The sequence below is a fragment of the Castor canadensis genome, chromosome 3, assembly GCF_047511655.1.
Source record: "Castor canadensis chromosome 3, mCasCan1.hap1v2, whole genome shotgun sequence".
Lineage (NCBI taxonomy): Eukaryota > Metazoa > Chordata > Mammalia > Rodentia > Castoridae > Castor > Castor canadensis.
This window is the reverse complement of record NC_133388.1, coordinates 97,852,142-97,996,320: the sequence shown is the minus strand read 5'-3', so window position 1 is coordinate 97,996,320 and position 144,179 is coordinate 97,852,142. Positions and strand designations below refer to the sequence as shown.

General features: G+C 37.7%; 2 pseudogenes; one reads left to right on the top strand and one right to left on the bottom strand.

The window, feature by feature from the left end:
- Window positions 1-25,964: 25,964 nt before the first annotated feature.
- On the bottom strand, window positions 25,965-26,435 carry LOC109690940 (non-secretory ribonuclease-like; annotated as a pseudogene).
- A 6,736-nt stretch (window positions 26,436-33,171) lies between these two features.
- LOC109676135 (inositol polyphosphate multikinase pseudogene) lies at window positions 33,172-84,937 on the top strand (annotated as a pseudogene).
- Window positions 84,938-144,179: the final 59,242 nt, after the last annotated feature.

Genomic DNA, 144,179 nt, shown 5'->3' with positions numbered 1-144,179 from the left:
GACCACAGAATGGACCTGTATAATTTTGAGAAGCACAAATAAGCCAAGCAGACCTGAAAGTTTCTGAAAAACCTTTGAAACCACAGCCTACCTAAGAAGACCTGGACTTTCAAAGTAAACTTAACAAAGCTGAGTCCCTGCTAAAATAGAAGATGCGGATAGAATCCAGTCATTGAACAAAGTAAATAAAGTCATCACAGAAAAATAAAAGATTACCGGTCACACCATGAACCAAGCAAATCATAAGCTAAATGAAAAGAGTTTCAACTGACACCAGTTTCAAGATGGATCAGATGTTGGAATTATCTGACAAGAGTTTCAAAGCAACAAAAGTAGAAGATTGAATCAAAAATGCAATAGTAATAAAGACAGTCATCATAGAATTGAAAAATACAGTAAGAGAATTAAAGGCTCCTTGATTAGGTGCAATATATATATTTGACAGAAGACAGAATCAGTCAATTTGAGAGGAGAGCAAAAGAATTTAGCCCATCCAGAAAATTATGAGAAGTAGTATGAAAAATAACCTGAACACAGTCTCAGGAACCTGCAGAACTACAATGAAAGGCTCAACTTTCAGCTCATTGTAGTTTCAGAAGGAGAGAGGAACATGGGTCCCAAAACCTATTCAAGAAGTTATGGCTGGAAACTTCTCCAACTGGGTGAAAGACAGAAACCTGCAGATCCAAGAAGCTGTCTGGTGTACACACAGAATATTGCCCATGAAATCCATGCAAATGCAGATCATAACAAACTTATGGAAGGCATAAAAACAAATAATGCACCAAAACCACTGAAGAAACACTAGTTTAAGTGGAAATAGTTCTAATATGACACCATGGAACCAGAGGAAATCACTCACTGCATCCAAAATACCAAAAAACAAAAACAAGAACACCACACCTGCTGAAAATATGCTTCAGGGAAAAAGTGCAGCAAAGAAGAGGGAACTGTAAAGGAATTTGTTGCTAACAGGCTTATTGTTAAAAGATCATCTAAAACAAGAACTTCAAACCTACTGGAAATGATAAAATAAAAAATTGTGAACCGTTAGGAAGAATAGTGGACACAGCAGACACATGAGGATGTATCACTATGGTCCTATCCATTGAAACAGGAACTGCAGCATTATTAGCTCACCCCAGGCATGGTAGACAACTATTGACAGAGTTACTTGATAACTGTTGCCACAGTCTTATTTCCAGCTTAGACTTCCTGTTCATAGACGATGCCTATATTAAGCTGTATTACATGGAAATTCCATTTTCAAGTAAAAATTTGGATGGATATTGACAATTTCATTAGTTTAACTAGTGAAGTTCTGTGTACAAATATTTGGGATTGTTATGTAGTTCTCTTAATCATTCCAGATTTCAAGCCACAGGAAAATCCTTTCTAAAATGAGCAGTATTTCCTTTAATTCAGGCTTTCAAACTAGGGGCCTTTAGTATGAATTCATCTATCCTTGAAGTAGTATTACTGATAGTATAAAATTGGATAACATAAACCAATAATCTTATATCACCTACACTTTCCTACAACTAAAACCTTCAAACCCTGCATGAGGCACAATGGCTAAAATAAGCCAAGTGCAAGAGTGCTCATTGCTCGAGGCTGCATTTGCATTTCTATGTAAATTTTTAATTGCAGCATGATCTGTTTTATTTCTATCAGTAGTCCTACTTGCAATAGCTTCAGTTCTGGCTATTTCACTCAGAAAGAGAATTTACTCAACATCATTTTGTTACTCACAGATATACATGGCAGAAGAAGCATACTCAAGAATAAGTGTGCAGAAATGATTATGCTATGAATGCTGCTTTGTCCAGACATTAAAAAATATCCCATGTTTGTCTCACATCAAATGCCAGCAACTTGTTATAACTGGTGTCTTCGTGGCTTCCAGTACTGGTGTTACTTCCACATAAGATACCTGTGTTTCCAAGCACATGTGGATCCCCATACGAGTTCCATCAGTGAAAGCCAAAAGTCTGACACCTTCATTGGAAATGTTTTAAACTCCACAGGCTGCTTCAGTTTTGTACTTGTGAACATTCACTTGCCTAAGCACATTTGTAGCTGAGTCTAGATTTCATAATTTTGACCTGACAAGGGAAAATGGGAAATTGAGCAGTTAAATTTATATTGTGAGACAAACACTTCATGGGGGCAAATTCCCCAAATTTAGAATTTTTGTTAAAAAAATCAGTCCCACTCTAAGTTCAAATGGTTCGTCCCAGGTAACAAGTGCTGCCTTACTGTCAGTTTTTGAACACATTTTGATGACTACAACATCACCAAATTTCATTCACACATATACAAGTATTACTATTTTTGTATATAAACCTGATTTTTAGGACTCAAAGTCATGTATTCATAAAAGAATTTATACTCTTCATTCCCAATTTACATAACCTGCACTATTCTCAGGGGAAGAAACAGTGGCCAAACTTTTCAAACTTTCTCTCATATGAAGCCCTGTGAATAGTTTTACACTTCAGTTTCTGTACCCAGATGTCTAATTTCCAAGCCAACCAACACCAAAGTTTTCAATCCTGGCCACTTCTTACCACATCTAAGCCCTCACCCTCACCCAGCAGTCTCCTATTTAGTTTCCAACAGCCAGTGATTGATTCCTCCTCCAATGCACTGCCACAGAATCCAGCAGGATCATATAAAATGAATCATGACCTTCTTCTGCTCAGAGTCATGCATGGTCTTCACACTGCTCACTTTGTAAAATGCCCAAATCTTTCAATGTGGCAAAAATGTCTTTTTTTAAAAAAACCTCTGGTTTATCTTGACAAATCTTTCCTTCAACAACTCACACAATTTTTCTTAAAATTGTCTACCTAATATTTCCTTCGATGTTTTAGTTTTGAAACTTTTCCTTCAGTGAATCCTGACCCATTCCACACATTCCCCCTCCATCTCTTTCCTTGTATTGAATCACCCTCATTTTTCTTCTGATTCTCCATTAAAATTGATTCCTCAGACTTCCTCTGTTGCAAATCCAGTTAAGATCACTGTTCTTTATTCAATAAGTGCCTAGTGCTCAGGACAAATGCAGTCACAGGAGTGTGTCTTTAGATACAAATGCACAATGATTTTATGTATCTCATTATCTCTCAACAATTAATCCCAAAGAGAAGGAATAATAAAATTTCCAGACTATCCCATGAAGATTTCTATGAGTGATGTATGTTATTATGGAGATAAACAGGCAAATGGCCCTAACTATTTTTCCTTATTGTAGAGTCTAGGTGTGTGAAGAACAAATGAAACAAGAATAAATTAAATAAATAGAGCTTGCCAATGTGGGTAACAAATGAATCACAATAAATAAAACCAGCACACTTTTGTTTCTAAGTGTGATTGCCTATAGCCATTTTGCATGTTCCTATCTAAAAGCATCTTTAGTAGGTCACTAGATACCACATTTCACTCCCTCAGACACTACATATAAACAATGGCTCTCTGAAAACACAATGCCTAAACCTTATTGTCTCCCCACAGCTTAGATTTCTGTGGTGTTAGTAGTTCTCCACAAGATTCCAATGCCTGTTTACATGTGTGAACTCCCACCTTAGAAGAATCACAGAAAAAAAGTGACAGGTTGAGAGGTACAGTGTTATATACAATTCTCTCTCATTCACATTCTCTAGAAGTCTCTGTAGCTCTTCATGTTTTCTTTTTCATATCTTTCTTTTGTCTTCTGTACATGTAAGACACTTTTACTCCCTGGTATTTCCAAATGTCCAGGTGTTTGGCACCTTGTATTCTAATATAGATTCTTGAATGAAGCAAGGCATTGCACAGGAGTATCCTTCAGGAACATGCATACTCCACCTCTAAGCGTTTTGCAAATTTGTGGTCTCACCAGTTCTTTTTGGCATAGTAACTCTTTGTGGAGGTTCAACTTGCAAGATGTCCTGGTAGGTAAATAAGTAAGTAATTAAAAAAAGATAAATAGGGGCTATTCAAACTAGTGAAAATACTTTTCTGTTTTAGTGGAAAATATTATTCATATTAATTACATGAAAATAATTATACAAAATCAATTGCATGCTAGACATGGTTTCTTGTTACTTTGTAATTTTCTGAACACACAGAGAACATTTAGGGGATTCTGACATTGCCAAGTGTGTGACTTGTTCCTTTCCTAACTGGTATACACAATGGGGAGAAAATGAATACCTGGGCATATCAAAGGAATGTTTTAATTCTTCCTGAATTCCATATACTAAAAAAAATTGGTACTCAAGAGGTAAAGAATGATTGCTTCACAGCACAAAAATCTCTTAAGGAGAACTCAGTAGAAATTTATGAAATAAAAGCACATTTTTACATTTTGGGGACTAAAATATTTTGAGCAATGAGAGATCTAAAGAAGAAACGATCATGACAAGGTAAGTTTTGTATTTGATAGTGACAAATTTTGAAATTTAAAATTAGATATGATATTTTTCAAATCCTGAATGCAGGACTAATATACATATAAGAAAAATCTTTTTAAAATTTTGACATATTTTAAATGTAATTTGATGGGAAAAATATTTTGAATATTAACAATGCTAATTTACTGTTTTGAATATTTTAATCAAAATTATATATATGCATAAATTATAAATAGATGAACACAAGTTTATTCAGTTGGAAGTGGTTTTAAATAAAAACAATTTTAGGTAGATTTTTAATTTTGACCTAATGATAAGAATAAATTTAAGAATTATATTATATATATATATTAAATGAGTATTTCATCAGGGAAAACATGGATCATACAATTGCAGTATATTCTGATGAGGCATTTTAATATAAAATTTCAAGTGAACTGTTTTTGAAAATGTATGTTATGTTAAATTATGAATACAATATTAAAATTAAGATTTACATAAAATGAAGACAAAATAAGGGTTCAAATCCCCTTATTCACTCTGTTTAAGAACAATATTCAGTAAATTGTAGAGTTGCAATTTTAAAATTGGAATTTCACTACTATAAAAAGCTTCATATTGTGGAATTATTTAAATAAACAAGTAAAAGTTTTTCTTACACTTTCCATCTTATATATATATTATGGTATATATATAAATATGATGTACATCTCATATACACCCAAAAATACACATATGTGATTAAAATAGCCTTTCAAATTTTGTCTTGGAGGCCAGGCACCGGTGGCTTACCCACATAATCCTAGATGCTCAGGAAGCAGAGATCAGGAGGATCATGGTTGGAAGCCAGCAAGGGCAAGTAGTTCACAAGGCCCCATTTCAAAATTACCTAACACTAAAAAAGTCTGATGGAGTGACTAAAGTTATAGGCCCTGAGTTAAAAAAAAAGTTGCCTTGTGAGAAAAGTAAGTAATGATAATGAATAAAAGTTCAATCTGAAGAATACATACCCCAGAAAAATCAATAATTAGCTCATTAAAATAGTTTCTTGCTAATTGCATATATCAGGCAAAATGGAAAACTAAGCACAAAGCTTTCTAAATTTATGGCTGCTACAGGGCAAATACTCTCCATATTCTCATTTTTCTTTAGTTTTCTCAGATTGTTTTATATTTACATTAAGACCCTGGGCAAATGAGGTGAACAGAGGGTCCTGTGATGCTTTTGGAATTACATCATTGTGAGTAATAATTCCCCATGCACTGTTTCAGATCAGCAAAGCTAGAACCATGAGTTACAAGAGGATATGTTTGCAGAAGGTAATTTCCTGGCCTTCTGAGTCACTGTTGGAGAAAGGCTGGCCCTCACCCACAACAGATCAGGACCTGATTGAGAACCTCTTTCATTTTCACTAACTGCAATACAGGGTTTTCTCTTGCTGCAGCATAGCCTGGTTTCTGCTGACTAATGCAAACATTCACAGAGGTAAATCTAGGAAAATCTCCTCACCTTGTTTCATGATTGGTCCTTTGAAAGCTAGAGAAAAACATGGCTTTCTTGTAATTAATACATTTGCATAATAAATTGTTATTGAATAAATAGTTTTCTCCTTAAACTTGGGTTAAACAAACCTAATATCTCTAGTTTGGGTATGAGAATCCATTTTGTTTTGTTATTTAATTTAAAGTAATCACTCTGTCATAATAATCTTAAAATATGGAAAGTACAAGTAGGTAATATTTTCAATACCTATAATTGCTAAAATGTACAGAAAAATTAAATTCCTAGTTCTTGTTACATCTGTATGGCACAATGTATTATTGCTGTCTCCTGTATACATTTAGATTTACTGTTTCTATTTTTCTATTCATCAATTTTTGAATTTGGATTTCAGAGATTTTTTTTTCTATTTATTCTTTTGCAGGGAGAAAAAAAATAGAGGCCATTTTCTTCTACATATGGTCTTATATTGTAAGACCATTTGTGTGCGAAGATTAATGGTGTGGCTTGGTTTGCAGAATCAGCTTCTGGCAATTTTTACATTTATTTACTCCATGAAAACCATTAATGAACAAATAGTTACTCACTGTATGGTGGGTACTGGACCCTGTTGTCATCACTGGTCATTCAGGTGTCAGTGTGTTAAAGTCAGAACTTGGTCTCTGTTGTTCATTCTTCTGAAAAGTCTCTAGATTACCCTAATGCTAGATAGATAACTATTTCATCTCACACATGTGTGCACATACACATATACACACACACACTCACTAGAGTTTTGTATGGTGGTTCCTTTCTTATTCTGCCCTCATTGTCTTATATTGCTGTTTATTTTATTTTTTTTGCCATGAAAATTTTTCTTTACAGAATTTACCCTTACTTCATAGTACAGTCATCATTCTCAGTTCTCTAATTTTGTGAGAATTTCGTTTTTCTCCCACTCCTGGAAAGAGACCCATGATTTACAATGGGGTGGTTAGAGCACTGAAAAGCAGTTCTCACAGTACTCTGTGTAGAAACGAGCATGCAACTCATTTGAAGGACAAAGACTTTCCCTAAGTTTTGGAAATCTGGAGAAGAAGAACCAGGGAAGAAACCCTACCTGAAAATGGAGTCAACAGGCTGAAAGTCATCTGTATCTGTGTGTTCACCAATGGTATCCAATCTACACATGAACCAATCTAGTCTCCTTTTTTAATTTAATTTCTGTTCTGTTTTGTTGCCTGTCACAGACCAATACCAATAGATGGTATTTCTAGGTCTCATTTCATAATCAGCTTTCCTGCTCTATACCATTTCTTTCCTGTTTATCTCATCTTCCATATTTTTTTGTGAAAAAGCTCTTAGTACATTCCAAACTGAAAATAAGCATTGAAATGCTTTCCTCTCACACTATCAAGTACATGCACAAGTTCACAGTTAACAGTTTTTTTCTCTCCATATTTTTCCATCCAACCAGGTTGATGTGAAACTTTGAAATATTTACAGTTCACACCATAAGAGATGAATGATTGCAGACACATTTGTGTATGAACTATGGGGAATCTGGTGACCACAGAGTCTCCTTCCTTCGGCAACCAGCTCTGGCAAGTTGTGCATTCCACTAGTGTAGAGTTCCTTTGCTCTATATATGGATGCATATATGGATGCATAGATGGAGGCCACTATATTCTGTTCCCAGACAATGAAGGAGAAGACTTGATGTCAAGCCAGATCCTTCTTCCAAGCACCTAGCTTCACCAACAGGTGGCCTCTGAGCACAACTTCTTGATGGGCTGGAGAGAATTATTGAGACTTACTGAGATCTAACTTTCCTTCCTTCAAGGTCTTTAGATACCTGCATGTGCTTCCTTCTACTCTGTTTATCCATTCCAGAATTCTAAAATAAAACTCATACACAGAGCATCTCTTGCTGTTTTTAAAACACTCAGATGATCCAACTGACACATACAGGTAATTTATTTATTCAAAATATGTCATTTAATGTGAATTCCACATAATGACAGGGATATCAGTTCATTGAAATGGCCCAGGGATGTTCGACTGATAACAATCCAATAGCAGATACCTACCAAAGATGGCTAAAATTCTTCTCAGGTCTGCAATGTACAATCAGCATGTTACTGAGAAAGTTTATCCATGTGTCACTGTGTTTTCCAACAAATATTTGTTTTCATTAGTACTTGACTGACATTATTCAAAGTAGTTCATTATTTTTTTCTTTCTCTTGATTTTGTTAAGTCTCCTCATTATCAATTTTTCCAAATTATGTATCCATTTCTGCCATTCTTCTATCAGAACCCAAAGGCCACATCTGCCTGGAATGTCATAAGCATTCATGCCAAGGCAGTGAGGACTGTATATTAGGCTCAGATCTCAGCTGGATCATCTGTATAGATTTTCATTGCATGCATGTCAAATGCTATAAGCAAAGATCCCCTGAACCCATTCATATTATGTACTTTGTCTCATTGTCACTTTCTAAAATGAAGGACCATTAAAACTGTTAAAAATATAGGACTATCTGAATTTAATTGGTTGTTTGCTATTCTTACTCTTTAGAAATAGTGGAAATAAGCATTTAACTTTTTCTCCATCTATATTCATGATCAGAAACATGACAATTTTGACATCCATGTTTTCCCATTTTATCAGATTGATGTGAAACCATGAAATATATGGAAATATATGCAGCTCACAGCACAGGAGGTGAATGAACTAATCTTTCATTACACAGACATGCTCTTATGCCTTTAAAGCTGCATGTGTATGGTATATTGTCTCATTACCAACAATTTCATAGCATGAAGTCACACAGGAATTGCACGAGCTTTTTGTTTGGTTTTGTGTTCTTAGGACAGAATGTTTCCAGTGTGTATCAACGTACTGGCTCTATGCAAGCATTGAATCCACTCTACTGTCTCCAACTTCAATATTCAAATCTCACTTAATTTAATTTCAGTTTTTTCATTATCTCCACATATTTCTTTTTCAGGGTTAAAAAATGTCACATTTTCTTAAAGTTTCTTCAGACATGCTTCTTCCACAATCTCTTCCCCAGTTACTTAACATCTTAGAAATGAATTCATTATTGTCATGTATCTTTAAGTTAATGCAGTTTTTAAAAGATGATGGCTTTGTCTTTGTCATATTTACACATAGTGGAAAGTGATGTTTAATCACAACCATTTAAAAAACTATAATCAAGAATAAACTGAGTTAGTGTATTTCTGTGGACAAACAGTAAGAATATGAATCTATATGAAGTGATAGTTACACTTACATATGCAGTGTATCACATTTCTCCTTTATCTTTGGTTCCCAACACTTTTCCTAACATATGATCAATATGACCAATGAACAATTCAAATGATTAATTTGTATAAGTAGATGAGGTGTGCATGCCTGAGGAAGTGAATGAATGAAATATTAAATGATGGTGTTATATCATCTGAAGTGTTCAAGCATATCACTCTCCTTGCAAACAAGTGACCTTGACCCTCTGTGGTTAATTTGAAGAGAGAAAAATGTCTATTCAAGTGAGTAGTAAAGGTAAGGATGGAAAGGTTATAGTTACTTTAGGAAGCTAGCCTCACCCCACTCCCACACACTGGGATGTCTCTAAGAACCTGAGGATAGGGATGCAGTTTCTGAATGCTGCAAAAGAATAATTCTTTTTTGTGATTGTACTAATCATTCTAGTAATACTAGTGAAAAATGTAGACATTCAATAGCCATTCACAGACTATAGAGCCAATTTTAAATGAGTGCCTTCCTCTTTCTTTGTAACATTTATATAACTCAATGTTTTTCCATAATTTCACAGGAAATATCCTATTAGGTCAAGGATTCCTACAGTTTAAAAATCTCAAAGGCAAACCAGAAGTGGTGGTGCTTGACTATAATCCCAGCACTCAGCAGATGGAGCCAGGAGAATTAAGGCTTTGAGTCCAGCCTGGGATACATAAGGATCCTGTCAAATGTAACTTTGTACTAATTCTATTTTAAAATGAGACCTGCATTGCCTCCAGTATCTGGCTATGACTTGACCATATGTTTCTACAGAATTACCCTTCAGCCATCATCCTGACATTCCAAATGCCATCTTACCAGCAATGCCTTAGAAAAGAGATGGCATCAAGCTGTCTGGTTTCTAAGAGTCTGAGAGCCATTGCTGTATCTGGACTTGCTTTACCTCTGCAGTAAACTTCCAAAGCACCCCACTCAATTTCCCACGTATTGTTTAACCAACCAGGTATGTTAGTTAACCAACAGCCCTATCTGGGGCTCCCCAGAAAGTTCTTTCAATCCTCAGGCATACTAAGTCCACTGGAAGATATATGTCTACAAGGGTCTCTCTCCCATGATTTTGTCATTCCAGGAAAATAAAACACATGAAGGACATGATTTTTAGCTAAACTTTGTCCATCTGATGATAGGTTTCTTCCTTCCCGTTGGAATGATAGTCTATCTTAAAGCTCTAGTTACCTAGTATTGTCTGTGATTTCGGAATTCTCTCATTTCTTTTGTTAAAAAGGCAATTCAAATTTAAAAAGTTCCTCCCTTATAAAATTGTTTTCCAAAACTGATATAACAAATTTCCCAGGTGGTATTTTTCTTCATAACATAAATCCACACACATATGCACATGTACACATTGACAGCTCTTTCTCTCCAGATAATGAAATGAGCCTGTGTTGACTTACCATCAACTCAAGAGGTGGAAAATTGCTATTCACTTACATCTGCCCTATTTCAGGTATCAGTCTTGTCTTCAAAGATTCTACTCTCTTGATTTTGTGCTACTTATTCCCCTGTCTTTGTTTAAACAATCATATATGTATGTATCCTAAAATATATATTGTTCAATTAACTTGTGAGCAAAAAATTGAACAAAAATTCTTCCAACATTGTATCTAGTTTTGGCCAATTTACTGGTCATAAAATACTGCTCTGTCCATAATCTTACTTCCCTGAATAGAATAAAGGATACTTTCATACATTTATATAACAATGTAGCTTCTTTTGTTGAGAAATGTCAACTCATGCATTTTCTGACTTTAGTCATGGATATAAGTTTCTGGCATATTTTTCTTTCAATATTATTAAGATTTATCTGTTTTTGTACTTCTACACTATTCACTTTCTTCTCTGTAATGGATGCTTCTCCATGCCATTCTAATTTGCAAATATATCACAAATTACATATACAGATATATATGTATATATACACATAAACAGCACTATTAAGAACATTTTGTATATCTTTTAAAGACTAAGCCAAATTGCTTACTAGTTTGATTTTATACCCACACTCCCAGCATTATATATACTAGTCATAAAATACTATTGCTTTGTTCATAATTTTACATCCCTTAGTAGAAATAATTAAAGTTACTTTTGTATTTTTATATGATAATATAATTTCTTTTGTTGAGAAATGTCTATACATGTATTTTGGTGACTTTATAGTGTTTTTTTACTTTTCTTATACTTTTTATGTATTTTCATTTTATTCTGAATTCATTGGTTGCCATATGCATTACAAATACCTTTGCTATTTTGTAGTTAAGATGTAACATTTCTTCCCCTAAGATCATAAATAGATTTCATGTTTTCCTCAAGTATTTAAAGCATTGATTTTCACATTTATGTCTTTGATATTATGAATTCTGTGAGGCAACACATGTCCTTTGTTTTTTCTTATGTAAAATGTGGCATTTATTATTTTCTATGCTTTAAAAGTATTTATACTTTATGTACATTGTGTGTACTCTCAATGAACTCCTCACATATGAATATACCTGTGTAATCATTACTGCCTTACACTTGTGTAATATTCTAAGGTAGAAATATTCCAGCCTCCCAGGAATTTATCTCATGTCCATTCCCTGTAATAAACACCCACTCCATGAACTAATTATTACATACCACAGTCAAGTACATGTAAATATTATTAGGTTTTTATGAGTAGAATCATACAATATGTAATAAATTTGCCTTATTCTCAGATGAGACTTTGAGTTTTTCAAGCTAACTTAACACAAGTTTATTTCCATTCAAAGCACTTAATTCAGAGTATTCTTAAGCCATTCATTTCCTATATTTCAGTGTAAGTGCACATGGAATTCTAATGTGGGATGTTTTAGCAACATATGCCTATCTGATCTATACCACCAGAGAATGTGCTTCATTAAATTTCATATAATATATCTAGTGTTTGGGTAAAATGTGAACTATTATAGTGATAGCAGTGAAAAGAGAAATGTTTATACAATAATGTTTTCACATACTCTCTTCTATAAGTTGCTTCTAACATACTCAAAGTATCAGCAGTTGGAACTCTATGCACAATTATCTTCAATACACATTGTTTTATTACTGGCCCTTTTCTTTAAATTCCATTCTTTCCTGTGGTGATATCTGCTTCACATATATGCTAAGGTTCTTCTCAATCTATTTTTTTCTTTTATTTATATGTGCATACAATGTTTGGATCATTTCTCCCCACTTCCCTCCACACTCTCACTAGCCCCCCTCCCCCTTCCCTTTCCCCCCACCCCCTTACTACCAGGCAGAAACTATTTTGCCCTTATCTGTAATTTTGTGGAAGAGGGAGTATAAACAGTAATAGGAAGGACCAAAGGTTTTCGTTAGTTGAGATAAGGATAGCTATACAGGGAGTTGACTTGCATTGCTTTCCTGTGCATGTGTGTTACCCTCTGAATTAATTCCTCTCAAACTAACCTTTTCTCTAGTTCTCAGTTCCCTTCTCCTGTGGAACTCTCTCACTTTAAAGTATTGGCCTTAGTTTCTCTGCATTGAGGGCAACAAATGCTATCTAGTTTTTTGGGTGTCTTACCTATCCTCATACCTCCCAAGTGTGCTCTTGCTTTATCATGTGATTGAAGTCCAATCTCCTTGCTGTGTTTGAACTTGATCTCATGTCCACATATGAGGGACAACATACAATTTTTTGTGTTTTGGGCCAGGCTAACCTAACTGAGAATAATGTTCTCCAGTTCCATCCATTTATCTAGAAATCTGTCCATTTCTTCAAGATTTTCAAATTTATTTGAATATAGGTTCTCAAAGCAGTCTCTGAAGATTTCTTGGACTTCCATGGTGTTTGTTGTTATCTCGCCTTTTGCATTCCTGATTTTACTAATTTGGGTTTTTTCTCTCCTCATTTTAGTCAGGTTTGCCAGGGGTACAGCAATGTCACTTATTTTTTCAAAGAACCAACTTTTTGTTTCATTAATTCTTCATATGTTTTTTTGGTTTCTATTTCATTGATTTCAGCTCTTATTTTTATTATTTCTCTCCTATTTGTTTTGGATTTGCTTCTTGTTTTTCTAGGAGTTTGAGATGTGTCATTAGGTCATTGATTTGAGATCTTTCATTCTTTTTAATATATGTATTCATGGTTATAAACTTTCCTCTCAGAATTGCTTTTGTTGTGTCCCATACATTCTGGTAGGTTGTGTTTTCATTTTCATTGACTTCCAGGAACCTTTTAATTTCCTCTTTTATTTCATCAATGACCCATTGTTCATTAAGCAATGAGTTACTCACTTTCCAGCTGTTTGCATGTTTTTTGTCTTTATTTTTGTTGTTGAGTTCTAGTTTTATTGCATTGTGATCAGATAGAATGCATGGTATAATTTCTATTTTCTTATATTTGCTGAGGCTTGCTTTGTGCCCTAGGATATGTTCAATTTTGGAGACGGTTCCATGGGCTGCTGAGAAGAATGTATATTGTGTAGAAGTTGGATGAAATGTTCTGTAGACATCAACTAGGTCCATTTGATCTATGGTATGTTTTAGATCTTGAATTTCTTTATTGGTTTTTTGTTTGGATGACCTATCTATTGATGATAGTGGGGTGTTAGAGTCTCCCATGACCACTGTATTAGAGTTAACAAATGCTTTTAAGTCCTTCATGGTATATTTGATGAAATTGAGTATGTTGACATTGGGTGCATATAGGTTGATAATTGTTATTTCCTTTTGGTGTATTTCCCCTTTTATTAGTATGGGACATCCTTCTTTATCTTGTTTGATCAGTGTAGGCTTGAAGTCTACTTTGTCAGAGATAAGTATTGCAACTCCTGCCTGTTATCGGGGGCTATTGGCTTGGTAAATTTTCTTCCAGCCTTTCATCCTAAGACTATGCTTATTTCTATTGATGAAATGGGTTTCCTGTAAGCAACAAATTGTTGGATCTTCCTTCTTAATACAGTTTGTCAAATGGTGCCTTTTGATGGGGGAATTAAGTCCATTTACCTTAAGTGTTAGTATTGACAGGTATATGGTAATTCCTGTCATTTAGTTCTCTTAGTTGTTTGAGAGTTTGATTGTGTGTAGCTAAATCGATATTGCTTTCTACTTTCTTGTTTTTTCTTTTCCTGTAGTTTTGTACTGCCTGCACTTTCATGGTTATGTTGGGTTTCACTTTCTGTGTGCAGAATCCCTTGAAGAATCTTTTGTAGTGATGGCTTTGTGGTCATATATTGTTTTAGTTTCTGCTTATCATGGAAGACTTTTGTTGGTCCATCTATTTTGAATAATAATTTTGCTGGGTAGAGTATTCTAGGGTTGAATTCATTTTCATTCAGTGCCTGGAACACCTAACCACAAGCTTTTCTTGATTTACTGTTTCTGTTGAGAAGTCTGCTGTGATTTTGATGGGTTTACCTTTGTATGTTATTTGTTTTTTCTCTCTTACAGCCTTCACTATTCTTTCTCTAGTCTCTCTCTCTAGTCTAGTTGTTTTAATGATAATATGCCATGGGATATTTCTATTTTGGTCAGGTCTGTTTGGTGTTCTGGAGGCCTCCTGCACTCATATGGGCATAGATTTCTCTAGATTTGGGAAATTTTCTGTTATTTTGTTGAATATGTCATAAAATCCTTTTGCTTGCACCTCTTCTCCTTCAATGCCCATGATTCTCAGGTTTGGTCTTTTCAGGGAGTCAGTAAGTTCTTGCATTTTCTTTTCACAGGCCTTGAGTTGTTTAGCTAATAGTTCTTCAGTTTTTCCATTAACTACCATTTCATCTTTGAGTTTTGAGATTCTATCTTCTGCTATTCTGTTCTGCTTGATTGGTCTTCCATTTTGTGTTGCATTTCTGTTTCATTTTTTTCTGAGGTTTTATATATCCTAGTCCCTTCCTCTTTGATATTGTCTATTTTCATTCTGAGTTCCTTTATCACTTTATTAATCATGTTCTTTGTTTCACTTTGATATTTGTACAGTGTTTCTATAGTTTCTTTTATTTCTTCTTGTGCTTTCTCAAATTCTCTATTTTTGTTGTGTTGGAATTTCTTGAGTGTCTCATGTACATTTTGGTTGACTATATCCAGTATCATCTCTGTAAAATCCTCATTGATTACTTGCAGGATTTCTTCTTTCCGATTGTTCCTATGGGTTTCATTGGGTTTTTTGACATAGTTTATCTTTGTTTTGTTGGAGTCTGGATCTGGGTATCTATTTTCTTCATTTCCCTCTGGTTCCCATACTGATTTGTTATTGGGGGGAAGTGGTTTCCCTCCTGTTCCCCAACATTGCCCTTGCTATTATTACTTTCCCTGTACTGTGTGTAATTCTGTATTGTCTAGCTTGTAATAATAAGAATGGTGATTTCTAGAGTGGAAGGAAGAGGGAAAGCAAAGAAAGTAAAGAAAAAGGGAAAAAAAAACCGAAACCAACCAAACAAACAAACACACATACACACAAAAAAGGAGCCAATGAAATAAACAGGGAGAGGTAGTGCACTAATCAGCAGTGAGCTATACAGGCATTAGAGAGACAGAGAGAGGATAATAGAAAAGGAAAAAAGAAAACAAAAGAAAATCCCCAAGTTCAAATGCAATAAGGTTTCAGTCTTAATAATTTTGGTGTTAGTCCTTCATCCTCTAGTCCTAGTGTTGGTGTCTGGGAAGACGTTCTGCCATTGCCTCATCAAAGAGGAAAACACAAAATGAACAAACAAACAAACAAAAACCTCAAAAAACAAAACACAACAAAACAAATAAATCCCAAATTTAAATACAATACAGTTTTAGTTAGTCCTTCAGCATCCAGTCCTTCTTATGTCATTGTCTCATCAAAGGACAGAAAGAAAACAACAACAAAAAAGAGTCTGGAGACAGCTTTGTGAAAGTGTGTTTGGGGCTGTGGCTCATCAGCCACCTACTGTCAGCCTTCTGCTACTGTAGACTTTACTCATGCAGATCCCAGCAATGAGCTTTACACTCACCTAGCCCTGCAGGCTTTGTTTAGAGTTCTCCTAGCTGCATGCCCCTTTTGTTTTCTCCAGTATGCAGTCCTGCCCGCCTGTTACAATTGCAGTCTTTTTTTATTATTTAGAGTTCACATAGGGAGGTGTACCTCCCCCACTCTCCAGTGGACTGTGCTATGCTTTAGCTGCTTTTACAAGCCTTCCCATCTCCAAGCAAACTGGGAGGGGTGGCGCTGCCACTCCTGCCTTCTCCTGCTGGATTGTTTATTTACAGATCATGTGAAGGTGTGCCACTCCCTCACTCTCCAGAGGAGTGGGCTATGCTTTAGTCACTTTCACAAGCCTTTCTCTCTCTAAGCACACTGGGGGGGAGGGGCTGCCACTCCCACCTTCCCCTGCAGGCTTGTTTATTCATAGTTCACATGGGGATCTTCCCTCCCCTATGATCCGGAGCTCAGGGCACCCCATCCTCTTTCCTAAATGTCTTTTTTTTCCAGCTACTTGTTTATTATTCAGATTGTTTTTTTGCTCTTTTTTCCCTGGGTGGAGGTCATTCTGTCCAGAGCGATATGCTGATTTACCATGTGTTGCTTAGCTCACCTGGTGGTCTATGTCTTCTCAAGCAGTCTGGAAGCTGGCATCTAGCGGTGTGGGAACCCTCTTGGTTTCTCTGTTTAATGTGGAATAGGAATGCTATGCATGGGCTGGGGGTGTGGAAGAATCAAAGTCTTGCTTCTTCTTGGTGGTTTTTCCTGCCAGGCATATCTCCAGCATCTCTCCCAGATTTTACCTTAGGAAACATGCTTTCTGCTTCCTCCCTCTAGTCACCATCTTGAAATCTCTCCCCAATCTATTTTTAGGACTCATTCACCTAGATCTCTACTTCCACCCCAACCTCTGCATTTCTTCCTGAAGGAGAGGCAAGGAAGTTAAATGAAAAAGTCAGTTTCATTAAGTTAAACAATTAAAGTAAGTTTAGCTTTTTCCTTGACTATGTGAAAAAATATTCAATCATGCATAATGACATTTTGGTTAACAACAGATTATGTGTATGATGGTGGTTCCATAAGGTCACATTATCAAGTGACATTGTAGTCATCTCAGCTTGTGTAAGGACAATCTATGTTCACACAAAGATCCATTTCTCAGAATGCAGTCCCCATCATTAACTGGCAGTGAATGTCTATACAATATGCACTTCAGTTTTCTCAAAACATTGCTAGTAGTCTGCCATTTGTTGAAGTTTCATTATTATAGCATGTGAAGTAAAGTTAGACTTGAGTTAAAATACATAAGGCTTATATTTAGTTTCCACACACAGAATTTGTTGTTGCATTGATTTTCTTGTTTAATGGAAGACAATCTTGTACTTTCAGTTTTAATCAGGAAATATTTTCCTGAAGTAAAGGAATTTGATTTTCATATGACATAGATCATGAACATCCTAGACAGAAATACAGAGATAGCAAATGACAGGCTGTCCCTATGCAATACCTACATTCACATGAACAGGTGAATGCAAGGAAATTTGCATTTAACAACAGGACTATACTTAGTGGAATGAGAGTAAGTTGGTGGTTTGAGTAGTTGCAGAGGCAATAGTATGAACTTCCTGGGAGAAACTAATAAGGGATGAGACAAATTAAAAAATGGAACAATGTGGCATAGAAACCATCTGGAGTACACAGAAGAGGTCAGAGTACTTTCTTCCTTTCAACTTGTCAAAAAAGCTAGACCTGAACACCTACAACTTCTGAATTTCTTTGCATGAAAACTATGTCTCAACACAAACTGCTTAAGGAAAAACAGAAGTGATATTCCCCCCTGCCACAATACAAAGAAATCAGAGTCCTAGCTTCCCTTTTCCAGACAGCAATCACAGCAAGACCTGCCACTGTCTCTACCCTCAATCCTGAAGGGCTAGAATTGACAAAGATCAAGTGTGAAATCTATTTACATACTTTTGCTTTTCAAAATGTCCATGTTCATCTGAGTTTTGTCTACACTACACAATTGTACAATCAACTTAATTACAAACTTTAGCAATATAAAACATCTTTATGATGCTATAGAACAGCAGTTAAGCAATCACTGAGTTGGCTCATCTTTAAAGCACATTGTGACTGGTATATCCAATAAAGGCAATTAGGAACTAATTTTATTTGTGTCTCCATTTAACCTGCCTGAGAGGGAGGCATAAGTTATGTTGCTGCTCACTTTCAAGCAATCAGATACTTGTTGTAAGTTTAAGTTTCAAACATCATCTCAATTTGCTCTGCTTCACATGGAACTGGCCATGGGTGGTGACGATGATTCAAAAACAAGAATTATTGCTGATTTTCTTATTCTCATGGAACTCTACTCCAAATGCAGGTCTGACTGCTGACAAAAGGGTCAGAATGTTGTTGTCAATTAGTCTTGTCACAAAATGACTATATACACTCCCAACCTATACAGATTGAAAACTGCCTGTGGTATAAAAATAGTCATCAGGCTCTGCTATGATTTGAGCCTGTCTTCTCAAGGCTTATGTCCTAAGTGACAGGAATCTTGAACCTGCCTGTGACAACATAGAGAGGTAGTGGGAAGTAATTAGGTCATTCAGGGCAACTCTGTTAGCATTCCTCCCTTAACAAGCACTAAATACTTTTAAAAACATCTTCTGGTTCTCCATATAGTGGTGCTATAGTAATAATTTCCCTGGAGAGAGAGAAGAGAGAGAGAGAGAGAGAGAGAGAGAGAGAGAGAGAGAGAGAGAGAGAGAGAGACGAGACAGAGAGAGACAGAGAGGGAAAAATCTTTGCTATAAAATAACATGCTTATATTTTAAGTTGTTAAAATAAAGGGTTGTGAATTAAGACACAATATTTTTGTGTATTAGTGGTCAGATTAAATTTTCAAAGCTGGGAAATTATTGCATTATGAGATTGTATAATTTGATCAAAGGTATGGTTGTTTATTTATTAAAGATAGGAGACTCATTATTGATGGTATGTTTCTAGTAATGATCAAATAACACAATATATTTTCCTGCTTAAGTTGCTAAGTGTTTTTAAGAGGCCAATTGAATTCTGGTTCCATAAGGATACTTATAAAAATATTTAAAGTTGGAAACAATGATCTGTTATGTTACATGAACCTTGAGAACTAAAAATATTTCAGTGTAACTGGTTGTGCTCAAATGAGTTGCAACATAACTGGAAAGAGGCAGAGATATTAGTCATAGAATATAGAAGTTACTTGTCCTAGTATCTAATCGCTATGTATTGGCCTTGTGTTTATTAACATAGGTCATTTTTTAATTGTTTTAGAGTAAAATGTGTAAGTCACATGAGCAGCCATGCATACTTAACAATCATTCAATTATTTAGCAAATATTTATTGAGCAATGTGCCTGGATGATGAGAATAAAATATGAGTTGACAAGACCTATTCTTTAGTAATTTTAGTGGAAAAGTTTTCAAATGCTTATTTTAACAGGCATTGAAAGTGCTTTGACACATTAACTGTAAGGAGTGGGGAGCTCATGGGAGGAACTGGCTCTTGGCTCTAGTGTGAACCAGAGGAAAAGAATTTTAATCACTTTTTCTCTGAAATACATGTAAAAAATGCTCACAAAAAAGTATGAAGTTTACATGACTGATAAGATTAATGGAAACACAGTGACTTGGATACTTCAGATGAAAGCACATATTTTACCTCCTTACTATACACTATTACTCTTTACTGATTAAAAATAAAGAAATTTAAAAAGAAAGTATATAGATATTAATGACAACTTGCATTCCCCAAAAGAAAATGGGAGGAAATTCTGTGTAAACAGAGCATAGAGTAATATGACTGGAACTCAGAGGAAAAACAGAAAAGCTAATTTAGGGCTGTCTTATTAAGGCCTTTACTACAACAATTCGCTCCTTAATCTGTATATTTTAAACAATAGACAACCTCCCATACTTCTGATGGAGGTGTGGACGATGAAGGTGGAAAGGAGCTCAGTGGGGTAGGGAGGAAAAACCAGAGTTAAGGAAATAAATCTAGGGGTTCATTCATGATTTATGCTGATCCATACTGTAAGAAGGTAGATAGGAAGACACAAAAAGGAAGAAACATTTTAATTAAATGAACCCTGAAAAGTACCTATGATTCTCATTTATGAGCTGAAATTTTTATGTTTTATTTACATTTGTATATTTTCTATATATGAAACTTAATTTCAATTTTCTTTATGAATTTATATTACTCAGAACCTCTGACTCACTCATGCTTTCTGCTCTGCCTATTTTGGCAATATTTTGTCCCCTGAGATTTGCAGCACTCCTGCCTGTGGTGACCTGAGCTTCTCTGGCTTTGGAGTTATGTTTATCAAGGTGGAGCACTATGTGTGTAATTACACATTCCATAATGTGCATATTTCACATTTACAGAGGGCTTAACCCATGCCAATGGATCTGCTCAAAGTAACTCACCATTTTTTGGTTTTTGTTTCATACAAAACAGAGATGTGAACTGAAAGCCACTGAGAGTGGGCTTGAAAAATGGAAGAACATGCAATAGGATCAGAAAATTTACCCACCTTAATCATTCAGTTCTTGATAACAAGACAAATTAGCAGTTTAACCCAAGTCTGTTTATTGTGTCTTAATGCAGGTTGTGCTGGGGCCCACAGAGGCTTAGGGAACTGATGTTCAAATGTTCAGGAATTTTATAAACACTGGTTTATAACTGTACTAAATACTAGTAAATTAAAATGGGGTATGGTGGGAACATTTAAAATGGTAATCTGCAAACATTTCACAAAAGTGTTTTTTTCTTGGAAAGCTAGTGTGTCAGCTCAAAACATCTTTATTTACTGCTATAACACAGTTTATACATCATTCAGTTAGATGTTTATAATGCAATCTTTAAGTCATAACATGAAAAGAATGCTTTTACTTTTTTCCTTAATAATTTGGATATCTTTTGCTTGTCATAAACAATATTTTAACAAAGAGAAAAATATGAAAATAAGTATTTTTTGGCAGCACCTTGGTTTGAACTCAGTGCCTCACAATTGCTAGGCAGATGCTTTTACTGCTTAAGCCACTCCAGCATTCCTTTTTGAAGTGGCTTTTTTCAAGATAGGGTCTTGTGAAGTATTTGTCTGGGCTGGCTTCGAATAGCAATCCTCCTGATCTTTGCCTCCTGAGTAGCTAGGATAACAGGCATGAGCCACTGGGGCCAGGTTTCAAGACCTCATTTTTTATTGCTTGTCACAGTAAAGTTTTGGCTAAAGGAATAATTTAAACAGGTTGAGAACTGTGTTTTCTGCACATGTGGGAAAGATCTAGGATTATGAAACCTGGAAAGTGCTGTCCAAGAAAACAAACAAGATTACAAAAGTGAATTCAAGCATGAATATTTACTTAGAATTGATATGAAATCATAACAAACTACAAAATTTAAAACACTAACAAATAACGCATATATCAAAATGCCCAGAGAAATACTATTATTACTCTGCCATTAATTGTCTGACATATTCTCTATACTTCCATAATTTTGGGCAACATACATTTTTGTTTTTATGTACTATGACATGAGTTTGCAATATCATTTTACACAGAGAAGAGAGAAAGATAATTCATTTTTTGTTCCAACAATATTGATTGTGTCTCTTTAAAACAACTGCTCTGTCTGATGCAATGTGGTAGCTACTACCTGTACTGTCACTGAACAATTGAACTATGGCTAAACCACACTGAGATATCCTGTAGGAGTGGGATCCACTTTCACTCAGGAACTGTGTAGTTGTCACTGTGAACCATTGTTTGGCATGGTCCTTTTTAGTCACACATAATATATTGACTGTTTTGATATATCTTTTTCAATAACAAATTTAAATAATAGAAAGATAGAAATTATATATCTAATACTTCAGGAAAGCTCAAATCTGTTTAAAATAACTACCATTTCACAGCCCCACCAGCAGTGTGTGAGAACTCCAGTTTCTTCATGTTCTTGTCAGTTGTAGAGGTCAATCCATTGAATTAACTTTTCTTCTTCTCGCTCCACTTTCCAGGTGTATAATTTAATTGTAATTAAGACACTTTATATCTTCTCTGTTTTTAGATGAAATGTTCTATTTCTTTGCTGAGACTTATTTTTTCATTTATTTCAAGCATGCTTGTAATTGCTCATTGAAACATGTATATTGACTTCTTTAAAATCCTCATCAGATAATTCATGCATTTCTGTCTTCTTGGGGTTGGCATCTGTTCTTCTCAATCTTTTGAGAATTCTCTTATCCTTAGTTTGAAGATACATTAGCAGTTGAAATGGGGATATTTTTGCCATTATTTATGAGACTGGATCTTATTGAAATCTTGTGTGTCAGCAAGTCCTTTTTGACACTGCACTAGAGAATGGGAAGGAGCACAAGCTCATCACTACCAGGTGTGGAAGTTCTGGTCTTTCATTTGGCTTCTGGTGATATCTGGGGTGTTTATGGTGTAGGACACTTCTTCTCAAAGTTGGAGTTTGGTGATACAGGTCTTCCTAAAACAGAGCCCCCCAAGAAAACAGAGGTTTCTCTTCACCACTAAGTGGAATGGAAGACTAAGCTACGCTGTGGTCTCCCCTGACATGGGGAAGGAGGTTTGTGACCTCTAACAGTAATGGGAGTCCTTGCCTCTCACTCAGCCTTCTCTGAAACTTCACTGGTGAAATCTATCTTCCTGTTTGTGGCTGGTGGGATGGGGGTGGACTACAGCTTTTCTGCTTTGCAAGTTGAGTGGTCATTGTTTGAGATGTTTGTATGCCATGGTAGGGTATTTCTTTTCTCCTCCTTTGGCTAGAGAGAACAAGTTTCCATGGACTTTCTTTTCTCGATTCCTCTTGTTTCAACTCTTCTCTCAACTCTTCTCTCTACTCAATTTGCAACAGAAATCTAAAAGAAAAATCCAAGGCACACACTGCCAAGTCAATTTTCACTTCTACTTTGTTCTCAAATTTGAGTCTAGAGATGCTTGTTTCATACAGAGTATACAAGATTTTGAGCAGGAGTTACAGCAGGAGGAAGAGGAAGCATATTTCTACCCTATCTTCCAAAGGGATAATTTATGAAAAGTAATATATTTAATAAGTTTATGTTTTGAATGAGATTGTTAGTAATTTTTCATTCATCTCAGGGTTAATTTATATTTCTAATGTATTATAAGTTTAATTCTTAATAAATATTGATCATGACACTTTCAAAGTTTGTTCATAAAATTTACTTTATAGGCTCCATGATTCTAGGTCACATTCTTTGTTTTTTGAAAAGATTTTCAGGACCTAAGCAATTTATACAGACATGATAATCATTGTCTAACTTTCATAAAAAGATTTATGTGCAGGTTTACATAGTAATATTTTCTTCCACTATTTGGAGGTTTCATAATTATAGGACTTCTGTAAACCTATTTCAGATATCTTGTTTAAAATTCCTCTCTCAGTTTCAATTCTATTACTTATAAATTCCCATCAAATTAATCAGAAAGTACAGAATTGTTCTGTAGTTTAAAGAAAATCAGCAGTTTTTGTTGAAGAGGCTGCTATTTCTCCATCGTATATTTTTAGCTCCTTTGTCAAAGATAAGTTGCTTATAGTTGTGTGGCTTCATATCTGGATCCTCTATTCTGTTCCACTGGTCTTCATGTCTGTTTTTGTGCCAGTACCATGCTGTTTTTATTATTATTGCTTTGTAATATAGTTTGAAGTCAGGTATTGTGATACCTCCTGCATTGTTCTTTTGACTGAGTATTGCCTTGGCTATTCGTGGCCTCTTGTGTTTCCATATAAATTTAACAGTAGATTTTTCAATCTCTTTGATGAATGTCATTGGAATTTTGATGGGAATTGCATTAAACATGTAGATTACTTTTGGGAGTATCGACATTTTTACTATGTTGATTCTACCAATCCATGAGCATGGGAGATCTCTCCACTTTCTATAGTCTTCCTCAATCTCTTTCTTCAGAAGTGTATAGTTTTCCTTGTAGAGGTCTTTCACATCTTTTGTTAGGTTTACACCTAGGTATTTGATTTTTTTTGAGGCTATTGTAAATGGAATTGTTTTCATACATTCTTTTTCCGTTTGCTCATTGTTAGCGTATAGAAATGCTAATGATTTTTCTATGTTGATTTTATATCCTGCTACCTTGCTATAGCTATTGATGATGTCTAGAAGCTTCTGAGTAGAGTTTTTTGGGTCTTTAAGGTATAGGATCATGTCGTCTGCAAATAGGGATATTTTGACAGTTTCTTTACCTATTTGTATTCCTTTTATTCCTTCTTCTTGCCTAATTGCTCTGGCTAGGAATTCCAGTACTATGTTGAATAGGAGTGGAGATAGTGGGCATCCTTGTCTGGTTCCTGATTTTAGAGGGAATGGTTTTAATTTTTCTCCGTTAAGTATAATGTTGGCTGTAGGTTTGTCATATATAGCTTTTATAATGTTGAGGAACTTTCCTTCTATTCCTAGTTTTCTTAGAGCTTTTATCATGAAATGATGTTGGATCTTATCAAAGGCTTTTTCTGCATCTATTGAGATGATCAAGTGGTTTTTGTCTTTGCTTCTGTTAATGTGGTTTATTACGTTTATTGATTTTCGTATGTTGAACCACCCCTGCATCCCTGGGATGAAGCCTACCTGGTCGTGGTGAATAATCTTTTTGATGTGTTGCTGAATTCGATTTGCCATTATTTTGTTGAGGATTTTTGCATCAATGTTCATTAAGGAGATTGGCCTATAGTTCTCCTTTTTGGAGGTGTCTTTGCCTGGTTTTGGGATAAGTGTAATAGTGGCTTCATAAAATGTGTTTGGCAGTTTTCCTTCCCTTTCTATTTCATGGAACAGTTTAAGGAGGGTTGGTATCAGTTCTTCTTTAAAGGTCTGATAGAATTCAGCAGAGAATCCATCAGGTCCTGGACTTTTCTTTTTGGGGAGACTCTTGATTGCTGCTTCAATTTCATTTTGTGTTATAGGTCTATTCAGGTGATTAATTTCCTCTTGGTTCAGTTTTGGATGATCATATGTATCTAGAAATCTGTCCATTTCTTTTAGATTTTCAAATTTATTTGAATATAGGTTCTCAAAGTAGTCTCTAATGATTTCCTGGACTTCCATGGTGTTTGTTGTTATCTCCCCTTTTGCATTCCTGATTCTACTAATTTGGGTTTTTTCTCTCCTCATTTTAGTCAGTTTTGCCAGGGGTCTATCGATCTTGTTTATTTTTTCAAAGAACCAACTTTTTGTTTCATTAATTCTTTGTATGGTTTTTTTGGTTTCTATTTCGTTGATTTCAGCTCTTATTTTTATTATTTCTCTCCTTCTATTTGTTTTGGGATTTGCTTGTTCTTGTTTTTCTAGGAGTTTGAGATGTATCATTAGGTCATTGATTTGGGATCTTTCAATCTTTTTAATATATGCACTCATGGCTATAAACTTTCCTCTGAAGACTGCCTTAGCTGTGTCCCATAGGTTCTGGTAGGTTGTGTTTTCATTTTCATTGACTTCTAGGAACTTTTTAATTTCCTCTTTTATTGCATCGATGATCCATTCTTCATTAAGTAATGAGTTATTTAGTTTCCAGCTGTTTGCATGTTTTTTGTCTTTACTTTTGTTGTTGAGTTCTACTTTTACTGCATTGTGGTCAGATAGTATGCATGGTATTATTTCTATTTTCTTATATTTGCTGAGGCTTGCTTTGTGCCCTAGGATATGATCTATTTTGGAGAAGGAGGAACCGGGTCTTGCTCTGGTTTTGGAGCTGGCCAATGAGCGATGGCACGAGTGCTGCTACAGGAGCTAAAATGTCCCATCCAAGTGAACTGGAACCAAGGTTTGATTCCTTGGTGGAGCTATTGGATCACAAGCAATTCTGTAGAACTTTGTATTCGGTCTTTGAGAATATCCGCAGTTTCTAATAATATGTGGGGGTGTAGTGAGGCTACATTCAGTTATAGGCACCCGAACTCAACTATTATGACAGTTTTGGTATATTCTGTTACTGCAGTTTGTAACTCGGTTGTTACAAACATTAAGAGCATCAGTAAAGGTTGTATTAAGAAAAGTGTTAAAGCGTTTGCAATTTCCTGTATAGTTGTTAACTCTCAGCATTGCAATATTACACTGGATGTTCCCGGTATTGATGTGCTGGATAGCGAACCACTGATACGTAGTTAAGCCAGGTGGCACGGCCTGCAACAAGGGCACTATTCCCAGGAGCCCCAGCAGCAGCAGGAGGCAAAGTCGGGAGTAGAGCAGCTTTGCAACCATGTTTCCTGTGGAAAAGAAGAGAAGTGACTGCCCCCGAGTCCTGACTCAGCTATGACACACACTAGCCCCAGCCTATAGGCTCCCTGCTGTTCTGTGGGTCATATGGCCATTCAGTTCACATTCCAAAATATGACAAGTCTTTGGCCACTAATTTCAGCTCTGTCCTCTCTCCTGTGCTGGCCCACCACTGCCCATCCCGTCCCAGCTCTAGGGCTCCATGCCTTACCCAGTTTTGTGCTGTGTCTCCTGTGAGAACACACCCAGCTGGTTGTCCTGAGGTCAGGGACTTGGGTCCACCCTACTTGGCACAGTAGATATAGAGCAGGCCTCGTGGGTGGAGCTGGCAGAGCCAGGAGCGTTCCGAGTCTTGAACCTGCAAAACCCACAGATTGCTACATGCCCACTTGGGCAACTGCTTTCTTCTTTCTTCACTTGGGAGACCAACCGGTACCCAGAAACACTCCCATTGGTGCTTTAGAAGGACAGGTCACCCTGTCAGGACAGAGTGTGAGGAAGGGATCTGCATTCTGAGGATGATCCTCCCTGTTGCCTGTTGAATGAACACAGGCTTTGTGACTGTGCCTCGGCAGGCACTGAAGTGCCAAGTCCATAAAGTCAGGGCTGGTACTCAGTACAGCAGATCCAGGGACAGCCAGTTTCACAGGGAGTGTTTCCATTCCTGTCTCATCTTGAAGTCCTCTGATGGTGGCTGGGGCACTGAGTAGCTCTTCCTGCCTGTGTCAATGAACAGGGTATTGGATCAGGTGTCTTCACTGACTGCTTCTCCTATCTGCCTGTCAGCCTGTCTGCTCAGTCAGCGTGACACTTGCCTGGCTCCTGGAGACATTTGTTGGTGATCATCAGACTTGTTGCTGTGTCCTGAGAAATGACTAAGACAATACCTGCCCTGTGTGTGTGTTGAGAGCAGGCCCCGTGAGAGTTCTCTGATTGTCCTTGTGTAAGTTTGCTGTGTGCGTTTACAGCTCCCCTCATTTGCTCCATTGGCAGTGCAGGAAGTCTAGCTGTATAATGAGCACCTTCAGGAGAGAACTTTTAATATATTTGAATCCTGAATAAACATAAGCCCATGTTGATCAAAATACACCACGAATTCGATGTGAGTTTTTGTCTGGTCAAGTTGGCTCTTGTCTTTTGGTGTGGTGCTGGGGATCCAACACTGAGCCTTGTGCATGCTTGGCAAGTGCTGTGCCACGGAGCTGCATCTCCAGCCTCACTGATGTCTAATCTTTCAACAGATCTCTAGTATTTTGTAGCATAACCAATCATGCAGCCCAATTAGTGGCACATTTGCATGCTTGATTCATACTTTCATCCTTTGGAATAGCCAGAATTATGCCCCTGTGTTAAGTTTTCTTTTTAATGGATGAACATTGTATTACATTGTGTCAGTAAAAGACATCTGCAGTTTCATAAAAACCACGGTTGAGCACCTTGGTGTTGTGGCTGATCAATGCCTCGCTGTATAGACTTCATGAACAAGAATAGAGTGGTGAATACGTGCAATTAATTCAGCCCCATGATACTCTTGCACTGTCTGCTCTTGACCTGCTGACACAGAATGTCAACCATCAGTATCTCCCAGGCACAGCTTCCCTCATGCAGTGACTGTATGGGAATGTCAGTGCACGCAATTTATGGAATTTTCATTGTAACCTGGTTGTTATGGATTGAGTCTCAAATGTCCCTAATGGCTTATGTAATAACGTCTTGATCACCAGTGACACAGTGACACGTAACACAAAGGAGGGCTCCACATGACACGTTTGACTGAAAGAAGAGTAGCTGCTCACCAAGGCTGTCTTCTGTAGATGGAAATTAAGGCTCATCTCCAAGCATGGTGTTCACACCACCAAGCTTAGGTTTGACTCCAACTCAGCCTGTCTCATAAGCCTGGCGAGAGAAGCCAGGGAGAGGAGCCTGCATGGTAGGGAGACATTTGGACAGTGCTTGTTCTATGTCAGCTCATTCATTTAAGTAATATCAAATAAATGACCACAATGTGTGAGTCACTGGTGCTTGGGTTGTGGTCTGGTTTATAAGCCTGTGGCTTCTAGGAAGAGAATAACAGCATTCCCATCTCAGTTGCAGATGACTTTCCTCTTTTTCAGTCAAAGTGTGAAGAATGCTTTACTCCTTTCTTTCTCTTATAACCCCAGCTAATCTATCATGAAGGATGGCGGTTTTTCCCTTCATGCTAGAAGACATGACCACCGCTCCTGAGACACCACAGCTCCCACTGGCATCACTGCAAAGCCCACCTCTGCTAGAAGCCTTCTGAAATCTCTACCTGACCTGTCCTCCTCCAAGCCTTACCATTCTCCCTCTCACTCACTGCTCTCCCCTCCTCCCTGCTTCCTGTCTCCTCTTCCTCCCCTTCCCCCTCCTCATTCTTCTTGTTCCAATACTGAGATTTGAACTCAGGGATTCTACCACTTGAGACATGCAGCTAGCCCTGTCTTACCTTAGTTATTTCTCAGGTAGGGTGTTGCATTTTTCACCAGTGCTGGCCTCAGATTGTGATCCTCCCACCTCAGGCATCCTATGTCTCTGAGACCTGAAGCACATGTGACCACACCTTGTTTTTGTGTCGAGACAGGGTCTTGCTAACATTTGCCTGGGCTTCCCTCGACCCTTGATCCTCCTAAACTCTGTCTCCCATGTGGCTGTGATTACATGCATGAGACACCTCGCCCAGCCTCTTTTCCAGTTTTCTTACTTCTTTCCTTCCTGGAATGTGCCTGGTAACTTTTTTATGCCATCCACCTGCATGTGTGTGGTAACTTTTTCATGCCCTGTAAGTCTACTCAAAAGTAATTTTCTGAAGGAGACCTACTCATTCCACTCTGTTTAAAAATGCTGCTCATGTGAAGATGAAAAAATTACACAGCATGGATTTTTAATCTTGAATTCATTATAACCATTTCCTCCCTGCTCTTTAGCACCTGAAACCCCTTCTCTCCAAGTACATGGTCTCTGTGATGTCCTAAACCTGAAAGCACAGTTAAACCGTCCTAGGTAACAAGGTACTGTTATGGCTTAATGAGCAGCTTATCAGAACTCAGATGGTGAAAACAGAATTGAGCTTCTCTCTCTTGCGCCATCCCCCTGTCCCCTCTGTGTTGCTTCTCTTTTCAGACAGATGTCCCCACATGTTGATAAGCTGATGGCAGCAACTCCAAACCTTTTATTGTCTCAGTAATTAGCAGAGCAGGAGAAGACTCACACCCTCACCCCCCAACATTCCCTGCCATCTTCTGTGACTGTGTCACGGGTCCCTCTCAGAACCCAGTGCTGGGCCTGAGGGATGAGAGGTGCTCACTGATTAGGTCAAGTGTGGACCTAGAACCCTGGTGATCCCAAACCATTGGAAGCAGCTGTGAAGTGCTTACTTTTTCCATTGTGCATCTATGCTAGGACACAGTCTTTTTCAAAATACAGCTCAGGAAAACAATATGGTGTAACGGATGAATGCAGGGCAGTTATGGGAAGTAAGATGTCTGTAGAGTCAGTCATGAGAGAGAGTTAGAAAATGGAAATCATTGCTATTTTCCTTATTAATCTTTTTATTATAGGAAACAGACTTGCTTTTTCAAAGTGTGTTTATATTAGCATATAATCTGTTCATTATAATTAAATGATTCATGAATGCATGATTATTAAAATAACTTTCTAAGAAGTAAATATGAATGAATATACTGCATGTGAACAAAAGGTTCTTGGGATTTTCAGAGTGTAAAGTGATTCTGAGGTTTCAATATTTGGGTCCTGCTACTGATGAATACTGGGTGCAGGGCTGGGATGATCCATGAGGGGGACTGAGCCCCCGTGACATGGAATTCCTCACACCCTGCAGATGCTGCTCCCCTTTGGTATTTCTGAGGCCAGAAAAACAACATGCTTCCCTGGTGGGAGGAGGTTGACCCAGGAAGGGACCGATGTTTGGAATGATTGTCTGGTCAGAACATCTGCCTTCATCCAGCCATTAATGTCCCCAGAGTCAGGGTAGGGGGTTGTTTATTTAGAAGTCAAATGTGATAGAATTCAGTGCGGATTTTCTGTGGAATCTTCAAGATGCTTCAGGAGAAACTAAACCTCTGTGGTGATCGCTGCTGTCTAATCTTGTGTTCAGTTTAGTTCAACACGAATCTTGTCTATGCTGGAATCTCTTCAGAGAGCTGCAGTACTTGGGGCCTGTGGAAGTGAGTTTTTAAAATATAATTTCATTTTTTTCACATTGTATGAGGCAGAGAAAGGCAGAGCCACAAGATACAGAATTGCATTCTTCTGTTGTCTTTCAACAGTATGGGGATCCAGTTCCTAATGGTCTTTACTGAGGAACTGGACCAGAGTCTCTGGGCTGATATATGAAATGCACTTTTGCTTGGTCACCGGAAAGCACGTGAAAATATACAAACATGTTTTTGCAATATGATAAGGTAAAACAGCTCTGTGAGCGTGGTTCCTGGACCCAGAAGGAGGTTACTTGTCCTGATGGGATGATGATGGGGTCCAAAAGAAAGGGCACCTTTAACTGGCTGTAAAGGATGAGCATGGATTTGCAGGAACTTTAGGCAAGATGTCAGCGTGCCAGGGAAAGAGGTTGTGTGCTAAAATGTACAGAGAGTGGGAAGCAAGCTGCAGGCGTTGGGGGAGCTGCCTTCTAAGAGATGTTAAATAGGGGTACAGCTTGCATGGTAGAAAACTGGACCTAGACCCTTCCATGGTGTCTACCGCATTCAAGGAAAATTAATCCACAAAATGTTTTTCTCTTCCTGTCAACTGGAAACACAATTTTTTTTTATAAATAGGAGGGTTTTTAATTTTTATTTATTTATTTTTTTCTTTTATTATTCATATGTGCATACAAGGCTTGGGTCATTTCTCCCCCCTGCCCCCACCCCCTCCCTTACCACCCACTCCGTCCCCTCCCTCTCCCCCCCACCCCCTCAATACCCAGCAGAAACTATTTTGCCCTTATCTCTAATTTTGTTGAAGAGAGAGTATAAACAATAATAGGAAGGAACAAGGGTTTTTGCTGGTTGAGATAAGGATAGCTATACAGGGCATTGACTCACATTGATTTCCTGTGCATGTGTGTCACCTTCTAGGCTAATTCTTTTTGATCTAACCTTTTCTCTAGTTCCTGGTCCCCTTTTCCTATTGGCCTCAGTTGCTTTTAAGGTATCTGCTTTAGTGGAAACACAATTTTTATTACTAATGTCCTCAGATAAGTAGTGGCACCATGGTTACCTGAGTAGGACAGTTAAATCAAACTTAAAATACATACAGGCCTGAAAAATCACTGTCCAGACCAGAGTTTGAACTCAGGGCCTCACACTTGTTAGGCAGGTGCTCTTACTGCTTAAACCATTCCACCGGTCCTTTTTTGCATGGGTATTTTTGAGATAGTGTCTTGTGAACTATTTGCTGGGTTGTCTTCAAACAGAGACCCTCCTGATCTCTGCCTCCTGAGTAGCAAGGATTGCAGGCATGAGCTGCCAGAGCTTGACCAGACAAAACCTATTTTGAGTCATGAAAATAGCCTTAGCTGTGCTTCCACATGAGCAAATTTAGATTGGGTCAATTCTGATAAGATGGGGATTAGACAGACATGAACTCAACGTTTGTCAAGCCTAAGCAGCCAACACTCATATTCTGTTGTGATCACTACCTTTTTACCAAGGTGAGACACAAAAGACAATTTTGGCACCAAATCAAGTAACTGCTTATTCACTTGCACATTGTCCCAGTAATTATTTGACTCTGCGGCTTGGTTATTATCAGAGCACTAAACGAGTTACTTCTTACTCTAATGAGCTGGTTAGGGAAAGAGGTTAGAGCAGTAGTAGATGCCTTCTTAGTGTGGGTAAATCCTGGGTGTGTGCGCACGCACACACACACACACACACACACACACACACAAAGAGAGCAAATAAGCTGTTTGAAGTTTCATGGTGTCTCAGTTTAGTCTCTAAAAACGTAAAGTTGGAACAGTGGCATCTGAAGGAGATGCCACGTGACCCCACTGAGCCCATGTGCTCACTGCTTTCTTGTTACAGTGGGAGGCATCAGCAAACCCCTCAGCTTGTACCCTGAGCTCTCTGAGGTTCTTTGATTAATTTAGGAGTTTTGACGTCTGTGTTTCTGTCTGTCTTCCTCTGCCAGCTTTGCTCTGCCTCTGGTGTACCTAGAAATGGCTCTTCTTATCTTGTTGACATTTCCTTCTCTGAGTGGGTCCTTCCTATTCAGTCTGCAGTGTGATTTCCATGGCACTTTGAGCTCATGTACCTGTACTGCTCTGTGTATTTTCATTCCTGACAATTAGCAGAATTTTTTGTTTCCTGGGATAAGTCGTAGAATCATGTGATGGCAGGAAAGGAAGGAACTGTCGGTGTTTATTTAGCTGCGTATCCTTTTAGGTCAGTGCTAGGAGCCCAGAGCACAGTCTCTGGTATGTAGATGTCAGGTGGAGAGTGGAATGAATGGATGAATGAGAAGATGGCAGGAGAGGGCATGAGTCCACACTGGAGAAGCCTCGGGGCAGACAGGTGATTGGTCTTAAGTCTAGGTTGCTTTCCTGACTGGGAAGAGATTTTGGATTACGTGGGAGACAGAGGAGGTTCATTCATCTTCTTTCATAGGACATGTGGCTCTAGTTTGTGGCATGCATCATCCTCCATGTATTTCCATGGTACTTGGAAGATGAGGTCACCTCATGGCACAATCCTGTGTTCCCGTTAGTAGATTTGTCAAGCACAACAATTGTCCAAAGCCGTGCTCCTGTGCAACATGCGGCTCCAAGTACCAGCCTGAATTGCTGCTCTTCATGTCACCTCCAGAGGAGAAGATCCAGTGTAGCATCTGTGTGAGGGACAACTAAGAGCAAGAACTCCTGACACTACTCAGTAGTAGGGGAGCAGACATAGTTGTATCTGTGGGCCTGGAAGATAGGGATCCAAATGGAAGTCAGGAATCCAACAGGAACACCGAGTGTAGATGAGATGATATTACTATTCTGTGCCTTTCTGTGTCTGGAACTCTCAAGAGACCCTTATGTCCTCATCACTCAAGGTTGCATATTTCCACAGCTTTCAGTGATTTTCCTTTCCCCTCCCTGTTTCTACTGGACCCTCTGGTGATGACCTGCACCCTGAAATAGGGCAGGAGCTGTGGTTATGCATGTCACATTTATCTCTTCTGTCCCTGGATCTATCGTTCTTCTTCATGGATCCAATGATTTCCTGCTCTGTGTGGAATGAACTGAAAATTCACTTCCTGGGACAGCTGTGGAGGGCAGAGTATGCAAGAGCCCATGCCTGGTTGAGAGATCCCTCTTGCCACAGCCTCCCTCTCCCCTGCTTTTCTAGAAGGAGAGGGTACAGGAAGGTGCCACCTCCCTTCCATGCAGTGCTCAAAATGCCCGTACAGCTTCCTACACACCTTACCTGCCATGTTTGACTCACTCCTGCATCCACCCTCTTATAGCTATAAGAGATTTTATGCACAGATTTTAAAAGCCTCAGGCTAAACTATTCATTTTTCTCTCCACAGTTGTACTGTAAAGATCTCGGTGCTATAAAGTTCATTTGTATCATAAAATCAGACAACTTGGCACTGGTGGCTCATGCCTGTGATCCTAGCTACTCAGGAAGCAAGATCAGGAGAATCATCTTTCAAAATCAGTCTTGCTAAACAGTTTGTGAGACCCTATCTCTAAAATACCACCAAATAGCGTTGATGGTAGGCTTGATTGGTAATCGTCAGCCTAGAAAGCAGGAGGACCTGCATTCATACCCCAGTACCACCAAAGAGAAAACAACCAGACAAAATGAAACACATCCATTTTCTTCTTCCTCATGGGTCCCATACCTCTTGGGAAGGCCTGGAGCCAAGCACTAAAAATGTATTTACTCAGAAAATATTGCAAGCAGGTAAACAACACCTCAGTATAAAACTGAGGTCAATTCCTGAACATATCCTGAATCTGAATGGGAATTTCTACCCAAGATACAGGTTTTTGAATGCATATATGGAAGGTGATGAATAGAAAATTACTTAGAGGAGATATGGAAGCTAGGATTCTTTCTAAATGGCTTCATTGATATTTTTAAAGGCACCCAATGATGATTAGATGTACATGGATGATGGCTGGGGAAGAGGAATTTGACCAGATATTGAGTGAGAAACTTAAAGAGGTTTCTTGTTACACCCAGTCTCTATGGAGCCCAAGACCAAGAAATTAGGCAGGAGAGAGAGGGGGAGAGAGAGAGAGAGAGAGAGAGAGAGAGAGAGAGATGTAAAGGGCATTGGTTTGGAAAGGAGGATGCCAGATTTTCCTATTTATGGGTCTCATATAAGAAATAATCATGTGAATAGGATTCCAAGATGGCGGCTAGACGGAGGAAGCAGAAAGCGAGTCTCCTATAGTGAAATCTTGGAGAGATGCTGGAGACACACTTTGCAGGCATAATCACCGAGAAAAGGCATAACTTTGACCCCTCTACACCTCCAGCCGGTGCAGAGAATCTCCACCTCACGTTAAACAGAGAAACGAGGAGGGCCCCCGGGGCCGCCAGTGGCCGGCGCCCATACGGCTTGGGAAGACGTGGACCAGGTGAGCTTCGCGGTACCACAGTACTCCCACAGACAAGCCTGGGCCAGAGCAGCATAGCCCCCTGGGCAGACTGACCTCCACCCAGGGAAAAAAAGAGAAACTGAGTAATAAGCAATAAGAACAATTAAGACACACTGGAAAGAGGGTGGGGCGCCCTAAGCGCTGAAGATTGGGGGAAGGGAACCCTTCCCAGGACTGTAAATAAAGAAGCCGGGTGGGCCGGAGAGCCTCTGGCGGGAGCGGGGCGTGCGCCCAGCAACCAGGATCGGGGAAGCTTGTGAGCGTGGCGGAGGGAGAAAAACTCCACAGGAGAGGAGGGAAGACCCACTTCCCACGTGAGCTGTAAATAAACATGGCGGCCGGCAGGAGCAGCAGCACCGCCCAGTAAGCAGGAGCAGGAAAGCTTGTGAAAGTGGCAGTGGGAGGAAAACTGCACAGGAGAGGTGGGGGGGGAAGACCCACCTCCCACATGAACTGTAAATAAACACGCAGGCCTGACAATGCGGGGGCAGTGTCACTTTTCCCAGTGCTTGGAAAGGGGAAAGCCTGTAGCAGAGGCTCCGGCACAGGAGAACTCTGAACAAACAAAGCCTGTGGGACCAGGTGAGTGCTAAGCTCACCCCAGAGACCTGCATAAATAACGCCGCCAGCTACAGCAGGCTGAGAGCAGCAGGCAGGCAAGCCACAGTTGCAGATACCACTCTCAGAACTGTCTCCAGATGCTTTTTTTTCTTTTCCTCCCTGCCTTTGATGAGAGAACAACCGATTACACCTGCAAGCCGAAAAACTTACTGAAACTGTATTGCATTTGAACCTGGGACACTTGGTGGGGCTTTTTTTTTTTTTTTTGGTGTGTGTGTGTGTGTGTGTGTGTGTGTGCGTGTGTGTAGTTTTGTTCTACTTTATGCATCCCCTTTGATGAGACAACTACAGAACAACATCTGAGGCATGAACTCCAGGACTGGAGATTGAGATGGACACCCATATTATTAAGACTGAAACTGCATTGCATATAAACTTGGAAGTTTCTTTTGTTTTTTAATTTTCTATTTTCCATTTTATTTTAATTCATTTTTATATATAGATATTTCTTTCATTTACTTAGTTTTTATTTTTTTATCTTTGATTTTCAATCCTCTCTCTGTCTCTCTAATGTCTATTCAGCTTACTGTCAATTAGTACACTAACACTCCCTGTTTATACCTTTGAAATTATCTAGTCTGATACCTTGTTCTGCTTTCTCCCTCTTGTCTGTATATTTGTTTTCCCTTTTTCTTTAACTTCTTGCTTTCCATCTCAGCTCACCCTTCCATTCTAAATATTACCATTGTTATTATTACAAGCTAGAAAATACTTAATTGCACACAGTACAGGGACAGTAACAACACCAAAGACAATGATGGGAAGACAGAAAAAACAGGGAAACCAGTTTCCCCACAGCAAAAAATTAGTACAGGAACCAGAAGGGAATGAAGAGAACAGAAACTCAGATCCAGACTCCAACAAAATGAAGATAAACTATGCCAAAGGACCCAATGAAGCCCACAAGAATTATTTAAAAGAAGACATACTACAGATACTCAATGAGAATTTTATAGAGATGATACTGGATAGGGTCAACCAAAATGTACAGGAGACACTCAAGAAATTCCAAGACAACAAAAATAGAGAATTTGAAAAAGCAAAAGAAGAAATAAAGGAAACCATAGAAGCACTGTATAAACACCAAAGTGAAAGAGAGAACACAATGAATAAACGGATAAATGAACTCAGGACAAAAATAGACAACATTAAAGAGGAAAACTGCCAGGATATGGAAAACCTCAGAAAAAAGAAAGAAACAGAACTGCAAAACAAAACGGAAGGCCAATCCAGCAGAATAGAACAAACAGAAGACAGAATCTCAGAACTTGAAGATGAAATGGTAATTAAAGGAAAAACCAAAAAACTATTAATTAAACAACTCAAGACCTGTGAAAAGAAAATGCAAGAACTCACTGACTCCATCAAAAGACCAAACTTGAGAATCATGGGCATCGAAGAAGGAGAAGAGGTGCAAGTGAAGGGAATGCGTAATATATTCAACAAAATAATAACTGAAAATTTCCCAAATCTAGAGAAAGATATTCCCATATACAGATGCAAGAGGCCTCCAGGACACCAAACAGACCAGATCAAAATAGAACTACTCCACGACATATCATCATTAAAACAACAAGATCAGAAACTAAGGAAAGAATATTGAAGGCTGTAAGAGAGAAACAACAAGTAACATACAAAGGTAAACTCATCAAAATCACAGCAGACTTCTCAACAGAAACATTAAAAGCAAGAAGAGCGTGGGGTGAGATCTTCCGGGCACTGAATGAAAATAACTTCAACCCCAGGATACTCTACCCAGCAAAGCTATCATTCAAAATAGATGGAGCAATAAAAGTCTTCCATGATAAGCAGTAACTAAAACAATATGTGACCACAAAGCAACCATTACAAAAGATTCTGCAAGGGATTCTGCACACAGAAAGTGACACCCAACTTAACCATGAAAAGGCAGGCAGCACCAAACCACAGGATAAGAAAAAGCAAGACAGTAGAGAGTAACATCAAGTTAGGTACACACAATCAAACCTTCAAACAACTAAGACAACTAAATGGCAGGAATCACCACATACCTATCAGTACTAACGCTTAATGTTAATGGACTTAATTCACCCATCAAAAGACACCCTTTGACAAAATGGATTAAAAAAGAAGATCCAACAATTTGTTGCTTACAGGAGACTCATCTCACCGACAGAAATAAGCATATGCTTAGGATGAAAGGCTGGAAGAAGATTTACCAAGCCAATGGCCCCCGAAAACAGGCAGGAATAGCAATACTTATCTCTGACAAAGTAGACTTCAAACCTACATTGATTAAACAAGATAAAGAAGGACATTCCATACTCATAAAATGGGAAATAGACCAAAAGGAAATAATAATCATCAATCTGTATGCACCCAATGTCAACGCACCCAATTTCATCAAACATACCCTGAAAGACCTAAAAGCATATATAAACGCCAACACAGTGGTTGTGGGAGACTTCAACACCCCATTATCATCAATAGATAGGTCATCCAAACAAAAAATCAATAAAGAAATCCAAGATCTAAAATATGCAATAGATCAAATGGACCTAGTAGATGTCTACAGAACATTTCATCCAACCTCTACACAATATACATTCTTCTCAGCAGCCCATGGAACCTTCTCCAAAATAGATCATATCCTAGGGCACAAAGCAAGCCTCAGCAAATATAAGAAAATAGAAATAATACCGTGCATACTATCTGATCACAATGCAGTAAAAGCAGAACTCAACAACAAAAGTAAAGACAAAAAACACGCAAACAGCTGGAAACTAAATAACTCATTACTTAATGAAGAATGGATCATCGATGAAATAAAAGAGGAAATTAAAAAGTTCCTGGAAGTCAATGAAAATGAAAACACAACCTACCGGAACCTATGGGACACAGCTAAGGCAGTCCTGAGAGGAAAGTTTATAGCCATGAGTGCATATATTAAAAAGATTGAAAGATCCCAAATCAATGACCTAATGATACATCTCAAACTCCTAGAAAAACAAGAACAAGCAAATCCCAAAACAAATAGAAGGAGAGAAATAATAAAAATAAGAGCTGAAATCAATGAAATAGAAACCAAAAAAACCATACAAAGAATTAATGAAACAAAAAGTTGGTTCTTTGAAAAAATAAACAAGATCGATAGACCCCTGGCAAACCTGACTAAAATGAGGAGAGAAAAAACCCAAATTAGTAGAATTAGGAATGCAAAAGGGGAGATAACAACAAACACCATGGAAGTCCAGGAAATCATCAGAGACCACTTTGAGAACTTATATTCAAATAAATTTGAAAATCTAAAAGAAATGGACAGATTTCTAGATACATATGATCATCCAAAACTGAACCAAGAGGAAATTAATCACCTGAATAAACCTATAACACAAAATGAAATTGAAGCAGCAATCAAGAATCTCCCCAAAAAGAAAAGTCCAGGACCTGATGGATTCCCTGCTGAATTCTATCAGACCTTTAAAGAAGAACTGATACCAACCCTCCTTAAACTGTTCCATGAAATAGAAAGGGAAGGAAAACTGCCAAACACATTTTATGAAGCCACTATTACACTTATCCCAAAACCAGGCAAAGACACCTCCAAAAAGGAGAACTATAGGCCAATCTCCTTAATGAACATTGATGCAAAAATCCTCAACAAAATAATGGCAAACCGAATTCAGCAACACATCAAAAAGATTATTCACCACAACCAAGTAGGCTTCATCCAAGCGATGCAGGGGTGGTTCAACATATGAAAATCAATAGATGTAATAAACCACATTAACAGAAGCAAAGACAAAAACCACTTGATCATCTCAATAGATGCAGAAAAAGCCTTTGATAAGATCCAACATCATTTCATGATAAAAGCTCTAAGAAAACTAGGAATAGAAGGAAAGTACCTCAACATTATAAAAGCTATATATGACAAACCTACAGCCAGCATTATACTTAATGGAGAAAAACTGAAACCATTCCCTCTAAAATCAGGAACCAGACAAGGATGCCCACTATCTCCACTCCTATTCAACATAGTACTGGAATTCCTAGCCAGAGCAATTAGGCAAGAAGAAGGAATAAAAGGAATACAAATAGGTAAAGAAACTGTCAAAATATCCCTATTTGCAGACGACATGATCCTATACCTAAAAGACCCAAAAAACTATACTCAAAAGCTCCTAGACACCATCAATAGCTATAGCAAGGTAGCAGGATATAAAACCAACATAGAAAAATCATTAGCATTTCTATACGCTAACAATGAGCAAACGGAAAAAGAATGTATGAAAACAATTCCATTTACAATAGCCTCAAACAAAATTAAATACCTAGGTGTAAACTTAACAAAAGATGTGAAAGACCTCTACAAGGAAAACTCTACACTTCTGAAGAAAGAGATTGAGGAATACTATTGAAAGTGGAGAGATCTCCCATGATCGTGGATTGGTAGAATCAAAATAGTAAAAATGTCGATACTCCCAAAAGTAATCTACATGTTTAATGCAATTCCCATCAAAATTCCAATGACATTCATTAAAGAGATTGAAAAATCTGTTAAATTTATGTGGAAACTCAAGAGGCCATGAATAGCCAAGGCAATACTCAGTCAAAAGAACAATGCAGGAGGTATCACAATACCTGACTTCAAACTATATTACAAAGCAATAACAATAAAAACAGCATGGTACTGGCACAAAAACAGACATGAAGACCAGTGGAACAGAATAGAGGATCCAGATATGAAGCCACACAACTATAACCAACTTATCTTTGACAAAGGAGCTAAAAATATACGATGGAGAAATAGCAGCCTCTTCAACAAAAACTGCTGGGAAAACTGGTTAGCAGTCTGCAAAAAACTGAAACTAGATCCATGTATATCACCCTATACCAAGATTAACTCAAAATGGATCAAGGATCTTAATATCAGACCACAAACTCTAAAGTTAATACAGGAAAGAGTAGGAAATACTCTGGAGTTAGTAGGTATAGGTAAAAACTTTCTCAATGAAACCCCAGCAGCACAGCAACTAAGAGATAGCATAGATAAATGGGACCTCATAAAACTAAAAAGCTTCTGTTCATCAAAAGAAATGGTCTCTAAACTGAAGAGAACACCCACAGAGTGGGAGAAAATATTTGCCAACTATACATCAGACAAAGGACTGATAACCAGAATATACAGGGAACTTAAAAAACTAAATTCTCCCAAAACTAATGAACCAATAAAGAAATGGGCAGGTGAACTAAACAGAACTTTCTCAAAAGAAGAAATTCAAATGGCCAGAAAACACATGAAAAAATGCTCACCATCTCTAGCAATAAAGGAAATGCAAATTAAAACCACGCTAAGATTCCACCTCACCCCTGTTAGAATAGCCATCATCAGCAACACCACCAACAACAGGTGTTGGCGAGGATGCGGGGAAAAAGGAACCCTCTTACACTGTTGGTGGGAATGTAGACTAGTACAACCACTCTGGAAAAAAATTTGGAGGCTACTTAAAAAGCTGGACATCGATCTATCATTTGATCCAGCAATACCACTCTTGGGGATATACCCAAAAGACTGTTACTCCAGAGGCACCTGCACATCCATGTTTATTGCGGCACTATTCACAATAGCCAAGTTATGGAAACAGCCAAGATGCCCCAGCACTGACGAATGGATTAAGAAAATGTGGTATCTATACACAATGGAATTTTATGCAGCCATGAAGAAGAATGAAATGTTATCATTCGCTGGTAAATGGATGGAATTGGAGAACATCATTCTGAGTGAGGTTAGCCTGGCTCAAAAGACCAAAAATCGTATGTTCTCCCTCATATGTGGACATTAGATCAAGGGCAAACACAACAAGGGGATTGGACTATGAGCACATGATAAAAGCGAGAGCACACAAGGGAGGGGTGAGGATAGGTAAGACACCTAAAAAACTAGCTAGCATTTGTTGCCCTTAATGCAGAGAAACTAAAGCAGATACCTTAAAGCAACTGAGGCCAATAGGAAAAGGAGACCAGGAACTAGAGAAAAGGTTAGATCAAAAAGAATTAACCTAGAAGGTAACACCCATGCACAGGAAATCAATGTGAGTCAATGCCCTGTATAGCTATCCTTATCTCAACCAGCAAAACCCCTTGTTCCTTCCTATTATTGCTTATACTCTCTCTACAACAAAATTAGAAATAAGGGCAAAATAGTTTCTGCTGGGTATTGAGGGGGGGAGCGGGAGGGGGTGGAGTGGGTGGTAAGGGAGGGGGTGGGGGCAGGGGGGAGAAATAAACCAAGCCTTGTATGCACATATGAATAATAAAAGAAAAATGAAAAAAAAAATTAAAAAAAAAATAAAGAAAGAAAATCAATGCTAAGCTATATCAAAATCTATATAAATACAAATTGAATACATTGGTGCAGAATGACAAACTTAGCCAAGTTATTTGATTTTCAATTACTAGAAAAGTAATCACTATAAAGGAAAATGATTCTCCCACCACTCTTACTTTCAAATGAACACACACACACACACACACAGACACTCACACACTGAGCAACTAGGAATTCATATTGTGCTGTTGTCTTTATGAGTGCTGTGCAGCCTCCATTTTTCATCTCAAGACAGTAGAGTAGTAGAAGTTGTTATCAGAACTTGCTGCCAACAACCAGTATCTAATGATATTTTAGTGGCCTCAGCAAAGCACCTTCCACCACTAACATACTGAACACTTTACTTATCATAACCATGGTTTATTGTCTTTATCCCCCCACTTGAATATAAGCTCCCCAATAGCAAGGGTTGTTCATACACTTCCCTAAAGTCTGCTAAGCAATTGGCACTGTATGTCACCCACAGTAGATGCACAGTGCACATTTGCAAAACAGATTGAGAAGTCACACAAGTAAATGGGACAAGCAATGTGCCCTCTGTGCTGCAGTATACTCTTTCCATAATTTCTTTTAGCTTTTCATGAAGATACTTTGAAAAATGTTGGTAAAATAATTTGAAGAGAATCCTGCAATTTGAATTTATGTGATGTTTTCACATGATTAGCCAGGAGTTATCAAATTTGGAAGCATGCACAAAGGTTTGAAGCATCCTTCTCATTGTGACCTTTTGGGGGACATGGTACCAACACACATCATTATTGGTGATGAATGCACTTTGTCACTTGTTTGCAGGGGCCTCATCCAGGTTTTTAACTGTAAAATTACTGTTTTTCCTCAGAAGCGAACCCTTTTCTCCAGGTACATGCAAGGCAGGTGAATTCAGGCCTACATCCTGAAAAAAGGAACATTAAAGAATCTGTGGAACTATGCAAAACCCACCACACCATGTGATGCATATTTATGGGAGACACTTTGCAACTCAACAATTAGCCTCTTTATTTTAAAGATTTGCCCAGCAATGTTAACATTTGTATTTGGATCTTGACCAGAGCTAATATAATGGTGTTCCAACCATGCTCAAAATGGAGTTTGCTACTTCTATTATTCCTTCTACCATTCTAAGAGCTCTCTGTCATGAAGAATTTTCCTCATGTATTTTGAATCATTCATTTATATCAGTATGAACTAAGGGATATTTTTATTTTACTCTTTGAGCTATAATCCAATTATATTGCTATATATTTTATTCATCAAGTTCTTATAGTTTTAGCTACTGGGACATTTTCAGTTGATTCCTACTTCCTTTTGACATGACCCTATCTCCTGATATTTTGTTTTGTTTTATTTTGGTGTACTGGGGTTTTGAACTCATGGCATTGTGCTTATAAGCAAGCACTCTAACACTTGAACCATATCCCCAGGCCTTTCTCTTTTAATTTTTTTTAGAATAGGATCTCAATTTTTTCTTGGCTTACCTGGACTGTGATCTTCTTATTAAAGCCCACAGTGTAGCTCAGACAACAAGCACTTATCACCAAAACCAGCTTTATTGGTTTATTTGCCTAAGCTGGCCTTGAACCAAGATCCTCTGGATAGTTGCCTCCAAAGTAGTTAGGATTACAGGTGTGAGCATGGCCCTACCTTGTACTTGGGCCTCCTTATTTTCTTGCCCTGTAATGTGTTTCAAGCACATTTTGTATTTTCCTTGCTCGAGGCTTAGAATCAGCTATTTCCTCAAATATTTCTCTGATGAAACTAGAGATTAGTATTATAAACCAGTACCTGGCTGGTGGAGTTCTTCCTGTCACTAGAGTGACACTTCTTCTAGGACAATTCAGTTGCAAAGTTAAAAAATAGTAATATACTTAACCACATATTTTTGTGCTTGCTATTTTACATATTAAGTAAACATGCATGCATACTGATTTTTTTTACTACAATCTAGGTCCGTAAGGTCCCTTCTGGCTTTTCCTTGGCTGTTACTATTTGTAATTTCTTAAGTTTCAAAAGCTTCCTTATGCAAGTTTTGGTTCAATATGTTTGAAAGTATTCAATATAATTAACTTGATGTTTAGAATATTTGTTAAAATAATATAATATTCTCAGAATATATAAACAAATATCATTCAAGAAAATGAAGTAAAAGTCTTGCATAATAGAATGGAAAAACTATTTATTAATAAGAAATATGAGCATAGGAGGAGGTCCTAAGAAATCTTTAGAAAAGAAAAACAGACTGAAAATTGAATTTAGAAAGGTCACAGGAAGTAAAGTTAATTTACAAAATAAATTGACTTTTTTGGGCAGTATTTGCATTTGAACTCAGGGCCTTGCACTTGCTAAGCAAGCAATCTATCACTCGAGCCATGGTCCCAGTCCAAAACAGAATCTTTATACTAGCAACACACAGTTGGGAAATAAAATCTACCCAAAATATCATTTACAATGATGAGAAATATTTAGAATTTTGGCGTACCTGTAAGAAAATGCCTACTAGAACAGTGCACCAAAAATTATAAACCATTGCTGATTTAGAAAATGTATGAATAAATGGGGAGGCATGCTTTCTCTTTGACTAGAAAAATGAATGTTAAGATACAGATTGTCCCCATATTGATGTAAAAAACAAAGAAATTTCAATGCAACTGTTGACATATTTTATAGGAATAAATAATGTCTTTGAAGATTTACATGGAAAGATAATGAACCTAAAATAGCCAAAATGATATTGCAAAGGGCAAAATCACAGGATACTAACTAATCTCAAAACTTACCAGAAACCAACAGGCATCAAGACCCAGTGTTATTGATATGTTTGTCACAAATATGCCAAGGAATTCCAAACAGATAGTATCTTTAAAAGTTTGGTTACAGTAACTGGATGTCCATACAGAAAAACAAAATATAAATCTTCAAACTTATGTTACTATCCACATAAATAACATTTAATTCAAATTGTATCATGTGCCTATATATAAATACTAAAGTTGTACACTTCAGGTAGATGATAGGGAGCTTGTCAGTTCCTTCCCTGTATGCTTGAGTGTTTGCAGATTTAGCATAGGTGATGTTTGTTAGACAGACATAAGTTGGTGAATGAGTAAAGAAAATGAATTGATAAATTTGAGTTAACTTAAATTGAAAACTTGTCTTATGCAAAATATGTCAGTAAAAAAATGAAAAGCAAAGCAATCAAAAGGAGAAACTATTTATAAAACATGGATCAGATAATGGATTTTATCAGAATTTATAAAGCCACCTACAATTCAATAACAGGAATTGAGACAATCAAAATTTAATGGTAGGAAAACAGTTCAGAAAGCATGATATGTGGATGCTACTTGGAAGATTAAAAAATGTTGTGCAACTGATGATTAATATCATCAGATAAATGCCCATCTTGTAGAATGACCCAAAAGAAAATGACTGAACCCCAAGTACAAGGATAAATGTGAAGTTGTTGGGGGCTTCATATATCACTAGTTGAAAAATGATACTCATAATGAGCCTGGCAAAATCTTTTAACAGTTTCATATAAAATTAATTTTATATCTTATAAGAATCCACCAGTTCTTGCAATTGTTTACATACAAGAAATTAAAATGTTTCTCTGCACAAATACATCTTAAATATGTTCATATTTCCACTCATGCTGGGTACTAGTAGCTCATGACTGTAATCCTAGCTACTCAGGAGCCAGAGATCAGAAGGTTGGTGTTTCAAAGACAGCCCAGGAAAATAGTTCATGAGCCTCCATCTCAAAAATACCCAACACAAGAAGGGCTGGTGGAAATAGATCAAGTGGTAGAGGGCCTGTCTAGCAAGCACGAGACCTGGAATTCAAACACCAGGACCACACACACACACACACACACACACAAGAATTCCACTCATAAAAGCCAAAACCTGGAAAATAAAACCCAAGTGTTCACCAAAAGGTAAAGGGACAAGTGAACTGTAGTATGCCCATGGAGTGAAAACCTCTCATTTGTAGAACAGAAGTAATTACATAATTACAAAAAAATCATGACCCTCAAATTTGTTGCTGGACAAAAGACACACTACATACATACTTGCAGTTTTATTAAATAAATTCTGGAAAAGAAAAATTTAATCCATACTGGAGAGGGAAAAAGTCTTTGGGTGTACAAATATTGTAATCTTTGTTGTAAAAAGCTCATCAAAATCTACATTTTTAAAAAGTTAAAATTGGAGGATTGGCTCCTCCAATTTTCGACAGGAGTACAAGACCAGCCTGGGTAATATAGCAAGGCAAGATCCTGTCTCAATAAAAGATCAGGCATACCATATGTAAATGTAAATTATACAAACCTAAATAAAATAGATTTAAGACTCTAGGATTCTCCAAGTACAGAAAGGTACTTGCTCACACTATTTTTGTACATGGACAAAAAGACATATGTAGCTATAAATAAATGTGTGTACATGTTCACACTGTACACACCCCTCAATGCACACCTATGCACACAAATTCATGCATATTTTATGTAAAAATGGACTTAGAGTATTCTTGGGTTTATTTTCATTAGTAAATCTCTCCATTCTCCAGGTATGGAAGCTAAATATGAGATAAAAGTTACATTCAGGTAGAATGAAACATTTACATTCCTGTTTCAAAGGCAGTATTTTCATCTTCTCTAAATGAACAGCTTCATGATAGATGTCACCTTTCTTACACCTGTTTTCTTTTTAATTTTTAATGTGATTATTTTGGCATTTGTTTTTCTATGTTTACTTCTAGGAAACTCTCCAGGGATATTAATTAGACCACTTCATTTTAAAATCATTGCCATTATTCTAACAATGTTACAGTGATTTTAATGAATTAAATGGATGAGAATATGAGATCTTCAGGTGCTGAGTTAATACATGCACATGCAAACACCCACACACACATACAAAAGTTTTCAAAAGGCACAAAGAACAAGGTAGTCACTTACATATGTTGACTGGAAACAATTTTGTAACACAGCACACCATCTATATTGGTACCAAATGAATATGTGTGTCACCTCAAGGTTCACATTTTAACCTAATCTTCAATGTGATGTTTATAGAAGTGGAGGCTTTGGAGGTGATTAAGTCATGGAATTGGAGTGCATACACACTGGTGTACTCATGCACCCCTCTTGAAAAGCAAAAGTATAGATTGACAGAAAATCAGTATATGGGAAATTTCACTAATTTTGGTGCCTAACAGACACAGGTTAAAGGAAGACCTGCTGGAATCAAGTGAGATAATCACCCTCAGAAGAAGAACAAGGAAAAGGCAAAGCTCAACTGCACTAGTGACACATTAATAACTGGAAACCTTGAACAACCAAACTATGGGCAGAGAGCCCCTCTTGCCAACTGCTCTTTCTAACTCCATGTGAGAACCACAGTTTACAGTGTCCAGTATAGATGAATATTGTCAGTGGCTGAAGAACACAGAAGGAATCCTGAGTACAGTCCTAGAGATGAGTGAATTCATGTTCTATTGTTCCAAAACATATCACCACACCATGTCTTAAAGCAACAGAGACAAAGCACCTCATGGTTTTCATGGCTAGGAATCTGGCACAGGCTCAGCTGGGGTCAGCTTGGTCCTTCTTAAGGGTCATAAAAAATTGAGTGGTTGGCAGGAGCACCCATCTCTGTCTTTGAGACTTAGATCTTCTTCAAAACACAGCAGCTGGTAACAGACTTCATTGCTACTGGGATTCTTGGGTGGTGAGGATCCTTCTGCACTTAGATAGAAATCAAAGCTAGAAACTTGAGCAGCAAAAATAAGAGAAATTTTATTTGCAGAGATGCTAAAGAAGAGGCCATGTGGGAACTTGCAGTGGGACCCAGAAACCAGTAGTCCCCCTAGTCTAATTGGATGTCAGGTTTTATAGTTTTTTTATTGTTAGTGGGAGGAGTGTGTTTATGCATGAAGATTTTGGCACAAATGGGTGTTTCTTTGGAAGGAGAGGAGGCATTTCTCCCTGGCTAATTGCCATCTTTGGGGAAAATATGGACATCTTGCAATCTTCCCTTCATCATTTCCTTGTAGCTGTCAGAATGACATTTCATTTTTATTCTATGGGCAACCAGGACTGTCCACTGCCTGGAGACTGCCTTTGGATCCTTACCACATGGTCTCCTCCTAAATCAGCAGGAGAAACTGTCTTCCTTCAGATCTCTCCAGCTCTTTTTAAGGATCCTCTTGATTAGGTCAGACCAACAGCTTAAAGTCCACTAATTAAGCACACAAGTCACAGCTGCAAAATCCCTTCTGTCAAGGTGTAAACATGGTGGTGTCCTGTGTTCTTCACAAGACTGACTTACACCTGAGGAGAAAACTAACAGGGCTTGTGTACTGATGGACAGTTGCTTTGGAGAATATTTCAGAATTCTTCCTGCCTCAAATCATGGAAGGGAAGGGGAAAGGAGGAGGTCTGGGCTCTGGGACAGAAAGAGTCCTCAGTACAAAGCTGGAGACAAAGGGAATTCATGTACTATTGTTTTGGGAGGGGCGTGGCAATGACAAACTGCCTGTTTTCCAGGTTAGATATCATCTTCCTTGTGTCAAAGAACCTGGCAAAGGGGACAGAAAATCTCTTTTAAATTCATTAATGTGCTGCACATGAATGCCTGCTGTGCAACCTGAGGACAGCTGATATCCTCCTGAGAATCAATCTGAGAACCCATAGCCTGCAAAATCAATCACAAACTCATTAGTGAATTATTCAGGTTTGCATTTGCTCTGTGTTTGGAATGTGTTTATTTTCTTTGATTATTGGATGTTTCTTTTGTGGTACTGGGGGGTTGAACTTAGGGCCTTATAATGTGCTCAGCATGTGCTCTACCACTTGAGCCATGACCACAGCTCTTTCTGCATTGACTACTTTTGAGTTAGGGTCTCAATTTTTATCCTGACGAGCCTGGACTACAAGTCTCATGTGTGCTTCTCCACAGAGATGACAGGTGGGCACTACCAAGTCCAGCTTTTTTCCATTCAGATGGGGTCTTGCCAACCAATGTGCCCAGCTATTGGTTGAGGCTGAGTCTTGCTTCTGTTTTGCTGGGCTGGCCTTGAACCATTATTCACTAGGTCTCTGCCTACTAAGTAGCTGTGATTACAGTCTGGACCCACACCACCCAGCAGATTATTGATTCTTTGATAGCGTATAACTAATTAGAGAAAAAGAACTAAAAAAAGAATCAAAATAAAACTTATGATGAAAAATGTAGGAAAAATCCAGCCACTGATGGATTGATTACACCTATAGTCCTAGCTACTCAAGAGACTGAGGCAGGAGGACTGTGGTTTTAAGCCAGCCTGTTCAGAAAAGTTGGCTGGCAATCTCTGTCTCAATGGAAAAAAAATGGGCGTGGTAATACACACCTGTCAACCCAGCTACAGCAGGAACACTAAAATAGGGGGACCATGGGTCAGGCCTGCCTGGGCATAAGCAAGACCCTTCCTCCAAAATAACTGGAACAGAAAACACTGGAGGCATGGGTTAAGTGGTACAGTGCCTACCTAGCAAGTGTGCGGCCCTGAGTTCAAACCCCAGAACCAAGAAAAAAAAATGAGAGAGAGAAGAAAACAAATTATTAAGGAAAAGTGTATTAACCACAAATTTAGTTCCAGGAAGTTTGTAACAATCAGGTAGTGATATAACAATGCATTCTCAAAGATACAGTCTTGCTGAAGATAATTCGAATATGTAACTTTCTGGAAATAAAAATAATGTTTTAAAACTACCAAAATATAATTGAAGGTATATGAAACTTAGATATTTAATAATGGGAACTCAGTTAAAAATAAATGGAAAGTCATTAAAAGTCAATAACAAAATAGCTAAACATACCTCAAGTGTTTTAGGTGTTGTTAATTTTCTTTTTTTTTTTTTTTTCATTTTTCTTTTATTATTCACATGTGCATACAAGGCTTGGTTCATTTCTCCCCCCTGCCCCCACCCTCTCCCTTACCACCCACTCCGCCCCCTCCCTCTCCCCCCCTCAATACCCAGCAGAAACTATTTTGCCTTTATTTCTAATTTTGTTGTAGAGAGAGTATAAGCAATAATAGGAAGGAACAAGGGTTTTTGCTATTTTCAAAGTGGATTATATTGATCAGTGTTTCAAAGTGGTATTCTTGAGGATGGTGTGAAAAAAGACATACTTAAAAAGATTTTGGAAACAAGACTGCTATGGTGTGGTTCTTGGATGCCCCTATATGCCATGTGTGGAAGGCTTGGTCCTTAGCCTGTGGTGTTGTGGGGAGGTGGTAGAACTTTTAGGAAATGGAGCCTCTGGAAGGAAATTAGGTCATTGGGGACCCTGGCCCCGCTTGTCTCTCTTTTTCCTCACCTGCCATGTGGTGAACATCTTAGCTTTTGCCATGTACTCTGAAACTTTTGAAACTATGAACTAAAATAAATCTTTCTTCTTTGTAAGTTAATGATCTCAGGTATTTTGTAACAGTGATAGAAAACTGACTAACAGGACTACTAATCTCTTTTTCCCCTTAGAGGTCATCTTGGTTTACAAGAGTTTAAGAAATTCTGGGATAAAAAATTCTGTTTGATTTTGCTCCATCGAGCATTTCCTAGACCACCTGACTGTTTGGTTTGGTTTTTACACATATCTCCTCCCTGATTAATAATGTAAATTTCATTTTATTCCAATTATGGGATAATGCTGCCCCCTTGTGGTGCAACATGCTTTATGGGATAATGCTGCCCCCTTGTGGTGCAACATGCAGCACAAAGATCTTACGAAGACGGAGTGAGTTTATACAGTAGTTTTGCAAATTAAGGACAGGAGACTTTTACCTTGGACCATCTTAAATCCAGGCTGCAGTGATATACTGAGAAAAACTGCTACTGTGATGACATTGTGAAGACACCGAATATATAATTCCAAATATGAAGGAAAACTGAATGTAAAAGTCTAAATAAACCTGTCCAGTGAGTGTGTCTTTAAAATGAGAAAGGAGATGAACACACAGAGAGATATAAAGACATATTTTGGTAATTGAGGCATTGAAAAGAACCCTGAATTATTTCCCAAATTACAAAGAAGGTATGTTTAACTCTTACTTGAATAAATCCTATAAATTTAAGTAGGTGTGTGCATGTGTGTGTGTGCACTGTATAAAGGATCAAGCAATGTTGGAAATTAGAATTATGAAATATATGTAACACTTAAAGCCATCAGAAATGAGGGTTAAGAAAATATACCAACTTCAAAGTCAATTCCCATAACAAGGGCTGAGAAACAATCAAAATGATATAGAATAAGTGTCATGAATAGAATGTCAGATCAAAATGACTCATGTTTGCACTCTCTTAATTTAAAAAGGATAATTATTTAGACTTCCACTAACAAATTAAAGTTTTAAAATAATATAAAACAATAACATATACAAAGAGAAACTGTTCTCAATTTGAAAATTTAAAATGAAGGATATGTGACATTACATCAACAAATAAGAGGATAAAAACCAGTGGCTATCTCAATATCTCCTGAAAGAATCTAATAAAGATTTAAACAATGATTTTTAAAAGAATAATATAACATGTTTACCTAAACTGAATCTTAAAAATTAATTGAGCTAATGAAGTCATACTAGAAATTGTCAGGCCTAAACATAATATATGCTACTGAAATTATTATTAGCATAGAATTTGGTGTAATGGAACAGAATATGAATAAATAATAAGTATTTGTGTCAGAAAAGAGGTGCCATTACAATATAGATGATCACTAATACCCAGAGAGTTTAAAAGAACTTTGTTTTAAAATACTGAAATGAATCAGTCATATTTGACCTGATTTACACTTATTAAATCAATAGTTTTCTCATATTCCAAAATTTCCAGGAAGAAAAATGTAATGATCAAACAATGTAATTGACAAAAATATATATATATGTAACTCTGATGTTTGCTTTTAGCCCTGAAAATGAACAAATGTATAAATGCACACACACACACACGCACACACACACACACACACACATACACTCACACACTGGGTATTGAACCAGGGTGCACATGCTAGATGACTGCTTTGCCACTGGGAAATACTCCAGCCCAACATATATAATTTTTTCCACCCCAATTTTCTTGTTCTTCTAGAAAATTCTATTCCCCTTGGTTATGTAGTTATATTCCTGTTCTCAACAAGATCCAAAAATTTTTGATTTGATAAATTAAAGTTCAATAAATAAGTTGTCTCAGCATTTATGCTGCATGTGTATGTATGTGGCCTCGTCATGTGTCATATGGACAGGTATACTACCTATGAAGTATTACATAATTAAATTGGTATAGCGATTTTTCTTTTCTATTTCTGTGTCTTAACATAATTTGGAAGAGTAGGATTTCATTATGCATAATTTGTAGAGATAAAATTACTTGAGAATTAAGAAATAAAAGGTTTATTTCCTTGAGGAAAAACAGGGCTTTCTGGAAAGGAAGTATTCTTGGAGGTAGCAGTTGTAGTCTTACTACCTCCTTCCCTTCTCTGATGTTGGTGGGACCAGTCTGTGATTAGAAATATTTGGAGCAGAATTGGAGTCCCCAGTACCTTAATATGGTAAAGCAACCAACTCAGAGCAGTTACGTTCCCTTTGAAAGAGAGCATGAATTGAAGCCAAAGCTTTCAGAGACAAAGTGAAAACATTGTTTGGCTAGCTAATCCAAAAGCAAGAGCAAGACTAAAAAGAAGGGATAAACCCCAAATGCAGAATAACTAAGAAGCAGGCTGATGGGGGTGACAATTGGTGTGGATTGAGACTGTCCATCATGTGAACTAATGGGGAACTTTATTTTCTGAATCAGCCTGGGAAATTCCTCTAGTTAACTCAGGATTGTAACATTGATTCTAAGGCTTTTTAGTTATCTGAGATACCTCATTTTGAGAACTCCCTTCTGGTATTTCCAGTAATACTGCTGAACTTACTGATGCATATAAGTTTCCAACAGGTCACTGGAAAACCCAGTGAGCAAAAGTAATTCTGCAGCAATTATCATATAACATCTGTGCTTATGTTAACAGTAAAACTAGAAAAAATGATAGTAGTAATATTTATGGAATGTGTGCTAGGAATGCCTTACATTATTTTGGTTTTCCTAACACTCTTAATAGATGGTTATTACTGCTATTGCTATAAAATACAGAAGATGTTATTGAAGTTTATGAAATTTTTATAACTGACTCAAGGTCACACAATTTATAAGAAGCATCTAACTATTAACTTAATCCTGTGACTCCAACACTATAATTATTATATTAGTTTCCTTATAAATGTTGAGAATGTCATAGTTAGAGTTCTTCACATGCTGACTCAAGAAACCACTCAATCAGTGAATGAACAAATCAAGGAAGAACCATTAAACTATTTTCCTTGTTCTAGACAAGTAACTTCTACTCATCCCTCCTTCCACACCAATACTGGAATAAAAATGTTAAAATAGTTATCTTTTCTCAAATGCACATTACTTATCAAATGAAAGCTCTGTCTAGGCATTTGGGAACTAAGGACCACATCTCATCAAGGTGGACAGTTAATACAGGGAGAAGGAGCTGTCTACAGGGAACCACGGCTCCAGAGTACTATCTGGAGCTGGCAGGCTCTGGTTGTGACTCAGGGGCATCCTCCTCCTTGGCTTGTGCTCTAGGAAAATTCAGAATCCTTCTAGAAGAATCTGCATTCAAAATCTTGCTGGTGACCATGGGTATAGAAATCAAGTCATGGCATTGATAGTACAGGTGTAATCATTGCCAATGATGGAGAGATGTGGAGACATTTGTGTCACAAAAATCTTTACACTTTATCAGATTAGTGCCTTGAAAATATAGAGTCAACAACTTCCAAAACTGAAACAAAGTAATCAACTACCTGTGTATAGTTTAAGAAATAATTTTATTATGTGTACACATATTAAATATTGAAGAATTACCTCAATGACATAATGCTTGAATATTTATTATTTCAACCTGATGACTTAATTAAGCTTTGATAAGTTTTAATTAATTGTTGAACCATAAGGAAAACTCTAAAGACAATTTGGAATGCTTATTTCTGAGTTACAAGCAAATCATAATGTAAATTTTCATACATTCATATAGCTTATTAATATTAAAGAATACTCTTTTTGCCAACTGTATTTTAATCAAATGAAACATTTCAGATATATCAAATGAAGTTAGAACTTTATTAAACATTAATTTATTTAATAAATTTACTAAACACTGATATTTGAGTGAACAATACAACTCTCACATTGAAATATAGCTAGTTTATTTTCAGACTCTTGAGATTGAGGAAATAATATTTCATTTCTTCTTTGACTTTCTCAATAAATACACTTGACCAACTTGCTCCCATTACAATCTTTCCATTTAGTGGCATTTAATTAATATCCCTATCATCCTCCCAGGAATGCTTTGTGTCAGTAGGTGGTTGGTAAATCCCAGAATCAGTACTTCAACAGTTATATAAAATGTTAAAAAATTACATAGTTCAATGAACCATACAATATGTGAAGCACAATTAAATGAATTTGATTGAGTTGAACACTGAACAAGTGCCTCTTCCCTATGAAGAAACATGCCCACCAATCTATCTAATACACCAAGTTTACTAAATACATTAAAGTGACCAAGCTAACTTGATCACCCTCTTTCCTACTGCACAAGTATAAAAGCAACCCAATTTTGGTCTATGAGACAATTCACAGTTTGAGTTTACATTTATTTAGAATCTACAAAATTCAAAGCAATCACACACATTCCGAAAGAGAGAGTATTATGGACTGAATGTTGTGACCTCAAAAATTCATATGTTGAAAGTCAAACCATCTATATGCTAGTATTTGGAAGTGGGAACTTTAGGTAAAATCATGAGAGTGAGGCTCCTGTAATGAGATCAGTGTCTACAAGGGGAAAAGACCAAAACTCTTTCTTTCTGCATGGGTACAAAGAAGAGCACATGACAGCACACATGGTGAAGGTGCCTTCTATAGGCCAAGAGAAAAGGCCTCAGAAAAAAAGCTAGAACCTCCCTAGAACCTTGATCTTGGATTCCAGCATCCAGAACATGAGATGCATTTCTGTTGTTTCAGCTGCCAAGTTCAGGGTATTCTGCCATTGCCACTGAGATGACTAAGGGTGATAATGAAAACTTAGAGAACAGGATTTGATTAAAGAACAGATGACTACAACCTGAGTTGTGAGTTGAGTAGAAGCTAAAATAGATGTTTTTTCTCCAAAGAGAACAAGGAGGATTCTGGGAAACAAATGAAGCAACTAGTTCAAATAGACCTAGAGTGGTTAAGCAGACTGAATTGAGATACAGGCAAATGACTGGACTGAGAAAATCAAACATATTGCAAGAAAAAGGTACATTGAATCATTAAAACTAGTAAGAAATATCACTTGAGCCTGAAAATTTTGCCTATTTCATTTTGAAATGTGACCAAACCTTAAGTCAGTTGTTTTAGGCAGTAAGTCAAGATATGATTTTGCATGTGTATACATACATAAATACTATCAACATTTCCAAGCCTCATCTTCCCTCATGATTACAAGCAGTAGCTGGTCATCAGTCAACTTTTTGTCTCCTGTTCTTCTATGTCTCACATCTGCCAAACTTCACCCTGAATAGTCTTTTTATGCATCTTGTTCTTTCTCTGCTGACTTTCTGAGAGCAACACACACACACACACACACACACACACACACACACACACACACATTGGTATTTTTGCATCATGCAGAGTTTTGTCTGTAATTACAACTGCATACTCAGCACTGCTCAGGAAAACATTCCATATCATTTAGAAAAGTTTTTGTTTTCCTTTGAAAAAATAGCCTTTTAAAACGTGTTTTTCTTATGAGAGTATACAGGATTCTGAAGCAAAGATGGAAGAGAATCAATTGCATAGTAAGTACATGGTCTCCACAGTCACCACTGGACTGTGATGGTCCCAAGCCTGCAACAACTGCAACAAACCTCTTGAAAACATCCAGAAGGAAAGCATGAAGGCAGCAGCACAGGGCACTTGTCTTGCTCTTGTTTCTGATGATCACACCCTGACACACGCAGTGAGGACAACAACAAACTTCTCTTTTCCTAAAGAGGCTGGTTGTCTTGCTAGTGTCAGTGTTCATTGCACACACAGCTGATGGTTTCCTCCTAGGTGCAGACAATCATACTGAGCACACTTTGAAGGAGACATCAAAGTCAAAGGACAGTGCAGAAGTGAATCTCCTTTAGAAGAGAGTGAATGGAGAATTGCATTGCCATGTGTCACATGCATGCACAAGCTTTAGTGGCCCCTGGTGGATCTGGGGAACAAAGGAAAGGTGAAGGATTTTTGGAGCAAAGTTCATGAGCACTTATGGAGCATTCAGGAGCTGGAAAGCTCTGGTTACCAAGCACAGAAGTTACTATGTACCTGATGAACACAGTATCAAGGTTATAGTTGGCAACTCAGGTACAACAGAATTAAAGATCAAATCACATAGGCTGTTCTTATCATTGGTTCAGTGAGGCCACCTCTAGAGCAGACCCAGGACCTGAGGTTTGCCCTTCTAGGAACCTCTGGCTTCCATTTCATGGGGATGGAACAGCAATGACTTCATCTTGTGCAATGAATTCTCACAGGGGAAAATGCACCATTGGGTAGGCTAGTGAGGCACATCCTTGAGTGTTTTTGAGGAGTGAAACCCTGTTCTTAGGAAGAAGCATGTGATGGAATCAGAACCTCCTTAGGTGTGCTAGGCAAACAGTGTATAATGAGATTCAGAATTGGAGGACATCTGTGGAAACCTCAGTGGTTCTGTCATTAATTTAGCTGAGACATTTACCTGGACACTGCACTGTTTTATCGATACTCTTGGGCTTACAGGAAAGCCTGAACAAATGCCAAGTGAACAACTATAACACCCATCAAAAGGTCAGGGGACATTAGTGTGACACTGTGCAGCATGAAACCTGGGGATCCTTAGCATCCATGAGTGGGGCCCTGATGCAGACACACAAATCTCCCTTTCACATTCAAACAAGTCTTTCCTGAGAAATGTGCTCTAACTGAAGGCTCCGGTTCAGCCTGGATGGCTTCACTTGCTCAACTCTCCCCTTGGAGGTTTTGAGCCTCAGCTGAGACCCCAAAGCTCTGATATACCTCTCAGCAGGACCTGCTTACCTTGTGTGCTCCCTCCTGTGCCAATGAGGAATTTGCCACTGTGCTGGAGCAACAGTCTGAAGCCTTCATATTTCCTTCTCCAGCCTTGGGAGACAGCCAAAAACTTCTTTGGCTTCTTGTTTGCAGCATTGATTATCTTGGGGTACAAATTCCCTGCTCATTTTTGAGGGAGACTCATCAGGGAAGTAAAGGGATGGAGACTGACCTCACCTTGGCCCTTTTGCACTTTTTGATTCGGCAAATCCTGGACTTAGACAAAAATGAAGTTTTTTTCCACTTTTTCAGCTGCTCTGGGCAAGAGTGTCACAAGTGTCACCTTCTTACACTAAAAAGTCTTCTGTATACACACATGTGAGGTAGAGTACATCATGAGTTCATAATATGCTTGTAGCTAAAAATCATGATGAGAATGTCTTGTATAACCCTATTCACCTAAATTAATCCTTGTAGAAAATTATAGTTCCCAAAGATTCCAATATAAATTTTTTCTTTATAAATTAACTTCATAAATAAAATGCTGAGAGGAAAATTGTCCATGCCACCATTAGCAATATGATACTGTAAAGAATTATTATTACTATTATTATTGTAGTTTGCTATTCTGTATATTTATAGCATTCATCTGACTCAAAGCACAAAAACAACGTGAAATGATCTGGGCACCTGTGGCTCACACCTGTTATCCTAGCTATTCAGGAGACAGAGACCAGGAGGATCATGGTTTAAAGCCAGCTCAGACAAATAGTTCTACAAGATTCTATCTTGAAAAACCCTTCACAGAAACAGAAGTATAATTTTAATACATTTTAGCATAAAACACACCACTGTTATTGGCAAATGCTGAAAGAAAAATAAGTGACTTACATCTTGAATTGTGTCTTATAGCCTTTTAAGTTAATTAGAAGTGATCACAAAAAATGAATTGAATAGTAGGCAAAAGTTATGAGTAGAAAATTCTCAAAGAATGGCTGGTTTCTCAATTTCATTAGACAAAACAACATTGGACACTAAAATTGTAGTGAGATAATATTTTCTCCTATTTTTGACATAAATGAGCTCTTTAACAGAAGTAGTACGGGTGATGGAGCAGATGTAAACTGATCTGTCACTTTGAAGGGTAATTCAAAATAATGCACTAAAACTGATATACCCTCTGATCCTATAATTATAATTGTAGTACCCACTGTTAGGAAGCATCCAGTAGCACTTGAACATGAGGAGAATGTATACACTATTTTTTGAGTAATGAAGAAAATAATACAAATGTAAACAACCAACTAGTAAATAATCACAGTAGACAAATGGACAGAAAATATGGTACATTCCTATGATATAGCATCCAATGTATAGCGAGTATGTACAAACCAAACCACACACATATAAATATTAAGCATATGTGTGTTTGCCTGTATATGCATGTAAGTGTGTGTGTGTGTGTGTGCGTGTGTGTGTGTGTGTGTGCTAAAACAGATGAAAGAGTTTGCTGTTTAAGTTTCATTTGTTTGACTTGTTGAACTGTAATTTTTTACACCTGGCAGTTGAACAAAAATGTATTTTACTGTATATATGTAAAAATATGAGAGCATTTAATTAGATTATATATTTAAAATACAAATAAATATATTGCATGTATACTGAGTTCATTACCTATGCTGCAAATGAAAGAGCATTTATTTAAGAAAATTATAATTTCCTAACGACTAAAAATGCCTTCAGTATGTTTGCTACTCAACAAAATAAAGATTAGATTTCACATTACACTTTAGGGATGTATTTATTGAAATTAAAAATTAAATATTTAATTAATATTAAATATTATTGTATTTAATATTCATATTTTTCCCAATAATTAATGATGTGATAGTATATGTGTAACATGAATATTGTAGTTTTTACTGATGAGAATGGTTCATTTGCTCTTTTATATGCTAGTAGTTGCCAAGATCACAATAGAGTATCTCCCTAATCTGGGTTGATTAAAATTCCCCAAATTAAAGTCGTCAATGTATGACAATCAACACATTATCAACATTGTTTACCCATCTTCCCTTTTAAACTCATATGTAACCTTTGTTTCTGCTTTTTGAAGATTATGCTATCACTTTTGACTACCAGCATTCCTCTCTTTTGATTGCATTTTTTGGCAAAAAATTCTGCATCTTTTCAGATACATCTATGCATTGTAATATCTGTCTACAGTCTGTCTATCTATCTATCTGTATGTGTATATGTGTATAATCTAAGTATGTAATCTCTAAATAACATGAGTTCCTTCCCTCCCCCATTCAGCAAGGTCTCACTACATATTGTAGGCTAGCCTTAACTCATGTCCTCCTACCTCAGTTTCTCTGGTGTTGAAATTGCAGGCATGTACCACTATAACAGGTTGACCCAAATGACTTTTGATAGCAAGTAAAATGATAGAAGAGATGTCCCTTACACTATTTCAGAGTTGGTAAAACTGTTCTTTATTGACAAGAAGGTCAATCATTCACACTTGTCTAATAACTCAGTTGATGTTTGGAATATGGTCTCTTGGTACATCATGGTAAACAATCATTCCCCTTCACTCAATGTTGTATGCCTCCAGTAAATTTTATTTATCACACTGTATTTTGCCCTGTTAAATCATACCACTAAACTGCAATGCTGCCTGTAAAAGTCTCCAATTTTTCTTTCTTTTATATAAACTTGGACCCAAGTATCTTGGACATAGCTTTGAAATACACAGATCCTTTGTAGTATCTCTATAACCAAGCACTGATAGGAAAAATCTTCTATGAATTATTAAGTATAGCATATGTGATATTACAAATACACTCTTCTTGATGAAGGTAACAATGAAAAAAAGGGATCTAGACATTTATTCTTACTGTGTTCCAAATCCTTTCCATACTTGACCTTTACTATTTTTATTTTTTCATCTACCAACCACTATTTACTTAAAGAAAAAAAAAATATTGTTTGTCATTCTTCCTCCTGCTCAAGATTGTTCGGTATTTTTACACTAAATTTATTTCAATTCTCTGTTCTACACTGCATGTTTCAAATTATAACTGCAGCAAAGAAAACCTTATAAATTTTTCAGGCATCAACCTTATCATTCTGAGATAATTTCTTCTAATTAATGAAGAAAATTTGTCCTGTTTTTTTTTAGACAGTTTAAATATAGCAAAGGTATATTTTACAATATTGATGTAGTTTCTCAAAAAAATAACATTGTTGGTCAACTTCAATTTTAGAGAAGCCCTAAGGATACATAAAAATAAGTGTGATGTCTGAAGTTCTCCAAACCAAACAATCAAAAAATCAACTGAAATTCATGTTAAACATAATCAAGACAAAAGTATAAATATCAAATGTCCAAAAGCACCAAATTCACAAAATTTACATTTTGAAGTCTTTGCTGCTTCTTCAGTCAAAGTTGCATTAAAGTGCCAGTTCCCCCAAAAGTATGAGCACAGCTCCAATCACAATCCCACTGTCACAAAGCACCACAGTAAAAAATTGCATGGTATGACTAGTTCATGCCAAGAGCCTTAGAGGATGGCTGAGACCACAGACAGTGAAAGGAAGACAATAAACAAGAACAATTCCAAGTGCTTGGTCAGAAAATACCTCAAGCACTGCATAGATCAAAATACACTAAGGCAGTCCTTCATAATTGAAGTCCCGTGTAAGATAAGAGCACCAGAGCACTAGAGTATAACATTTAAGAAATAAATCCATAAAATAATAAGTTCATAGTGCAGTTTTTTTCTATAAGGAAGAAATTAGGTGACGGCAATGCAGCTTTTCTTTCTCTTGATGGTGGGATGGACTGAGAAGCTGTATTTCCTACCAAGTCTCTCTACCTGGCCTCTGGCTGTCAATATGAGGGCTACCCAATATGCTGCTGAAGAACCCAGGTACATGGCATGAGTCTGGGCATCACTCCAATCCATCAGACTAAATCCGTACTGCACTATTTTGTGAGCAAGAAGTTAACACTTGATCCTTTAGATATCTGAAATTCTGATGTATAATATAACAGATGGTCACCCTTAGCTAATTCAGGAATATATTTCACAAAGGCATGTGGCTATACCATCTCAGTTAAATAAAATGACATTCTCACTGGAAAATGCAAAATTGAACGAGATAAATTTGCTTCTATAAACATGGCACCCATATTCTCACGGGGAAGAGTTGAACAAAAGACAAAGTACTTAGTAGTAAGAATCAAAGGGAAGTTTTGAGTGGGGAACACAATGATCATCTTTGCATACTTCATCTAGATAAGAGTGATATCTAGGAAAGAAATATTTCCCAGAAAGAAAGAAAATTAGGGGTAAAGGTAGAAACTTGTTTAGACTTTTCAAGGAAAAAGCATCCATTGTGGCCTGAGGGAAGAATGCCCAGGACAGAGTTATATGGGATGAGATCCTTAGAGTCACCAATGGCATTGTGGTTCTCACTGCCCCATGGTTTCTTTGCCAGACATGAATGCAACATGTCACATCAGTGTTCTAGATGTAGATATCCCTGCTATCTATCACACAAAATGTACCAAGACATTCTCAGTGACTGGATAGATTATGAATTTGCCTTTTTCAAATTTATTTTTAAAATATCACATAATTACAACTTTGTTAATAAATATTTTCAGGAACTCCCAGAAGACTAGGCCACTTTAATGTATTTCCTGTGGTAGATGGTTGGATATCAGATTTTATTCTATCACATTTGGGTGACCTGATTAACAACCACAGTATGTCTAGATCTCATACGGAGTTACCAATGAACTAAAGGTATAAAGTTGGTTAAGGGAGTCAATAAGATATTTATCTCTGCAAGTAAAAGGTAATGTTGTTAGAGTGAAAAATTAGGACTTGAGGCAATAAACTTGATTCCAAGCTCCTTTGATTCCTTTCCTTTGGTGATCAAGTCACAGACTTGAAATCCAAGGGGCAGAAGCTTGTAGAAGGACATTAGTTCAATCAGTCTGTGGGTCAGTTGGGGGCAGGAGAAAGAACACTGCCTTACTTCATGGAACGCTGACCTGACTTGTGCTGTCCCTCTGGCCTCCACATGATTTCAAGTAGGGCAGACCAGCACCAAGAACAGTGAGATTACACTGGTGTGAGCTAAAAACTGTTTTCACGGCTTTTTCATTTTTGAACCACACACTTTGTTCAAACATTAAAGCCACAACAGGTTCATTCCTGTCATGGCTTCTTTTCCTGCACATGAAGCTGAGTCTCAGTATTGAGAGTCTGTGCACATGGAGATCAGCACCAGACAAGGCTGTTCCCAAACCTGCCCTTCAGGGAACTCCAGGGTGATACCTGTGGTCTGCCTTTGAAACACTCCTACCTAGCAACATAAATGCCACTGCTAAATTTTAGCATTGCCAGTGGGTTCCCTTCCCCACAATAATACACACTTGTGACTGTTTAATGCTGCATTTACAACTTGGGCAACTTAATTTCTACAGACATATAATTCTGCATCTAGAGTCTTTTCTGTTTGCATCTAGCATAACATCACAACGAGTAGAGTGGTGTGCTTGTAACTTATGAATAATAAGTGCACAGTTGGATAAATGGCACTGCTTCTAAATGGTAAGTCACAAGGCATACATTTATTTTCATAGTAGCTTTTTAGAGAGATGCTATGAATACATGAAAAGAGAGTATCAAGAATTTATCATGTAATTTCTGTCACTGTTTTTCATGTACCCAGCACATTCTAGGCAGAAGACTAGTCTGATTTTGTTAGCACATCAAGTGAGCTATTGTTCAGAACAAAGAAACAGCAATTAAAGTAGGTACTAAAATATATGAGGCCACCATGAACAATAGTAAAATAAAAAGTATCACATCTTTTATTCAGGCTTTGTAGTGGATTATAGAGTTTAATCAGCTTATTCATTAAAATTTTCCCAAATTGAGTACATTTACTCAAAATTGTAGATTTCTGATGAAGCCATTAATCTAACAATGGTTAGATTAGAAATTATACATGGTCACTTGAATATTTCTGGAGAAATCAAGAATAAAGTTAAAAAGGAAATCCGCAGCTTTTCTAAATTACATCTGAACTTAGGATAACCTGTAATCTTCAAAGTAGCCATGGTTCTCATTTTTATTTTTTGCCTATGAAGGAAAATTCTCAAAATTTAGAAAGTAGCTTTCTAATAAGAGCATACACAACCAACTTTATTAAGTATTTTTTAAGCAGTTTGATATTCAGCCCTAGCCCTGAGACATTTTTTGTTGGAATTTGGGGAGATTACCTACTTTTGCAGATGCTCCAGCATTTTCTACATAGAGCCATGCTCTACAAAGGGTCCTCACACCCACTTGTCCTTCTCCATGGGCTCCCAGGAGAATGAATGAGGCAATCTGTATCAAACACGTAGAAACTCTGAGCACTTTTAAAAGTTAAATATATTCTTGCAGAGAATGAGGATTATTTTTCTTGTGTTACTTTTTAAAAATAAATGTTTAAATAAATTTTGGAACAAGTAATGGTTTTTAACAATCCCAACCACATGTTTTAGGATTACTGTTAAGTAGAAAGTATGAATTCTAAGACTGAATAAGTAAACAATCAAATGTGTACCTGTTACTTATTGATGAAATCATATAAATAGGTGAAAACTTGAAAAAATTATGAAGCTGAATATTTAATTTCAATAAAACTCTAAACACAAACAGCAAAGCATGTCCTGGATTTGGTTGATAATGTCTTTCTTGAATCAGTCTGACTATTGTGCAATGTATGAAACAAGCCTCAGGATCCAGAAATTTGGGGAAAATTACAATAGTTATAATGGATTTTATATGACTATAGTGTACACAGATAACAGTGCAAAGAGAACAGGGAGGGTGTTGGTGGATGAAGCAGCAGAGACCAAGAGAGAAATCTGAGAAATGACTGAGAAATTAAATAAATACAAGAAATTAACTGAGGGAGGGAAAAGAACTTTTATCTGAGGACTTGGCACATATACTAGAAGTTAGCAGAATATGTCACCTGATCTGGAACACATCCAGAACAACAATATGCACATGAGGAGATCACTGTCAATGTTATGTCATCATACCAAGGCCATGTGTCTTGGCCTTGGGTTGGCACTAACAACTTGGTCTGTAGAAATGACTAGATTTGTAGGCCTAAGTTGAAAATGAGAACTGCAACTGAGTGAATCAACATCTTCTGTAAGAGAGGAGCCCAGTTTAAGGAGAGTGGATTCTATATACTCTAAAATTCACTGAAAATAAGTTGGCACAAGAAATTTATACAAAGCAAAAATAGGGAATAAATTTTAGAAACAAAATTATTTAGAAACAAAAATAGAAACAAAACAATCTATTCCTACACTGAGTGTAGGAATACATCACACTGTGTACATGAGCATGACTTTGTTATTAGAGTGTCTTCAATAGCACTACTTTTCAGAGATTGTCTAGCTCTAGTATTTGTCTGATTGTTCATTACAGGAACATCAGGAAAGACGTATCAACTTTTCAACAGGAAACATCAATAGACAGTTTATGTTATGAGACTTTTGGTATCCTTTTCCTCAAGATTTTTATCTTGAAATTTCCACCCATCCTGGACTGTTGTATCAAGTCCCTATTTTGAAAGTCTTACTTTACCAATTCTCAATAAATAACAATGCTTCTTGTCCTCTCTGAAGCACTGGTAAAGTCCTCTGTGATGGTTTTTTCTCATAATTTGGTAAGAAATTAACTTGACTTTGTCTTATCAGCATATAATGTTGGTAATACTTGGGGGGCTAGGTTTACCAATGGTCATAACTTACAGAACCCAGCAAGAACTCCCAATAATAATGATTCATTGTTGACAAAACTTATGGAATGAACTTTCACCACCATATTTCATTTCTTCAACTTGAAAAACAGATAGTTATGAAAGTATTAGTTTTATTAATTTATCTATATTGGTTTAAAAATTTTTGTAACTATTTTATGAAGTAAGAAGTATATTGCAACAAAACATCAGCCATCTTGCATCTTTAAGCATCCAAAAGCAACCATTTTAACAATTAAGAACTACAGACAGTGTGAACCCCTCTTTATGGCTAGATTTGTATGATGGAACCTCATTTTTAAATATTAGCTCTTAAGAAAGACTTAGTTACTCAGCATGACATATGCATGGTGCCACTTTCTTCCCAATTCCCTATATTTTTTGAATAATAAAACTTTTTTTATAACAATATTTTTATTTTTTGAAACAAGGTAGGGTAAGCCTGTGTGTGATGTGCATGCATGAATGTTAATCTTAGGTGGTCTTTCTTAAATATATATCCACTTAAAAATACAAACTTAAGCTGGATCATCAGATAAATAAACATAGATAAATAAAAAATAGTTAATAATATTAACATACTACTTTAAGAAGCTAATTAATGAGATAAGCAACTTTCAGAGCAACTGAAACATTATGTTCAAGCTCTTAGATTTTTTGTTTTTGAGCAGAAATGGAACTTACAAAAATATCTCTAGGCCTCTAGAAAGGTTTCCAACAATTGAACACAGTTGTGATTCTCAGGGTCAAACAGTAAAGTTCTCTAAACACACAGCAATAGAATTAAAAATTAACAGCAAAGTGTAGCTGCACCAGTACAAGACATTGTCACCTAAATAGATGGCATTGTATTAAAGAACCTTTGAGTCAAAAGGAGCAGAGAGATGATTAAGAAATATGCATGCAGAATAGTGCTTAAAATAGTACAAGTTAAAACTTTGCTTTGAAGAAAAAGTAGTGCTGAATACCATTATTAAGAAATTTGAAAATGAATTCACTAAACCTCAAAATACAGTTTGGGTAAAAGAAAACTAGAAAATAATTATAACATAACAGGAAGCCTGAGCCCTTTTATCTCAAGTTGCAGAAACCTGGCCAAGGTTTCTGTCTCATCCCTGTTCTTCAAGCAGTAGTGACCCCAGCAGAGATGCCATGTTGCTCAAACTCCATCTTCCTATTTTCTCAACCTTTATGCATTCGCATTTATTCCTGCTTGGCTCTCACTTTCCCCAGTCTATGCATCTCCTGTTTTCTTCTGTAACATAGTCTATGAGTTTCTGTGCATTCATCAAAGACACCTTTGATTGTTCTCCCCACATTTAAATCTTTTCCATCAACTCCTTTTCCAGTTTAGACCAGAAACAAGGGCATGTTAATTTCTTCAAATCTTTGATGTGAAGCTCAAACAAAATAGTTATTCTATAGAATGACTCTTTCCTTCCCAGAGTATCATCAGTTTAACTTTTTTTCTTTTCTTTCTTATTCATTTATTCACATGTATATACATTGTTTGGGTCGTTTCTCCCCCCTCCCCCCTCTCCAATCTTCTCCCCCTTCACCCCTCAGTTCCAGGCAGGTACTGTTCTGCCTTTATCACTAGTTTTGTTGAAGAAAAGAGACAACCCTAATAAGGAAGACAAAGTGTTTTTGCTAGTTGTGATAGCTGGACCTACCTGGATAGAGGTCTGAGTGACCTTGAATCAAAGCTACTCATGATACCTTCACAACACACAGAAAAGTGGACAAAAACAAGAACACAGAGTCAGAATATGCAGGGTTTTCTTTTGTTTCATTTTTTAAAATTGAGACAGCATTTTTTTATTTAGCCCAGGCTAGCCTGAAAATATCAGTTCTCTTGCATCATGCATCAGAGTGCTGGGATTATAGATATGTGCCACCACACCGGGCTCAGTTACTGAGGATTGATGCCTAAAGTTGAGGCAACACTGGGCAAATCAATAGCATTAACTAGGTGGGGTACATTATGAACAAGACTTTAGCATATGACTGTCTGAGTCTTGATGTGGAATCTGTCACCTACTGGCTGTGAAAGAGTGGACAAGTTACTTCTTGGAAGCTGAGTGTCCTTATCTGTAAAACAGACACAATATCAAAGGTAGGGAAATATGACAATTAAATGAATAAATGAAAACACTGTGAAATAGTATCTGGCACAAGTCAACAAATGTTAACTTATTACTAAAATAGAAAATCATCACAAAAGCCACAGTACTTTCTCAAAAGCTTGCTTTATGTGATGGGCTGAATTGTTGTCCATAACTCAGGCTGACATTCTCATCCCTAGTATCTCAGAATGTGACTCTTTATAGATGGAGTCTTTATGAAGATAATTAATTTTAAATGATGTCATTAGGTAGGCATGAATCCAATGTGACTGATGGTGACAGAGACATAGAGTAAAGACAGAGAACAGAAGATGGCCATCTACAAGCCAAAGCAGAAGGAACTCAGAAGAAACCCAATCCTGTCAATGACACCCACATCTCAGACTTACAGCTTCCAGAGTTGAGAGAAAGTAAATTTCTGTTCTTTAAGCCACTGCATCTGTGGTACTTTATTGTGGCAGTCCTAGTAAAGTAATACCTCGTGATTGTGAGTTGCTTACCCTGAAAACCCAATATATAGTTATCATCCCCACCTAAGCAGAGAAGGCAGTTGTGGAAAAAAATAACACAAAGCTAAGGACACATAGAAGTGAGATATCTTGCAGTCAAAGCCTGTTGGCAACAACATCACCTCAGGGAGTGTGTCTGGAGTTTCACTTGTTTTTCTTCCTTGAGGAGGTACACTCCTCCATTTTTAATGTGTGAAAAATATATTTTATATAATTAGTTTAAAACCAAAGATAGTCTTCCAAATTACTTCTACTAAGATTCTTTGCTCTTGTAAGATGACATATACTACTAAAATGACTTTATGATTTCTGCAGTCCTGTCCTCTCTCAGCCATGAGAAATGGTGTCTTTTTAGGCCATGGGCACTCCCAGTCATGTGCAAGGTCATCCATTGGGATACAGGAAAACTAACTCCCATTTAACATACAAATTGGTCAACAGTATCAGTGTCACTTGCTCTTTCCTCAGCTTAATGTCAGAAGATGACATATCATGGGAAATGAGGTATGTGGAGAGAGTGGAAGAATTTTACACAGAGGGCTTAGTGTGGCACCTCTTGCCCACTTACTTCTGGCATGCTGACACAGAATGCAACTTAAATGGTCAGGAGAGTTATGGCTAATCTGGTTTCACTAAACCCTCATAAAATAAGCAAGAGAAACTGAGAAATGAAGTCTAGAGATGTTGGTCAGTGATAGAGCTCTTGCCAAGCATGTGCGAGGCACTGAGTTGAATCCCCACTACTAAAATGAAATAAAACAAAATATAAAGTGCAATAAATATAATATAAAGAAATGAAATGTTAAAGCTTTTCATTGTTTTTCACTTTTCTGTTTGTTATTTCATAATGTATACATAGTAGAATGAATGTGAAACTTGTCATAAATCAGTGTATTACACAAAACAGGGGAGGAAGTACAAAGCATCCTTGACAGTTGTCAGCCACACTTGTGAAGAAGCTGTTTCCCTTCCAGATTGATTAATTTGTGCAGCCTGTCAACCATAGCTAAAGGACCAAGTGATTCACTATGTATTTTCTTCAATGCAGGAGTGGCAACCAGGGTCATTGCTTCTGCTCTTTGTTCACATTTTCTCTTTGCCTCCACCCAGAATTAAGGACACCTGAGGGCTGACTGATCAGAACAGCTGTGAGGTCTTGTCTGCTTCTCTGTACCTCAGAGTCTCAGTTTCCTGATTGTAAACTTGACAGACTTGAACTCAGGTTTCTCCAAAAACACCTCAGAGCATCATGAACAAGAGGACAATATCTCCTCCAGTTCTTTGCCTCCCTTTTTCACATTTACCTCAGCCCAGAGCTCTAAAATGCTGTCTATGAGAAAAGTAATCCAAAGGTTATAAATGCATCCAAATATGAAGGCCATTTCCTGGGCAAATGGCAAAATTTAGGTGGTAGAGAATGTTATTTGCCTGCCCAACATCCATCCATCTCTCCTTTCTTAGGAACAGAAACAGAATTGTCTGAGGTTGCAATTCTCCCAGTCTCATGGCAGCTGGTGTCACAGGTAAACAGAATGCTGTGAAGGGAGGTGGGGAAGAGGGTGATGCCTTCTTCATTTTTCTTCTACCACAGTACTTGGAATGAGCTTGTTTAGGTGGGAGCTCTAGCAGATGCCTGGCCCTGAGTTAGAGAAACCTGTGCCCATGTTCAGTGCAGAAATGCAGTGCCTGCCTGGCACTATTGACCTCTGGACTTCATTTATTCAAGAAGTTTCTACCAGTTTAGAGAGATGATGAAGGGCTCTCATCCCATCATTCATGAGTCAAAGGCAAAAAGATTGGTTGATCAAAGCCAGCCTGGGTTACACAGCAAAGCCCTGTCATGAGAAAACAAGGGGTGGAGATTTGGCTTGGTGGTAGAGAACTCATGTAGTATGTGTGAAACCCTGCGTTCAATTCCCAGTATTGCAAAAAACAAACAAACAAAAAAAAACCTCTATTCTTTTTTTTGATATGGGCAGAACTTGAACTCAGAGTTTTGCACATCCAAGGCAGATGCTCTTCTGCTTGAGTCATGCCTCCAGTCCATTTTTCTCTTGTTCTTTTGACTATGTGGTCTTGCAAATTATTTGTTCAGCCTCAAACTGCAATCATCCTGGACTCAACTTTGCAAGTATCTGGGATTACAGGCTAGAGTCACCAGTGCCCAGCTACTTCTCCCTTCTTAAAGCTCCTAATTTATGCTTTTCCTCTTACATTCCCCTGCAGTTGAGCTTAACTAGTACAGAGGGTTAGTAGTAATTCAGATAGAGTCAATGATACAGATAAAATATCAGAAGCCTGGTAAAGAATGAAGGAAATTATGCTCTGATTCTACTGTTTATCTTTTTTTAACTTTATTTTTTTTGGTGATAGTGGAGCTTCACACCATTTCTCAGGGCATAAAGACCTCTCTCACTTCAGCCAGTTCTTTTTCTTTACCCCCAGTTCTTTTGCTTTTAGTTCAATTTTTCAGGATGAAGTAGCACTAACTTTGCCTAGTTTGACCTAGGACTTCAATCATCCTACCTCTAGCTCCCAAGTTTTATGCACCACCATGCTAGGCTTGTCTTTTCTTTTAAGACAGGGTCTCAACATATGGCCTAGTGTGGCCTTAAACTCATGATCCTCCTGCCTTGCCTCCCAAGTGCTGGGGCTCAGGACATGCTTTCTTAATTCTTCATTTCACTCTAGAGAAAACAGAAAAACATTGGTGCAATTCTTCAAACTCTTAAGAACAGCCTGCAGCTATCATTCCACTTACACCTTTAAAGTGGTCTCAGAGAATTTTGTACTAGTTTTTAACTTTATAATCTTGTCATTGTGGAAGTGGAGCAGGGTTGCTGTGTAATCTTTTCCAACAGATGGATCTGATAATTTAAATGCCAGAACTGGGATGTGACTCAATAGTAGAAGTCTTGCCTAGCACATGTGAGGTCCTATAATCCAAATACATTAAACAAACAAATAAAATCTAGGCTTGTCATAATCAGCCTGGGGCTAGAGAGAGATCCATTAAGATATAGACTAAAAGGATCATTATTCTCCAAAATCTGTGTCATCTCCTGACTCGTATTTATTTCCTTTCATATTCTTCCTTTGTGCCTTGCCTAGCCAATAGAGGGTTGAGTTTATGGAAAATAGCTAAAAATGTTTGGTGACTTGTTAGGCCATCTTCAACTGTATGTTTGTTTTAGGGCTGTCTAGAACTCCAATGGGTTCTAAGAGTTGGATGTCTTTGGGCTAAAACATTATCTCAGGCATTTACCTGCTGAATGTGCCTTACTATCCTCTTGACATGAAAACTAATTGAGATAATATATTTTATTCTCCTTTACCCCACCATCCTCCCATTTCAGAGATAGTATCAATGGGTATATTTTTTCCCTTTACATTCATGTGTGCACAGTATTTGCACCATATTCACCCTCCATGCCCTTTTCCTACATCCTCCCTCCTCTTACTGGTATCAATCCCCACAACAGGCAAGACCAGCTCCTCCTTTTTGTTTGCTTTGCTCTGTCCCATAGGTTCTGGTAGGTTGTGTTTTCATTCTTATTAAGTTCCAGGAATGTTTTGATTTCTTCCCTTATTTTTTCAGTGACTCACTTCATCACAGAGCAATTTGTTCTTCAGCATTGAGTCGTTTGAGTATTTTCTGCTGGTGTTTTTTTGTCAAATTCTACTTTTATTGCATTGTGATCAGACAATGTGCAGGTTATTTCAATTTTCTTATGTTTATTAAGACTTGCTTTGTAACCTAAAATGTGGTCTATTTTGGAGAAGGTTTTATGGGCTGCTGAGAAGAATGTATATTGTGCTGTTGCAGGATGGAATACTCTGTCAGGTCCATAAGATCTATGGTATCATTCAATTCTAGAGTTTCTTTGTTAATTTTTTTTGTCTCAATGTTATTTCTATTGGTGATAGAGGAGTATTGAAGTCTCTCACCACCACTGTGTTGGGTGTATTTGTGTTTTTAAGTCCAGTAGTGTATGCTTAATGAAGTCAGGTACACCAACAGTGGGCACATATTAGTTGATAACTGTTATTTCCTCCTGAAAGAAGTGACGTTCTTTGTCTCTTCTGATGAATTTAGGTTTGAAGTGCACTTTATCTGATACAACTATTGTTTCTCCTGCCTGTTTTCAGGGGTCATTAGCTTGGTGAATCTTCTTCCACCCTTTCACTCAAGGAAATGTTTGTTTGTGTCTGCAAGGTAGGCTTCTTGTAAACAACAGATTGTTAAGTCTTCCTTTTTAATCCAGTTTGACAATTGGTGTCTTTTGATGGGGGAATTGGGTCCATTAACATTTAGTATTGATATTGTGAAATATGTTGCACTTCCTGCCATTTAGTTGTTTTTCTTGTATAGGAGTTTGTGTGTGTGTAACTAATTCTATGCTACTTTTTGCTTACTTATCTGTTGTTTTCTTGAGGTTTACCATTTCCCAACATTTTGTGGCTTTGTTTGTTTTCATCTTCTGTGTGTAGGATTCCTGTCAGGATCTTCTGCAGTGGTGTTTTAGTGGCTATATATTGTTTTATTTTCTATTTGTTATGGAAGGTTTTATTTGTCCTTCAATTTTCAGTGATAGCTTTCCTGGGTAATGTATCCTAGAGCTAAAGTTGACTTCAGTCAACATCATCTATTGGCATGTATTGAAGAAGTAGCCTGTCACACACTGCCTCACTTGCAATTTTTAAATTTCTACCTTTAACAAGAAGAAGCAGTGCTTACACAAAGAACAGCACAGAAGAGGTTAGCCCTATGTTCTCCCAGAGAGAAATGTCTGCAACCACATAGTGAGGTAGTGCCTTTTTGTCTTCTTTTTTGTTAATTGAGACAGAGTCACTTGCTATGAGTTCAAGTCCTCATAGTTCTCTTGCCTCAGCATCCCAAGTGCTAAGATTATAGACATGTGTCAACACTTATGTGAGCTCTAAGAAACATGTTTTTGTGCTTTTTTGGACACAAGCCATAAGGCTGTTATTATGGTACAATCTCAGACATCATTTGGATACAAATTTTGAATTAAGAAACACATTTCTAATTAAACACTAGGATAATTCAAATGGCTAGTGCTATTTCATCTCAATTACCTATTATTCTAATAATATTAAATTATGTATTTCTCATTTACATATATGTGAAATTTTTATTTAACAAAAGTCAGAGGTGGGGATGCAGTTCACTGGTAGAAAATCTGCCTAGAATATGTGAGACTCTATGTTTGAGATCATGATTTCAATCCCTATTACCAAATTAAAAATATTAAAATTGTATAACTCCTTCATTATCTTAAACTTACATTGGCTGATTACTTAAGAATAGGTAGAAAGTTGTCAGGTGGTTTTTCAGACAGAAGCATACTACTTAGATCCCAGGCCATAATTTCTTAAAATATTACCTGGCACATCAAGTTTAGTGGCATTGCAATATTCTTGAGTGGTAGGCAGTAGTCACCTTCATCTCTACATACCACATTTTTTTCAAATCTTATGTCTGAAATGTGTTCTCATTGTTCAGAACACAGTATGATCTGTCTCCTTATGTTGACAAACTGATAATGTTTAGATTATTGTAAAACAAAAGTATTACAAGATACCTAGAGGAATGCCAAATGGACTTTCACAATGAAGTCAATAGATAAATTCACATATATGTTAACTCATGATCAATAGAACATGTTATGTCTATGAGTTTGACCATTCTACATACCAGAGCACTTTTGAAAGAGGTGAAAATTGGTTGGAAAGCTTGCTTTGGCTTTATCTAGAGGGTGGTATATCTAGCTTATATCATAATTCTCATCCTATTAATCCTATGATATTGCCTTACCAATGAAAATCAACTCAGTATTCCATTATCTATTGCTAGAGAACAGAAGAAGGGAGAATTGGTTATATGTTCTACTAATTTACACACTTTTATCTATCACCATCAAAATAAGGACTGTCATATGGATTAAGGAAAGTGTACTATTGTATATTTAACTTCTCACCTAACTTCACAATGAAAGTTTAAAACACAAAAGACTAAAGAAAGACAATTATTTTTTCATCTTTTATGTTGATTCCAGCAAATTACACAGATGTCAGGATCTTCCAGATTCTCCTTCACTGCAAGTTATGAATTTTCTAAACCTTTAAAGGTGTCCGCTTTCCTAGGCTGCTCTGTCTAGAGACACAGTAGTTCATTATTCTTGTCCCAATGGAAGCAACTGAGAGCTTTATAAGTACATCTTTATGTTTCCAAACTCCACACCTTTCCTAACATTTATGGTCCTCAACTATTGTCACTGAGAAATGTTTCAAGGCCCCAACCAATTCCTATTGTCCTCACTCAAGTCCCTTATTTGTGCTGGAGCACAGTACAACAATCCCTCAGTTATCTACACATATAATCATGACCTGTTTTGACCTGAACTATGAGTTTCTGAACTCAGCTTTTGAGGTATTTATGCTGCAGCTGCTACTTAGTTCAGTAGTATGCACTTTCTGTGTATGAAAAGAGCCACACTGGATGGGTTTTGGGGATAACTATTCCTCATGTCATTATTCACTTTTGCTTCCTTCAGTAACTCTTTTATTGCTATTCACATAAAGAACAGCAAAGCACTGTGTGTGCCAACCCTTTCCTCAGAGTAGATTAAAAATGTTAATGTGCACTATAAGTCAAAACCACAGCAATGAGATTTTTTGATCACTTATTAATTGCTTTGCCTCCCAACAGAGACACTCTCTACATATATGAAAATACTTTGCTGAAACCAACTACCTTGGCAGCATGTCCTCCCCATTCCCTTTGTCCAGCACCTCTACAAGAAGACCTTGCATTTGACATTCCAAGTAACACCTCTTGCCTCTTTATAAGTCTCAGAACCAAGCTCAATCTCCTGAGACCTCTGAGTTGCCATTAGCTCTTCTTGGTGGACATATATCCTTTTTGTAATCTTCTCACCTGGCTATCATCTCCATCAATTATCTTTAGGGGCTTTAATAAGAGAAAAAACAGTTTTAAAAGTGTGGAACACAAGGGACAAAGTCCTTAGCATCAACACAAAACCCTTGTAGCTTTAAAATTAAATAGGAAGAGCCTTTGATATCTTTGTGAGGATAAACAGATGATGCTTGTGTCTGATAATTCAGGTGAGACACCAATATCCCTACTCTTCTCCCACTGCAAAGAGACCAGTACTGCTCAATGTGCCTTCATATTCTTCATTACCTTAGATTTTGCTAATATTTGGTCATCTGGACAACCCATGAATTCCCAACTACCCTAAAGACAATTTGTGGATTTCTGAAGGTAGTCTACAGACTCCTCCACTACCACCATTGAAAAGGAAAAGGAAACAAATAAACAACAAAAAAACTTTTTTCCTATTAAGTAAATCACTGCCTCAAGATTGAAAGCAGTAGTTTTAGAAAGTAAATAGATTAATTTCTCAATGCCTTAAGGCTAAAACAATGTGAAAACAAGCATCTCAACTTGGCATGATACTCATGCTTATAATCTCAGCATTTAGGAACCTGACACAAGAAGATCATGAGCTCAAGTCCAGAGTGAGCCACACAGAGAAAACTTTTCTCAAAAACCCAAAAAACACTTGGAAGTATGGAAGTGTGTCTACAGTAGAGGAGTTAATATAGTAACCTTAAAAGGGCAGATGTCAATATGGGTAGGTGACTGGGACATAGTGAAGAGATCTGGTAGAGATGAATCAATTCAGGTTGTAATACATATGTGCATAGAAACAATGCTAGCTGTATAGCTATCCTTATCTCAAACTAGCAAAACCTGTATGTCTTTTTATTATTGCTTATGTCTTCTCTTCAACAAAATTGGATAAAAGGGCAGAACAAGTTTTGCCTGGAAGCAAGGGAGGTCGTGGGAAGGGGGGGATGGTCAGGGTGGAGAAATGGCCCAAACAATGTATTCACAAATAGATTAAAAAAAAAGTAAACAAGGATCCAACTTATTTAACCTTTATTTCCCTTCTGTTCTTCCCTCAATTGCCACACTAGCGAAACTCCATTATCATATTTATATTATGGAAATTCAACATTCTGAATATACTCAAACTCTAGACTTTCATCACTGATTCCATGTATGGCAGTATAATACAGAGTTACAAATGATTTTACTTAAAAAAATCCAGATGAAGTATCAATAAGATAAACTCCTAACAAGAAGCTCCTGCTGGCAATGTATTACTATTTTTTGTCCTTATTCTTAAATTATAGCCAGTCACCCAAAGACTGGCAAAAATTAAAATGGCAACATCAAGTGCTGGTGAGGATGAAGGAAAGCCTGGACTTTCACACAGTTCTGGCATAGTATGTAAATTGGTACACTCATTTTAATACTTGTTGGCAGCCAGGTGTTATGATGCAGACCTATAATCTCAGCTATTCTGAAGGTGGAAGGAGGAGGATTTAATGTTCCATGCCAGCCAGGGCAAAGTAAATGAGATCTTATCCAAAAACAAAATAAACACTTGAAGCCAGTGGTTCATACCTATGGTTCTAGGTACTCAGGAGACAGAAATTGGAAGAATTGTGGCTAGATGCCATCCCAGGCAAATAAGTTAGCAAGACCCCATCTCAATCAATACTTGGGTATGGTGTATATTTCCATCATTCCAGGTATGCAGGAAGCTGAGTTAAGAAGGATCAAGATTCCAGGCCAGCCTGGGCAAAAAGTCTGTGAGACACACTCTCAACAGAAAAAACCTAGTGTGGTGACTCATGCCTGTCATCTAAGCTGCTGTGGAAGTCATAAATAAGAGGAAGAGGATCATGGTCCGGGTCAGCCGGGGCAAAAAGCCAGACTCTACTTAAAAAAAAAAAAAAAAAAAAACTAAAAGAGTTATAGGTGTGACTACACAGAAGGTAGCATGCCTGCCTAGCAAGTGCAAACCTGAGTTCAAACACCAATACCACAAAAGAAGTACTGGGAGCATAGCACACACACAATAACAACAACAAAATCCTGAAGGCAGCATCTTCAATGACCGCACTCAACAGTTCCACTTCTCTGTATGTAACTGAAAGAAATGCACACATATATTCACCAAGGACACATAAGAGTGGTGAGGAGATCACAGCTCACACGGCATGGAAGTTCAGACAGCCTAGATTTCCATCAACAGAATGGGTCAGGACTATATTCCTACAAAAGATAACACAGCAATGAAAATGAACAAATCACACATGGTATGGCCCAAGTTCAAGACATTACATTGCAGTACATCAATTGAATGAATAAAACACATAATATGATTCACGTGGTGAAATTTTAGAAAAGGCAAATCTGTAAGAGAAACTAATTCTCAAAAAACTAATTCCGGAATTGGAAAAGGAATCAACTGTAAAAGGATACAGGAAACTTCTAGGTGATGGAAAGGTCTTAGAACTTGATGACAAATATACAACAGCATGTAATGGAAACTCACCTTGCAAAATGAATCAGTTTTATTGTGTGTACTCTATACCTCAAATCTGAATTTTTTAAAAAATTGGTAAATGAAACAAATTTTAAAAATTACAGATGAATAGGGTGAAAAAACACAGTGGGATGAGCAAAAGAAGCCAGAAAAGCAGGTATGTATCATTGTGATTCCTTTGATATAAAGTTCAAAACCAGGCAAAATTAAACTGTGGTTTTAGAAGTCAGGCTACAGTTCTCCTTTGCCCCAGGGAGTAATGACTAGGAGATTTCACAGGAAGGCTTTTGGGGTGTTAACACAGGCATACTGACTGTGCACACTTCTACATATATGTAATTTTTCAACTGTAAGACATTTACTTTAACAAAAAAAAAATTATTGTTTATCCTAAATACACTTTTGACTTGTATTTTGTCTTAAATTTTTTTAGTTGGAAAATTGTAACTATTAATCTACTTATATAACATTTTAAAAACAGACACTTTTCTCCTTTTTCTTAGGTACAGTATGATAATGAAGACAGCTTCTACACCAGAGAAACTGGAGACTGGATGTGCTCTGTCATCCTCCATCTAAGAGGCCTGGATCAAGTGTCTTTTTCCACAAATGATGGGTGAGAGACTCTCACTGGCCCTTTCTGTCTCAGAGCATTCAGAAAATCTGTCAGTCACCAGTCTGGATCTCCTTACTTTCTCCAAACACCTTGAAACATTCTCAAAAAACTTAATATATTTATGTTCAAACATTTATCTAGCCATGAAATCCCAGGTTAAATGTTGCCTCTCCTAGAAGAAAAGAATTTGCACAAATACTAGTTACTTTCACTAGATGGCCAGTATCAATACTCAGATAATCTAGTGTTTAAAAGAGACAGTAGCCAGGCATGGTTGTGCACATCTGTAATCCCAGCATTCTGGAGGCAGGAGGATTGAAAGTTGTAGGATACCTGGGCTGCATAGTGAGACGCTGTCTCAAGAAATCAAAACCAAACATCTTTCACTGTACTTGATTTTAGAAATTTTAACAAGTATTTCAGGCATTTAATACAGTTGAAGTACTTTCCTATGCAAGCATTCCTTTTGTACTTCACTATGATAATGAAAAGATGCACAAGTCAAAATATTGGTATTAACATTTCATTAAAAATTGTGTTTTCCTCACAGTCTGACTGGCCCATTCCTCCAAGCCAATTTCTCCATGACAGCCAAGTTCCCATGAAAAGAAAATCCATCAGGCCAATGATAACTCCTCCCAATCAAAGTGTTTCCACCCCTCTCAGGAAATAGTGGAGCAACCTTCAAGGGAAAGACCATCTAAAACCTCTCCTGGTTTGTCTCTTCATCCTCTACCTATCACTCATCAAAGCTACAGCCAAGTGAACTTCTGAGCATTTTCCTGCCTAACTAGTGTGGCTCCTGTGTCCTGATCCCTCCTGCTATCACACTCTCCACTCCTTCCATTTGCCACAACCTCCCCTGGAGAGCTGTGAGCATGTCTTTCACTATCACCACATCTTTACCTTCTTCATTTTGCCAGACTTTAGTTGTTCAATAAATGTAAAAGGAATGGCTTTGAATTCCTGACAAAGACTCCCTATGCTATTAATTTCCAGATGCTACCAGGATTTCTGAGCTCTGAGAACAGGGCCACCTAACTCAATAACAAACCCACAAGGTAAAGTGATCACTACCTGTATATATCCATGCAATGGCACATTATTTGACAACATTCCCCTCCTACCACTTAACTTCTACACAAACAGAGAATTGTGTGTGCTTTCTTGTCAAACCCCTAAAACAGGAAGTGTTATAATAATAGAGTAAGCATTGATATTTACTTTAATTATTATTTCAATGAGGAGCAAATTCTAGCCAAAGAATTTTTAAAATACTCAATTTTCTAAAAACAATTAAATCTTAGTAAACTAGAAATCTCTGATTTTTCTATATAAGATTAAAAATTAGCTCACAATACTAGCATAGTACTTAGAATACTTGACCCTTTTTCAATTAAGAAACTCATTTCAGTGAAGAAGCTATTGATGATGCACATAGTTACAGGATATGGAAGAAGGCTAAAACCACCGGCACAAGATCCATATCAGCAGGGGGGTGAGAGGGGCTGTGGAACTGAGGCATGCCTTATGCGGAGACTTAAAACTCATCATGCCTACCATCCAGGGTCAGAGAGTGGCAGGTTTTGTGTGTCTACTGCTATTCTAAGCAGGGCTCTCTGCAGATCTTCCATCACTCTGTCAGTGTCAGCTCCTACCAGGGGAGTCCTGTCACCTGCATGGCCTGAGGATCCAGAAGAGGTCAAAGTCAACACTTTCAGGTCCCAATTTTGAGGATGTCAGGTTTCTAAACCAGGCCATGACCAATTCCTTACACATCTGCCTTGGCTGAGCATTGAGATGCCTCTAGATCCCTGAGAGTCCAACAGAGAGGCTCACAGCACGCTGCTCAGACATCTCCCTCCATCTTCTGCAGGAGGCAGGGGCCCTTTGTGCATTGCTACATGATCCACCATGGCTTTCTAAACTTGGCCTCTATTGAATTTATCAGCCTTCTCTCTCCTTGCTTTTCTTCAGGGTACAAGTACTACTTAGCAATATCCACCCCAGTATGTTCTTTATGAGCATATTCCTCCCATAATTCTTCAAGTAAAAAGTGTTACAACAAACCCCTCCACTAGGATATTTTCCCAATTCACCCCGGTGAAATCATTCATGTTATACCACCAAATTGTCCAAGGATTGACTACTTATGCCATGTACTACACAAGGCAACACATCCTCCCGTCTGCCAGTCATGTCCACATAGATCACCTGCCTCCTCTGCTAGTGCCACCCACTGTATTCCACTGATTTAGTCTCTTTGAAGTAATAAATAGAACAGATTAAACACATAAGCAGTTCATTAGCAAAAGTGTCTCTGGAAAAACGTTGAAGGAGCTGGGGAGAATAGGGGAGTGATTGGGTCCAATTCAGGTCTGACGTGAAGTGAAGGAGAGAGGAGGAAAGGATGGCTGAGGGGAAGCTTCTTGGATTGCAGGAAGTCCTAAAGAAAGTGTAAAAAGGCCACTGGGGAGTCCCTCAGCCAGGTACCCATGAGAAAATTCCAGAGTCTCTAAGCAAGTAATCCCTAAGAAACCCTGTCACACTCAGCCAGAGTTTGAAGGAGCTCATGGGAAACAGCTTGTCAGAAACACAGCAATAGATTTCACAGTGCAGTTCCTGTTCTCATCACTTATATTGTATTCAGAGATGTGAAAGCTACAATCTCAGAAACTGATCCTTTCTCTAGTAGATATTCATACAATTGTTACCATTTTTTAGTGCTTGTTGGCACTTAGAGTGTAAGTGTCAACATAGACTTCTTAGTGGAAAGGTTTTGGGGTTGGGGATTTAGCTCAATGGAAGAGCACTTGCCTGGCAAGTGTAAGGCCCTGAGTTCAGTCCCCAGCACTGAAAAAAAAAAAAAAAAAACGGAAAAATAGAAAAGAAAAGCAAAAAAAAGATAAAAGACAAAAACAAAAAAGCAAGGCAACTTACTGGAAGGGTTTTAAATTGTGTGTTCACATTCTTTATTGTACAAGGAGTTATTCAGATTTCCTATTTAAAAGCAGTTTGTAAATTTTATTTAGATTATTATATGTTTTAATAGATAAATATTCTAACATTCCCTTATTATTATACATGTAGGACATTTGTGCTATACCTCACATCATTCTTGATTTTGGATACTTTTGTTTTCATTATTCTTGGTAGGTATATATTGACTTAATGAATAATATCAAGTAGCCAACTTTTTGCTTTTTAAATTTTCTCAATTATCTTCCTGAATTTCATTTTACTAATTTCTATTATACTTTTATTATTTTACTGTGACATTCATATATTGATTCTTATAAACATATATTTATATAGTACATACAATAGAGAATATAAAAAAACTTACAAATATATATGATTAACTAATTTTCTGCTGAGTCTATAGGTAGCTTTGGCCTTTATATAACATTTTGTGCAAAATTATATCATTCTTGCTTAAATATCCAAAGAAATATGAAATATTCCAACTGACAAGTCACAGCCATTGCCTTTCACTCAATATTTAAAGCAAAACCAATTCAACTCCTATTCTGAAAATCCAGTTACTCCTGAATATCAGATCCTCACCCCTAGGTTTTAGCAATGGTGCATCAGAAATAGAATATATGTAACTCTTACACCTGAACTTTTATCCTAGCAATTCCCTGGGCAGTCATTGAGTTGAATATAAAACAAACTAACACACACACACACACACACTCATATTTCTCTCCCCTCAGCTTTCAAAGACAATACACATCCCATCAATCTGTGGCATCTGAAAGTATAATCAATGCCTTGCAGTTGCAAAGGTGGTGTAAAGATGTAATACGTAACAGAAGCAGAGTGAGTGGATCCATAGGCATGCCTTCCTAATAGGTTTAAGCCATGGCAATTTTCTTAGTGTATATTCTGATATCCATGGAAATTTTCATGCATCTTTATGACTGTGGAGTGGTCTAGAGGAATCAATTTTATTAACATCAGCATTAGTTGTTCTGTAGCCACTATGTAGCATAGAAAGGCATAATCAGTCCTGGGGCTGTTCATTCTTCGAAAAAACAGCAGCTTCAAACTTGTCAATGATATTAGCCACAATAATACCAAAATAGCACAGTCACCTTGAGATGTGTTTATAATCGAATTCTGATAATGCCTCCGTGTACTGGGGCTTCAGTGATAATTATGAAGTAATTTTTCATCTAAAATTTTCATCAGAAGACAGCAGTGGTGACAATAAGACTATGCTCAGCACTGTTTACACAAGACCTAAGCATACTTGAAGGAGTCCTTACACATCCCCTCATTATCGGCATTTTGCCAATTACAACATAATTGTAAATGAGGTGGCAAGCAAAGGTTGCCCTAGATGTTGACCGAGTGTGAAGAATGTGGGCTCTACCCTCACTTCAGTCTACCTATGTCACCACTTCATACCTCAAATTTCTTTTCTCATACTCTCAGTTTTCCATGTTACAATTTCCCAGCCTTGTAACTGGGAATGCTATTGATTTTTGCTTTAAGTAACCAGGCATCTTTTAAGGAAATCTAAAAAACAGAAACCCACCTAAATAAAAATTTTATTATTTCCAACAATCTTTTGTCTTCCTGTAATTTTTTTTCCTTCAATCCTAAGAATAGCTTTTAGTATTCTTGTGATGTAAGTCCATTGAAAAGATGGCTCCAATTTTGCTTACCAGAAAATATATTTAACATTCACATTTGAAGCCATTTTAATTGGATATAGAACTTAAAATTGGTGGGGCCGCCGTCGCCATCAGGGCTCCGGGGAGCGTGGGGCCAGGCTGCCGCCGCTGCTCCCCTTGGCTCAGTCTCCTGGGCAGCGCCAGGGCGAGCGGCCGCGGCGGCCGGGGAGCGGGAGCTGACAGTTGTGCAGGGGCGCGCCCGCGCCTCCGCAGCGGCATGGGCTCCTCTCCCGGCCCTCAGCCGGCACCAGCCGCGGGAACCCCCAGGCCTCCTCGCGGCCAAGCCTGAGGGACCCCCGGGTTCTCCGGCGCCCCCTCCGTCCGCCCTATTTTTTTTTTCCTTGCTTTCGCCGGTGGCCGCCACCCCTGGTGCTCTCCGTTATGGCAACGGAGCCCCCATCCCCCTCCGGGTGGAGGCGCCCGGTCCGCAAGAAACGCGGATCCCGCCGGCGAGCGATGCTGCCCCCGAGGGCGCCCCGCAGCCGGCGGGTGGCAGGCTGCGTTTGCTCAATGGCTGCGTGCCCCTGTCGCATCAGGTGGCCGGGCACAGGTAAGGGAAGGACAAAGTGGGTATACTGCAACATCCAGATGGCACAGTTTTGAAACAGCTACAGCCACCTCCAAAGGGCCCAAGAGAGCTGGAATTTTATAATATGGTTTATGCTGCTGATTGTAGCGATGGTGTTTTTCTAGAGCTACGAAAATATTTGCCAAAATATCATGGCGTCTGGTCACCTCCTATTGCACCAAATGACTTATACTTAAAAGTGGAAGATGTGACTCATAAATTTAATAAGCCCTGTATAATGGATGTAAAGATAGGGCGAAAAAGCTATGATCCTTTTGCCTCATCTGAGAAAATTCAGCAGCAGGTCAGGAAGTACCCATTGATGGAAGAGATTGGGTTCTTGGTGCTTGGCATGAGGGTTTATCATGCTCATTCTGATAGCTATGAGACACAAAACCAGCACTATGGAAGAAGCTTAACAAAAGAAACTATCAAGGATGGAGTCTACAGGTTTTGTCACAATGGGTTCTGCCTAAGAAAAGATGCTGTTGCTGCCAGCCTTCAGAAGATTGAGAAAATTCTGCAGTGGTTTGAAAACCAGAAGCAGGTTAACTTTTAAGCAAGTTCGTTACTGTTTGTTTATGAAAGTTCATCTCAGCCAGCTACTACAAAATCAAATGACAGAACTTTGACAGAAAAGCTTTTGTCCAAAGGACAACTGTCAGACACAAACGTCCTGGAGTACAATAACAGCTTTCATTTGTTAAGTGCCCCAGCAAATGGAAAAATAGAGTCTTCAGTAGGCAAAAGTTTGACCAAGATGTGTGCTTGGCACAGAAAAATGTATTCAAAAAAGCATCACAGTCAGACTTTATTGAAAGTTGAAAATATGGAGCAAGACAATAGGTGGAAAAGTATGTCACAGGAGCACTTAAACAAAAATGTACTTTCCCGACTGGAAAAAGTCTTTTACCATCTTCCCAGAAGCTGCCAAGAGATTACAGAAGTAGAAATAGGAATGATAGATTTTGCTCATGTATTCCTTAGCGACACAATAGATGAGGGATATGTTTATGGTCAAAAGCATTTAATTACTGTACTTCGAAGTATTTTAGACAACTGAATCTTTTGCTGCAATCTTCTGAGGATGGACCAATTAGAGTGAAGAACAATCATTAACTCTGCACCTGTAGTGCTATGTAAAAAATTTGTATTGTGAGTTGACATCTTATTTGTCTTTATACTTTTGGTAGAAAGGTTAACTTTTTTATAATCTTACTCAGGAATACTAATTTGTTCATTAGAAACAGAAATGTTAAGTAGGAAATGTGGTGGTAAGGTACATGGCTCAAGAAAATGCAAAATATGAATCATTCAGTCATTAAGAGTTCATTTAGTTCTCAGTAGCCAATTTATCAAGAAATCTGTCAACCCAACCTTGACAGTGAGCCATATCTAAATTATTACGTTATCAGAACACCTTCAAATGTCTAGAAAGCACAGGTTGACATCCTTAGTGCTATGTGTGAACTTACTAAAACTGGAGAAAATTCTACTTCAGAAGTGAGTACTGTTTAGGCTTTGTATTAAAAGTTCAGGCCAGCATATCAAAAGGTGCTTCTTAGTGAAATGATTTAGAATTGTTGCATTCCAAAAGCAGGTTTCCCCTTTAATTTCCATTTATCTATACATTTCAAAATCTTATACTTCCTGAAAAACATAATTAAAATGGACAAGAACAATAACAACAAAAATCTTGAAGTTAAGGGCACTAATTCTTATCAGTGTCAGGAGAAGAAATTATTTGCAAGGATCAAAGTATTTTTCTTTTAAAATCTTTCATTTATGGTAAAATTGGAATCTATACTTATCATATTGGGAAAAGTGTCATAAATTGTGTAATAACTTTTTTCTCCAACAGACTTCAAAATGGCAAATGGCTAAAGCTTTGTTTCATTTCTCTTTTAAATAATGTTTGAGGTTTTCCTTTTAAAATTTGCTTCTGTCTTCAGTTAAGCAGAAGTATAAATGTATGTTGCTAAAAATAGCATTTCTCAGAATTTACTTAAGCTGTGAAAGATGACATATAGCCATGTGTTACCAGAAGCACTACGCATAAATTAGTGCATAATATAGGGTTTGGTGCAGACCTAAATCCATGCTACTGTTTCGCCCTTATTCAAAATAGTTTTATATTCAACACAGAAAGCATAATTTAGTTTTTATGCAGGGCAGAGGTAATGCTATTTTTCCTGGAAAAATTAGGTTTATAATTATTATCTTTGTTTCATACCTGCCATTTGACAATTATTTTCAAAACAACTAGTTGTCAATGATCATATTTAAAAATTTGAAATTAAATTTGCAGATGCATTTGATGCTATTACTGTCATTACTCTCACTTTCGCTAATAATACATCTTAGTAGTTATTCCATATTTCTGGAAAATATTTTAAGACTTTTTTCTCCTCTTTTTCTCTTAAATTGCAAATTAAACTTTTGATTCCAAGTGCCATTTTTTTGTGATGTGGAGAAAATTTTAAGTTTATCTTACTTTCCAGCCCTTCTCTGAAGGTACTTTGCAAATATGAGTCCAAACAAAAGCACCAAATAAATGCTCTGTGAAAGCTGTGCTTAATAAAGCTATTAAACTGGAATAACTCTAAAAAAAGTTCATGTATACTTTAGAAATTTTTTTTATTTGGAAGCAGTGTAACATATTTTCTATAGAGACTTCAGGTTTATCTCTACTGCCCAAGAGGGTTTTGACTGTAGGGTTTTTGTTCTTTGCTTTGTGGGAATAAATTTCAAGTAATAATTAATATAAAGTTTAAATTTTACTTTTTTTCTTATAATATGGGCTTTTGTTGTTGTTGGTACTTGAATAGTGGTCCAATAAATCTGAAGCTTCTATAATAAACACCATGTTGAATCTTAAGATGATATACATATGGGATGGTATTAGCCTATGTACAGTGAATTTAATAAACTTAAAAGTATTATCAGATTCTTTGCACATTTTATCTAAATGAAGTCTGAATCAGCTATACCAGATTTTTTTGATCTTTATCTATTTGGAAATACAGTTGTGTAAAATCAGTGTCTTAGCTTTTTGAAAGATCATGTTTTGTTTTAAAAAAACGAGAAGTGCTCTTATCTTTTGTTTTTCAGGGAAGAGATTAACATTTAATTCTTTTTGTTTACATTTTTTATCACTGTTATCTGATATCCATTTTATGTTACTTTATAAGTAAGCTGATATGTAACAGTAATTATCTGTTTATATAGTCTACTTATGACTATTTTATTATTTAGTCCTGTCTTTTAAGATTATGCTGAAATCTGCCACTGAAGGGATGAATGATCAGTATTTACAAGGATATTTGAATGTGTAAATGTTGAAGAAATAAGAAAATAAGGATATAATTTAGAATAATAGGCTTATTAGTTTTTCAGCCCTAGGAAACATGATTTTAGTGTATTTCTTATGGAATATACTCATAAAAAGGACTTCTAAGATATTGTGGATGTGAATACATTTCTAAAATAAAATTTAAATTGTAAAATAGTTTTATAATAAAGTATTTACAATAATTTAAAAAAAAGAACGTAAAATTTTTATTTTTTGGTATTCTAAGGAATTTATTCCATTGCTTGACCTCTCTATAGCCTCTGTTAAGAAATCAGTTGAAGCTACTCAGCTACTCAAAGGAGGATGCAGGGAAATTCTTCTTTGCTTCTTTCATTCTTACATCCTAGCTTTATTTCCTTCTTCTGTCTCCTCTCTCTTTCTTCCTCCCTCTTTCTTTTTTTTATTTTGTTTTTGATTTTATATTTTTGCTTAGGTTTATTGAGACTTCTGAACCTCTAAGTCAATTTGTTTTGTTTTTTGAAAAAAATTTAAGAAATTTCCCTCCTTTATTTTTCCTGTACTTATTTTTCCCTCTTTCTTTCAGGACCTTTACACTATACAACAGTGTTCCACATGTTCCTTAAACTCTGCTCAGTTCCTTAAAACTTTGCTTCTGCTCTGCAGATTGTGAAGTTTCTAATATTGTCTTTAGATACTTTCTTCTCTGGGTGAAATTCTTCTGTTAACTCTGCTGTGAGAAACTTTTTAAGACAGCTCTCTTTTAAATTCTCATGTAGTTTCTTCTTACATTTTCTGTTCAGACATTTTCCATCTGTTCATTTATAATGATTATGTGTAGTCCAACATAGTTAAAATCACTGCTTTTAATCTTTTGGTACTTAAATTTTTGACTGTTTCATTTTTTTTTTTTTTTACTTCATGACTATCAATGCTTTTTCCTTGTTGTGTTGAACATATAGTAAGTTTATAGCATTAGAGACACTTTGGAGAAGATGTATTCTTGTACTGAAGACACTTGATATTTTACTTTAGTAAGCCAGTTGCTGGCTAATTATCCTCAACTCATGCAGGCTTGTTTTATATATACACATATTTTCTCTTCTGTGGAAAGGGTGATTTTCATATCACAATGAATATTTGTTGTGATGCAAACTCAAACTTTGCAGAAATTTTCTTTATGTGGTAAATTTCTCCTTTGCACATTGAAAGTGTGAATTCATTTGATCAGAGTGAATCTATGTCAATTAGATTACTTATTTCTTATAATACCAAAACTCCTGCGTCCTTATTCACACAGTGTCAGTGATATAAACTCTCACTGTCATTGTGGATTTACTCTTCCCAGTTTGCAAATTTTTAAACATGATTTTATAGTTAACTTGTTGAGTGAATATTGTTTAAAGTTGAAATTTTGGGAGTTCTTTCTCTTTGTTATCACCAAATGCCAGTCTGCTTAATTTAGTGATATTATTTGCTTCATATTCAACAAATCTGTTTGATTTTCCACTTTGCTCCATTCTTGATTCTGTTATATGGATGAAATGATAGTTTCAGTATTCCATTCTTATTCTCTATTAACTTTTGAATATAATATTTTTTACTCTTCTTTCAGTGGGCAACTTGACTTTCATTCTGAGCTTATTGCAATTTATTGATTTTTAACATATTTCCTACAACCTTTTCTCATTTAAGTCTTTTCCTTCTCTTTAATTATTAGCTTTTAACCTTTTTTTCTATTTTGTCAAACTTATTTATATTCCCCTTTTGATCTCTTTTCCCCTACTTTACATAAATACATTAGTTTTTGTGTTTCCTTCTATTATTTTGTTAGTTTGTACTTTTTTTGTTTTATTGGTTCATTTAGAAATTACAATGTTCATTTTTATTCTTAAATCAAATTTAAGAAATTGTCTTAAAATGTTTAAATTTAAGCAATAAATTATTTAAATAAGTTACTGAATACTTATTGATACTTTGCTTTGCACATTTTGTTTGGAAAACAACAAAACCCACAAAGCAGTCATTAGGTAAAGAAAGTGGTGTTGCAATGCAGTTTGCCTCCCTATGCAAGCCTTTTGGCTAGATTTAGGAACCCAACTAATACAAGTTCAGATTAAGAAAAGGAAAAGAATAACACTTATATTAATTCACATGTACAACCAGATCTTCACTAGACCACAAAGTCTGAGAAAACGCCAAAGCATTTTGCTTTAATATTTTTTGAATAAAGACCATACATTTGTAAAGAAGTGCAAGGACAGATGGATCTCTGGGCTAAGGTGGAAGACAGTGGAGATGTTAGGAAGATATATGTGGGAGATGGTAGCTAATGGAAAATAAGGGTTAATTCAGAGCTTGTTTATTCAAGTTCAATGCAGCCCGATGCAGTTCCTTTGTGATTAAGGACATAGTCTAGCCTCTGGTTTAGAAAAGACAGTCCACCTCAGAGAGTCTGCGTGACTTGCTGTGTGTTGAGGAAAACAGGCCATATGTTGCTTTTGGAAGCTATAGTTCCTCATGTACTTTCACCTTGAAATATTCAATGTCCCAGTCCAACACACATTGCCTTAACTCCTTTCCCCTGTTTCTCAGGGTCAGGATCCTGGAGTCACTTCTGCTATACCATTCTTCCACTGGAGAAGCTCTGAGAGGAGACTATCACTGGCAAAGCATTTCATGAGATGTTTTTTTTCTGAATCATCAAGTGTTTATTTTCTGGTAAATCAAAAATAGACAACATCCTTTGGGGGGGATACTGAAAGTATACACAAAATATTTTCACTCACTTTTCCTGTTTCTTTAGAAATCCTTTGCATAAGCAAAAGCAAGAAGTATAAGTCATTTTAATAAAAATCTTTTTTTTTTTCAGAGCAACTGAGATATCTCAAGGGACACTCCTTGAGTGTCAGGACAGCAAGCTCTCCACTTCATATCAGTATCAGAGAAGCATTCAGGAAGGAGGAACCCAAATATGCAATGAATAAACAACCTCTGGAGGTCAATGCTGATGGGAAGACTGAGATAGAATTGGGAGGAAAGGAGAGAGAGGACAAATACTGATGAACTAAGAATGTAGAACCTGTGAGGTTGCAGGAGCAGATATGTGATCTTTCAGAAATATCAGGCCATATATAGTGTGGACAAATAATCCCTAAATCCTCAACCTCAGGGCAAGTTTAGAAGTTTGCAATTCTAAAATTCATCTGACGGATTTCACCTCCAATCCCTTCTTGTACAAACTAGAAGAGGTTAACACCAATGGTGGTTGGATTGGGGAATCATGTAGTGCATCCCTAGCCACTATGTGGAGTGGATTCTTAATCCTCTATGCTTTGTCACTGCTGCTATCTGAGAATGATGCTGTCAGTGGAACCCAGAGCCCTGCTAGTGGTCCTGTAGCCCAGCCTGGATAAAATGTGCCTGCCACTGTTATGACACCAAATTCCCCATGCCTGAGCTAATTGGTGTGAAGAGTAAAAAGCTTACTTTTCAAATGTTTAAATGAAGTAAGTCTTCATTTTTATATGAATAAAATAAGTGTTTTATATGAATAAAATAATAATATGAATAGTTTTGGCCTCCAAATATGGAAACTATTTCAGGTTACTAAAACACAAAGAACTGTATATTAGCTCACTGTCTATAAGATCCACCTAGTTTTCTTCCTTCTTATCATTCTGCCTTTTTGTGTATATTAATTGCACAAAATAATGTATTTCACTGTGCCATTTTCATAGTTGCATGCAATGTACTTTGATCATGTTCACTGCATTTACTTTTTATTAGTCCCCTTCTCTCATTCTTTGTCATTAATAGTTGTCACATCTACTTTGATGCTATCTTTTTTTCCTACTAAGATTCCATATGAGAAAAAACATGAACTACTTAGAGTCTGACTTACTTCACTTAGCATGATACTCTCTAGTTCCATCCATTTTCCTGAAAACTAAATATATTATTCTTTTTATGACTGAATAATATTGTATATACCACATTCTCTTTGTCCATTCATCTCTTGGTGGGCAACTCAGCTGATTCCATTACTTGACTATTGTGAATAGTGGCTCCATAAACATGGCTATGCAACTATTTCTACTTTATTTAAAAATCTAATGTGAAATAGACCACTTTGTTTCTCAACCCCATTCTCCAAATACCTGGCTTCCTAATGGAAGTAAAAGGAAATAAATCCTGAAACTTTTATCAATTCCCTACCACATGCACAAATATAGTAGTCATATGGAGACTATAAATCCAAGACCAACTTAAATGCAAATTATATTTAATTATTATCTGAAGGGTCACATGCCCTATTTAATTCATTCATTATATCTTCCAAAACATACAGATAAGTCATGCTAGCATTGTATTTCCATTCTGCACATTATATCTAATGTATGCTTTATCACTTATCTAAAGAAAGATTATGATATGTTTAACCACAATGCTTCCTACAAAGCAGTTGGGCTTATATTTATTTTGTACTTGATATTACAATCTAATACTTCCATATTTATTTGTTGCTAAAAATGTTCCAGTCTTAGCCTTTTGTAGTTTTTCCACTAGGCTTTGTGCTGCTTTGACATATTTTTATTTTTGTTGTTAATTTCAGAACTTCCCCAATTTGTGGTACTATGAAATGCCTCCAGCTTGTCTTCTATACTCCTGTCCCAACTCCAGAATCAGACATTTCTCCAAGAGCTCCTAGTTTATTTTAGTGATGAATGGTGATTGAAGCCACAATCTGTGTAGTATGTGTGTTTATTCACAATGGTGTTGTTGCTTCTGTGTCCTCCTAGGTAACAGAACAAGATATTAGTTTTATTTCTCATTTGTGCATATCTGCAGCTTTGAACAAACCAAAAAACTTATAGCTCCTGTTTGTGTATATATATATATATATATACACAAACTATATATGCAAACTATATATATATATATATATATATATATATATACTGTTTCCACTTGTGAATTTCTGACCTTGTTCATGCAGAAATAGAGAATGAATTTCCACAATTCAAATGTCTTGACTCTTTAGTGCTCACCTCAGCAATGGAAGTGCATTTCTAGATCTCATGATCTAAAAAGTCACTGATTTTATCAATAAAAGTCCATCTGTGATTCTGTTTCTGGTATTGCCTAGCATCAAGTGCTGATTGAAGCATGTACAAGAGAAGATTTTGTACTAATATCATACACACAATCACCTTTGTGTTGTGAATTTTGTAATAAAAGATAGAATTACCCTGTAAGCAAGCTAATTCATTTTCAGGCTCATAATATTATACATAAGTTTCTTAAGTGTTAATTATGAATGTGTAGCATATACTTACCATTTATAAATGTTTTCTTCTAAACTAGACATTTTCATGAGGTTTGCAAAGGTTAACTGTCTGACAAAAGTAAGCAGCATACACTATAGTACATAAAATATTTTTGCTTTAAAAATTTCTTATTAGGATATATGCATTGTACAGGGGGGATTCATACTGACAATTCTGATTAGGCTTATATTGTACATTAGTTACATCATTCTCATCTCTTCCCCTCAAACACCCCTCCCCTCTTAAAGCAATTGCAAGAGTTTTCTTTGTTCTATTTCATATAGTTATATGAAGCCCATAAACCATACACCTTATTTTAATATCTTCGATTCCTCTTCTCCCCTCACTGGAACTCCCTGACACATACTGTACCTATTTTATAGTCCTGGCTTTTGTTTTTAGTATGTAAGTTGATGGGCAAAGGGGTTTCTCAATGTATTCCTTATGTGGGTATAATTTACTTTGGTTCATTCAACCTCTTCCATTGCTCTCCCTTACCCATTTACTCCCAACCCCCCATTATTCAACAGCTTTCAATGCACATCCTTATATCCTCTATCTTCACAGACATAATGTTTTACAATATTACTGATGCTCTATCCTTCACTTTTCCTTTCCTTTTTCCACCGAGTTCAATAGAGTCATTCCACTATTACAAACATGTTCTACATATACATTTGCATATAATCATGCTTGTTTTTGTGCATACATTTACCTTTTGTATCTGTCTTTAATGTATGAGAGGAAACATGCGGCCTTTGTCTTTCTGAGTCTGGTTTACTTTACTTAACATGATGTCCTCAATTGCATCCAATTACCTTCAAACCACATGTCATTATTTCTTATGGCTGAGTCGTTTCATTATTTGTTTATACCACATTGTCTTTCTGTTTTGTTTTTTCTTTTTTATTTTGATACAGTTTTGTTCTGTGACTCAGTCTGATTCTTTTTTTAATTTAATTTATTTTTTTTTTTATTCACATGTGTATACATTGTCTGGGTCTTCTCCTCCCTCCCTCTTCCTCTACCCTTCCTCCCCCTCCCCGGCTTCCAGGAAGAACCTGTTCTGCCCTTATCTCTAATTTTTTTTTTTTTGTCTTTTCTTTTTTGGTGCTCAGATTGAATTCAGGGCCTCACGCATGCTAGGCAAGCGCTGTACCACCGAGCTACATCCCATCCCCCTTATCTATACTTTTGTTTAACAGAAGACATAAGCATAATAAGGAATGCAAAGCGTTTTTGCTACTTGAATTAGGGACAGTTATACAGAGTGATTTCTAGCATTGCTTTCATGTACAAATGTGTTACAACTCAAGTTGATTCATCTCTAACTGATCTTAACACTGGTTCCTGATCCCCTTCTCATGTTGACCTCTGATGCTCAAAGGTTTCTGTACTGGTTCCTCTGGAGTGGGGACATCATACGCTTTCATGTTTTGGGTTTTCTACCTATCCCCATACGTCCCATATGTGCTCTCCCCTTGTCATGTGAACCAAGTCCAAGCACTTTGTATATTTGCCCTAGCTCTAAAGTCCACATATGAGGGAGAACATACAATTTTTGGTTTTCTGAGCCTGGCTAACTTTGCTTCAGATGATCTTCTCCAGTTCCATCCATTTACTTGCAAATGATAAGATTTCATTCTTCTTCATGGCTGAGTAAAATTCCATTGGTTATAAATAGCACATTTTCTTGATCCATTCATCAGTAGTGGGGCATCTTAGATGTTTCCATAACTTGGTATTATGAATAATTCTGAAATAAACATGAGTGTGCAGGTACCTCTGGAGTGAAATATGCTACCCATGTACTTATTTGTACATCCCAGTATGTACAGTGGATTGAGGTTGCCTAACACATACCCTCCCAGAATAACCTGTACTAACTACAATACAGAGCATATTGACAGCTTTTGCACCTGTATTTTTGTAGGATCCCCTCATTTTTAAGATTTCTTATGTTACTTTTTCCTTTGTGTCCTTCAGTGAGGTTGTGTTGTAGATTTTCAATACAGATAGTATTTTTAAATCCATGCATGGTTAATAAATTTTGTATATTTAGTTTTATTTTAAGAATTTTATTAGGATTCACTGTTTTGCTGTACATTTATGTGGATTTTTATAAATGCATAGGATTATGTACCCATTGTGACAATATTTATAAAGAATAGTCTGCAACATAAAATATAAAACATGTGCGACCTATTCAACTCTGTCCCCTCCTCAAGTCCCTGAAAGTCACTGATCTAATTTTTTTTTCTATCTCAGTAGATTTTCTTTTTTCTTGAATGTCATACAAATAGTATAGTACAGTGCCTTGTGTTTGCAAACTGCCTTTGTAGTTGGTAATGGGCTTTGAAGATTTATCAAGTTCACTTCTTGGATTGATGATTAATTTCTTGATATGACTAGACAGAATTCCTGCATACATATGAAGCATCATTTATCCATTCACTTTTGAAGGGTATGTGTTTTCTTATACTTTGGGAAAATTTATGAATAAATCAAATACATAAAATTGTCACTTAATCTATTATAGATATTTGTGTACAGGAGTTTGTATTGGCATAACATTTTAAAATCAGCTGAGTAAATATGAATTCAAATAGTGAATCACATTCTGAGACAATTCTTAGCTTTATAAAAAGCTGTTGAAATGTTTTACAAAGTGTTCAGAACAATTTGCATTCTCACCAGCAATAAATGAGAGTATGTAACCTTCTGGAGAGTTGCCAGCAATTCCATTATCAGTCTTCTGCATTTGAACTGTTCTACTGGGTGTAAAATGATATCTCATTGTTGACTTAACTAGAATTTTCCTCCTGATAATGACATTGGGAATCTTTCTATAGGTTTTCTTGCCATTTACATGTTTTTGATGAGGTATCTGCTGAAATCTTCTGACCCTTAAATAACAGGTGTGTTTTCCTAATGTTGAGCTTTAAGAAATCTTTGCATAGTTTGATGATAAATTCTTTATCAAATGTGTGATTTGCAAAGACTTTCCTCCAGCCTATGGCATATCTTTTCGTTATTTTTAGCAGAAGCAAATACAGAGATTACTTAAATTTTCTCCAATCAGAGATATAGCTATGTTAGCTTTGAAGATAATCCCATAGCTTCAAAATATCCTAATTGATGATAGTCTTGTACTTTGATCCTGGTAATAACCCTGGCTTTGGTTTCAATGTCAGGCTTTAAATTATTTAAAACTACTATCCATTTCCTCTCTTTGTTTGAAGATAAATTTTTTAGTCTTAATTTTTACATGATCTAGCTCAATCATTTTTAAGAGAAACATGGAAAGAAATTTTCTTTTAGTCATTCTTCCAAACACTCTTAACATTTTCTATTGAGACAAACTGTACATGTGTCTTTTTAAAAAAGTCACAGCCACAAATAAGAAGTTAATGGAATAAAGTTACATTATTATGTATTTGCTATCACTACAAAGAATTACAAATATATTTATCAAAACTTTTAGAGGAATTGTTTCCAGAAGATACTCTAAAATACTTATTTAGAAGAACACCTATGTTCTTCTGTGGACTTTTTTGCCTGGCTCTAGGAACCCAATTAAAATAAGAGCTGACACAATGGAAATTTTCTTTAAATTTACATGTACATCAGGACCTTCATAAGAGTGAAATCTGAAGAAATGACCTGAGCATGACTCTTTTATACTTTTTAGACAAAAAGAAACAGACCTATGAAGTAATGACAGGATAAGTGGATATCTGGACTAGATTCATAAATTCTAGGGATGCTACTGAGAAATTTGGCAGAGGGGGTAGGTTATGCAGAAAGTTAGTAGAAGGCCAGACAGAGTATGTCAGAGTTCATTTACTCAGGTTCACTGTAGTCTCAATGGCCAGTCTCCAGTGATTAAGGATATTTTCTGACCTTTGTATGTAAAGGATGTCCCATTCCAAAGAGTGTTCATGACTTTGTGTAGCAAAATACAGGTCAAATGTTTCTTTCTGAAGTTTTCTGAAGTGACTTTACCTTGAAATAATCAATGCAGCAATTCAGTATATTTCAAGATGGCACATACTTAACACCTTCTATTCCTTGATTGATAAGCTGGATGCCATTGCAAAGTCTTAATTACTCTTTTGATGTTCTTGTTACAAATTTAGAAATGGTAATAAAAGGGCAGAAGGATTATGTGAAAATAAATGACATGGAGAATGTGTACCCCTGAAATGGCATTACAGAAATAAACGTTCAGGTTGCCTGGGGAATAAAAATCAGTTCATGTTTCTATTATTGTTTCACCTATGTCTTATTAAGTGATATAAAACTTCAAAATGAAGATCTATAAAATATTATAGATATTACATTATATTATAGAATATTTTCATATTCTCATGAATTGAAAACCATGTGCATTTTAGAGGAACAATAAATATTGTTAAACTGGATTTCAATATGGCTATATTCATTTAATATCCCACTAACAATGTACTAGATTATAGTTACTCTGTAACTTTGCCATTAATACATGTTCTCAGTTTGCTGAGTGTTTTCTTTGCTTTAGCTATGGTAATGTATGCAGGTGGTGTCTCTTTAAGGTTTTAATTTGCTTTTTCCTGACTAGCAATGAAGCTGAATGTCATTCACTTACGTGTTGACAATTTTTACTTTTTCTTTTGTGCTTCTTCAGATGCTTTACCCTGAAATGGTTACATCAGTCAGAGAGTTTTAATATACAAGATCTTCCAGAGAATGGAAAGCTTTTAAGTAAAAGCAAAAGATACAGAACATCAGTTAAAACAAGAAAAATAAACACCTGTCATACTAAGGGCTTAGTATGTTTCCAGATTGAGTCACCAGAGTTCTCTCAAGTTTCTCAGTGTTCACTTCATTGCTGCCTTGTGAACCAATAAAGGGAGAACAAGGGATCTTATTTTTAGGAAAGTCCCCAGCAAGGTTCCCGTTGGAGTCTTCTATTCTTCTGTGGTGAAGTTAGGTGAACTGACTGGTTCCACCAGGTGTCAGCCACTTAGAGAAAAGCTTGTCCTTTGTCAACCAGGGGAATTCACAGTCTTTTTTTTTAATTTTTATTTTTTTATTATTCATATGTGCATACAATGCTTGGGTCATTCTCCCCCCTGACCCACTCCCTCCCTTACTGCCCACTCTACCCACTCCCTCTCCTCCCCACCTCCTCGATACCCGGCAGAAACTATTTTGCCCTTATCTCAATTTTATTGAAGAGAGAGTATAAGCAACAATAATAATAGTAAAAATAATAATAATAGGAAGGAACAAGGGTTTTTGCTAGTTGAGATAAGGATAGCTATACAGGGAGTTGACTCACATTAATTTCCTGTGCATGTGTGTTACCTTCTAGGTTATTTATTTTTGATCTAACCTTTTCTGTAGTTCCTGGTCCCCTTCTCCTATTGGCCTCAGTTGTTTTTAATGTATCTGCTTTAGTTTCTCTACGTTTGAGGGCAACAAATGCTAGCTAATTTTTTAGGTGTCTTACTTATCCTCATATCTCCCTTTCTCCCTTGTGTGCACTCGCTTTTACCTTGTGATCAAAGTTCAATCCCCTTGTTGTGTATGAAGCCACACAACTATAACCAACTTGTCTTTGACAAAGGTGCTAAAAATATACAATGGAGAAAAAGTAGCCTCTTCAACAAAAACTGCTGGGAAAACTGCTTAGCACTCTGCAAAAAACTGAAACTAGATCCATGTATATCACCCTATACCAATATTAACTCAAAATGGATCAACAATCTTAATATCAGACTATAAACTTTAAAGTTGATACAGGAAAGAGTAGGAAATACTCTGGAGTTAGTAGGTATAGGTAAGAACTTTCTCAATGGAACCCCAGCAGTACAGCAACTAAGAGATAGCATAGATAAATGGGACTTCATAAACTAAAAAGCTTCTGCTCATCAAAAGAAATGGTCTCTTCCCAGTCTTGAATTGCATACAATACATGATCAACTGGCCCATTCATCTTTGGAGATGAGCATAGAGCCCAACTGTAAAGTTACTTGTACACATACATATTTTTAGGATTTCACTTGTTTTTCTTCATTTGTAATTCATTATTTACAGATTTTTATGAGTTTTTCATATAGACAAGGTAGTATTTCCTTATTGGAAATATATATTGTGCATATTGTCTTCCATTGTGTATCATTCTTTTCATTCCATTATTGATGACATGTCACAAACTTAATTTATTTTATAAAAACTTTATAAGCAAAATTAATTCAAAGAATTAATCTATAAATTTAATTTTGATGTCTTTCAGTATATCGTTTTTTAATGGTTCGTGACAGGTAAAAAATTTGTGACTATCTTACATTCAAGAAGATACACTTTTATGGTGTTTATCACTAGAAGTTTGGCTGTATTGTTTTGCACACTTAGGTCTCTAATTCACCTTAACTCTAAATTGTGAATTTCTTTATCTTTTCTATTTTGTATCCAATGGCTCCCACACAAGTGATGAAAATATACAAATGCAGGTATAATATGCCCATGGAAATTTCTGCATATGGGAGATTTCTTCTGGACCCTTTTTTGTTCTAATAATCTATTCATCTAGGTTTGTGCTATTAACACCTGTCTTATTCATATTATATTTTATTTTGTAGTAGCATTGATGTGTACTGTAGGTCTTTCAAGTTTATTATTATTTATAATTTTCAATACTTTCTAAGATATTCTAGATCATTTGAATTTCTAATCAAATATTAGAAACAGCTCTAAATTTCTAAATACATAATACATGATAAATATATTAATATAGTAAATAGTATATAATACATTTAAAATATAATATATGATGGAATGCCTCTTTCCATTTCTACATCCTTAAGAGGATTCATCAAAATGCTTTGTGTTAAATTTATCAAAAGTGTTTCTGCATTTATTGAGTTAATCATGTTTTTCTTTTTATTCAGTTAATGTGAATTGCATTGATTGATCTTTCAATGATAAGCTGACTAGCACTACCAGGAAGAGCATCATTGGTATATTACCATTCTGACACATCTTGTGGATTCAAACTGCCAATATTTTGCTGTGCTTTTGAGTCAGTGTTTATGACATTGGTCAGTACTTTTTCATCTTTCCTTCTTCCTTCCCTTCCTTCCTTCCAACTGCTTTTCAGGTAACAGCATCTGGATTATGTTGACATTACCAAACATGTAGGGAACTTTTCCCTCTGGCTTGTTTTTCCTAACAATTTGTGAGAGACTTTTGTTCCTTAAAAGTTTGACAGAAAACAGTTTTTTAAGACATCATAGTTTGGAGTTTTCATTGTTGGAAGAGTTTCAATTTCTTCAATAGACATTGGGTTTATCAGAGCATTCATTTTACCCTTATCTTCTTTGTAAGTTGTTTCTCACTAACAACATCATGATAGTCCCAAAATATGCATATCATATAAATATGTATATATAAAGATACCCAATTTCTGTTTTGATATGAGTAGTGTGTGTTTATTATTGTTTATTCCTTATAATATTGCTAAGAATTTATCTTATTAACTACTGGTTTATCTGATTATGTAGGTTTTGCTTTTGCTTTAAATTAGAAGAAAACATTTCTTAATTTGCCTTTTCTTTTTCCACTGGTTAGTTGAAAGTGCTGAGTTTTTCTAATATAGAATATTTTTAAGATTTCATTTTTATGCTTTGTTTTGAATATATATGTTCCTTGTAACCACAGATTATTCTGCATGTGGTTCATTTTTTTAAATGTGCTGATACTTGTTTTGTGGCCAGCACAGTCTCTGTAAGAAATGTCCCATTTGCAATTGCAAGTACTAGGTCTTGGGGATTTGGAGTATGATGTTCTTTGAGTGTCATGCAGGCTAACTTGATAAATCATTGTTAAATTTTCCATCCGTGTGCTACTGTTTTTTGCTTTGTGTATCAATTGAGATTTAGAATAATGTCTGTGTAGAATTGTACATTTCATGTTAGTTCAGCTCTTTTTAGCTTTATGGATTTGAAGATATAATTGTATCTTACAATTGTTAAGTCCTTAAAACTTTAAGATTATAATATTATGTTGAATTATTGCATTCCATATTATTATGTCTTAATCTTTGATAATGATGTTTGTTTCACATTCTGCCATACCCATTTTTTTTTCCCTCTGGGGATTGAACCAAGGGTCTCATTTATACTATGTGTGTGCTCTACCATTGATCTATATCCTAGCCCTCCAATTCTTTTCTTTTTTTTCAGGTGCTATTGGAGTTGAACTCAGGCCTTCCACTTCTGAGGTAGGCACTCTGCCACCTGACCTACACCTCCAGCCCATTCTGCTCTAGTTATTTTGGAAAAACAATATTGCTTTTTGCCTAGGCTGTACTGGGATCCTCCTATCTTCTACTTCCTGCTGTAGCTGGGATGACAGGCTGGTGCCACCATATCCAACATTTTTCTGTTGAGACAGAGCATGATCTTTTTAGTGCTAGGCTGATGATCTTCTGGATCTCAGCCTCCTAAGTAGCTTGGATTACAGGTATAAACTGCCACCATCTGGCTGCCTCCAATTCTTGTTAAAGATCCAAACATCTTTTTAACAGTATTTTCATGCTGCACCTTTTCCATACTTCAGTCATCTCTGTCCTCTACATTGTGTTGCTTATAAACAATCTAAAATTGTGCCTTTTCTTCAGTATTGAGCACAATAGCCTTTCTATTTTAATTTGTGTATATTTAATATAATTATTGATTAGTTAGGTTTTAACTCTGACAGCTTTTCTCTCTTTTTTCTCTCTAATTTTAAAAATAATCTGGGGCTAATGGAAGTCTTTATTACATTATTATATCTTTTCTTTAAAGTTAATATTCCTACTTCAGATTCCCAAGAAATTAATATACAAGCTTGATTAATTAGAATTTTCATTAAATTGATTATTTAACCATTTCACAAATAAGTCAAGAGACCTGCAAATTTCACCTACATTTATCAATCTACCAGATTTTCATTACTATTATCATATTTTATTACTTTTATGTAATAAATCCTATAATATGAAATTGTTATTACAGCTTTACTTGGGCAAAATTATTTGATCCTTACCTATACATTTTTTGTTATATATAATACTCTTAAATGCAAATGTTATTATTCAGAATACAGAGTCTCATCTAGAAATTAGTCTCGGCTGAAATTATTGGAAAAAATGCTGAAGAGGAATTCTGAAAACAATCTTTTTTGAAATCCAAAAGGAGTAACCATGAGTAAGACAATCTGAGAATCCAACTGCTGACATGGGACCTCCAAGTGGTTACTGGTGGAGGGATCATTTAGAAGCTGCTGCCTGTATAATTTTAGATACAGATCTCTGGCTATCAGCCTGGACCTGAATTGATCATTGAGACCACTACAGAGAAGGGACCATAAGTTGATAATTACCCAGAACATCAACATGAGTCAGATTTCACATGGAGTCATCACAATCTTGAAAGAGTAATTTCTTTCATTTGACTTCAGCCCCCAAATGATGTATAGCTTCCACTTTTCCAACCCTGACTTATAATCGTGCACTAAGAGATTCTAGGAAATGCAATTTCCACCTCAAGTTAAAAATAGAATAATGCAGCAAAGCTCAACCTTTGTTTACATGGCATTTATGTACTTATTTCAGAAATTATTAATTTACAAATAATAAATATAGCAAATTTATGCTCATAGACAGTGTGATAAAGCTGTTATGCATACAATCAAAAACATGGTTGTCTTTTCCCTTGAAGAGGCTGGATAAACTACTGTAATTTTTTCCTTTGCTCATTTCTTCAGCTAATTCATATTCTATAACAAATATACTGAAGCCTAAAATTAAACATTTTAACAAATCTTTTGTCAAAACAGATCAATTATAGAGGGAAAAGATAAAAAGAGTATTGTATATGCATAAATATATTATTACCAAATAATGACAAGCATTCATATGTACTATAGTTCTCATTTCTATAACTACTCAAGTGTTTATAGCTAGCATTTGTAACCAATCTTCATCCCTTTGTGCTCAAGAATCCCATCAGCTTGTCCTCATTCCTTGCCTGAGGGTGACCAAAGTCTTCATCAGTGACGGGTGTATGGATTAGAAGCTCTGACTGTGTTGATTATTATAATTTAGCTTCACATGTGTCAAAGAACGTGAAAGTCAAAAAGGATTTCCTAATTGTCAGATAAGCTCCTCCCTAATCCCATTTTGTAATAAGGATGTAATTTCACCCTGATATTGAGTAATAGTCAAGTCTTTCTACCCAATATACCAATCATCTTAGTCCATAATTCCATGGCCTAAGAAGCCCAATGTAACTAGAATTCATTGTGAGATTTTAATTTACTGGGACTGTTCTGTGCTTTCTGGTTGAAACATTTCATCATGAGGAACAAAGACTTCTAAATCTTCATGGCCCAAAGTTGTACAGATGAGATGTGATATTTTACTAGGAAATCATTAGGGTAATAACAAAAGCAACCACTTTGAATTCCACTCCTTTAACCTAGACCCATAAATCTTGGTTAGAAAAGAGTGAAGACTGGATCCATGATGATGACTCATTCTCATGAAGTGTTGGCTTTCAATTAGCATTGTTAATAAATAGAGAAATTTGAATTAAGTGTGAATTTCATTAATAATTTATAAATAATGAATCACTATTTTATGAAATACACCATATATATATATATATATATAATGTTGATAACAAGAGAAGTTAGTTATATTTGTACTTTTCTGTAATATAAAGCTCATCTATAAACTAATAAATTATATTTTAAAGCTCATTATTAAAGGAAAACAACAAGGAAACAAAAGCCAACTGGCCATTCTCTTGGGCTTGCTGTGTTAAAGTGACAAAGAGCTTAAGAAGCCCATGAATCACTAGTACTCACGCTGCACTTCATTTGCTGTAAATTCAATCCCATGTTCAGAATCAATGTGGTACAGTTGAGGATGCATAGGGTAAGTTCACATATGGGGATTTTGGCAGAAGCGCTTTTTTTTCTCAGGGAAGGATGCATAGGCATATCTAGGGTGAGTCCCGATTCCTGTGTAATGATCACTGCAGACCGTGCTCCAGTGCTGTCAACCTGCCACAGAGTGGCATTACCTTCTCAAAGAACTCTGCAGTTGTAAGACTGTGGTCTTGCTCTCCATAGGATGTGCATTTCCCAGTGGTGATCAGGTCATTTTGTGTGAACTTCCATGTCGTTGAACCCATCTATATGCATCTCTGTGGCAAGACACACTTTGCTTATGACACCCTTGGTAAAATTTAAGGACATTAGAAGAAGTTTCCTGGCATGGACTTAACTACTTATCTTGTCCACCAGACAATAGAGATATCCCCTAGGGAAGAGTGCACTTTCATGAGTGTTTAGACAACAACCTTTTTCACTCTGTGCCCCTTTGGAAATGTCATTCCACACCTTTTACCAATCTCTATTCGTTTTAACCAATTTCTAATTTTGTCCACTCAATATTCCTGATCCTTGAGCTAGACGATTATGCTTTCTTCATGAATCATTGACTATCCCTATGTCTATGTCTCTTTTCAGGCAAAAAGAAAAATTAATTGTCCTGTTCAAAGTTCTAGTCAGTGAATGTGGAGTGGTGAATGTGGAGTGGTGAATGTGGAGTGGTGAATGTGGTCTTTCATCTCGACCCTGCAGAATGACTTCTGACTGGGAGTGCAGTCTCCCAGGTGTCTGTTGTAGGATGGCACTGGCAGATTTTGGAGAACATTCTGGAAATTAACAATAATCTTTATTCCTCACTCCATGGAGAAAATTTCATGCGGGCTGTAAGAAAGATAACAATGCACCAGGGGTAGATGCCATGGGAATCTGAGTCACTGAGTCATGAAATTCCATTGTGCCCTACCTCAGTCATACTGCAAATCCACTTGAAGCTGCAATGCCTTTTTTTCTTATTTTTAAAATTATTATTATCATACATATTATTGTTGTACTGGGGGTATATTTTGACATTTATAAAAGTGTTTACAATATATCTTAATTAAATTCAGCCCCTCCATCAGTATTCTGCTACTTTTCACCTCCACTTTTAGAATAATTCCAGCAGGAATTATTTTTTTCCATTTTCACACATGAGTACATAATATTTCCACCATATTCACCCCTATGCACCCTTCCATTGCATTCTCTCCATTCCCACTGGTATCAATCCCTAGAAAGGAACTGTTTAACGTTCTTGTCTTCTGTTTGTGAAAAAGGACATTTTATTTTATCATTTTTGCATTTACTTACATGTGTACATTATTTGGGCCACCTACCCCCTCACCTCACCCCCACTGCCTCCAACAGAACCTGTTCCATGCTTTTTCTCCCATTTTTGAAGAAAAAACATAAAAGATAATATGAAAAACAAGACAATTTTGTTAGTTTGAGATAAAGATAGCTATATAGGGAGATTCCTTGTGTTATTTCCATGCACATTTATATTACAACTTAAATTGGTTCATCTCTACCAGACCTTTTCCCTACTTCTTAATCTCATTTCCATAGTGACCTCTGCCAGTTTACTATATTCATTCCTATACAGTGAACACATCAACCATATTTAAGTTTTTGGTTTTTTTCCCTTTCCCTATCCTTCCTGTGAGTAGTCTCTGGTTAGTGTGTGACCTGTGACCCACAATATTATTGAATTTGTTTTAGGTATATAATTCACATATGAGGGAGAACAAGTGATTTTTACCCTTCTGAGACTGAGTAACTTCACTTAAAATGATGTTCTCCAGTTCCATCCATTTACCTGTGAATGACAAAATTTCATTCTTTTTTGTGGCTGAATAAAATTCCACTGTGTATAAAAGTGTCACATTTTCTTAATCCATTCATAAGTAGTGGGGCATCTTGGCTGTTTCCATAGCTTGGCTATTTTGAATAGTGTTGCAATAAACATGAGCATGCAGGTGCTTTGCAGTAACCTTAGTTGCTTTTCTTCAGGTATATCCCCATGAGTGGTACCACTGGATCATATGGCAAATCTATGTTTAATTTTTAAAGAAGCCTCCATATTGCTTTTCATAGTGGTTGTACTAGCTTGCATTCCCACCAGCATTGTATATAAGTGTTCCTTTTTCCCTACATCCTTGCCAACATTTGTTGGTGTTGGTGTTCTTGATGATAGCTATTCTAACAGGAGTGAAGTGGAATCTTAGTGGTTTTGATTTGCATTTTCTTTATGGCCAGAGATAGTGAGCATTTTTTCATGTTTTTTGGCCATTTGGATTTCTTCTATTGAACAAGTACAGTTTAGTTCAGTTGCCCATTTCATTGTTGAGTCATTGATTTTTGGGGAGCTTAGATTTTGAGCTCCCTATATATATACACCTAGACTGGTGTATAGCTAGCATAGATTTTCTCCCATTCTGTGGGAGGCCTCTTATATTTAAGACCACTTCTTTTGTTGTGCAGAAGCTTTTTAATTTTACATAGTCCCATTTGTCAATCCTTTCTCATAGTTGCTGAGCTGCTTGAGTACTACTGAGAAAAACTACATTTTTGTTTGTTCTAGTTAACTACACAGGGAGTACCATTATGACATTTCCATGTATATAAGTATTATATACAAAATTGGTTCATCCCTTTCATTTTTCTCCTTTCTACCTTACTCCCCTCCTTATGGAGATTTCAACAGGTTTGTTGCCCTTAACACAGAGAAACTAAAGCAGATACCTTAAAAGCAACTGAGGCCAATAGGAGAAGGGGACCAGGAACTACAGAAAAGGTTAGATCAAAAAGAATTAACCTTGAAGGTAACACCCATGCACAGGAAATCAATGTGAGTCAACTCCCTGTATAGCTATCCTTATCTCAACCAGCAAAAACCCTTATTCCTTCCTATTATTGCTTATACTCTCTCTACAACAAAATTAGAAATAAGGGCAAAATAGTTTCTGCTGGGTATTGAGGGGGGAGAGAGGGAGGGGGCAGAGTGGGTGGTAAGGGGGGAGCAGGGGGGAGAAATGAACCAAGACTTGTATGCACATATGAATAATAAAAGAAAAAGGAAAAATAAATAAATAAAATTCATTGCAAATCAAAAAAAGTAAATAAATAAATAAAATAAAAACTCTACAGTCATTATTGTATAGAAAGTACACCAATCATATTCACCTTCTTTACTTTCTTCTTTTACCCTCCCTCTCTCTTTAGTGACCTTCCCTTAGCTTGACCTGCTTTTCATTGTTGTCCTTCCTTATTTAGGTGTCTTTACATTGTGAACTGGGATTTTTGCCTTGGTATCATACCTGTGCATACATTGTACTAAAATCAATGTAACCCTCCCTCTATTGAACTTTCTGAAGCTTTTCCCCCATCCTGTGATGTCTAATAGTTATCAGCATGTTTGCTTGTGTCTTGTTCCTACACAGACATGATGTTGTTTATTATTACTTGCTATCTTTCTTTCTTTTTTTTCCTTCTACCTTTGTTCTACTCTAACAGACCCAGTTTTGTATATATGTTATACATGTATTTCTATGTATATGTAATATTGCTTTTATTTATATTGGTCCTATGTTCCACAAATGAAAGAAAATATAACCTTTGGATATATGAACCTGCCTAACTTAATATAAGGTGATGTTCTCTAGTTCCACCATTTACATGGGTGACAAAATTTCATTCTTCTTTAGGACTGAATATAATTCATTTATATATATAAATACCACATTTTCTTCATCCACTCCATTATTTACATAGCTTTTGTGAATAACGCTGCAATCAACAGAGGTGTGCAGATAACTTTATTGCAACCTAACTGATATTTCTTTGGGTATATCTCTAGAAGTTTTAGTGCAGGATCATATGGTAGTTCTATCTATGGAAGCTGAGGAGCTCCCATGCTGTTTTCCATAGCAGTTGTAACAACTTATGCTCCCACCAACAGTGTATGAGGGTTCCTTTATCCTGAATCCTTACCAACATTTATTGTGTTTGTGTTTATGATGATAGGCATTCTAATAGGAAGGAGGTGGAGTCTTCTTGTGTGTGTGTGTGTGTGTGTGTACAGTACTGGAGTTTGAAATCAGGGCCTACACTTTGAGACACTCCACCAGCCCTTTTTTGTGATTTTATTTTTCAAAATAGGGCCTCCCAAACTGTTTGCCAAGTCTTTGAACAATGATCCTCCTGAACACTGCCTCCTGAGTAGCTGGGATTACAGGTATGAACCACCAATGCCCAGCTGGGAGGTAGAATCTTAAGGTAGTTTTGATTTGCAATTCCTTTATGGCCATTTCTTGGGGGGGGGGTGTATGTGTTATTCCTTTTTTTCTATTTAGACTTCTTCCTTTGAAAAAGCTGTGTTCAGTTCATTTAGCCATTTCTTCATTGGGTCATTGTTTTGAGGGGAGTTTAGTTTTTGAACTCCCTGTATATTATGGTTACTAATCCTTTGACAGATGTATAGCTACCAAAAATTTTCTCACAGTCTTGGAGCTGCCTTTTCAATCTTTTGTCCATTTCTTTTGTCATGCAGAAGCATTTTAGTTTCATGTAGTCCCATTTGTCAATCATTTCTCTTAGATGCTGAGTCATTTGAGTTCTATTTAGGAAGCTATTGCTGATGTCAATAAATCCAAATATATACCGTACTCTTTCCTGCAGTAGGTTCAAAGTTTAAGGTTTTAAATTAAGGTCCCTAATGCACTTTGAGGTAATGTTTGTACAGGGTGAAAGACACGGATTAGTTTCAGTTTTCTACACTTGGATATCCAGTTTTCCCAGCAACATTTGTGTAAGAGGCTGTCTTTTCTCAATCATATGTTTTGGATGCCTTTGTCAAAAATCAACTGCACATAACTGTGTGGATTCATAACTAGGTCTTCTATTCTTTTCCATTGGTCTTTGTGATTGTTTTTGTGACAGTACCATGCTGTTTTTATTACTATGGCTCTGTGGTGTAATTTGAAGTTGGGTATTATGATACCTCTAATGTTGCTCATTTTGCTCAATATTGTCTTTTTTCAGTATGTTTCCATATGAACTTTAGGGTTAATTTTTCAATCTCTGTGATGACTATCATTAGAACTTTGATGGAGATTTCATTAAATATATAAACTGCCTTGGTAACATAGTCATTTTCACAATATTTACTCTGCTAATCCATGAGCATGGGCAATCTTTCCTTCTTGTGAAGTTTTGTTTGATTTCTTTCCTAAGTGGTTTATAGTATTCATTGTAGATGTCTTTTACTTCCCTTGTTATGGCTACAATTTGGATTTTTTTTTTGAGGCTATTGTAAATGGAATTGTTTTCTAGGAGTTTGAAATATAACACTAGACCATTCATTTAAGGTATTTCTGCTTTTTTTTTTTTAATATATTGTTGATGGCTATAAACTTTCCCCTTAGCCCTGCCTTTGCTGTGTCTAATAGGTTCTGGTGGGCTGTGCTTTGATTTTCATTAAATTTCAGAAACTTTTTGATTCCTCCTCATTTCTGTCTGTGAGGTCCATTCAATCTATGGTGTAATTCAATTCTAAAGTTTCTTTGTTGATATTTTTGTCTGAGTGACCCATCTGTTCATGAAGATCATTACTGTGTTGGGATCTGTCTGTGTTTTCAAGCTCAGTATTATATGTTAAATGAAGTTGGGTTCACACACGTTGGTCACATATGAGTTAATAAGTTTTATTTCCTCTTGAATTATTGCTCCATTTATTACTATGAAATGACCTTCTTTGTCCCTTCTAATTTACATTTGATGTCTACTTTATTTGATATAAGTATAGCCACTCTTGCCTGTCTTGAGGGGGTCATTAGTTTGATAAACATTTTTCCACATTTTCCCCCTAATTCAATGTTTCTTTCTATCTATGAGGTGGGTTTCTTGTAAAGAACAGATCATTGGGTCTTCATTTTTAATCCATTTTGACATTCTGTGTCTTTCAATTGGGGACTTGAGTCCATTTACATTCAATGTTAATCTTAAGAGGTATGTAGTGATTCCTGCCATTTAGTTCTTATGTTGTTCACCAATTTGTGTGTGTGTGTGTGCAATTGATTATATGCTACTCTCTAATTACTTGTCTGGTCTTCTCTTGAGAGTCAATCATTGTATCCTTTCATGGCTAAGTTTATTTTCTTTGGAGCTGCAATGCTTGCTGGTCACACAACATGCAAGTCCTGATGGGCTGCTCAGGTTTATAACAACATAATAAACATGGTACTCTCATGTTCGGGAGTAAATCAGAAGTGGAAATGGAAGAGGATAGCATTTGGTTTCTTCATTCTTTAATCTAATAATTGATCCTAAAAGAAAATATAGAACATATTGGAAAAAATTTATTAAATTTCTTAGGAAGAGTAAAATTCACAACTGATATGAGATGTAGAATGATGGAATGAAAAATTCATTGAGAAATAATTATCCAAAATTTAACTTTACAACATTAGGTGGAAAAGGCTAACTGAAAGACATATGGAAATAATGAAAACATATTTTATTCCATTTGATATCTACTGAATGTATGCTATATTTCAGGCACTATGAAAATACAGAGGTGCTCAAAATAATGAATAATACTTCCACTCTAGGAAAACTTATATTCTCATAGAGATGAGAATGATCAAATCATCCACTCAGAAACATCTGGATGAAACATTTGAGCAGATAAAATGCTGAAACTTGTCAACGCTAGTGGTTTATGCCTGTATTCCTAGCTACCTAAGAGGCAGAGATCTGGAGGATCATGGTTTGAGGCCAGCCTGGGCAATTACTTCAAGAGGCCCTTTCTCAAAAGTACCCAACACACAAAAGGGTTGTTAGAGTTACTGGAGTGGTAGAGCATTTGCCTAGAAAATGTGAGTCCCTGAGTTCAAACACTAGTAACACAAAAAATAAATACTGAAGCTTAAGAAATGATGTTGCAGCAACAAACAACAAAAATTTCATAAACACTTGCATCAAAATATTTATAATAGCACTATGAATATTGATATAGTTATTCATGACAAAAATAATTGAGGCTTATGAATTGTCTAGTGTTTATTTCTGAATCTAGTAAATTACATTAATTATTATTGTAGTTACTATGGCAACATAACTAATTAATCCAATCACTTTAGAGGAATAATGCAACCACTCATTCTGACAGATTCTGTGAGTCTGGAAAGAGCACAATGTATATGTTTTTCTCTTCAACATATCTGAATCTTCTTCTAGAAGAGCTGAAGCTTAGGTAGTGAAATTAGTTGAGTTTATTTGCTCACATGGGTGGTAGTGATAGTAGGCAGATGAGATGTTTGGTGGAGCTGTTCTCAAATCACATATGTTCATCCTTCCTATAGTCCAAGCTTCCATACAGCATATTGGCGAGGTTCCAAAAGTAAGTGTCCAAGAGGGCAAAGTGGAAGCTCTGGTCTTGTCGTGATCCTATCTTGATTATCTCATAGCTTCTCTTTCACCAAAATCGACACCTCAGAGGTGTCATAAATCTTCCCAAGCTGAAAAAGAGAGGAAATAGACACATTTCTTTTCTTTCTTTCTGACTTTATTTATTTTTTGGCAGTTCTGGGGCTTGAACTCAGGGCCTACACCTTGAGTCACTCCACCAACCTATTTTTGTGATTTTTTTTTGTTAAATAGGGTTTGTGGACTGTTTGTGTGGGCTGGCTTCTAACCATGATCCTCCTAATCTCTGCCAATTGAGCAGCTCTGATTATAGGTGTGATGCCCAGCAGGACCTCATTCTTGCTAGACAGGTACTCTGCCACTTGGGTGACACTCCTAGCTCTTTTTTTCCTCTTACTTATTTTTTGGATAGGGTATCATTTTTTTGCCCAAGGCTGACCTCCAACCACAATTCTATCTACACCTCCCATGTAGCTAGTATTGCAGTTGTATCCCACCACTCCTGACTTAATGATTGAGATGGGGGTCTCATTAACTTTTCCTTAGACTGATCTCAACCTGGGATCCTCCCCATTTTCTGAGTAGCTCTCCCTTCTCCTCTCTTGTCTCCAGAATAGCTGTAATTATAGGCATGTACCACCATAATCAGCCCTTAGACTCCAGTTCTTGATGTTTGGGGAAGACAGATAATTCTAGAAATACTGCCTTGTGCAGTTTTGAAAAATATAGTGCAGCTGGGAGGAGGATCAGAAGAAAACAAAGGATACCTGAGTTCTGATAAGTTAGCAGGGAGTAAGGGATGGCATAGCAGAGAGATAAAACCTAAAGAATTCAAAGATGAAGAAGGTCACATAGCACGAGGGCTAGCAGGACACTTAGTACTAGGGTGAAGTAGCATTTAAAATGGCATATAACCATATATGTGTCAAACTTTTTTTTTTTTAATTGCCTCTGTAACCTGCTTGCAAGGGTGTATAAGGTGAGACTCCTTTGTTCTCAGGGCTCAGCCTTTGGACACAAGTATGCTGGTTCTGTGCTGGCACAATAAAACATTGCTTCCTGTTAATTGCCTCAGAGTCTCCTATCTCATCTAGCAAACTCCCGCAACAATACTCTTTCACAATCATAAAGATAAATTATTTCATATAGTTGTTTTCAGAAGAAAATCCAGTTTGTCAACCAGCAAAATACTTAGACTGTTCTGTGTCCGACATTTCCCTAATTTCTGAGTATCTTCAGTAATAAGGTAAACATTCTCAGTTGCATTTTGTAATATCTGTTGAAATAGTATTAGTCATCTACTTAATAATGCTCCTCTTTCCCTTTGCAGAAAGCTTTAATCCAATACTAATGGTCATGACTAGGCTTACTGAAGAACAAATAACACAATCAAAACTACAATGCCATGTGACATAACATGATTCAGGAAAGGCCTTATGTGGTCATACTTACACTTTTTAATGGCTACTATGGTGTTTCTCCCATTATGGTGACTTAAGACTATCTCCTCAAAAACACCCATTATCTTCTGACCTATTGTATAGCAGTATATATCGGCCATGGAATTTGGAAGTGTTTATGTGAAAAATATGGAGGACATCAGGGAATCTAGCCACATGCCCATCTAATCCATATTGCATACCTTTTGCAAGGGTTTTTCAGAGGACCAATTACACACTGAGGAGAAAAAAAACCTGGAGTCTGTACCTATTCAGCTCCTTACCAGAGGTCAGAAATGCAGAGCCAGGTGCTAGGGTGTAGCTGACCAGCTCCAGCTGACTCTCCTCTAGGACTTGTGCTTGGGGTTCATTCCACAAAACTCTATTCCCTTGATATATGACCATGATTTTTATAGTTTCCAATGTGCCCAGTTATTATTTCAACAACTGTGACTTCAGTGACTTGAGCATTTTATCCAAAACTGTGAATCTTAGTTCACTTTAATTCCTAAAATATTGCATCTCATAAAGCATGTCTGGGAAAACAGTTTGGTAAATCTGATGTCTTGTCACTTCCAAGTACTTCTGAAATCTGTTCATTTTCAAGGTCATGTAATTCTAATTTTGACCAAGTAAAAAATTTTTGGAAAGGCAAAAAGATGCACTATTAACTTTACTTTCCCATTTAAAAAACATCATTTCTTCCCAGAGTAAATGAAAGCAATTTTTTTTCTTTATCAATGATGCATAAAACTAACATCTCTGGATGTTTAGGAACTCCCAGGATCTCTCTGACCTCAGGACATGAAGCCAGTAGATGAATACACTCCTGGGCAGCACTGACATCAGGATCTAGGCTCTTTAAGCAATAAAATTGGTTCCCACTCTGTTTATTTTAATGTCCTCATGGCCTGTGTTTTTTGTGTGTAGAGGATTTTGACAAGAAATCAAGTGGTAAGGACAGGCTTAGGTAGACACAAGTGTGGGTTTATGAACATGATTTTCTTTGGTAGGCTTCTTTCAGCTCTGATATGTGGCAAGAAACAAACCAAAGCACATTTAAATGTGGCTCACATTTCTCATCTGGGTGCCTTTTGAATAAGAGATGGAGGCCTGATGCTTAAAAAAATAACTCATGTGGTGCTACTGTGTACTTTACTCAGGAAAATGTGAACTTCTTCAAAACAATAAAAATAATAATAATGATAATAACAATGAACCCATGTTTTCATGATTCATAAATTCTCCTTTGTATTCCATTAGCAATTTTCTGGTTGTTGTCCCAAGTCATCCTGAAGCCTAAGCCAAGAAGTGTGGTCAGGAGTATTGGGCATTTTTATAAGCTGGTGAGACCCTCCTGGGGGTCCTACACCAGCACTGGGACCTCAGGCACTTGTCCTATCACCAGCATTGACTGAAATCTTCCTGGCTCCCACAATGATAAGATTTAAAAATTGATTTCCCTTGTGGTCTTTCTAATCTGTGTAACAAGTACATCCTGGGCCTGGGTTTACTTCTACAAACACAGAATTGCCATACCTTCAGAACAGAAGATATGTGAAGTAGGGATCGCAGTACTTGTTTTCATTTAAAACATTCTGATTTGTTATTGTTAGGACCCGGAATCCTATTCCCCCGAGAGACAGAGAGCCAGGCGCGAATGCAATCAACAAAGCAGAGTTTATTGGACTGGCTAGCCAGGGTCGAGCTCCCACACGGACACGCAGGACCGGTTAGGAAAGCAAGACCCTGAGCCTCTTAGGGGGAAATCTTATATAGACTGCAGTGGCGTGCATATTTTTGTTATCAACATTAGACAAGCAGGCAGAGCACATCCTGCACGTACTTCACATCTTGCTCGTACCTCACATCTTGCTCGTATCTCACATCTTGCTCGTATCTCACATCTTGCATTCCTCACATTCTATATGCCCTAACTGAGCCCTGCCTCATTGCTTATCTTATCTACATGGGATGTTTGGTACTGGTTTCTCCAACAAGGGGGTTGGGGCCCGCTGAGACCTCATATTCCTTTCATTCCCCCCTTTCTTATGGCCTAAATTGAGGAATCATCCTCGAGAGGATGAAGAGCCTGATATTGTTGGCGGAGGACCAGAAGTTGGATAGTATTAATACGACTTTTGACAAAAGTCATAAGTCGGTTTAGAATCCAGGGTCCTATGGTAACAAGCAGTAGGATGATTATTATTGGCCCTGCCAGTGCAGATAAAAGGGTAGCCAACCATGGGGACTGGTTAAACCAAGACTCGAACCAGCTTTCCCCTGCCTCTTTTTCTCGTTTTCTTTGTTCCAGGCTCTTTCGGAGTTTAGACATGGAGTCACGAACAACTCCGGTATGGTCAGCGTAAAAACAACATTCTTCCCCTAGAGCAACACATAGTCCCCCTTTTTGGAGGAACAACAAGTCCAGACCTCGTCGGTTTTGAAGTACTACCTCAGACAGAGAAGTGAGGGATTTTTCTAGGTGGCTAATGGAGGTTTCTATTCTCTCTATATCTTCGTCTATGGCTGCGCGCAGCGAAGACATCCCTTTATGTTGAGTAGCCAGGGAGGCTATGCCGGTCCCTGCCCCAGCCACCCCTAGGCTAAGTAGGGTAGCAATGGTTAGTGTAGAAATAGGCTCTCTCTTCTTTCTCTCACCTGTTCCTATATTCCAGTATGAATATAGACTTTCCTCCGAATGATAGAGGATGCGGGGCAGCACAGTCACTATAACACAGAATTCTTTAGAGCTGTTAAACACCTTAGTTGATAGGCATGGGGTGAGTCCGGACCGCGAGCATAGCCACCACCCATTGTCCTTTGGAATTACCCATTTAATAGCATTTCCCCAGGTAGAACTGGCGTTAATAACAGTACATAAGTCCCGTCTGTTCTTTGGCACTTTTCCTAAGCAGGTTCCTTGGCCGTTTACCTGCTGTATGGTCAGACCTCTCTTACGGTCTCCCCAGGAACATTGACTAGGGTTTTCCTCAGATGAGGTATCGTGAGTGGTGTTTAGCCCTATTGCCTCATAGAATGGGGGCCTCACATCATAACATAACCAACAGGAGTTAGTCATGTTAGGGTTGGTGTGGTTTAACGTCAGGAAGGCAGCACCCACTAGCTCCCAGAGGGGGTCTTTAGATGCGGTCATGAGACTGGGCCTCACCAGGGGAGGGCTGGTTTCTGATGGTCTTGGAGTTGTAACATTAGCCCGAGCTATGGTTGAGGGAAGGTGGTGAGTTGTGGAAGGTTGGGGAGATGGCTTTACATTGGGCGGCCTAAGTACCTTATTGGGGCCTACTGCTGTGGACGGTGGCCCTATGGGCTCAATTTTTAATCTGACCACTATGGTCGAGCCAGCATGTCCACCATATTTATAAAATACAAGTCCCCATACCTTACCTTGTATCCACCCAGGGGTGTCCTTCTTGCCAGTTTCAGTGAAAGTGACCTTGATTCTATCTAGATCCGTGGGCTGGCATTTATGGGTGGGTATTGGAATTCTGTGCCCCCTTAATATCCCATTTACAAAGGCAAATTTGACTAGGTCTGATTTTGATATCCCCCATTTCCATTCACTATCATTGGATGTGACACATGCCCATGACCTACAGAAGGAGTATTGTATCCCCCCACATTCCTGGTTCTTTTTGTGGCCGGGGCAGGCATAAAACCCATAACGTCGGGCTGACTCCGGGGCAGTAGACTTGTAGGCAGGATTGATGTCTCTGAAGCAGAACTGAAGCTCCGGCCACCAAGTTCCTATGGGGGCAGTGCGAGTAGTCTCGTTGAGGGTGGTATGAGTCTCCCCATCGGTGAGTATCCAGGTTTGCTTATAGGGCTGGTGAGGGTTGGTTTCTGCGAGGCTCCCGCTCTGGGCATTGAGCAAGATCAGAGCGATCAGCCACCCCATCCGTGGCTGCTCCTGAAGGCTCTGCATGTTCCCGGGGCCACAAAAGCTTTAGCTTTAATGGGTTGTCTGGGTGCCGCCGTACAGTCCACTCCTTGACCCCTTCTTGTTTTTGATGATTGGCTCGACGCACGTGGGAGTGGTGGATCCAAGGTCCGATGCCATCAACCTTGAGGGCGGTAGGGGTAGTAAACAGTACAACATAAGGTCCTTTCCATCTAGGCTCTAGGGTTTTGGACTGATGCCTTTTAACCCATACCATGTCACCCGGGACTATGCCATGTTCCGGAGCCGGGTCCCTCTTAACAGCGTGGTATGCTTGAATTAAGGGCCAAATCCGTTGTTGCACTTTAGCTAAAGCCTGCAACATGGTCAGGTAATTTGGGGCCAGATCACCTAGTTCTGGGCTTAAGGTCCTCTGAATGATGGGGGGTGGAGCCCCATACAGGATCTCAAAGGGAGTTAGCCCATGGACATAGGGGGAGTTCCGGACTCGGAAGATGGCCAAGGGAAGGAGCGTCACCCAATCACCGCCAGTCTCCAGGGCCAATTTGGCTAAAGTCTCCTTTAGTGTCCTATTCATCCTTTCTACTTGCCCTGAGCTCTGGGGGTTATATTCACAATGTAGCTTCCAATTGGCCGCCATAGTCTGGGCTAGTCCCTGCAGGACCTTACTAACAAAAGCCGGACCGTTATCTGACCCAATTGCCTCGGGCACCCCATATCTGGGTATGATTTCCTCTAGCAAAGCCTTTGCCACTACCTGACTCGTCTCCTTCTTTGTAGGAAAAGCCTCCACCCAGCCCGAAAAGGTATCTATGAATACCAGCAAATATTTGTACCCAAACTTTCCCGGTTTTACCTCAGTAAAATCCACTTCCCAACTTCTTCCCGGAGCCCTCCCCCGTTCCCGAGTACCTGTATGGTGCCCCTCCCTTCGTCCTGGTTTCATGATTGTGCAGCTGGCACAATCTTCCACAATTTGGCGGACTGCTATGTTCTGGTTCGGAAATCGGAGCTGCGCAGATGTCAACAAGTCTAGTAATTTTCTCCGCCCCAAATGGGTGGACTTATGTAAGTTAGCCAACAGGAATCGTCCGAGTTTTTCAGGCAGAATTAACTTGCCTTCCAAGTCGCTTTTCCATCCGTCTTCCCCTTCTCTAAAGGGGGAGTGGGCTCTCATCCAAGTGAAATCCTCTGTGGAGTATTCTGGTCGGGGGGGTAGCGGAGGGAGCTCTGGGACCGGCACGTCTATCGCCGCAACCGTGGAAGGTTGCCCTGTCTCCATGGGAGGACTCACCATTGCTACTCTCTTTGCTTCTTGATCTGCTCTGTTGTTACCGACAGCTTCCGGCGTCTTGGCAGACTGGTGGCCTGGGACATACATCACTGCCACTGCCTTCGGTTTTTCCACTGCCATTAATAGACGCTGGACTTCGGCTAGGTTCTTTAGATGTTTTCCTTCTGCTGTGCGGAATCCTCTTTCGCGATAGATGGCCCCGTGGACATGGATGGTACCGAAAGCATAGCGGCTATCGGTGTAGATATTGACTCGCTTTCCTTTTGCCCTCTCCAGGGCCTCTGCCAAGGCAATTAATTCCGCTTTTTGGGCTGATGTTCCGGGTGGGAGGGCGCTGCTCCATACCGTATTTCCTTCTTGGTCGACTACAGCTGCCCCTGCCCTTCGGGCTCCATCTTGGAAAAAACTGCTTCCATCCGTGTACCAGTTTAATTTGCAGCCGGACAGGGGGGTATCCTTTAGGTCAGCCCGTACCTGTGTAACTTCGGAGAGGAATTCTTTGCAGTTATGGACAGGTGTCTGCAGTTCCGGGTTAGGCAACAAGGTGGCAGGGTTCAGGATTACGGGATCTGTGAATGTGATCCGAGGGGAATCCAACAAGAGCCCCTGGTAGTGGGTGAGCCTGGCATTCGTCATCCATTTCCCAGGGGGTTGTTTAAGGATTCCCTCCACCGGGTGAGGGGCCGTTACCCAGAGGGCCTGTCCAAAGGTTAGTTTATCGGCTTCTCTCACCAGCACGGCAATGGCCGCTATGATGCGGAGGCAGGGGGGCCATCCTGCCGCTACTGCGTCTAATTTCTTGGAAAAGTATGCCACTGGTCTCTTCCAGGGACCTAGCTGTTGGGTCAAGACTCCTTTGGCTACCCCCTTTTTCTCATCTATAAACAGAGTGAATGGTCTTGTAGGATCTGGCAAGGCTAAGGCAGGGGCCTGCAAAAGAGCGTTTTTTAGCTGATCAAAGGCCTGTTGTTCTCTCTCTCCCCAACTCCAATCTGGAGCTTCTTTGGTGGCCTCATATAGGGGTCTGGCTATTTCCGCAAATCCTGGAATCCAGAGTCTACAGAACCCCGCGGAGCCCAGGAATTCTCTCACCCCCCCTAGTGGATGTCGGGGATGGGATAGCCAGAATAGTCTGTTTCATGGCATCAGTCAGCCACCTTGCCCCATCTGCAATCCGATAACCCAAATACGTCACTGACCTTTTACAGATGTGAGTTTTCTTGGCACTTGCCCGATACCCCAGCTCACCTAATTCCGTTAGCAGGTGTTCAGTAGCCTTGATGCACTCCTCTCGGGTTTCTGCCGCTAACAGTAAGTCATCAACATACTGTAATAGAGTGACTCGTGGGTGGCTCCGACGAAAAGGTTCCAGGTCCTGGCTCAGGGCCTCATTAAACAGGGTGGGAGAGTTTTTAAATCCTTGCGGCAGTCTGGTCCAAGTGAGCTGTCCGGATTGGCCCCCATCTTCTTGCCATTCGAAAGCAAATAGCGGCTGACTAATTTCTGACAATGGAATGCTGAAGAAAGCATCTTTCAAATCAAGGGTTGTATACCATACTTGCGAGGGGGGTAGGTGGCTGAGCAAGGTATAGGGATTTGGAACGGTGGGATGAATGTCCTCCGTCCGCTCGTTTACCTTTCGTAGGTCTTGCACAGGCCTATAGTCCCCGCTTCCCGGCTTTCGGACGGGGAGCAGAGGAGTATTCCAGGCAGACTGACAAGGTCGCAGTACTCCTTCCTTTATTAGCCTGTGGATATGAGGGGCTATGCCTCTTCGGGCCTCCTCAGGCATAGGATACTGTTTCACCCGAATGGGGAGAGCAGAAGCCTTCAATTGTATAACTACGGGCGGGAGGTGTTTGGCGAGGCCAGTTCCCGCAGTCTCCGCCCAGGCCGTGGGAAATCTTTTTACCCAATGAGTCATGTCCCCTCCTGGTTCCTGTTGACTCTCAAACAGACGATGCTCGTCAGCCAATGATAGGGACAAGACATGAATCGGGCTCCCTTCTCGATCAGTCACAATTATTCCATCTGGTTCAAAATGGATATGGGCCCCTATTTTGGTGAGTAGGTCCCGTCCGAGCAGGGGAGCGGGGCTCTCAGGGACGACCAAGAAGGAGTGTGTGACCTGGTGTTTTCCTAAGTTCACCTTTCTTTTGGTAGTCCATGTACATAACTGCGTACCGGTGGCCCCCTGAACAACACTTGTTCGTGCCTTGTTCAAAGGTCCATGTGCCTTGTTTAAAACCGAATATTGGGCGCCGGTATCCACCATGAACCCCATCGGCTTCCCCTCCACATGCATTGTTACCCAGGACTCGGGGAGGGGGTCTGAGCCCCGTCTCCTTCAGTCCTCTTCTCCGGCTAGTAGGACTCTGGCCTGCTCTACTGCTCGTTCCCTTTCCCTGTTTTCCCCCGGTCTCCTTCCAAACCCTCTTCTTCCCTTTAACTTAGGACATTCTCTCTTCCAATGCCCCGTTTCCTTACAGTAAAAACAGTGTTCCTTATCCGGGGTCCTGGCGTGGCCCCCTCCTCTGGGTTGGTCCCGGACACCCGCTAGGAAAATACGAGCCATTTCTCTCTGTTGCTTTCGGTTTTCCTTAGCCTGGAACTCCCGGTCCTCCTTTCTCAATTTCTCCTGGGCTTCCCTGTCTTCCTTTCTCTGTCTTTCCTCCCTTTCTTCTGGAGTTTCCCTAGCGGTAAAGACCTTTTCTGCTACCTGTAGCATTTCCCTTATAGTCATCTCCCCTAAGTTTTCCTGTTTATTGAGTTTTCTCCTAATGTCTGGGGCTGCCTGATTAATGAATGAGAGTACCACAGCAGACCGGTGGAGGTCCGCCTCAGGGTCAATCGGGGTGTACTGACGGTATGCCTCATAGAGGCGCTCTAAGAAACCGGCTGGGCTTTCGTTTTCCCCTTGAATGACTGCTTTTACTTTTGCAAAATTGGTGGGCCTTCTAGCGGCCGCTCGGAGACCGGCCATCAGAGTCTGGCGGTAGATCCGAAGACGCTCCCTACCTTCTGCGGTCCCGAAATCCCAATCAGGCCGGCGTAGGGGAAAAGCCTCGTCTATGGCCGGTTGGAGAGTTGTGGGTCTCCCATTATCCCCCAAGACATTCTTCCTCGCTTCGTTGAGGATGCGCTCTCGTTCCTCCGTCGTAAAAAGAGTATTGAGCAGCTGATGACAGTCATCCCAAGTGGGGCGGTGTGTATGCATGATGGACTCCAGGAGATCTATGAGACACTTGGGGTCTTCAGAAAAGGGCGGGTTCTGCGTCCTCCAGTTATATAGATCACTGGAGGAGAAGGGCCAGTACTGAAACTGTTGCCCTCCTCCCGGTCCCCCTTGGCCCACCATCCGGACTGGAAGTGTAGGGACAGTTTCCTCCCCCTGTGTTGATGAGGGGGGCCCGTCTTCCCCCTCCCTTTCCCGGATCCCTCGGGGGCGAAGTCTTCGACCCATTCCTCCTCCTGCTGCCAGTCCTGTTGAGGAGGATGAGGAAATTTCCTCCTCCGGGGCACTGGCTTGGCCAGGGGGAGTCACGTATGGAGGCGGCCGATCTTCCTCTGCCCCTGTGAGGGATGGGTAAAGGGGGGAACTCTCTGGTAAGACCGGAGATGGTGAAGGAGATGCCCTAATTTGAGGACCGGTCAAGGTGGGAAGAGGAAGTTTTTCCTCCTCCTTTATGACCAAGGCGGGCGTGACTGGGGTTTTAGCCCCGGGGGCCGAACTGGAGGGGTGGGTCAGAAAAACTGTTAACCAAGGGGGAGGGTTCCTCACCAGATCCTCCCAAACCAAAATGTAAGAAACTTGGTCTGGATGGCCTCGATTGTCTGGCTGAAAAATGACTGCTTTAACCTTAGTGATCAGGTCTAGGGAGAGGGAACCTTGAATGGGCCACCCGACTCCAAAGGTGGGCCACTCTGCGGAACAAAAGGTGTCGAACTTACCTTTCTTGATGACCAGACCCGCATTTAAGGCCCTTTCTTTAACTTCTGGAAAGTGAGAAAGGATCAGAGACTTTGGGGTTGTTTGTCCCTGTCCCATTGTGGAAGGAGACTCAAACACCAAGAGAGATAGAACAAAAAGGGTAAAGGCAACAATAATTCCACACACACACAACACTCTCCAGCACTCGCTCGGACCGGTCCTTCTCTCACACTGGTGCGCACCCCATTCAACCTCCTCACCGTCCAACTGGGATATCAGGCCGAAAGGCGTCCACTTGACGGGTGGTCGGTCAACTAGCTCAATTAGTTCTTCACCTGGCGCCAGGGTTCCTAAAATGCTCGAGCCCAAATGAGAGGAAAGCCTCTCCCAATAGGACCCTGTGGTCCTCCTTGCGAGATTCCCAGAATGAATCTCCCTGGGGATTGGCCGAATCCCCGCCGCGGCCCAAATGGAACACTCAAGTTCCTCCAAATGAGGGTCTGGGATCCCCTCCCAACGCCTAGGACTTGGGATCGCCCCTGCTTTCTCGCAGGCAGGTTCTGTCTCTCGAGAAAATGAAATCTCGGTGGGACCTCCAAATGTTAGGACCCGGAATCCTATTCCCCCGAGAGACAGAGAGCCAGGCGCGAATGCAATCAACAAAGCAGAGTTTATTGGACTGGCTAGCCAGGGTCGAGCTCCCACACGGACACGCAGGACCGGTTAGGAAAGCAAGACCCTGAGCCTCTTAGGGGGAAATCTTATATAGACTGCAGTGGCGTGCATATTTTTGTTATCAACATTAGACAAGCAGGCAGAGCACATCCTGCACGTACTTCACATCTTGCTCGTACCTCACATCTTGCTCGTATCTCACATCTTGCTCGTATCTCACATCTTGCATTCCTCACATTCTATATGCCCTAACTGAGCCCTGCCTCATTGCTTATCTTATCTACATGGGATGTTTGGTACTGGTTTCTCCAACAAGGGGGTTGGGGCCCGCTGAGACCTCATATTCCTTTCAGTTATCAACTTTGTTTTCCAAGTAGTTGAATTTGAGACTCAAGCTGTCTGGAGTTATGAAAGACAAAGACCTCTTCTCTGACACTTCCTACTTCTCTTACATAAAGTAACAGTCACAAGTGCCCTCATGGAAGTAAAGATACATCATTTTGTGGTGAAAAGAAAAGAGAATCCATAAAAAAGTGACTCAGACCTGACCCTATCCATTTACTTTGCTGAAAAGGTTAATTATTTACAAAAGCTGATTGTGCTTAGAGAATTTCTCATACTTTAAGTTATTGAAGAAGATAAAAAAAAAAAAGCACCATCTCTAATTACTGTGCATACATTACATTTATTTAGATTCTTACCTAAAGGTAACTGTAAGATATTAGTGGATGATGTAAAGTTTCTGTGTTTTATTTGCTTTTTTAGATTGTCTTATGCAATTCAAATTCCTACTTCTGCTATTAAAATTTTAATATATTTTAAATGATAAACACATAAAACAAAATCCACAGAAAAGTGCTTTATTTTCTGCAATCCAACCTACAAATACCATTTTTCTGGCTAATATCTATTGAAATGAATGACTCATTGTCAAAAACAAAAGTCATCAAGCACACGCTATAATGAGAGTTGCTCTGAGGTTAGAAATTATTTCCCTGATAAAATAAATCTCACTGATTTTCTAAGTCATCATACTTTTGTAGGCTTATTTAGCATCTGATCAGAAGATTCCCAGAGTCTTTGTGTCCAGCATGAAAGAATTCAGGCAGAATAGGTAGATGGATTAAGGGAGGGAAATTATGAACTCTATTGTAAATAAGGAAGAGAAAAACAAGGAATGATCTCTGCCTAGCACTGTAGAGAAGCAGTGGACCTGGAAGGAAAAAAAAGAACAGGCCCTCTGAAGGAATTTTAAAACTCAGATTACCTGTGGGAGGAGAACGATTTGGGCAGTTCCTGATCACCAATAACCTGGGAGTCTAGAGGCATTTTGTCAGTCCCTGTTTTAGGGTGATGGGACTCCTCACATATTCTTATGCTAATTATCAAGTACCCTAACTTCATGTGAATGTAAGTTTCCATACTTTTTTCTTTTAGTCTAGCTCTTGGCTAACAGAGGATTTGCAATCGAAAAGGAACCCTGGTGGCTGCTAACACTTTTGCAACTGAATGAGAGGTTCAGAGGGCATGAGAGAGGGTGTGGAATCTAAGATGCTGTCAATTAAGTTATTTAGAATTAAAAGTCCGAGTCTTTCCCTATTTTCTATGCTGCCTCAATACCTTTGAGTTGTTTCCTTGAGCTTCTACATTAATTAACTCAGAAGGCTCCTCAAGTCTACTTTGGAAAAATAAAATTTAATATATTAATAACTAAGTAGACTTTATCAGGTATATAAAGATTTCGAACTGAATATTCATGATACACCTATGAGACAAGTGCTATTACTATACTATATACAGATTAAGGAAGTGAATATAGGGCTAGGAGTACAGCTCAGTGGCAGAGCACTTGCCCAGGATGTGCGAGGTCTTGGGTTCCATTCCCAGCACTGTCAAAAACCAAAAAGGTAAATATAAGCAGCATCAAACACTAGCCCTAAACATTATGTGTTCCATTTGATGTCTGAGTTTGGCATGTAGGTTTTTACATACTATGCATGTTTCTTAGAGCAAGAAAACGTCAAGGTGTGAGGGGTTAAATACAGTGCATCAGGTTATACTTGGCAGCCATTGGCCAGCCAGGGGGTGACATTCTTATCAGTGGTTGATCTCTTCCCTCAAAAAAAGTGGTGATTGCAGAAACTGAGAACCACTTTTTCTTGCAACAATTCTAGGAAACAACATTATTTCCTATGGTCTCATTCACAGATGTTGAAATGAACAATAAGCTGAATAATTAGGCATAATTTTCAGGAACAGACAAAAATAAAATAGATCAGATTTCAAGTCCTACTTTGATTACTTATCACCTGTTTCAGATAACTTCAGACCCTCCTACCCATATATAAAATTGGAATAAAAATAGCCTTTTTTAATTTAGTGACTACTAAAGGAAATGACAAAGGCAAAGCAAGCATTCAACCCAGAGCTGAGAGCAGAGCAACCACAAAATGAATGTTCATCATTATTGTTATTATTGTTATCTAGGACAGAGTTGCCAAATTGTTTGATAGATTTTCTTTATTTTGAGGCCCTGTTGAAAGTGGGTCAGAAAATATGGCATGGCCAGAACAATCTCTGTGTTAATTAATTTTGTTTGTTGGTCTGAAAAGAGATAAGCCTAATTTTTATTCTCTGTTTCTTGAGGAGGGCTTGATTTTAGTTCCTGCTGTTTGAAGAGAAGTAAATTGAGTTCTGATAATTAATGCATAATAACTTTTCCTAAACCCTGAACCAAATGTTTTCAATTCAGTTTAAACTGATTTAAAGTATTACAAAGGAAAAGAATGTGTCCTTATTTGAAAAATATCAGTAAATTCACAGAAATAACTCCAGTGGGAGCCCGATGACATAATGATAGTCATTTTCTTTGTGCTTTTAGAATTTGTTCCAAGACATTACTATCCTACCTATACTATTGGCTGTAATTATTCTCTGTGTGGAGGACTTACTGAACAAATCCCCATGTGATGATAATTTTGCTTCACACTGTACATGTGAAAAGAGATTTGTGATTTTCAAATATAACCATTTGTTGCTGTATTAGTTTTTTATTCCTTCACCTTAAACTCAAAATCAGACTGAATTGTTAGGGCAAAGGAACTTATGTTCAACCATTCCTGCTTGCAGAATCTGAGTTCCAGGGCTCTGCTATGTGCAGAGTTCATAGGATGCCACAATTTGCTGCTCTACAATGGATCTGGTAGACATTCATCCTCTTATATTCTCTATCCACAGGCTGTCCAAAACAATTCTGGTGGGTATGGATACAACATTGCCAGATTATAGCTGTGCCACTAGCAATTACATCATTTCATGTTTCAAAAGAAGGTACCAAGGAACATCAGCAGAAATAACAAAGTAGATCCTCCAATATTCTTCCATAAAAAGCAAAGACAGTGCCACTATCAAATGGAAATGTCACAGGTAACCAATATATAGCTACCCTAAAAAACAACAATGTCATTTTTTCTTTTTTGTTTTTCCAAAAAACAGCAAAAGAGAGTGGAACAGATCCTTCCTGGGAGTTGGTACCACTCAGAGGTGGAAGATTTGGGAGCGGGTATAGGAGAATGAATATGATGCAAATAATGTACACACATGAATGCAAATGGAAAAGTGAGACTTGTTTAAACCATCCCAGGAATGAGGGGGAGGGGGATAAAAGAGAATTATGGAGGGGGTGAATCCAACTATGAAATATTGTAAGAACTTCTGTAAATGTCACAATGTACCCCCAGCATAACAATATTAATAATAAAAAATTTGTCAAATCAATATTTTAGCAGTCTAGAAATTATCTAAAACTTGAAACAATGTTAGGACTTTATTTAAGAAAACTAGCTAGAGTTGAGTAAGAACAGTGATTTTGTGGTATTTTAACTTGCCTTACTGTTATCAACTTTTCTCCGACTCCATGGTAGCCTGGAAACCCCACAGGTCTGCAATCATGGAGGAAATCCTCAGGCAGTTCTGCAAAAACATGATCTTCGGAGACTTTTCATTAGAATTTTCTGACAGTTTCCTAGAAGTCACCACTTGCAGGGTTTGTGTTTTCTAATCTGCCAGTGTTCACTAATTGTAGATAGTCTTTTTCCTGAGGATGGTTGTTAAAATAAAAACAGTTATGGAAAACTGCAGGTCCCCGAAGCAGAAACCCCACTGCAGCCAAGCAGGATGGTGAGCAAAGTTCTTAACTGGAGAGGATGGGAAAGAATATATGCAGATAGAGATTTAAAGATTTAAAGATATCAGAGATACTACTAAGTATCAGGAATCCTGATTCCTACCAAGAACCCTTGTGTCTTTGTGTGTCACTGTGATAATTCTCAACATGGTAAAGAGTCCTGAACTCTCACACCTGACTGATCCTTTAACTACAGAGACCAGTTAAAGAAAAATAATATAGATTTGATCTGAAATAAGTAATACAAAATAGAAAAGGAAAAAAGAAAATCAACAAAAGGAAGTAAGTTCTTTAAGACCAACAAACTTGGAAAACCTTCATTGGACTTAGCAAGAAGGAGAAGACACAAGTCACTAGCACCAGGAAAGAATGAGGTTATATTTACACAAGTTGTATCTTTTTTTATTTTTTCTTTAATGAATGCTTTGAAAAAAATTCACACAAAGTCTCACAAGTTTTCCAAAAAGTGGAAGATAATGGTACTTTCTATTTTTTTCAGGTGAGTATTCTAAGAAACTGCTGAATAAAGACCATGACACGTGTGGAAAAGAAAGATTTATTGAAATACAGACTGCTGGGCTTTCTCCCTCAGGATCAGGGAGCAGCAGCTTGGATGAAATGGGTAGTGGGACTTATAAGAAGGGTCACACCATGGGGAGGGAGAGTGTTCCTGATCCCTGATTATCTGTGATCACCAGATGAAACAGGTTGACATGCCTATCTAGTTGAGAAACTGGAAGTTCCTGAGGTTTTGCAAGCAGGGAAACAAACAGGGGAGTTTTACAAGCAGTCATAAATCAGGGAGTCTGGTTTAAATGTTAGTCTTGGAACTCTCCGCTTACCCAAAGAATGCCAGGGACTTAACATTCCAGACTTTTGTTGGTATTATGGGTGCTGATCAATCTAGCTGCTTCGTGGTGAGTGTGGGTTTGGCTGGAATGTGGAAATTCGTGAGGTTCCCAGGAGCTGAGGCAGACGGTTATTCCCAGGCTGCAATTGTAGACAAGGCCAGTTATTGGTAGGCTGGAGAAAGTTGTAGTAGCATCTGGTGGGAAGTCTGTCTGCTGAGCTCCTTGAATGATCCTGGAGGAAACTAGGGTTAAAGAGCATTTTCCTGGTTTAATGGTTTGTATTTCCATAGCATCATTATATGTGCAGCCATTTTTCTTTCTATAGTAGCCTCTATAATGGACCTAATAGATCATATAACCAAGGGAAGGAAGCAGGGAAGTATGCATGCTCCCAGAATTAGGCCCACTGCCCCACCAGTATTTTAAATACACCTATGGCAGAAAACTGTCCTCCAAACAAGTCATTAGGATCCCATCATTTCCATATCTAAACAGGGACATGGGCAAGCTTTGCCATTCTATCTGTGATCTCCTCTATAGCTTTTCTTTCATCATCAATCTGCAAGCAGCAGTTGGTCAGATTAAATTTTCCACAAACTCCACCCTCAGAAGCTAGCAAAAAGTCTAAAGCCAAGCAGTTTTGATAGATAGCATTGTGCATCTTAGTGCTTTTATTTGCCAGCAAATTAAAGGCACTTGCAGTCTCTTTAGTTATAATTTCAACAACAGCCTCCAGCCTGATGATGCAGTTCAGCATATATATATATATATATATATATATATATATATATATATATATAGGGGTATGGTAGCCCCAAGACCTGTCCTTTGCCCAGGTGGCAGGACCATAGTACTGGATGATTCATTCAGGGGAGCCATTCATTATCCTTCCAAGTGCCTATTTGTAAGGTTCCCCATGTTTTTCTATTTACTCTTTATTCATATATTGGGACTCCCAGCTTTTCACCTTGTCTGAGGCGAAGCAAGAAGAAGGATGATATGATGGAGCCCAGCACACAAGACCCAAAGCAGCCTCTAGGCAGCACCACATAAACTTGCCTTCCACAGATCTAATATCGCCCCCTGGGAGCCTGCCAATCTATATCTGCAGTAAAATTATCCCATGCTTTTTTGAGATTAGAAAAGTTAGCCAGTGGCTGGGGCTGGGGCTATGTATGGTTTGAAGTACCCCACCACTGAGTCTCTTGGGCTGTGTCATTGTAAAACTTTTGTCCTAGACAAGTTAGGTCCCCCACTGAGGTGGAGAAGTTTTTCCTTGGTGGGAGATACAGTAATTTCCAATAATGGAAGTTTTAAGGAGCCAGACTCCTGTCCTGTGTTGTGAGAAGGCACTTTCATTGAAAGGCACTTTTGGGTCTAATTCCCTTGCCTCCCAAGGACCGTGGTCTCCCATGTTGGCTCCTCCACACACATAACAGGAAGTGACTTTAGTATCTGGGCTATAGATTCAGCCAATGCAAGGAACAAGTTTTTAGTTGTAACAGAAATGGTGAATTTATCTGTCATTTCCTCATAAAAGGAGTGGAAGTCCTGCTATGAGGAACTCTCATGGGTACCAGTTGTTATCTTATGGTGTAACAGAGTCTTGGGGTCAAGGCCTTCAACATCTATATTTATGCTAATTATCTGTCCCTGTGTCCAATCAGATGACTTATGTACAGTGAAATTTATAGAGTTACAGGTGCCTTGATTGCCATTAGGAGTAGTAGTGCCCTTTTGAAGGAGGGCTGAGTGTGTAGTCTCATGGCATGTGGCCCATGAAACACACAACTCCAATAAGGGCAACGATGATAACTTCCATCATCACATGGCCAACAGTTGTCTCCCTGGCACATATACTTTTCATTTGATGTATAGGCCCTTTCTTAACCCAGGCCCTCACAGCCATAGGCTGTACCTCCACATAGCTTGTACTGTTGGTCTATGGCTGCACATTCATCAAACAATATTTATCAGGATTGAACACCTGGGTGTGACAAACAATGTTCCCAGTGAGGTGGCCATTCCTGAGTTCTAACCATTTCTCCACAGGGCAATAAGTGGGGTTGAAGCAGATATATTGATTATCATGGGAGCACACTTGATAGGTGGTGTGATTGTGAGTGCATAACCTGATAACAGAGCCTGCACAGGAATAGTAAGTATGGAACAGTAAAGTCTTAGTAACAATACTTCCTGCTTGCCCAGTGCACATATATGGGTCACAGGAGGAGGATTTCAGGGCTGCAAAGGGGAACAAGATCAAGACCCAGATGAGGACTAGGAACTTATATAGGAGTGGAAGAGGGAGTAAGTTTGTGGGAGAGGCATAGCTGCATGGGGCCCAGTAGTATGCAAGAGTACTCATCCTTTGCTGTAGTGGAAGAGTGTGAAGTTGGTGGGCAATGTTTTATCCTTGAAAGGTTCTGCCACTGGAGGATCCCATTGAGCTTGACAGCGGAGGCATTGTAATGACGACCATATGAGGTCTGGTCTACCAAGGTCCAAATGAAGAGGGTCAAAGACCCTTTAGGAGAATAAGATCCCTGGCTTAACAGAAATAGCTATAGGGCCCTCTGAGGGGTAGGGCAGAATCTGGTCTGCATGCTCTCTGAGAATTTCCCTGAGAAGGTTAAGGTAAGGTAGATAACCAAAGGAGCAGTGTCTGTTCTTGGCAAATTTCCTAAGAGAAATGGGTGACCATATATTATTTCAAATGTGCTCAAGAAGGAAGGGCTTCAGGGGGTGGGGTTGTAAAAGAGAGGGTGAAGTGAAGTCTGGAGAGAAGATCCCTTCCCAACAATTGAGTGGGGCAAGAGGACAGGATAAGGAATGAATGTGTAAAGTGAACACCTGATCAGTAACAAGAGAGTGGGCCAGTAGTTTTTGGCCAGTAGAGGACACATTCTACCCCCACCACAGAGATCTGTGAGGGATAAAGCTTTCCCAAAAAGTTAGATAGCACTGAATAAACTAGTCCCTGTGTCCAGCAGGAATGAGATTGGCCTATCTGCTAATTGGATAGTTACCCAGTCTCCTCCAAATTGATCTTGAAGGGGGCCTAGGTCCCAGGGCCCTATCAGTCTTTTGCTGCCAGGCCCAAGAGTTCCAAGAGGATTTCACTCTGTTAACAATAGGAATGAGAGACTGACCTACCTTGCAGAGACAAAGAGGGGAAGTCACTCTTCCAGTGTCCACTCTGGACAGGGTCCTGGTGGTGGGCCAGGTGAAGGGCAGCTTTTTCCCAGTGTCTTCTCTGGTTGCATTTGAAGCAGGCACCTGGAGGCATGCATTGTTTTCCACCCTGTCTTGGAGTCAGAGGGGGTAGCCTCAGGGCAACTGCCATGAGCTGGGCCTTACAGTGGTCTTGGGCATCCTCGTAGTTATTAGATATCTTAAATGCCATTTTCACAAGATCTCCATGCGAGGTTTGAGGGTTATAATCTGCCTGTTTAAGCTTTCTTTGAATATCAGGGAAGGATTGGGAAATAAAATGAGAGTTGAGGATAATTATTCCATCTTTGGAAGATGAGTCTAGCCTAGTATAGTGGGTTAAGTCTTCAGTAAGTCATCCTAAGAAGTCAGTGGGGTTTTTAATTGGGCATTGGATAATTTCTCTAAGTTTGTCAAAATTGAGTGCCCTATGGGAAGCAGTCTGTAGCCCCACAAGAAGGCAGGTGAGCATATTCTAGGTCGCTAGAATGATGGGGTCTTAGTAGTCCCAATGTGGGTCGTTATGTGGCACAGCCATAGCTCCAACTGGGAGAGTGAGATCTGTACAGTGGACATCATTGGCATGTGCCTGGGCTGCCAACCAAAGTCTTTCCTTTTCATCTGAAATCAAAGTGGAGGAAAGAATAACGTATGTATCATGCCAAGTCATATCATATACTTGGGTTGGGTATTTAAATTCTTTAATATAGGAGGCTGAGTCATTAGAGAAGGAGCCAAGTCTCCTTTCAATTTGAGAGAGATCAGTCATGGGAAAGGGCACAGGGACTCTGATAATGCCATCAGCTCCTGCCACCTCCCAGAGTGGATATAGATGGGCTGTGTGTGCTTGGGAGGAGGTATAGGAGTGGATATGGAATATAGGTGGGGAGAAACATGAGGATGTATCAGGAGCTGAGGGCAATGTTAGTGTTGTTGGTTCCAGAGGAGCCCATGGCTCAGGTCAATTGTGACTACTGTAGAAGAGGAAGAGGGTGGTGGATGTTTAGGAGAGCCAGCAGGGGTGGAAGAGGAGGGATCTGATTCATGGGAGGATGGGGTGGGAGAAGAGATTGATGTAGAGGACTGGTGGGAAGAGGAGTTGGGAGGTGGGCAGACACAGCCCATGAGATCACAAGTAAGGGAAGAGTCTTCGGTAGATGGGTCAGGAAGAGTTTAGAATTTTGAGGGGGGTTTGTTGTTGGCAAGGAGGATTTGAACAGCCTTACAGTATTGGAGCAGGGAGGGTTGAGAGCAGAGAGAAAGAAAAGCTTGGATGTATGGAATTTCAGATGACTTGCCATTGAGATGGCCAAAATTGTCAAGTTGTATAAGTGTGTGAAAATCAAAAGTACCTCTTTCATACCATTGGGGTTGATTGTCTAGCTTGTACTGAGGCCAAACAGTGTTGCAGTAATAGATCAGGTACTTAGGTTTTATATTGTCTTGGAGACCAAAGTTCCTGAGGGAGCAGAGAAGGCATCCCAGGGGCGTGGATGCATCTAATTTAGACTGTGTGGTCCCCATAATGTAGTTGGAGAAAAGAGAGAGAGAGAGAGAGAGAGAGAGAGAGAGAGAGAGAAAGCAAGGTAGGTGCCTCAGTGAGTTTACTCATCAGGCCAATATAGATCTAGGTCAAGATCTAGCCTCCCTTATGTGACTCAGGCAAAGAAAGCAGAATCTTCCTGTTGCCATTTGGTCAAAGTAAGTTGGAGGGGCTGTTGAGTTCTCATCCTAGGTCCAGGAAAGGAAGACAGAGAGAGAGAGCAAGAGAGATAGAGAGAGAAAGGGGGAGAGAGAGAGAGTGAGAGGAAGGGGGAAATGTCACCTAAATGGGTTCCCCAGGGTGGGTCTCCCAGGCCTGGGTCACCATCTGTAGCAAATGTCAAACCAGTTAGCCAAACTTCACTGGGCTAAGTGGTGGGTGTCCCAGTGGGCATGGGAAGCATACCTGGAGTAGTGCTATGACTTCCAAGACTGAGAGAGGAAAGGCAGCCTGAAGGAGGGTGACACTTACCAAGTCTGAGGAGAAGATGGTAATGCATGCAAGGCAGTAAGGTCTGACATTCACAGTCTGTAGACATGGGGTCAATTCAGCAGTCTTTATCCAGGAGAGAGCAGAACACAAAAGCCAAGGGACCAGCCATGGGCTGGAGTGTCATGTTAACCTCTCCCAGGTTTTGGCAACAGATATAAGGAACTGCTGAACAAAGACCAAAAAAAGAAAAAAAGAAAAGCAAGATTTACTGGAAGCACTGAATGCTGGACTGCCCCTCTGGGGTTCAGAGTGCAACAGCTTGGTTGGTATGGGTAGTGAGCTTTATAAGAGGGGCCACACCACAGGGAGGGAGAGTGTTCCTGGTCCCCGATTATCTGTGATCACTGGATGGAATGGGTCGACATGCCTAGCTAGTTGAGAAACTGGAAGTTCCTTAGGTTTTGCAAGCAGGGAAACAAACAGGGGAGTTTGCAAGCAGTCATAAATTGGGGGTCTGATTTTGGTGTTGGCTTTGGGACTCTCTGCCTGCTCCAAGACTCTCAGGGAACGAACTAGTATTATCCTAATTGACTAATGAAAAAACACTATTATAAGAAAACACAACAGAAAAACAATACTGTTATTAATATCTTGTGACTAAATTTCTTTTTATCTATCAGAAACATTTTAATAATATATATTGGTTTATGATTTGCATTTACTTTATGCAAATAGCTACATTAATATTAAGCTTGAATACAAAATGTATTGCATTCACAGTTATCTATAAGATTAAGGAAATATACATAGTTTGGGGGGTTAGAAAACAACAATACCAAAATCTTAAGTCTGTTTTAGTTATGAAAAATCCACACTACCAGCCTGTTAATGTGAGCAGCTCACAGGAATCAAATGCACAGATATAAAATCTCTTTCTAAAGACTGTGTAACTTTCCCTATTTATTTCTTACATGACCCAATTTTTGTTCTTTTTCTTCCCTGTTTTCATTACTCTAGGCTTTGTATTTTATTTTATTCTTTGGCAAACTGTTTATCTTCTGCTACGCATGATTTTTACAGATGTTTAAGTCATCATAGACATTCATTATTTTAATTCCACTGATTGAGTAATGGTTCTAATCACACCTTTGGAACTTGTTATGATGAATTTTTGAGTGCTAACTTGTCTAGCTGTAAAACCTAGTGACTTAATAAATGTTAATCTAATGTTTTTGGATGGGTACTTTCTAGATGTGGTTAATATCCACAATCAGGATTATTAGTCTTGCCTGAGTTTGCAGCCTCGTGGATTTGAATGTTTCCACCCATACAATCATGTGAGCAATTCCTTAACATAAAACTTTCATATGCATTTACTTCTAGATATCTTTGATATATGTCATCTTGGTCTGAATGATAGAATACTCTTGATGTCATGTCATTTCTTCCTATACATTTCTGTTTCAGGAAAATATTTGCATAACAAAAATTTGGGTATCAATCACCTGTACAATATATGGGAAGAGCTCCATTCATTTAAAACAACTGTTCCCTAGGAAGCAAATTAAAACATTCAACGTCGTGTCTTAGCCAAAGGGTCTCCTAGACTAAATGTCACTAAAACTTTTAAAACACTTTGTTTTCCATTTTTATATTCAACAATCTACCATTGAGACATAGATTGTGCTAGCATTTTGGTTATCATTGCTCTCTGAGCTTTAAACCAGACATCTGCTAAACTCAAAGTTACAAATCTATCTCTTTAGGACATAGCTTCTTATATAATGCAAAGAAATGTTATTTCCTGAACATTTGATTTAAATATTGCTTCTTTTTTAATATAAATGACAGCAGCTATCGCTAGCATCTTTCAAAACCTCCAAGAACGGTGTCCTGTTGAGAACATTAGGTATAAATGTCAGGTTCTCTACTCTCAACTTTGGTTTCTCAACTTCCTAGAAAATTAGAGGAATTTCTTTTGACATCGAATTTCTTATATGCAAAATAAATACTGAAAAAAGAAATTTATTCTATAGAATTGTATTAAAATTAGTTTATGGATATAATGTAAAATAATACTTAACTCAAAATATGCACTTAGTAAATATTAATTACATTCAATATTGTAATTACTTCCACCTTTTGAGGTTTAATGAGTGCCATTATATTCAAAAATCTGTGAACAAAAATAGTGTTGTCAACCTTGTAATCTGAACTTATTAAGTATGTTTAAAGCATATTTAGTACTGTAAATCACCATCTTGGAATGGATGCTTTAGTGATAGTTCTCATTTTGAGAACAGACATATCCTATGAACTGATGCCTTCCAAGGTCTTGTGATGATGTGAATGCCTGTGGGGTCATACACATCAATGAGAAAAAGAACTTGCATGCAGGAAAAGCAGAGACATGAAGCAGAAGCCTGAGTACTGTCCAAGGATAAGCAATATGCCTCTCCGCCTAACTTACAAAGTGCTCACAGTGATAAATATGCATTTTGAAGCTAAATGGGAAATTATAGAATGATATAGGTTTTTAGTATTAAATTACTAACACAAGGCATAACTGAGTCTTGGCCACATCCTGACAATTTATGTTGTTGTCATCCATCTTCTGTGACTCTCCTGACTGTATCCTTTCGTTGTTAGCACATAAAAGTTTATTGGGCCTGTCTGGGTATTCCAGGATGATTTTCCCATCCTTATGGTTACCACAGACTTGGATACATTTCATTTTATCCCTTCTTTTCCTGGCATCTATCAGGCATAGCTGACTTAGTCTGTCCTCTCTAGCTTGCTTCATGGCACCATTTCCAGACTCCACTTGAATGTGAACTTACGTTTATGTCCTTCTTTCTCACCTGTTTTATTGAATATATTAATTTATCACTCTTTAGGTCTGCTTGTGGCACTCCTAGATTTAGAATGGTGAAATAAATTAAATGCTATTTTTTTATATGTAGTCATTTATTCTGAAAGAACTTTGAGAGAGAAAGGTATTAAAAAATGTGTATCTCATAGAACATCTCAAGTAGGAAAGCATTATATTTGTTATGGAAAAGAGCTTTATTTTTGAAAGCCTCATTTTCTTAAAATACAACATAACAAAGCTGTCAGTCAAACTAGGTAAATACATTATTGTATAAATAAGAAAGAATCTGTTTTAGAGTATGAATATTTCTGAAAATCAATCTTCCATTAGATAATAGCTACTTTAGTCCTTATAATTTAATAGATGATTTAAAAAGAATTTATTGGTTTCTACACAGTATTTACTGCTTGTGCTTTGGAAGTGAGTATTTAAAGAAAAAAATCATTCCTTGTGGATACATTGCTGTAGTCTCTGTTGCCTGCATACCACACACACGTACATGTGCATGCATAAACCACCTGCAGAAAGCCCTATCATTTATATCTAGTCCCAGGGATGATTTTTTACTTTATTTGCCTATAGAGTTCAATACCCCTAGCTGAAAACTATAACTCTACATGACATGAACTGTCTTGTCTCTATAAAACATCTTTAACTCTATCAATTTAAACAGCTGCCATAGACTGACAGATAGGAAATAATTTTCCAGATTTTTATTGCCTTTTATCATTAAAAATGTGTTTCAAATAAAGAAAATAATAAATAACCAAAGGAATACCCAATGTTGTATAAACACCATAACAACATTGTTGTATATTGTTATTGTAAGAAAGTATATCTTCCTCTATATATCATACTTTACGATAACATTTTTTAAAGTATAGTAAATACATCTGCTATCTTTTCATCAGTTTATCTTACTCTCCCTTCTCCATTCTTCTGATGGGAGAATACATAGTTGTTACAAAAAAACTTGTCCTTGTGGTTTACATGAAAATATCCTCTTTCCATGTTATTTAAAGGATAGGTGTATGACCATCCTGTCCAAGTGAGTGACTGCATTGTGCTGGACTTGGTAATTAGTTTGGTATTTGACATATAATAATCCAGGGAGGAAAATACCAATGGTTCTATGGAATAATAAGAAAAATGTGATTGGGAAAACAATGGGAGCCTATGGGAAGTATTGTCCTTTTTTGATTGCAAATAAAATACAGCTTATTTGAAGATGCATGTAATTCAGAATGCAGAAAGTATGAAGAGATTGGGTTTCTGACTATATTATTTGCAAGTTTACATACATTTATTCCTGAAAACTCACAACTTGAACTTCTTCATTTAATGAGTCGATAAATTTTCTTTTATGAGCTAGTTTGAAGATTAATTTTTATCACTTGCATCTGAAATACAATTGTCTAACAGAATTAATAGCAGTGATTGTAGTTGCAAGATTGATCCTAGAATTTACATGTGCATAAATATGTTCAAATTCCTTCACTCTGGCTCTGAATTGGCCCTTATTTTCAGGTGACAGCTAAGTGGCAGGGAGAACTGTTGACTAGCAGATGTTGAGACCAAGAAAATGTGCACAACTGATCTGGAATGGTAGATGACAGGGGTGGAAGGAAGACTGCCTGAATACTTTGTGAGGCAAAATGTATGCCACTTCAGTGAAAGCAAAGCTGATAACCATGACCCTGCTGACAAGAAACTCACATAAGACCCATGGCCTGATTGAATTCAGTCTTGTCCTGCTAGATGAAACAATAGCTAGGTAGTTGTTTTAACTGTCAAACCTCCAGCCAGGGATCAAACAAAGATCAACAAACATGTAACCTTTAACCTTCATACCAATATCATCTTGCAAATTTCCCTTGTTTAACAACTTCCAATAATTCATAACTGTGGATATGGGATGGTTGAACATCTTAATTACAGTTCCATGCTTTAAAGTATAAAGTGGGACTGGAGGAGTTGCTCAAGTGGTCAAGCACCTGCCTAAAGTATAAAATGTATCAAATAAAAGTGTTGCTATAGAAATTGTAAAATGTGCATTTGTAGTTCCTAAATTATCATATTCCATCTCTTAGAGGCTTATCTTCTGTGTGGTATTATTATGGAGTACATAACATTACCTGTTCATTGTTGATTTTAATTTCACTCTTTCTGAAATCAGGATAGTTTCACTTTTCTAAATGCCAAATTATCTAATTTTCATAAAGCAAATGATTAGAAACAAATATAGGAAGCTCATAAATTTACATATGCATGAAAGATTTGGAAAGTATAACATTTTTTGGAAATTTAAGGAAACTGTGGAAGATATGACATTTAAAATAAATTTCTGTGCAAATAAATAACTATTGCAAACAACTGACCTTCTCTCTCTCTCTCTCTCTCTCTCTGTCTCTCTCTCTCTCTATATATATATATATACAAGCTTTAAAGGAGATAATGTCCAACAGAGGTTATCACATAATATTTATCTCAATAAATGTGTTTTCTAAAACAACTACCATTCTTCTTCCACTAAAGAAGATAACAACCTTCTATCTTAGGAATGCTGCTTGTGGAAGGATGGTATTGGTGGCCAGCTTGGGGTCTGATCTGATGCCTGAGTTTGGGTTCCTGAAGAAAAACAAAATAAATTGAACTGAGTAACATTTAGATATTTCATTCAAGAAGGTTTTCCTGAAGTGAACTAAAATCATTAATATGGTGAGATAAACTGTGTTAAAATACTAAACTTTCAGAACATTGAAAGAATCTTAGTGACCTAGATGACAATAATCAAGTCACTCATTAAAAATAAAAATGAATAAAAAATGAACAAAGTTGAACTTCACTTTGATTTGTTTGAGAGCAGCATTTAGGTTGGAAAGCACAGGGAGAGACTTGCTGTGTGCTCATGCGGACAAGTGACTTCATTGTCCCCCTCAGCCTCTGATGGGCTCTGCCTGGGCTGCTGTGGTTGGAGGAAACTTCTGTTCTGCAGAACCTAAGCTTCACTGGACAAGATGAGAGGCTGATTTAGACTGAGACTGGCGGTTACCTGTATTTGTCAGCAAAGTCCATTCTTTCCTTTTGTTTAATCATCTTCATTTTTACTATCTAATTTGTTTTTTCTTGTTATGTTCAGTCATTCTCTACAGTCTTCATCTTCACCATCTTTAGCTGCTTATGGGCCATAGCTATCTTTGCTCTCAGAGTTATGTTCATCTTCCCTTCACAACTGGCTCCTCCTCTTCTCCTTCCTCATCAACTCCTTTCTCTTCTCATCTGCCACATTGCCTGTTTTCTATTCCAGGTGTTCTCACTACCATTTCCATCAGCTCATATATCTTTTCTGCTTTTCTGACCTTTTAATTCTTCCTTTTCTTATAGTAGAGTTCTGGCAGTGGGTGATGGACCTTCTCACAATGTTGTGGCACCTCATTGACCTGAAAGCAATTCATCAAAAATTATACCGAAGTCTGAAGGCTCAGATTTAAATTAACTTTGGTGCTCACAGAGGATTCAGTAAAATTTCAAGGAAAAAGGTGAGGAAAACTTGAGTTGACTGGCAGTACAACAGAAGGAGTGACATTTGAGGATATATTATGGAGATAAGGATGCTATTCATCATGTTGAAGTAATACTGCAATAATATTAACTGATTTGGAAATTATTTTTAGCTGAACATCATGGTATATATTTTAATGTCTGCACTAAAAGTGGTTAAACATTAGGCTGAATTTTATGCAAAAGGTATTTTTAAAAATCATAATTATTCATAATTTGGGGATAAAATTATGCACCCAAATATTCATTGTGATAAAAGTTGTCTGAGGTTGATGCAAAAGTATATTTTGAATCTGATTGTCCAAGGGTTGGCGTCTTGCTGGGGCAACAGAGAAGAAGACTGGAATATACGTGAAAAAGTGTAATTCACCCAACAGTGCCATTCAGTAGAATCATTTCCATTTGTAAAAGTGATTGTATGAATCTGTATGAAAAAATGAAGTAATTTATTCCTTGGGCCATGTGGAAATATCTCGGAGCTGGGAGGCTTCTAAAATGTGTTTTTACATATATCATAAAGGGAAGGAACAGAGGAGGATAATATCATATTGCACCGTCAGTGAGATGAACAAATTGGTAGGGGACATCTTTGATTATACAGAATCATCCACAGTGTGACAGAAAGAAAGTGTCAGGAGAAGCATGAAAAATATAGCATAATTAATCAGCTTGATTTTGAAATTGAGTTAGCAAATTGTGCAGGAAAAACAGAAAAGAAAAACATTAATAAATGAGAAAAGAAAGTATTATTTTTGGAAAATATTTGGAGAGCATGTTTCCTTTTCCTCTGTCTGAGAAAAAAAAATTCAAATTAATAAGAGTCAATTTCACATACATTTCAATCTTTGGGAGAATGTCTTCTTGTAACATTGCCAATCCAATTCATAAGTGTGTTCCACAGTCACTCTGTCTTCCTCTGTCATTTATTGATTAGGCCTTTGAGGCTTGATGGTAGAAACCATATTGTGAACACATACATGTAGATCATGGAGTCCATGAGATGCTGTAATTTGAGTTTAATTCAGAAATATTTTATTATATTGGATTGGATTATAACAACTAATCCTGTTAATACAAATTTGATATAAGCCATGGTTTAAAAAAGAAACTCTGATATTTTGTATCAGCATGAACACTTTCTAAATAATTAACATACCAACTTTCTATCATGCTTAAGCTTACTGCATAGTACAAATCTTCCATACTCTCCTGGCTGCTTTTTAGGACAGAAAATTATGGAACATCTTTGGCTTCAATCTTGGAGAGATTTTGTGTAGTCCCATACTTCCTTTCTTTTCACCCTTCATACAGCTTTATAGGAAGTTACTGTATGTGATGTTCTAAGTTTCAAGAGACACTTGTGGCAGAGTTACATTTGAATACATTCATATGGAACACTGTGATGGCTTGATGGCTTGACACTTGAAAAAAATGGGAGAAGTCATTGAATTGAAGGATTAGAAAAGTTTCTTTTTTTTGCCTAAACTCCATCCTGAATTGAAGAATTAAAAAGGTTTTTTTTTTTTTTTTGCCTAAACTCCATCCTGAAGTAGATAGTATTTTATATTTTGTCACTTCAACTTGGCCATAAGAGGAGAGAGAGAGAGAGAGAGAGAGAGAGAGAGAGAGATCATCTAAAAGTAATACCATTATTCTTTTTTACTTTTCTAATTTTTTTCCTGGTGCCAAGTTGGTGGCCTCCACACATATTATTGAAAGTATGGCTTTTCCTTTATTGTTGCTCTTCTTTATTTTCTTTTTAAATTCATTAAGGATTTCATTTTTATTAATCTAGGGAAAGGTTTCTGTTTTGTTGGTTTTTACTTGTTCTGAAGGAATACTTAAAGGAAGAGGACTATGTGTAGCTCATTTTCTGGTTGATCCTGTTTGCTAATTCATCTTAAATGGAACAACTGGTCAGATAAGTCTGAACATCTTGGTTGGTTGTGTGTCAGGTTTTTGGGGAACTGAACAAAGATTTGGACAGAATACACGGAAGTAGCAGGCAGAGTGTAGGTTTATTGAAAGTTTAATACACTCCCAAAGACAGGAGTGGCCCTGAGCAAATAAGTCCCTAATTTCCATCAGGATTGTAATTTAAGGCAGAAGCTGGGACTAAGTGAGTGTGTAAAAGGGGCACCCCTCTTATGATTGCCAGCTTTGACTTACAGGAGGATGTCATAAAACTTATTTTTGATTGTGAATGTCCCTACCCATAATGCATTCTTTTATAACTACATGCATGACAGACAGTCCATATGTATGAAGGTTTAAGTGGGGAGTGTCTTAAAAGGTCATCTGAGGACAGGTTTCCAAGCCCTCAGTGCATTCACTAACTCAGGGACTTTCTCTTCTGCACAAACATCCTCTTTCATCATGATGTAGTGGATTAGTTCAATAACCCCTCAATAGAGAGTTAATCACAAAAATAAGGTTCCATGGTTGCTCCCAAAAATATATTTCCTAAAGGGGGATGTCCTAGACAGTGTTTGGGGCATGTCCAAGGTGGGACTTTCATGACATTTTATCTGGTCATTCTCCACCTTCTCTTGACCAAGCTTTACTACTTCCCCATGCTCCTGCCTCATTTTCAGCTATCACTATTGAAGAACTCTAATACCAATCCTCATCAAGTCCTGGGTTCATGTTGTATTGTTATTTGTTTGGGCAGAAAAATATCTTAGAGTTCCCTGTCCTGACCTATAGGGAAAGCATCTCCAAAACACAATACTGGAAAAATAATGATATTTACCATGTGTCCCCTTAGAAAGGTTGTCTTTTGACTCACTGACATTTTATCATCTAATTTCACATAAATGAAATGACTCATGTTCTAGCTTTTAAAATTTTAATAAATATTTGGCTATAATTACCAGTTTTCCATCTGAATTTCTACAGGTAAGTTGACCATTCATTAGGGAAATTTCTTACACTGTATGATACACAACAAAGAATGATTGCAGTGCTTACCCTGGTATAAACAGTGATATAGTGATTTATCAAAAACTTTTCAAAGTCAAATTTTATTTTTCTTATTCTATAACAACACAAACTTTTCAAAGATTTGTATGATGCACAAATTGGCAATCACCTGGAAGCAATTATTAATTAGATTAAACCCTAACTCCATCAAAAAAAAATCTAACATACTTAAGTTGGAAATGTTAATACAAATACATAGCTACGTGTATGACTTGACAATAATCCAACAGCTCTTGATCAATTTTCCAGTATTCAAGAAGTTTCAAAACAGCATCGGTGTTACAGTTTCGGTGTTGCCTGTAAACAGATTACAGGTATTTCTTAGATGGTAAGGGCAAGATGGACATGACTGCAACCAATTGCTTACAGCATGGGGTAAGTTTTAAGGAAACTTGTAAATTACAAGGGACAAGGAATAATTTAAATAAATAACAGAACATAGAATATTTAATCTTTCAATAAGGTGAGTAGCTATTGGAAAAAATAATTGTATGGGTATTTTCTTTCCCAAACTGGAACAATGACTGTAAGAAGTTTGATCTTAACAATATTCTGAGGACATAAGACAACCATGTGTCTAAAGCTACTAAACCTTGCAAAGCTTCAAAGCTTGAATATTAAAAAGATTTTCAGGTGGCAATTATTTTAGTATTTTAAAATAAAAAAGGGGCAGCCTTGCAAGAGATTATAAATTCATATTCTTATAATCAACATCTACTTTTTACATGTTCTGTTCATAAGGAAATCTCTTTAACGGTGCCCTGTCCTTTAAGGTGCAAATGAAACTGACCAAGTCTCAGTGGTCACTGCCTGCCTGGCTGCTGTTTCTCAAAATGGAAACTGAGGGCAGTCAGGAAGTCAGACAGCAGGTACTTCTGTTGCCACTGTCACTCCTTCTGCATCCCTCTTCTGAACTTAAATGTTATATTTAACATTTAAGACTCATTAATAAGCCAGTTAGCAGACCTTATGCCAATAGAGAAAAACAGCTTTCAGACCCCTTGAAGGGTCCTTTCTGTCCTTACCTGTTTTCCTAACTTCACTCTTTGTATTTTTTCTTGTACTGTAACCAAATTTATGGAGAATTCCCCAGTCCACCTACTTTCAAGTCAACCCCCATGTAATGGTATCATAGTACTCAATGATTAATATTTCTCACACACACACCTGATTTTCCCCAGACTCTGGCTACCACATTCTACTATCAACTTCTATGTGATCACCAATTTTAGATTCCATATATGAGTGAGATTATGCCATCTTTGTCCTTTTTTTGGTGGTGGTTGTGGTAGTATTGAGGTTTAAACTCAGTGCTTCATAGTCACTAGGCTTGTGCTGCATCCCAATCCCAGTACTCATCTTTCTATTGTAGCTCACATTTCAGTTAATTAGAAACAAGAATCTCTAGGTACATCCATGTTATAACAAGTGACAGAATTTCATCTGGTTTGGGGACAGAATAGTATTGCATTGTTGTTATTATGTATTTCTTAGAATCTTAAAATGAATGAATAATTAGCTTCATTGAACTCATTCTCTACTAAATTTTGAACAAGTGGAATACCCCCATAAAGAATCTCACAAAAATGTAATGAGAAACAGATAAAATGTAGATGGAAAACAAGGTATAAGTGAAAAGAAATGGAAGAGGAGAGAAGAAGAAAGAAAGGACAGAAAGACTACACGAAGGTAACTAGAAGCAACATAATTCTACATTTGTTTACACATTATGTGATAGAATTCCAGTAATAATGATGAAAGAATCTGGATGAGAATGGTCTCTTTGTACATTGCTGGACATATAGTAAATGCTCAGTCAGCATTTATTCAGTGAACGACTATTTAGTCAACCCTCTATTGACCAGAGGTACTGAAGGTTAGCTTGCACAAATTCATTGTTAGAGTTGAGAAAGCTACTTTCATTGTCAGAGACAAATCAAACACAAATAATTAAGGTAGAATTTAAACTTAGAATATGGAAAGGAAAATTTTATCTTATAATATCATAAGATATTTTCAACCCCTCTTCTGGGATAATTTTCAATGACTCAGAGGTAGAACTCTCTTACAAACAGATTAGAAGCCATAAAAGCCCTTGGAAGTAATTTTAAAAATGAATGGTGACAACCGATTTTCCGTAAACATTAGCATATTGGAAACACAAGCAAATTTTGGTAATATTATGAGAAGATGTGTAATAAAATCCAGTGAAGTAGCATTTGAAAAGAAAAGCATAGGATTAAAACTGTAAATTTAAGGAGCAGTAGTTCACAGCAATATCAGATGAAAAATATAAGATGGGAAAATTTGTGATGATTTTATTTTATAAAGCTGTGGTATTTGGTATTAATTTCTATAGATATAACCTAGTTTAAGAATATATATATATATATACGTATATATATACATATATATATATACATATATATATATACATATATATATACGTATATATATATATATATATATATACGTATATATGACAATTTAAATTCATTTTCAAATATGCCTGTTGTAATGAGCATAGGGGAATTCTGTTACTAAGAGAAGAATTTTTATTAAGGACACAAAGTTTAGTATATAAGCTAGTCTAAGAAAAAGTCACCAAAGGGTATGGTTCATGCCTATTAACAACACACTTTATTGTTGGTTTACATCACTTCAAGTAGGAGATAAAGGAAGCAAATTATAATTGAACACTGTAATGTGACAGCCTGAAGTTAAAGCAGAGCAAGTAATGGGAGTAACTCTCAGGATTTAGTAGAATTTCTTTTAGTCATCAAGTGTATGGTTAAATTTTTGCTACAATATGACTTGAAAATAAGGATGTTAAAGTTCTTTTTTTATTTCAACAGATGCCATTTTGTAAAATAAGTAAGAATTTTAGCATGAATGATAAATAAGGAAGATGGGTAGGATGCTGCACATCTGTAATCTCAGCACTTAGGACTCTGAGGTGGGAGGTTTGCAAGCTTGAGGCCAGCCTGGGCTGCTTAGAGAGATCCAGGCCAGCAACCTGGGCTGCAAAGTGAAAGCCTATCTGAAATAAAAAGAGAAAGAGAGAGAGAGAGAGAAAGACATGGGGAGAGAGAGCGAGAAGATGAAGGTAGAGAGGGAGGGGGAAGAGAAGGAAGGAAGGAAGGAAAGAAGGCAGGAAGGGAGGTAGGGAGAGAGGAAGGG